Raw genomic sequence first — 144,179 nt, forward strand, 5'->3', positions numbered from 1 at the left:
CTGGAGGTCATAAGAGGTGTTGTAGGGTTGGAGGTTATGAGAAGTGTTGAAGGGCTGGAGGTTATGAGAGGTGTTGTAAGGCTGGAGGTCATAAGAGGTGTTGTAGGGTTGGAGGTTATGAGAAGTGTTGAAGGGCTGGAGGTTATGAGAGGTGTTGTAAGGCTGGAGGTCATAAGAGGTGTTGTAGGGCTGGAGGTTATGAGAGGTGTTGTAAGGCTGGAGGTCATGAGAGGTGTTGTAGGGCTGGAGGTCATAAGAGGTGTTGTAGGGTTGGAGGTTATGAGAGGTGTTGTAAGGCTGGAGGTCATGAGAGGTGTTGTAAGGCTGGAGGTCATGAGAGGTGTTGTAGGGCTGGATGCCATAAGAGGTTTAGGGCTAGAGATCATGTGAAGTGCTGTAAAGTTGGAGGTCATCAGAGGTATTGTAGGGCGGGAGTTTATAAGATGTGTTGTAGGGCTGGAGGTCATAAGAGGTGTTGTAGGGTTGGAGGTTATGAGAGGTGTTGTAGGGCTGGAGGTCATGAGAGGTGTTGTAGGGCTGGAGGTCATAAGAGGTGTTGTAGGGCTGGAGGTTATGAGAGGTGTTGTAAGGCTGGAGGTCATGAGAGGTGTTGTAAGGCTGGAGGTCATGAGAGGTGTTGTAGGGCTGGAGGTCATAAGAGGTGTTGTAGGGTTGGAGGTTATGAGAAGTGTTGAAGGGCTGGAGGTTATGAGAGGTGTTGTAAGGCTGGAGGTCATAAGAGGTGTTGTAGGGCTGGAGGTCATAAGAAGTGTTGTAGGGTTGGAGGTTATGAGAAGTGTTGAAGGGCTGGAGGTTATGAGAGGTGTTGTAGGGTTGGAGGTTATGAGAAGTGTTGAAGGGCTGGAGGTTATGAGAGGTGTTGTAAGGCTGGAGGTCATAAGAGGTGTTGTAGGGCTGGAGGTTATGAGAGGTGTTGTAAGGCTGGAGGTCATGAGAGGTGTTGCAAGGCTGGAGGTCATGAGAGGTGTTGTAAGGCTGGAGGTTATGAGAGGTGTTGTAAGGCTGGAGGTCATGAGAGGTGTTGTAGGGCTGGAGGTCATGAGAGGTGTTGTAGGGCTGGAGGTCATAAGAGGTGTTGTAGGGCTGGAGGTTATGAGAGGTGTTGTAAGGCTGGAGGTCATGAGAGGTGTTGTAAGGCTGGAGGTCATGAGAGGTGTTGTAGGGCTGGAGGTCACGAGAGGTGTTGTAGGGCTGGAGGTCACGAGAGGTGTTGTAGGGCTGGAGGTCATGAGAGGTGTTGTAGGGCTGGAGGTCATGAGAGGTGTTGTAGGGCTGGAGGTCATGAGAGGTGTTGTAGGGCTGGAGGTCATGAGAGGTGTTGTAGGGCTGGAGGTCATGAGAGGTGTTGTAGGGCTGGAGGTCATGAGAGGTGTTATAGGGCTGGAGGTCATGAGAGGTGTTGCAGGGCTGGAGGTCATGAGAGGTGTTGTAGGGCTGGAGGTCATTGGAGGTGTTTTACTGTTTATTACTAGTACTACTTCAGTATAATCCACAGGTCTATCTGAATTAACTACTGAACTTTCATATGAAGAAGCAATGTTTACTCTTGTACATTAGATATGATGTTTACACAAGAATAACAGAGATATAATCCTTTTGGTTATATTTTCTCTAATCTTATTTCTGTATTCGTGAAAGAATGTTTTTTTTAAGTCCTTCCAACTTTAATTCAATAATCTATTTGGTCTTCCGTATCTTATTTTTTACAACACTGATGAGCTTAGTTCATTGTTTATTTGTTTTGGCTGTGAGTGGAGAAACCACAAGATGGAGCCCTCCTGGTCTCAGTAGGAAGGGAGAACGTTCCAGTTTTGGCTCCTCGTGGCCGCTCCTCAGGTGTATTTCTGCTTTCAACAGCAGCTTAGCGAGTGCCACCTTAACCTTCATCAAGGCAAACCGCATACCTAAATGATAAATAATTCAAAGTCAAAAAAAAACCAGCAAATTGATGTATTGGAAGGACTTTATATTATAATCGCTATTGAATATCATTATTAATAAAAATAAACTTCTCCAAATAAAATTAGGCTACTATACCTACCTATACAGTTTCTAGGACCCATTCCGAAGGGCATGTGAGTGAAGCTTGTAATATTGGTCTTGTTCTCTGGTAAGAAGCGGTCTGGAAGAAACACCTCAGGTTCAGGCCAGTAGCGAGGATCGTGGTGTAAACTCCAGAATGGGATGGTCACCAAGTCTCCAGGACGCAGAACCACTTTAGTGCCAGGTATTCTGTTAACATAAGTAATAAATACCGACAAGTTGGTTTAAAAAGACACGTAAGCAAACACTATGACACATTTATTAGAAAACGTTTCGGTTCTGGGACCTTGATCACTTCTAGCATACAGAGATAGAAACAGCCCCCTAAGCAGTTCACAGTGCTCCCATGTGGTGATGTTGCCACGAATACTCGCCGGACACTTGCTATGAGTAACATCAACGTTTCCACCATAAACACATCATCTATCAAAGACCTCACCACGAAACGCAGCTCCACACCTCTAACTTCTACAGCAGGCGTCTACACTATCCCCTGTGGATTATGTCCCAAAACATATGTAGGCGAGACAGGCAGAGATCTTGCAGTCCGCCTGAATGAGCATCGAAATGTTTCTAACAGAGACGATGTAAGGTACGCCTGTGTCCTCCACAGAGACTCCACGGGACATTTGATGAATTGGAATAAGGCACAACTCGTTCTCACCGAACCAGACCTCAGACGCCGACGGTGCCTAGAAGCCTCACTAATCGCCCTCACCGTGTTAATCGCCACCGTGGGAGGCCTGGTCATGGACCGGGCCGCGGGGGCGTTGATCCCCGGAATAACCTCCAGGTAACCTCCAGGTAACCGACACCATAGAACGTAACACTGGAAACTACAAAATTTCAAAAACATTGGCATACATGATACTTAAGCACCACCAGCCCAACAACACAGGAGTCATATGGTTTCATCGTCAACCCATCCTCATCCCAACATGACATTCTTCAGGTCACCATGCGTCACTCACACATCACTCTCCGCCTATATATATAATGTCTTTCTATCTCTGTATGTTAGAAGTGATCAAGGTCCCAGGACCGAAACGTTTTCTAATAAATGTGTCATAGTGTGTGCTTACGTATATTATATATATATATATATATATATATATATATATATATATATATATATATATATATATATATATATATATATATTTATATATATATATATATATATATATATATATATATATATATATATATATATATATATATATATATATATATATATATATATATATATATATATATATATATATGTATGTATATAGGGAGGTACCACCTCTAGAACTGTCCTGGGGACCCTCATCCTCAGAGAAAAGAATAAACTTGCTTCAGGGAAAACTCAAGGTTCTCCCTGAAGCTGATCGAGAATTTTCTCCTACCGCCTCCTATATTTAATATATATTTTATTTAAAGACAAAATACATTGACAAAACATTCACAAAAATACAATAGAAAGTAAAACAACCTGGATAACAACTCAGAGCTACATATCGAATACTTCGCCCAGCTCCTCGGCGGTGGGCCGCGCGCCCAGAATGCTGCAGGCATTTCCTCTCTGGATTACAACACTGAGTCTCTGAAAGAGGAAGCTGGCCGCCCTGTGGCCGTTGGTTTCTATGATGAGCTTTTCACCCAGCTCTTTGAGGAACTTTAGAGCACACTTGCCCCATGCTCCAAGGGTCTCCAACCCTATTGGCTTGAAGTTATAGCAAGGGGGAAGGTCTTCATATTTGCAGATATTCTGGGTCTCCCCGTGGCTGGCAGTTCCACCCCCTTCAGCTACGGAGTATGGCAAGTAGGTGTCTGCTTTCCATCCTTCCAGGGTAGCATAGTGGCTCCATCAGGACGCTTTTGACTTCCGTCAGACCTTTGCACTTGGGGTTCCCGTTGAGCTGGGCAACGGGCTGTGGCGAGGCTTCTCTTCATGATGTCATTGACCTCCTTATGTCTGGCATACTTCCCTTCTGTTGTGTGACACATAAGACCATGATGTCCGAATTGATCAGCTGTTGCCCTGCCGCAAATACACCTAATTCTACGCCGTGCTAAAGAGTGCAGATTCAGGACTCTTCAGTCTATTCTCATAGGGAAGATTTCTGATACATGGGATCAACTTTTTCATCCTCCTTTGTACATTTTCCAGTGCAATTATATCCATTCTGTAATGCGGTGACCAGAACTGAGCAGCATAATCTAAATGAAGCCTAATCAAAGATATATAGAGTTGAAGAACAACCTGAGGACTTATATTATTTATACTTCTTGATATGAAGCCAAGGATTCTGTTAGCTTTATTGCGAACACTAATGCATTGTTGTCTTGGTTTCAGATTACTGCTAACTAGAACTCCTAAATCCTTTTTGCAATCAGTAATATTAAGCTCTTCATTATGTAGTTTACATGCTGCACGGTTATTTTCCTGTCCAACATTTATCTTGTCCCTAATCTTACTTCTGTATACCTGCAAGAACACTGTGGGGTTAGTCTTCGAATCCCTTGCGACTTTAGCCTCATAATCCCTTTTTCCTTTTCTTATTCCTTGCGACTTTAGCCTCATAATCCCTTTTTCGTTTTCTTATTCCTTTTTTTTATATCTCTCTTTAATTGAATATATTGATTTCTTAACTGCCCATCCCCTCTTTTGATACTCCTATATATGCCTCTCTTTTGACCAATGAGGTGTTTTAATCTATTGTTTATCTATTTGGGATCATTTCTGGATTATCTAATTTCCCTACTCGGAACGAAAGTTGTCTGGGCAGCTACAACTATGCTCTGAAAAACGTCATCTTGGCAACCAACACCACCTACCTGACCCATAGTCAGGTCGCTCCACTTTAGCCCACCCAGTTAATTTCTCAGTCCCGTGAAATCTGCCAAGCGGAAGTCTGGGATGGAGACTTGATTGCAGTATTTAAGTAATTCCATGATTTATTGAAACTAAGTGATTTGTGATCACTTCCCCAAGCTCATCATTCACCTCAAATTAGACTCAAGATTTCTTGTCGTATTGTTTCATTCAATTTGTCTAAAGATAAAATCTCCCATTAACACAACATTGTCATATATAGACACTATGAATTTCATCCCATAGCAGCTTACTGCACTCCCTAAATTAAGTGTGTCACTCCCTAAATTAATTTGTCACTATCCTCGAGAAACTGTAGCCAAAGAGATTTTGTGCCCGATGCTTCTAATCTTACATCTTGTCTAATACAAAAATTTAAATTATCTTTGACACACAACGCCGCTCCACCACCTTTCCTGTTACTCACGAAATCGTAATGACACGATTGCAAACAAACCATACCACGGGCGGGATTGAACCCGCGGTCAGAGAGTCTCAAAACTCCGGACCGTCGCGTTAGCCACTGGACCAGCTAGCCACAATAAGATTCGTCCAACTAGGTATATTTCTACACCATAGGAAGGTTATATAGGTACCACTGTGACCACTGGAGTTTTGAGACTCTCTGACCGCGGGTTCAATCCCGCCCGTGGTATGGTTTGTTTACCCTTCCTGTTGACTGTATCAGTGTGGAATAGTTTATAGCCTTGTATGTGGCATTCAGAAGGCATTTCTCAATCTTTCAGTTTTAGCCAGGTCTTCGTTATAACAATAATATCTATATTACCTGCACTTGCAAGTAAACTTAGCTATCTTATTTCTTAGACTCCTGCTGTTTGTATAGTAAACCTTAAGGGAGCTAGTCATTCTCTGCCCTCTACTCTCTCTCTTTGTTTGTTGATCAAATGCTTTACCATTACTAGCAATATTATTTTGAATAATGTCTATTAAACATATCCTTGAGGAATCCTGGTAATATCTGCTGTTTTCAACCCTTGTACTGAAGCTTGATTGTTTCAGACAAACACCCATACTTCTATAATCTATCAATTTTAAGTCCTAGACAAGTCATCAATGATCCCCCTCAATCAAGTTGGTTAATGCAACCAGTCCAGCCCGTGAGTGATGTACCCCATCCCTTGCACACATATCAAGTTCACCATAAAATTTGCCCCAGTTATCAACGAATGGGATTGCAAATATCTTACAGTACCTGTCTAGCCAGCAATTTATACCAGTTGCCCTAGACATCCATTCATTGCCCACTTCCCTTCTAGGCAAGATGCTACATATGATTGGGACCCCTCCCTTAGACCTGACTACTTCTATGGCTGACCTGTACTTATCAAGCAGCTCTTGTCTCCTGCCCTTCCTGATGTCATTTCCCATTATCTGACATAATATTATCCAAGCAACTGAATATGTCATCAACGCCTGACCTGACTAGGTTAGGGCGTTGGTTTAAGCGGGTAGGAGAATTGAACCTGCCTCGCATGGGCCAGTAGGGCTGCTGCAGTGTTCTTATGTTATCAGAAAAATATTTGATTTCACATTCCCTAGCCCTTCTGCACACCTATAAGCCAAATAACATCTATTATTAACATGCAATCTTTCCCAGTAGAGTACCTGCATGAATTTATGATAAACAGACAACGCCATTTTCAAAATGGCAGCCATAACTTGCCCCGACGAGTCTGGTGATGTCTCAGTATCCAGATATGTTCACAGTGTTCGTGCCTTTGCCACTAAGATCTTAAATATTGTTATATTATCTTAAAATTCTCCTATACTTTGAACAGCAGCTTATTCAAAGAGAAATAACAGTCCCTGTTTTCTAAGTCTTACATTTTCTAAGACTTAGTGTCATGCAACCCAAATGTGCACCGTGAACTTTCTAGGCGAATAAAACTGTCGCAGCTTTAAAAATTATTCTTTTTTTATGCCTCAACTACCTCAAAATAAGATATTCACTTGTCATTTTGCAATTTTATGTTACCTAGTACCATTAACATGACTTGGCCTTAACTTTGTCTGTGTAGAAAGTATAAACATGACCTAGAAACATTTAGGAAGAAAATATAAACTTGAAATAGGAAGAAAATATAAACTTGAAATAGAAACATTTAGGAAGAAAATATAAACTTGAAATAGAAACACTTAGGAAGAAAAGCTTCAACTTAAAATAATCATTTGTTAGCTATATAAAATTTCATTTCCTTTTTTTTTGGGGGGGAGGGGGGGTAAGTGTAATACGTACTTGTAAGTTTTGTTGCAGACGCGACTACCGAAGACCGCTGGCGGGTACAGTCTCAGGGACTCTGAAATATAATAAAATTAACATTAACGAAGTTCAAGGAAGACTTAAAAATCATCCACATATTTTTAATAACTCACTTTCATTTTAGTATAGCAAAGGGATTGATCAAGAGTTTTATTATCTGTAAATAACACTTCTTGATCATTAACTTGACCTTCCATACGACACAATTGGTGTTGCCTCTGATTACACATGTCAAATTCGGCACTAATGATGTGTCTGCAGTTACATTAATTTAGAATAATTGTGTCTATTCTTTTGTGTTTTTTAGATAGATGAATTCTTTTTTTATTTTATTTAAAACATACAATACAGTAAATAAATAAAAGTTTACAGTATCGGATCATACACAGCCAATATAAATTCTTCATTATCTAAACACACTGTACGTTTTACTTCGCCCTTACACAAAATTTCCCTCATCACCTGTACAGTTCATCCCTGAACACTTATGCTAAATACAAGTTTATACAATGTTAGACTTGACAACAATCAAAAACAATGTAATATTCAGCAATATGTCTAATATATACACTTCACTCAACTTACAGATGTATTATGCCATTAAACATAATTCCATTAAAACAATATAAAACTGTGTAATTAATACAAAATAAAAACAATCCTCTTACTCCTTCCCATCTGCTAATTACAATATACACACTGAATAACTGCAATCAGTAAAAACTCAAACAGTAAAGCTACCCCCCCCCTTTAACACCATTTCACCATATTGTACAACAACTCACCATCGTTCATTTAATTATCTACACTACAATAGTTAAAAAAAAAAAAAAAACTCACCACATTTAACTCTGCGCTGTCACAAACAAAAAATTTCTCATCTCCTGTACAAACTGTCCCATTACATCGATTCCAAATAAAAATGTATACAATTTTAAACAATACATCTATCAATATGCTTTAATAGGCATTTAAATACACGTCACTCCACAGGTAGATGTATAATACCATTATACAGAAATCCCCAAACCCCTTTTCATCTGCTAATTACAAAGTACACTCATACACTCATACACTTAAGTAAAATACATACATTATAACCATTATAATCCATACATTATAATAATAATTTACTTAATTGAAACTGAAGGACATAGTTTTATGACTTAAAAAAAAAAGAGAAACCTTCAATAGTTAAGAATGCCAACAGACATGATAACATTCCACTTGAAAATATATACGCACTCACTTTATACGTATACCCATATATAATAAGTTGACACATAATATCACAAGATATATGATTTAAAAGTATATTTACAAGATTATCATACTTGCTCAACATAATAATATAAAAATACCTAACCGATTTGATAAGCCTCCTCGCTGCCCCGTGACCACCATGTTAGAAAATATCAACAATTAAAGCTTTGCCCTATCAAAAGAGTATTCGATAAAAAATTTATGCCAGATATACACTTTTCCCCCTCCCCCCTCCCCCCCTATTGCAAAGATCAATCCTATCCATCCATTACACCATCAATTCGCGCAACTTTCTCACATTCAATACCATATACGGAACTGGAAAATCTATATCCCACCTTCGTCCATACACGACCTCATTCCTACATTTTGTTTTATAAAAATGCCCTGTTAAAACCCTTATTCGCACTTCCCCCTCCACCTCCCTCATAGCCCACGATGTAGTAATATAATCCACAACTAAATACATGACCGCCCTTCTCACGCTATCACTCACTCCCTCTATATCCAAACTCAAAGCTTTCAACAACATTAACGGCCTTCCTCCTAACATATCTAAGACCCTACGACACCATAGACGTACCCTTGCGATACCCTCACAAAAATACACCACATGATATTCAGTCTCCGCTTCCCCGCACAAGACACATGTGCACTGCACAACTCTCATCTGATACAAACGTACTTTAGTGGGTAATATCCCTTGTAAAAACCTATACATAGTTTCCCGCGCCCTTCACTTTAAACGTAACTTACGAAACGCTTCCCAGATACCTGCCCAATTATATAAAGGAAAGACACTCTCCTTCTCCATCACCTCATTTCCCCTCACAGTCCTTCCCAAAACTCGCACTAACACTTTTCCCGGTATGCTAACCCTCAATAAATACCTCAACATACACATACACTCCTCCAATTCCCTACCCCCCCACACACCACTGCCTCACATCATCCATAACCTCACTCACCCTTACATCCTGATCCCCACCCAACCGTATATAACTATGTTTCACATACATGCTTTTCAATCTACTACACAGGGGAATTAATCCTAATCCACCCCTCCCAAATGATGTTGTCACAACTGTCTGCTTAAGCCAATGATAACCATATCCCCAAATAAAACGCATTACCTTCTTTTGAACCAACCTTACATCATTCTTTATCAACGGGTAAACCACTGCCACATGCCACAATTTAGGATAAATGAGTGTATTTGTAACTATGACCCTCTGATGGATCGTCAGCCCACTCGACCGTATTCCCCCTAGTCTCTTTAATACTCCTTGCACAACCCTTACAGAATTGGCATCTCTAGCTTCCTGCACTTCCTGTCTGTATAATACCTCACAGACTTTAATTTGATCTACTACCTGCCAACTATACTTTTGTCCCAAGTTCCCTCCTACCCATGAACCAACCTCTAATAATTTAGACTTCACTCCATTAAGACACATTCCTGTTGCCCTACTAAATATCTCAACGATGCGATCTACATTTCTTAATCCCTCCTCTCCCCCAACTAAAACCGTCGTATCATCAGCACACCCAACTATACCAGGAGCTCCCCGCTGTCGTATTCCCCCTTCACTCACCCCAACATTAATCATCCTATATAGAGGATCTTGCAGACATGCAAATAGGATTTGAGACATGGGACATCCCTGTCTCAGTCCCCTACCCATACTAACTGCCTTCCCCACACGTCCATTGATTTGCACCTGTAATACTGCGCCTTTGTATAATGTTTCGGCCCATCGGACAATTTCCTCGCCAAAACCCATGCGCCTCATTATCATCCATAACGTCTCTCACTCTACACAATCATAAGCAGCCTTCCAATCCAATGCAAGTACACCCCCTCCACTCTTCCTCCTATCATCTATATAGTCCTTTATCCTCCCATGTCCACTAATCATTACCGCCCCGGCGCACCCATTTGTCCCTTATCTATAACCCTCCCAATAACACTACGTAACCTATTACTTAAAACCCTTGCAAACAATTTATAATCTCCACACATTAAAGATAAACCTCTATAATCCAGGATGCTATTCTGCACTTCCCCCTTCGGAATCATGACAACCCCTGTTCGTTGCGTCATGCCCATGTATTCCTTTACCTTCATTTCATTCAATAAACGCATCATGCATTCCTTCAAGACCTCCCAGTTACTTAAATAAAAATCATTTGGAATGCCATCAATCCCTGGCGTCTTCCTTACACTCATCCCCTGTAACGCCTCCAACACTTCGTCTTCTCTTATCGGTCCCTCTATCTCCGCCCTGTCATCTGATTCCATGGTTCGTGTTATCCCTTCCTCCATAATATGCAAGTCCCTCTTCTTCGCATTACCCCCTCTCATATATATCTCAAAGCATTTATCCGCAAAACCACTCATACCTTCAGTCAGTACTAACCGCTGTCCCACCGTGTACCCACCCACGTCCTGATGTACTTCTAACTTTAACATATTCATTATATTTTACCGGATCTTTAATCGCCGCAGAATGCAAGCTGATGGTTTATCACCCCATAAAACATCCTCCAACCCACCCCTTAATCTTTCACCATCAAACCTTGCATTCTGCATCTCCAGCAATTGGGTCTTCATACCTTCAGTCTCCAATACTGGATAAACTCCATTACTATCTACATAACACTGTTTTAACTGTCCCTCCAAATACCTTTGAAATCCATATTTCCATTGTCCAACCTCCCTTCCTTTCCTCATATAAAAACTACGGATTCCTGGTTTAGCACATTGCTCCCGCCACAGTAATATATCACCTCCCAGCTTGCCTTTATTCCATTCATTTTTCCACCATTCCGCAAAACTAAGTCCACCTTCCATATACTCTAACAAGCTCACATTTAGCTTCCAATAACTCATAAAACGTTTCGGCAACTCACCCCAACCCACGTCCACAACCACCCCTCTATGATCCGAGAATACTACATTTAGAGTTTCGATATTATTAACTTATATCCCAGGAGAGACATAAATGCGATCGAAACGTGCTGCATATCCACTCCTCACAAAAGTATGCTCCACCACCCACCCTTCCCCACTCATTACATCTACTAATCCGACTCCCCCTAATACATCCCGAAGGACCCCCAACACACACCCGGCTCCTCTCGGCTCCACATCCTTCCTACGGATCACACAATTCCAATCCCCCCCCCAAATAATGTATGTATAGGAAGCCCTCGCATATGATAAATAAGAACATCCCTCACAAAATCTTCCTTTATGCGCCTATTGCTGTCTGCAGGCATATAAACACTTACTAAAGACACAGGAACCCCACCCCATGTACCATCCACTCTTACTAGTCTCCCATCCCCCCCTTCTTCCCAGTGTAACATTTGAAATGGACTGGTCTCCGCTATTAAAACTGCAGCACCTCCCTTGAGTTTACCTGTATACCCAGCATAAACTTTGTACCCGTCAACTAATAAATCCCGACCTAACTTAAAATTATGTTCTTATAAAAGGATGACCTGTACCCCATATCGCCTTAAAAAAGGCACTGAACATCCTCCTCTTCACTTCGGCCCTGAGGCCATTTATATTCAATGTTAAACACTTAAAAATGCTAACGGGGTCTTACCAATCGATCTCTTACCATGTGTTTCTTTACGTTTTTGATCAGTATTCTTTTCACTATGCCCGTTCCTAGTCACATCTTTCTCCTTCCCCTTACCCCCTCCCCCCTGACTTTCCTAGCCACATCCACTGTTTGTTTTTTACCCGAACATTGTGCAGGTGTAAGAATATCATCACTGTCCGAGGCAACTGCCTCCCTCATTCGTGAAGCCGCAACAGTGATCATTTCTTTCGGACTGCCTTCCTTGTGTATTTCAACTACAGTTTCACAAAGCCCTTGTGTTTGCCCATCCCTCCTACTCACATTGCCTCCCTCATGTACCCCTTCCTGATTCATATGTTACTCATGCAAGCCTATATTCAGCATTCCAGCTTCATGCTGATCATCCAAAAATTCCTGTATAACATTATTTATGGCAGCCGACACTTCACTACCCAAATCCACTTGTTCCACCTCTTCCTCCATACATATTTTCTCAACGTCCTGTGTTACCTCCGGTAACGTAGCACACTCCTCTGGATTGTCATCCACAATCTCACTCCAAGTCCTACGTGCCCGAATATGTTCTCCTGTAGACTGGGACATCACCGCTCTTTCCTTTTCCCCTCCTGTCCCTGCTCCCTGTGTCCCGGTCGACGAACGTCGTGGACACTGTGCAGCCACATGTTCAAATGCACCACAAATCGACAGGTTCTCCTTTGCACGGCATATGTGACATATACCTGAGTTTTAAAATCACTCAAAGCCACAAATGAAGGTATGGATCGCCGCAAGGAGATTTTGAGAGTGAAAGATCCCTCACGCAGTCCCGCATACGTACCATCTGACCATTGTCCAATCGTTGCTTGATGTATCACTCCATATTCCTCAAACGACGCGTTGATGTCTTCTTCATCCGCCTCAAAGGGGACATTCTGTATTTTTACCCTAGTATAGTACTTATACACGTCCCTCATTCTCACTTCCAAACCAGGGTTAACCGTCATGCACACATCCTGGTACTGATCCACCATCTTGTCATACGTCACAGTCGTCACGAATTTCACGAATATTCTCGTTGAGCTGTTTAATGCAATGCCGTACAGATCTTCATTGTTGATTCCATATGTATCTCGTAAGATAGCAGGCAGTAGAACAGATGCATTTGTGTTATACACCGCACCTTTCAGCACTTCTATGCACACAGTGTTGACACGTCTCCTGACAGCCTGCGCCATCTTGAGAAAATCTCGCAGTGCTACCAACAGACATAAGCACAACAGCCAACGTCCGCTCTCCACCAAGGGTGTGTGACGAATGCAGGAGCTAAGGTGCAGCACAACCTCCCGGCCCGAAAGCGAAGAGGTCAATGATAGATGAAATGGATAGTTCAGTGTGTGCATGTAGTCAATACCTGTCATTTTACATTTGTGGTACCATGCTCTGCTCTGTATATGCTTTTAACACTATATTATTTAATGAAATATATTTTCTTACTATAATTGAAAACAACTCCTTTAGGCAATTGGTCACAAGATCTCAATATTAGTCATATATAAGTTGAAGTACTGCCAGGTGGGCGCCTGAGATTATATAACAATTTATAATCACCGAACAAACTCTTAGTGAACCCACGCAATGTTCACATTGTTACGTAATTATGTTATTAATTTCAGTATTATTGTATAGAATTAGGTTATTCTTACGGTTATTATTATAAATTATTTTATTTATATTTTATTTGAAACGATGCACAAAATACATATACTGGTCAAATCGAATAGTACATAATGTATATATATATATATATATATATATATATATATATATATATATATATATATATATATATATATATATATATATATATATATATATATATATATCTGGCACCTCTGCCAGAGAGAGGCTGTGGGCAACCCGCTCTGTGATTTTGGCACAATATCGTCGAATCAAGAACACCTACCAGGATTATCATCAACAGGCTGGTGTGTGAATATCTGCTGGTCGTGTTGGAAAGGGCCAGAAGACTCCGCATTTCGTCTCTTCCTTCAGAATCAAGAAAAGTTCTGTGTATGTGAATTCAGTGAGGGAACATAACGGTCACCTATGGGTAGGAGAGGTCGGTGAGGGAAGGCCTCATGGAGGAGGAGGAGGCGGAGGTTGAGGGGTAAAACTGCCCCCCCCCCTTCCCAAACAGGCGCGCATACACCGTGTGCTCGTGTTACAACAATGGAGTGTTTGTTCACCTTGTGCATAGTGTATAGAGTCTATAGTGTACAGTGCATAGTATGTGCATGGCATGCGCATAGCACCTGTAGTATATAACAGTGTGTCGTTGATAGTGGGGGCTGTGCACAGAGCATAGTGGTGTATAGTAACAGGTGCACAGAGCATTGTGGTGTATAGTGACTTGTCCTGGGAGGGAGTGAGTGCCCTACTCCGCCTCATCACACATCTTTCACTCCTCCCTTTCTTCCACCGCCCACCAACACCATGAACTACATGCAGTATGTGCCATGCGCCATTTTCCCTTCAGCCTGGGCTTACCACATAGTCTGAGGTATGGCAGATGATGAAGCCAGCTAGCCACAAAGCCAGGGAAACAATGCACCAAACAATGAAAGAAGAGGCACATGTCAGGTGTGTGGAGAGTTTCGAGCACGCAACAGGGATGGCCGCATTCGTGCACACAATGGGTGTGCAGGATCACATATGCCCCCAGCAGAGAGCAGCCCACAGCCTCCACAGGCAGATAACAATTCCAATGGCAACCTCGTCACTTGCGATAACCTTCTGTTGGCATTCAAATCCACTGCTAGCACTACACTATCCCACATCCCTAAAGCAGCTCGCCCATATGCAGCAGGGAAATTCACAGACCTTCTTAAGCGGGTGAATGGAGGTTCCACCAACTTAGAAGCCCGAGGCACCATCCAAGCATGGCGCAACCTACTCTTGTTCGGCAATGTCTGTCTTGCAGTTCCTGAAAGACGAGGCAAACTGCTATCCACGTCATTTATCAAGGCGGTGCGCAACTACCCAAGAACGGACAACTGTGTCCCTCTGCCCCATCATCGCAAAAATCAAAGAGGTAGACCCAAGAAAAGTCCCACTGAAAATGAGAAAATTTGCGCACAGGTTAGCAAAAAAATAGAAGAAGGTAACACAGTGGGAGCAATAAGAATAATTACAAGTGATGACACTGTAGCCCCCAAGGATGAGACCACGGCCCAAGCACTAAGAGACAAGCATCCAACCAGGGACACCATAGCCATCAACGACAACCCTGAGGAAGACCCCATCATTGAACAATTAATTTTGCCAGAATCGGAAGTCTATAAGGCGATCGTGTCATTTCCAGCAGGATCTGCAGGAGGTTACACTGGAATTCGACCTCAGCACCTCAAAGAGATGGTAAATCCAGTACTCGGTGAATCTGCATCAATTCTTCTCACCGAGTTAACAACTTTCGTCAACAATTGCCTGGCTGGGCGAATCCCAGAAGAAATTAAACCTTTCTTTTTTGGAGCCTCACTATGTGCTTTGAAGAAGAGGGATGGGGGAATCAGACCCATTGCAGTTGGAAACACTCTTCGCCGTCTCATTGCCAAAGCAGCAGTGAGAAACATTCGCCTAGAAGCTGCCACTTTACTCCAGCCACACCAACTGGGCTTTTGGGTCTCTCAAGGCAGTGAAGCTGCAGCTCATGCCGCAAGGGCCTACATCAGGGACCTACCAGAAGACAAGGCCATAGTCAAACTTGATTTTAGAAATGCCTTTAATATGGTGAAGAGAGATGCTGTTTTGCCAGCTGTTTGGGATCGGTTCCCCAGTCTTTTTCCCTTCATTTCAGCCTGCTACAGCAAACCCTCAATTCTTTTGTTTGGAGAACATGAAATTCAATCATCAGAGGGTGTTCAGCAGGGTGACCCACTCGCTCCACTTCTCTTCTGCTTGGCAGTAGGAGAACTAATTTCCAACCTATGCAGTGACCTCAATATCTGGTACCTGGATGACGGCACTCTGGCAGGTGCTGAAGAGTCCCTGGTGGGGGACCTACAACTGGTGAAAACACAGGGAGAAGACTTGGGACTCATCCTCAATCCCTCCAAGTGTGAAATCATCACAGTGAACCAGGAAATAATCAATGCTGTGCGAAGAATCCTCCTGGAAGTCTCAACTACCACTCTGTCCAACAGTACCCTCTTGGGGGCACCGCTGGGTCACCAGGTCATCGACACTGTCCTCAGGGACAAATTGAATGACCTGATGAGAATGGAGGAGAGAATAAGCGATCTTGATGCCCATGATGCTCTGTATCTCCTCACAAGGTGTCTCACTGTGCCAAGACTCACTTACTTCTTGAGGTGTGCACCCTCTTTTGACAACCCAACACTCGATGAATATGACGCACACCTGAGATCAACTTTTAAGAAGGCACTAAACCTGTCACTAGAGGATGAGCAATGGGATCAGGCAACCCTCCCAGTGCGACTGGGAGGTATAGGGGTGCGTAAAGCAACGCATGTTGCTTTACCTGCTTTTCTGTCTTCGAGTTTGGCTTCAGGTGCATTAGCCAAGAAGATAGTACCCGAACGCTTGAGAGACATGGTAGGAGCTCAAGACCCCAGGTTTACTGAAGCAGCGATTCGGTGGGACACCCTTACAGACTCCTCCAGTAGACCAGCTCCTCCCAAACAGCACAAACAGTCCCACTGGGATAAACCGATCATGGAAAAAATCTCCAACACAATGCTCTCCAATGCTTCAGGAAAGGACAAAGCTCGTCTTCTGGCAGTGAAGGCACCACACTCAGGAGATTTCGTGTTAGCTGTTCCCAATTCCTCCCTGGGCACCCGTTTCGACCCACAGGCCATTCGGATTGGTGTTGCTCTTCGCCTAGCCGCCCCCATCCTCACAGAACATAGGTGTAATTGCGGCAGGGCGACAGCTGATCAATTCGGACTTCATGGTCTTGTGTGTCACACAGCAGAAAGGAAGTATGCCAACATGAGGAGGTCAATGACATCATAAAGAGATGCCTCGCCACAGCCAGTTGCCCAGCTCAATGGGAACCCCAAGTACAGAGGTCTGATGGAAGTCAAAAGAGTCCTGATGGAGCCACTATGCCACCTTGGAAGGATGGAAAGCAGATTGCCTGGGACTACACCTGTGCTGCCACATTGGCAGACACCTACTTGCCATACTCCGTAGTGGAAGGGGGTGGAGCTGCCAGCCACAGGGAGACCCAGAAGATCCGAAAATATGAAGACCTTCCCCCATGCTATAACTTCATTCTAAAAGGGTCGGAGACCCTTAGAGCATGAGGCAAGTGTGCTCTAAAGTTCCTCAAAGAGCTGGGTGAAAAGCTCATCATAGAAACCAAGGACCACAGGGTGACCAGCTTTCTCTTTTAGAGACTCAGTGTTGTGATCCAGAGAGGAAATGCCTGCAGCATTCTGGGCACACGGCCCACTGCAAGGGAGCTGGACGAAGTATTCGAGATGTAGCTCTGAGTTACCTATGTTGTTTTGCTTTCTGTTGTATTTTTGTGAATGTTTGGCCAATGTATTTTTGTCTTTAAATAAAACATACTTGAAATATAGGGGGTGGTAGGAGAAAATTCTCAAACAGCTTCAGGAAAAACCTTGAGTTTTCCCTGAAGCAAATTTATTCTTTTCTCTGAGGATGAGGGTCCCTATGACAGTTCTAGAGGTGGTACCTTAATATACATACATATATATATATATATATATATATATATATATATATATATATATATATATATATATATATATATATATATATATATATATATATATATATATATATATATATATATATATATATATATGTATGTATATATATATAGCTGGTTATAGCAAGGAATCAATGCTTCTCTTTGGAGAGCATGAAATCACATCATCGGAGGGTGTCCAACAAGGAGATCCTCTTGCACCATTTCTCTTCTGTATTGCAGTTAGGGAAATCACAGTCAGACTGACCAGCGAGCTAAACATCTGGTTCCTAGATGATGGCACACTAGCAGGTACAAAGGAGTCCCTCCTACATGACCTTACACAGGTAATGACACGGGGACAGGAAATGGGTCTCATCCTGAATCCATCCAAATGTGAAATCATCTCAGTCAGTCAACAAGTGATAAATGCAGTGAGATCAAAACTACCAGGAGCAGCAGTCATTGCCCCCACAAATAGTGTCTTGCTAGGAGCACCTCTGGGAAGCAATGCCATTGACACAATTCTCAGGAAGAAATTGGAAGAGTTAAGGAGAATGGAACAACGAATAGGCAATCTGGACACCCACGATGCCTTGTACCTTCTCACAAAGTGCTTGAGTCTGCCCAGGTTGACATATTTCCTAAGATGTGCACCTTCATATGATAACCCTATACTGCACGAATATGACAGTATTCTGAGGCAGATTTTTACGAAAGTACTTAACCTTACTCTAGAAGACGGGCAGTGGAACCAAGCTACACTTCCAGTCAGACTAGGAGGCATTGGTGTCCGCAAGTCATCACAGATTGCGTTACCTGCTTTTCTGTCCTCGTGTATTGCATCCAGAGAGCTTGTAGCAGCGATTCTCCCTGAACATCTTAGGGACAAGATTGGAGCCCAGGACCAAAAATTCATTGACGGAGCAATGATCTGGGATAATCTAACGGGCTCAGAAACCAGACCTGCTCCCCCCAACAACTACAAACAATCGCACTGGGATGGTCCAATAGTGGAAAATATAGCCTCAACGATGCTTCAGAGTGTGTCAGGGAAGGATAGAGCCCGCCTCCTGGCAGTGAGAGCCCCTCATGCTGGGGACTTTCTGTTGGCTGTTCCCAACTCCAGCCTTGGCACACGCCTCGACCCACAGACCATCCGCATCGGTGTTGCCCTTCGACTTGCCGCCCCTATTCTCGCCGAACACAGGTGTATTTGTGGCAGTGAAGCAGCAGACCGATTCGGGTACCATGGTCTTGTGTGCCGTAAATCCGAGGGAAAGATTGCAAGACATGAGGAGGTTAATAACATTATCAAGAGGAGCCTCACAACAGCTGGATGCCCAGCAGTAAGGGAGCCACCCCAACTATGCAGATCTGATGGCAGCCAGAAGCGTCCAGATGGTATCACCCTTCAAGCCTGGACAGATGGGAAGCAGGTGGTGTGGGACTATACATGTGCATCTACCTTGGCTGATACCTATCTCCAATACACCAGGGAGGAAGGAGGGGCAGCTGCCAGCTTTAGGGAGTCCCAAAAGTCTAGAAAATATGGAGAACTTGCCCATCATTATATGTTTGTTCCCATAGGCTCAGAGACCCTTGGCTCATGGGGAAAGAGTGCATCTAATTTCCTTAAGGAGTTGGGAAAAAGACTCATCAGGGTAACTAGGGATCCCAGGGCAGCTAGTTTTCTGTTCCAGCGGCTCAGTGCGGCTGTTCAAAGGGGTAATGCATGCTGCATTTTGGGCACACGCCCCAGCTCTGAGGAGCTGGATGAGATTTTCGCCTTATAATCGGTGATACACACGTAACAACATGTACCGTATATGCCACCTTTATATCAACAATGTATCTCTTAAATCTTCTGTGCCATATTATGTAATAAAATATTCCTATTGGTAAAAAAAAAAAAAAAAATAGTTCAAAAGATGGGGTGGTAGGGGAAGTGGAATATTCAAATGGCTTCAGGAAGAAATCCAAATATTCTTCCTTGAAGCCTTTTTATCCACTTCTCCGAGGCTATGGGTCCCACAATTTACACCAGAGGTGGACCCCATCCTATATATATAATTAAAAAAAAAAAAAAAAAAAATATATATATATATATATATATATATATAATATATATATATATAAATACATATATATATATATATATATATAATATATATATATATATATATATATATATATATATATATATATATATATATATATAATATAGGTATAAACGAATAATATGATGGTACTATGATACCGGTTATGACCAAGAATCTCCACTCCAACAAATACATACTTTATACATAACGGCGCTAACAACACAACCCTAAAAATAGAGCCCACACCCTACCTCACCCTACCTCACCCTACCACACCCTACCTCACCCTACCTCACCCTACCACACCCTACCTCACCCTACCTCACCCTACCTCACCCTACCTCATCCTACCTCACCCTACCTCACCCTACCTCACCCTACCTCATCCTACCTCACCCTACCTCACCCTACCTCATCTTACCTCATCCTACCTAATCCTACCTCACCCTACCTCACCCTACCTCACCCTACCTCACCCTACCTCATCCTACCTCATCCTACCTCACCCTACATCACCCTACCTCACCCTACCTCATCCTACCTCACCCTACCTCATCCTACCTCACCCTACCTCACCCTACCTCATCCTTCATCACCCTACCTCACCCTGCCTCACCCTACCTCATCCTACCTCATCCTACCTCACCCTACCTCATCACACCTCACCCTATCTCACCCTACCTCACCCTACCTCATCCTACCTCATACTACCTCACCCTACCTCATCCTTCCTCATCCTACCTCACCCTACTTCATTCTACCTCATCCTACCTCACCCTACCTCATCCTACCTCACCCTACCTCACCCTTCCTCATCCTACCTCATCCTACCTCACCCTACCTCACCCTACCTCACCCTACCTCATCTTACCTCATTCTACCTAATCCTACCTCACCCTACCTCAACCTACCTCACCCTACCTCACCCTACCTCATCCTACCTCATCCTACCTCATCCTACATCACCCTACCTCACCCTACCTCATCCTGCCTCACCCTACCTCATCCTACCTCACCCTACCTCACCCTACCTCACCCTACCTCATCCTACCTCACCCTACCTCATCCTACCTCACCCTACCTCATCCTACCTCACCATACCTCACCCTACCACACCCTAACTCACCCTTCCTCATCCTACCTCATCCTGCCTCACCCTACATAATCCTACCTCACCCTACCTCACTCTACCTCACCCTACTTCATCCTACCTCACCCTACCTAATCCTACCTCACCCTACCTCATCCTTCCTCACTCTACCTCACTCTACCTCATCCTACCTCACCCTATCTCATCCTACCTCATCTGTTGACATCCTGTACTGTCTGCACAGACAGCCCATGCTGTCTGCCAGCTTAGTTCATATTTCGCGCCACTCAGGTGCTGCCCTCTGTAACCAGGCCTCTAGGTAGGCACGCTTTCCTGCGTCTGGACAGATACTGCAACACAGGAGACATCGCTTGGGCTGAGCTGAGACGTAAAAGGGTACAGTCTCCTCTGGAACAGTGAAGCAGTCATCGTAGGAGTCGCTGCAGGTTTCACTCAACCTGGGGCACAACATGCTGGTGCCCTCGAGTGAGGCGTCGACAAAACTCGGCAACTGGGCATGACTTCTGGCAAGCGACTCAGGAGGACACTGCTCATCCTCTAGTGACAGGTTCAGTGTCGTCTTAAAAGTTGATCTCAGGTGTGCGTCTTATTCATTGAGTGTTAGGTTGTCAAAAGAGGGTGCACACCTCAAGAAGTAAGTGAGTCTTGGCACAGTGAGACACCTTGTGAGGAGATACAGAGCATCATGGGCATCAGGTCATTCAATTTGTCCCTGAGGACAGTGTCGATGGCCTGGTGACCCAGCGGTGCCCCCAAGAGGGTACTGTTGGACGGAGTGGTAGTTGAGACTTCCAGGAGGATTCTTCGCACAGCACTGATTATTTCCTGGTTCACTGTCATGATTTCACACTTGGAGGGATTGAGGAAGAGTCCCAAGTCTTCTCCCTGTGTTTTCACCAGTTGTAGGTCCCCCACCAGGGACTCTTCAGTACCTGCCAGAGTGCCGTCATCCAGGTACCAGATATTGAGCTCACTGCATAGGCTGGAAATTAGTTCTCCTACTGCCAAGCAGAAGAGAAGTGGAGTGAGTGGGTCACCCTGCTGAACACCCTCTGATGATTGAATTACATGTTCTCCAAACAAAAGAATTGAGGGTTTGCTGTAGCAGGCTGAAATGAAGGGAAAAAGACTGGGGAACCGATCCCGAACAGCTGGCAAAACAGCATCTCTCTTCACCATATTAAAGGCATTTCTAAAATCAAGTTTGACTATGGCCTTGTCTTCTGGTAGGTCCCTGATGTAGGCCCTTGCGGCATGAGCTGCAGCTTCACTGCCTTGAGAGACCCCAAAGCCCAGTTGGTGTGGCTGGAGTAAAGTGGCAGCTTCTAGGCGAATGTTTCTCACTGCTGCTTTGGCAACGAGACGGCGAAGGGTGTTTCCAACCGCAATGGGTCTGATTCCCCCATCCCTCTTCTTCAAAGCACATAGTGAGGCTCCAAAAAATAAAGGTTTAATTTCTTCTGGGATTCGCCCAGCCAGGCAATTGTTGACGAAAGTTGTTAACTCGGTGAGAAGAATTGATGCAGATTCACCGAGTACTGGATTTACCATCTCTTTGAGGTGCTGAGGTCGAATTCCAGTGTAACCTCCTGCAGATCCTGCTGGAAATGACACGATCGCCTTATAGACTTCCGATTCTGGCAAAATTAATTGTTCAATGATGGGGTCTTCCTCAGGGTTGTCGTTGATGGCTATGGTGTTCCTGGTTGGATGCTTGTCTCTTAGTGCTTGGGCCGTGGTCTCATCCTTGGGGGCTACAGTGTCATCACTTGTAATTATTCTTATTGCTCCCACTGTGTTACCTTCTTCGATTTTTTTGCTAACCTGTGCGCACATTTTCTCATTTTCAGTGGGACTTTTCTTGGGTCTACCTCTTTGATTCTTGCGATGATGGGGCAGAGGGACACAGTTGTCCGTTCTTGGGTAGTTGCGCACTGCCTTGATAACTGACGTGGTTAGCAGTTTCCCTCGTGTTTCAGGAACTGCAAGACAGACATTGCCGAACAAGAGTAGGTTGCGCCATGCTTGGATGGTGCCTCGGGCTTCTAAGTTGGTGGAACCTCCATTCACCCGCTTAAGAAGGTCTGTGAATTTCCCTGCTGCATATGGGCGAGCCGCTTTAGGGATGTGGGATAGTGTACTGCTAGCAGTGGATTTGAATGCCAACAGAAGGTTATCGCAAGTGACGAGGTTGCCATTGGAATTGTTATCTGCCTGTGGAGGCTGTGGGCTGCTCTCTGCTGGGGGCATATGTGATCCTGCACACCCATTGTGTGCACGAATGCGGCCATCCCTGTTGCGTGCTCGAAACTCTCCACACACCTGACATGTGCCTCTTCTTTCATTGTTTGGTGCATTGTTTCCCTGGCTTTGTGGCTGGCTGGCTTCATCATCTGCCATACCTCAGACTATGTGGTAAGCCCAGGCTGAAGGGAAAATGGCGCATGGCACATACCGCATGTGGTTCATGGTGGTGGTAGGGGGAGGAGAGGGGTTTCCTGTCCTTGTGGTGGGCTGTGGAGGAAAGGGAGGAGTGGAAGATGTGTGATGAGGCGGAGTAGGGCACTCACTCCCTCCCAGAACAAGTCACTATACACCACAATGCTCTGTGCACCTGTTACTATACACCACTATGCTCTGTGCACAGCCCCCACTATCAACGACACACTGTTATATACTACACATGCTATGCGCATGCCATGCACATACTATGCACTGTACACTATAGACTCTATACACTATGCACAAGGTGAACAAACACTCCATTGTTGTAGCACGAGCACACGGTGTATACGCGCCTGTTTGGGAAGGGGGGGGGCAGTTTTATCCCTCAACCTCCGCCTCCTCCTCCTCCTCCATGAGGCCTCCCCTCACCGACCTCTCCTACCCATAGGTGACCGTTATGTTCCCTCACTGAATTCACATACACAGAACTTTTCTTGATTCTGAAGGAAGAGACGAAATGCGGAGTCTTCTGGCCCTTTCCAACACGACCAGCAGATATTCACACACCAGCCTGTTGATGATAATCCTGGTAGGTGTTCTTGATTCGACGATATTGTGCCAAAATCACAGAGCGGGATGCCCACAGCCTCTCTCTATCAGCATGCCAGATATATATATATATATATATATATATATATATATATATATATATATATATATATATATATATATATATATATATATATATATACATTACATACTATTCGTTTTGACCAGTATATGTATTTTGTGCATCCTTTCAAATAAAATATAAATAAAATAATTTATAATAATAACCGTAAGAATAACCTAATTCTATACAATAATATTGAAATTAATAACATAATTACGTAACAATGTCAACATTGCGTGGGTTCACTAAGAGTTTGTTCGGTGATTATAAATTGTTCTATAATCTCAGGCGCCCACCTGGCAGTACTTCAACTTATATATGACTAATATTGAGATCTTGTGACCAATTGCCTAAAGGAGTTGTTTTCAGTTATAGTAAGAAAATATATTTCATTAAATAATGTAGTGTTAAAAGCATATACAGAGCAGAGCATGGTACCACAAATGGAAAATGACAGGTATTGACTACATGCACACACTGAACTATCCATTTCATCTATCATTGACCTCTTCGCTTTCGGGCCGGGAGGTTGTGCTGCACCTTAGCTCCTGCATTCGTCACACACCCTTGGTGGAGAGCGGACGTTGGCTGTTGTGCTTCTGTCTGTTGGTAGCACTGCGAGATTTTCTCAAGATGGCGCAGGCTGTCAGGAGACGTGTCAACACTGTGTGCATAGAAGTGCTGAAAGGTGCGGTGTATAACACAAATGCATCTGTTCTACTGCCTGCTATCTTACGAGATACATATGGAATCAACAATGAAGATCTGTACGGCATTGCATTAAACAGCTCAACGAGAATATTCGTGAAATTCGTGACGACTGTGACGTATGACAAGATGGTGGATCAGTACCAGGATGTGTGCATGACGGTTAACCCTGGTTTGGAAGTGAGAATGAGGGACGTGTCTAAGTACTATACTAGGGTAAAAATACGGAATGTCCCCTTTGAGGCGGATGAAGAAGACATCAACGCGTCGTTTGAGGAATATGGAGTGATACATCAAGCAACGATTGGACAATGGTCAGATGGTACGTATGGGGGACTGCGTGAGGGATCTTTCACTCTCAAAATCTCCATGCGGCGATCCATACCTTCATTTGTGGCTTTGAGTGATTTTAAAACTCAGGTATATGTCACATATGCCGTGCAAAGGAGAACCTGTCGATTGTGTGGTGCATTTGAACATGTGGCTGCACAGTGTCCACGACGTTCGTCGACCGGGACACAGGGAGCAGGGACAGGAGGGGAAAAGGAAAGAGCGGTGATGTCTCAGTCTACAGGAGAACATATTCGGGCACGTAGGACTTGGAGTGAGATTGTGGATGACAATCCAGAAGAGTGTGCTACGTTACCGGAGGTAACACAGGACGTTGAGAAAATATGTATGGAGGAAGAGGTGGAACAAGTGGATTTGGGTAGTGAAGTGTCGGCTGCCATAAATAATGTTATACAGAAATTTTTGGATGACCAGCATGAAGCTGGAATGCTGAATATAGGCTTGCATGAGCAACATATGAATCAGGAAGGGGTACATGAGGGAGGCAATGTGAGTAGGAGGGATGGGCAAACACAAGGGGTTTGTGAAACTGTAGTTGAAATACACAAGGAAGGCAGTCCGAAAGAAATGATCACTGTTGCGGCTTCACGTATGAGGGAGGCAGTTGCCTCGGACAGTGATGATATTCTTACACCTGCACAATGTTCGGGTAAAAAACAAACAGTGGATGGGCTAGGAAAGTCAGGGGGGAGGGGGTAAGGGGAAGGAGAAAGATGTGACTAGGAACGGGCATAGTGAAAAGAATACTGATCAAAAACGTAAAGAAACGCATGGTAAGAGATCGATTGGTAAGACCCCGTTAGCATTTTTAAGTGTTTAACATTGAATATAAATGGCCTCAGGGCCGAAGTGAAGAGGAGGATGTTCAGTGCCTTTTTTAAGGCGATATGGGGTACAGGTCATCCTTTTATAAGAACATGATTTTAAGTTAGGTCGGGATTTATTAGTTGACGGGTACAAAGTTTATGCTGGGTATACAGGTAAACTCAAGGGAGGTGCTGCAGTTTTAATAGCGGAGACCAGTCCATTTCAAATGTTACACTGGGAAGAAGGGGGGGATGGGAGACAAGTAAGAGTAGATGGTACATGGGGTGGGGTTCCTGTGTCTTTAGTAAGTGTTTATATGCCTGCAGACAGCAATAGGCGCATAAAGGAAGATTTTGTGAGGGATGTTCTTATTTATCATATGCGAGGGCTTCCTATACATACATTATTTGGGGGGGGATTGGAATTGTGTGATCCGTAGGAAGGATGTGGAGCCGAGAGGAGCCGGGTGTGTGTTGGGGGTCCTTCGGGATGTATTAGGGGGATTCAGATTAGTAGATGTAATGAGTGGGGAAGGGTGGGTGGTGGAGCATACTTTTGTGAGGAGTGGATATGCAGCACGTTTCGATCGCATTTATGTCTCTCCTGGGATATAAGTTAATAATATCGAAACTCTAAATGTAGTATTCTCGGATCATAAAGGGGTGATTTTGGACGTGGGTTGGGGTGAGTTGCCGAAACGTTTTATGAGTTATTGGAAGCTAAATGTGAGCTTGTTAGAGTATATGGAAGGTGGACTTAGTTTTGCGGAATGGTGGAAAAATGAATGGAATAAAGGCAAGCTGGGAGGTGATATATTACTATGGCGGGAGCAATGTGCTAAACCAGGAATCCGTAGTTTTTATATGAGGAAAGGAAGGGAGGTTGGACAATGGAAATATAGATTTCAAAGGTATTTGGAGGGACAGTTAAAACAGTGTTATGTAGATAGTAATGGAGTTTATCCAGTATCGGAGACTGAAGGTATGAAGACCCAATTGTTGGAGATGCAGAATGCAAGGTTTGATGGTGAAAGATTAAGGGGTGGGTTGGAGGATGTTTTATGGGGTGATAAACCATCAGCTTGCGTTCTGCGGCGATTAAAGATCCGGGAAAATATAATGAATATGTTAAAGTTAGAAGTACATCAGGACGTGGGTGGGTACACGGTGGGACAGCGGTTAGTAACGACTGAAGGTATGAGTGGTTTTGCGGATAAATGGTTTGAGATATATATGAGAGGGGGTAATGCGAAGAAGAGGGACTTGCATATTATGGAGGAAGGGATAACACCAACCATGGAATCAGAAGACAGGGTGGAGACAGAGGGACCGATAAGAGAAGACGAAGTGTTGGAGGCGTTACAGGGGATGAGTGTAAGGAAGACGCCAGGGATTGATGGCATTCCAAATGATTTTTATTTAAGTAACTGGGAGGTCTTGAAGGAATGCATGATGCATTTATTGAATGAAATGAAGGTAAAGGAATACATGGGCATGACGCAACGAACAGGGGTTGTCATGATTCCGAAGGGGGAAGTGCAGAATAGCATCCTGGATTATAGAGGTTTATCTTTAATGTGTGGAGATTATAAATTGTTTGCAAGGGTTTTAAGTAATAGGTTACGTAGTGTTATTGGGAGGGTTATAGATAAGGGACAAATGGGTGCGCCGGGGCGGTAATGATTAGTGGACATGGGAGGATAAAGGACTATATAGATGATAGGAGGAAGAGTGGAGGGGGTGTACTTGCATTGGATTGGAAGGCTGCTTATGATTGTGTAGAGTGAGAGACGTTATGGATGATAATGAGGCGCATGGGTTTTGGACACTGTTCCTACGAGAGAGAGACCGAGTTTCTTTTACTACCAGTATTGTCGCGTCGGGACGATGCGCGGTAGGTGGCCGAGCGTATGTAGACAGCCTGTACTGTCTGCACAGACAGCCCATGCTGTCTGCCAGCTTAGTTCATATTTCGCGTCACTCAGGTGCTGCCCTCTGTAGCCAGGCCTCTTGGTAGGCACGCCAGCCTGCCGGCCCATGACTCTCTCTCACTCACACAGCGGCCTAGCAGGAAGACACAAGGCCTCCCAGCTCTCTCTCGTGGGCATGGCCCTCCCGGGCCATGGGCACAACACAAGCCTGTGTACCCACCACGACTTAATGAACGAAGAAGCCTCCGAAGACGTATCATTCACACCCCGCTACCAGACTACCAAACAAACCCATTATACATCCTACCTCACCCTACCTCATCCTACATCACCCTACCTCACCCTACCTCATCCTACCTCACCCTACCTCACCCTACCTCACCCTACCTCATCCTACCTCACCCTACCTCATCCTACCTCACCCTACCTCATCCTACCTCACCCTACCTCACCCTACCTCATCCTACCTCACCCTACCTCACCCTACCTCACCCTACCTCATCCTTCCTCATCCTACCTCACCCTACCTCATCCTACCACATCCTACCTCACCCTACCTCATCCTACCTCACCCTACCTAATCCTACCTCACCCTACCTCACCCTACCTCATCCTACCTCACCCTACCTCATCCTACCTCACCCTACCTCACCCTACCTCACCCTACTTCACTGTACCGCATCCTACCTCACCATACCTTACCCTACCTCATCCTACCTCACCCTACCTCACTCTACCTCACCCTGCCTCACCCTGCCTCACCCTACCTCATCCTACCTCACCCTACCTCACCCTACATCACCCTACCTCACCCTACCTCATCCTACCTCACCATACCTCACCCTACCTCACCCTACCTCATCCTACCTCACCATACCTCATCCTACCTCATCCTACCTCACCCTTCCTCATCCTACCTCACCCTACCTCATCCTACCTCACCCTACCTCACCCTACCTCACCCTACCTCATCCTACCTCACCCTACCTCACCCTACCTCATCGTTCCTCATCCTACCTCACCCTACCTCATCCTACCACATCCTACCTCACCCTACCTCATCCTACCTCACCCTACCTCATCCTACCTCACCCTACCTCACCCTTCCTCACCCTACCTCATCCTTCCTCATCCTACCTCACCCTACCTCATCCTACCACATCCTACCTCACCCTACCTCATCCTACCTCACCCTACCTCATCCTACCTCACCCTACCTCATCCTACCTCACCCTACCTAATCCTACCTCACCCTACCTCACCCTACCTCACCCTACCTCATCCTACCTCACCATACCTTATCCTACCTCACCCTACCTCACCCTACCTCACCCTACTTCACCGTACCGCATCCTACCTCACCCTACCTCACCCTACCTCACCCTACCTCACTCTACCTCACCCTACCTCACCCTGCCTCACCCTGCCTCACCCTACCTCATCCTTCCTCACCCTACCTCACCCTACCTCATCCTACCTCACTCTACCTCATCCTACCTCACCCTACCTCACCCTACCTCACCCTACCTCACCCTACCTCACCCTACCTCACCCTACCTCACCCTACCTCACCCTACCTCTTCCTACCTCACCCTACCTCACCCTACCTCACCCTACCTCACCCTACCTCACCCTACCTCACCCTACCTCACCCTACCTCACCCTACCTCACCCTACCTCACCCTACCTCACCCTACCTCACCCTACCTCACCCTACCTCTTCCTACCTCACCCTACCTCACCCTACCTCACCCTACCTCACCCTACCTCACCCTACCTCACCCTACCTCACCCTACCTCACCCTACCTCACCCTACCTCTTCCTACCTCACCCTACCTCACCCTACCTCACCCTACCTCTAAATACCCAGTGCGACACATTGAAGGTGTTCATATGGCTGGTGGTAACAGCTGACACTTCTAATCAACAACGAAAAAATATGTCCACTTTCACCAACCTCAACAGTCTAAACATTAATTAAACATTAATCCAGTAACATATCATCAATACATTAGTAACTGAAGTAATAAACCATTACAATAGCTGGTAGAATGTTAATATATATATATATATATATATATATATATATATATATATATATATATATATATATATATATATATATATATATATAAATATATATATATATATATATATATATATATATATATATATATATATATATATATATATATATATATATATATAAATATATATATATATATATATATATATATATATATATATATATATATATATATATATATATATATATATATATATATATATATATATATATATATATATATATATATATATATATATATATATATATATTCTTTTTAAAAACATCGGCCGTTTCTCACCAAGATAGGTTGGCTCGAAAAAGGAAAATTTCCATCATCATTCATTCCATCACTGTCTTGCCAGAGGCATGCCTACACTACAGTTATAAAACTGCAGCATTAACACCCTTCCTTCAGAGTGCAGACACTGTAGTTCCCATCTCCAGGACTCAAGTTCGGCCTGCCGGTTTCACTGAATCCCCTCATAAATGTTACCTTGCTTGCACTTCAACAGCACCTCAAGTCCTAAAATCCATTTGTTTCCATACGCTCCTGTCTAACACGCTCTCGCACGCTGGAAATCCAGACCTCTCGCACACAAAACCTCATTAACCCCTCCCTCCAACCTTTCCTAGGCCGACCCCTACCCCACCTTCCCTCCACTATAGATCTGTATACTCTCGAAGTCATTCTATTGTGTTCCATTCTCCATAACCCCTTCTCAACCCTCTGGATAATAGTTTTGGTAATCCCACACCTCATCCTAATCTCCAAACTACGGATTCTCTGCATTATACTCTCATCACACATTGCCCTCAGACATGACATCTCAACTGCTTCCAGCCTTCTCTTTGTTGCAATATTCACAGTCTATGCCTCACACCCATACAAGAGTGTTGGTATAACTATACTCCCATACATTCCCCTCTTTGTTTTCGTGGATAAAGCTCTTTGTCTCCACAGACTTGTTATCCTCATGAACTTACTTTTTCCTATATTCATTTCTAACTTCTTTCTTTTACATACCCTACCAAACACATCAACCAACCTCTTCAACTTACCTTCAGAATCTCCCAAAAGCACAGTGTCATCAGCAAAGAGCAACTGTGACAACTCCCACTTTGTGTTGAGATTCTTTATTTTTTATCCCCACACCTCTTGCCAACACCCGAACATTAACTTCTCTTAATACTCTATAAATATACTGAACAACCATGGTGACATCAAACTTCCCTGTCTAAGGCCTACTTTTACTACGAAATAATCCCCCTCTCGCCAACGTACTCTAACGTGAGCCTCACTAACCTCGTAAAAACTTTTCATTGTTTTCAGTAACCTACTTCCTATACCATATACCTGCAACATCTGCCACATTACCCCCTATCCACCCTATCATATGCCTTTTCCAAATCCAAAAATGCCACAAAAACTTCTTTACCCTTATCTAAATACTGTTCACCTATGTGTTTCACTGTAAACACTTGGTCTACACCTCCACCTTTCCTAAAGCCTCCTTGTTCATCTGCTATCCTGCTCTCCGTCTTACTCATAATTCCATCATTAATAACTCTACCGTACACTTTACTAGGTATACTCAATAGACTTATTCCCTTATATTTTTAACACTCACTTTTGTCCCCTTTGCCTTTAAACAAAGGAAATATGCATGCTCTCTGCCAGTCCCTAGGTACCTTACCTACTTCCATACGTTTATTAAATTAAAACACTAACCACTCTAAAACTATATCCCCACCTGTTATTAGCATTTCTATCTTTATCCCATAAATCCCAGCTGCTATACCCCCTTTCATTCTATTCACTGGCCCACGCACTTCCTTCACTCTTACAACTGGTTCTTTCTCACTCATATAAGATGTTATTCCTTCTTGTCCTATGCACGAAATCACAGTTTCCCTATCTTCGTCAACATTTAACAATTCCTCAAAATATTCTCTCCATTTTCCCGATACCTCTCACTCTCCAATAAATAACTCTCCTCTTCTATTTTAACTAACAAATCCATTCTTTCCCTAGGCTTTCTGAACTTGTTAGTCTTACTCCAAAACTTTTTCTTTTTTTCAACCAAATTTGTTGATAACATCTCATCCACTCTCTCATTTCCTCACTTTATATATTGCTTCACCACTCTTTCAATCTTGCTTTTTCTCTCCATATACTCCTCCCTCCTTGCATCACTTCTACTTTGCAAAAACCTCTCATATGCAAACTTTTTCTCTCTTTACATCATTCCACCAATCATTCTTCCCTCCCGCACCCACTTTCCTGTAACCAAAAACTTCTGCTGAACACTATAACACTGTATTCTTAAACTTACTCCATACATCTTCTACCCCATTGCGTGTGCTCTCACTAGCCCATCTGTCCTCCAATAGTTGTTTACATCTTACTCTAACTGCCTCCTCCTTTAGATAATAAACCTTAACTTCTCTCTTACTTGCTGCTTCCATTTTCCTTGTATCCCATCTACCATTTACTCTCACTCTAGCTACAACTGAAAAGTGATCTGATATATCTGTGGCCCCTCTATAAACATGTACATCCTGAAGTCTACTCAACAGTCTTTTATCTACCAATAAGTAGTCCAACAAGCTACTGTCATTTCGCCCTACATCATATCTTGTATACATATTTATCCTCTTTTTTTTAAAATATGTGTTACTTATAACCAAACCTCTTTCTATACATAGTTCAATCAAATGCTCCCCATTATCATTTACACCTAGCACCCAAACTTACCTACCACCCTCTCTAAATGCCTCTCCTACTTTAGCATTTAAGTCCCTTACCACAATTTCTCTTTCACTTGGCTCAAAAGTTCCTACACACTCGCTTAACATCTCCTAAATCTCTCTATCTCCTCTACACTCCTCTCTTCTCCAGGTGCATACACACTTATTATGACCCACTTTTCACACCCGACCCTTATTTTAACCACATAATCCTAGAATTTATACATTTATATTCCTTCTTCTCTCTCCATAACTGATCCTTTAGCATTTTTGCTACCCCTTCCTTAGCTTTAACTCTCTCAGATACTCCTGACTTAATCCCATTTATTTCTCCCCACTGAAACTCCCCTAATCTCATCAACTTTGTTTGGTTTTAGGGCCAGGACATCCATCTTCCTTTCATTCATAACCTTTGCTATCACTTTTTTCTTATCATCTGCACTTCATCCACGCACATTCAAACATCCCAATTTTATAAAGTTCTTCTTTTTCTTCTTTTTAGTAATTTATACAGGAGAAGGGGTTAACTAGCCCATTGTTCCCGGCATTTAGTCGCCTCCTACGACAATCATAGCTTAAGGAGGAAGAATTCTGCTTCACTTCCCCATGGAGATAAGTAGAAATAAACAAGAACAAGAACTAGGAAGAAAATACAAGAAAACCCAGAGGGGTTAGTATATATGTGCTTGTACATGCATGTGTAGTGTGACCTAAGTGTAGGTAGAAGTAGCAAGACATACCTGCAACCTTGCATGTTTATGAAACAGAAAAAGACACCAGCAATCGTACCATCATGCAAAACAATCACAGGCTTATGTTTCACACTCATTTGGTAGGACGGTAGTACCTCCCTGTGTGGTTGCTGTCTACCAACCATTAACAGAAGTGTAGACATTTCATCCCTAAACATATCTACACCTTTACCAGGAAAATTAATATACATCTGCAAGTGATACAATATATGAGTACAGCTCCCATTACAATATTGCTAAAGTTCAGTTTATGAACAGTTATATTTTTATTTAAGACTGTAAAAGGGGCTCTGGTGGCCTGGTGGTTAACGCTCTCGCTTCACACGGCGAGGGCCTGGGTTCGATTCCCAGCCAGAGTAGAAACATTGGACGTGTTTCTTTCCACCTGTTGTCTATGTTCCTCATCAGTAAAATGGGTACCTGGGTGTTAGTGGACTGGTGTGGGTCGCATCCTGGGACAAAACTGACCTAATTTGCCCGAAATGCGGAGCATAACAAGGGACTTTCTATATAGTAGTATGTCATTGTTATCAGCTAGGACTGTATACCCTGTACATGTACTTGTAGTAAAATAAAGATATTATTATTATAAACAAAACACATAGTTCAACATACCTAAAATTTAAAAATATTATCGGTAAAGAAAAGCATAATCGCGTCTACACTGAAAGGAGGAAGGTGATGGAAACAGAAGCATTATTAATATAAAATTAACATAAAAATATATTAAAATAATTTAATATTTTTCTGTAATTTTTACTTGAACTCCTAATCTTGAAGAATTTCTTTTTTTTTTTTTTTGCCTCATTTCAATTAAAATAATATGAATATTCCTCTTTAATTATCAGAAAAATGTATTTGTTTTATGTGTATTGATTGTTATTTCCCGTTTAATTTTTACGACTACTATAAACATTAATATTTCCTGACGTTTGAAACAAATGAATTCATAAAGAGTCACGCTTCTACGGAGCTGTCATCCCTTCACCTCCATCGTGGGTAAAGGCAAGGATGGCCCTTCACCTCCATCGTGGGTAAAGGCAAGGATGGCCCTTCACCTCCATCGTGGGTAAAGGCAAGGATGGCCCTTCACCTCCATCGTGGGTAAAGGCAAGGATGGCCCTTCACCTCCATCGTGGGTAAAGGCAAGGATGGCCCTTCACCTCCATCGTGGGTAAAGGCAAGGATGGCCCTTCACCTCCATCGTGGGTAAAGGCAAGGATGGCCCTTCACCTCCATCGTGGGTAAAGGCAAGGATGGCCCTTCACCTCCATCGTGGGTAAAGGCAAGGATGGCCCTTCACCTCCATCGTGGGTAAAGGCAAGGATGGCCCTTCACCTCCATCGTGGGTAAAGGCAAGGATGGCCTCCGACCTGGATACTTCTTGGAGCCCTGTCTACCATTATCTTTAGACCTTTTCTAACATTAACTTTAAAAGAGTGTTATATTCGTTTTAATTAACAAAACACAAGTGTAATGCCTGGGTATCTTTATTATTAAAACGCTTTGCTACCCAGTGGCTTTTTCAATTTAATACAGTGTTTATAAAATTGAGTCATTGGAATCTGAGGGAATCAGTCCCTCACTAATGGTGGGTGTTTCTCTGATTAGCCTTGACCAATCTAAAGGAAAGGCAGGAGAATGAACACATATATTCTATTCAGAAAAGAAATGTTGCAGTTGAAGGTGGAACACACAAGCGGAAATAAATCATTCATAACATGGTCATGACCTACTTCCTCTAGTGGGTCTAACCACCTGTGAGGTTACCATCAACTGCTGCACCTCTTTTCTGGTTCCTGCCTCTGCCTGGGATTGACGAAGAATATGAACATGCAATTAACTCTCAAAAGAATGAATCACCAAAAAGTACATTGACGTAATAACTATGATTATTACAAGATCGTCTTACCCATTATACAAGCATCGAGGAATGTGGCTTCCATGATGCCCTGGTAGGTAACATCACCATGTTCCTGAACCATCTGCTGCAGTTCCTGGCGGAGACGCTGCTGGTGTACGGGGTACTTGGCCAAGAGGAAGGACGCGAAAGCGATAGTTGAGGCCGTCGTATCAAAGGCAGCGAGTAAGAACAACACACTCTGAGCCACAATGGATTCATCCGTCAGCACTGTAACGATATAACTTTATTTTACTCAGTTTTATTTTATGTTTCATAATTTAAAGGTAAACTCAGTTATAGAATGTATTTTATATAGACCAAAACTTCTAACTTCAACTGCAGGCATATTAATTGACAATATCTTTCCTCTCAATAAATTAGGATATTACTGTGATATCCTTTATACGACTTACAGTCAATGTAACATGTGAATATAAGGAAAAAGGTTTTCAAATTCTTTGGGCCATGAATAATTGATTCTTGAGAGAATAAAAAAAAAAACTATTAATACCCTCTTCAAGGGAGTTCCGTAGAACCAGATACACTTAAACAAATCGTATGATCAATTTGTCATAAATATCTTACCTACCAAATAAAACTCAGAAGTGAATGATTCATTAATTTATATATTTTAAGACATGAGGAATCAGATTTCACTATTATTTTTATTGCTTTTAATTGGAGCTTTTTTATCGAAAAAATCCATAAAATTTTGGATAGCATCACCGCAACAGACGTACGTCTTAAATAATGCTATAAAAAAAATTATATAATTTTATTAACTTTCATATCAGACACAAAAATTATTGTTTTGAGTTAATTTATGGTAAGTAAAATTTTAATAATTTCTTCATTTTTTACCACCCTGGGCTTAATACCTGTCTGTAATTCAACACTGTGTGACCCACAACTGAGATTTAGTCTGTTCATTTTTACTACATTAAAAATGTTAGGAGTAGAGTTTGATTTTGTTTAGCTTGGCAGTGTAACTTTAGGTTAGCTATCTTTAGCATAGTTCGGTTTCATTTAGCTTGGTTTGGAAGTGATGTTAGGATGGGTTTGGAAGTGATGTTAGGATGGGTTTGGAAGTGATGTTAGGATGGGTTTGGAAGTGATGTTAGGATGGGGTTGGAAGTGATGTTAGGATGGGTTTGGAAGTGATGTTAGGATGGGTTTGGAAGTGATGTTAGGATGGGTTTGGAAGTGATGTTAGGATAGGTTTGGAAGTGATGTTAGGATGGGTTTGGAAGTGATGTCAGGATGGGTTTGGAAGTGATGTTAGGATGGGTTTGGAAGTGATGTTAGGATGGGTTTGGAAGTGATGTTAGGATGGGTTTGGAAGTGATGTTAGGATAGGTTTGGAAGTGATGTTAGGATAGGTTTGGAAGTGATGTTAGGATAGGTTTGGAAGAGATGTTAGGATAGGTTTGGAAGTGATGTTAGGATAGGTTTGGAAGTGATGTTAGGATGGGTTTGGAAGTGATGTTAGCATAGGTTTGGAAGTGATGTTAGGATGGGTTTGGTAGAGTGATGTTAGGATGGGTTTGGAAGTGATGTTAGGATGGGTTTGGTAAAGTAATGTTAGGATGGGTTTGGTAAAGTGATGCTAGGATGGGTTTGGAAGTGATGTTAAGATGGGTTTGGTAAAGTGATGGTAGGATGGGTTTGGAAGTAATGTTTGGATGGGTTTGGAAGTGATGTTAGGATAGGTTTGGAAGTGATGTTAGGACGGGTTTGGTAGAGTTATGTTAGGATGGGTTTGGAAGTGATGTTAGGATGGGTTTGGAAGTGATGTTAGGATGGGTTTGGAAGTGATGTTAGGATAGGTTTGGAAGTGATGTTAGGATGGGTTTGGTAGAGTGATGTTAGGATGGGTTTGGAAGTGATGTTAGGATGGGTTTGGTAGAGTGATGTTAGGATGGGTTTGGAAGTGATGTTAGCATGGGTTTGGTAGAGTGATGTTAGGATGGGTTTGGAAGTGATGTTAGGATGGGTTTGGTAAAGTGATGTTAGGATGGGTTTGGTAAAGTGATGCTAGGATGGGTTTGGAAGTGATGTTAGGATGAGTTTGGTAAAGTGATGGTAGGATGGGTTTGGAAGTGATGTTAGGATGGGTTTGGAAGTGATGTTAGGATAGGTTTGGAAGTGATGTTAGGATGGGTTTGGTAGAGTTATGTTAGGATGGGTTTCGAAGTGATGTTAGGATGCGTTTGGAAGTGATGTTAGGATAGGTTTGGAAGTGATGTTAGGATGGGTTTGGTAGAGTTATGTTAGGATAGGTTTGGAAGTGATGTTAGGATGGGTTTGGTACAGTGATGTTAGGATGGGTTTGGAAGTGATGTTAGGATGGGTTTGGTAGAGTGATGTTAGGATGGGTTCGGAAGTGATGTTAGCATGGGTTTGGTAGAGTGATGTTAGGATGGATTTGGAAGTGATGTTAGGATGGGTTTGGTAAAGTGATGTTAGGATGGGTTTGGTAAAGTGATGCTAGCATGGGTTTGGTAAAGTGATGTTAGGATGGGTTTGGTAAAGTGATGCTAGGATGGGTTTGGAAGTGATGTTAGGATGGGCTTGGTAAAGTGATGGCAGGATGGGTTTGGAAGTGATGTTAGGATGGGTTTGGAACTGATGTTAGGATAGGTTTGGAAGTGATGTTAGGATGGGTTTGGTAGAGTGATGTTAGGATGGGTTTGGAAGTGATATTAGGATGGGTTTGGTAGAGTGATATTAGGATGGGTTTGGAAGTGATGTTAGGATGGGCTTGGTAAAGTGATGTTAGGATGGGTTTAGTAAAATGATGCTAGGATGGGTTTGGAAGTGATGTTAGGATGGGTTTGGTAAAGTGATGTTGGGATGGGTTTGGAAGTGATGTTAGGATGGGTTTGGAAGTGATGTTAGGATAGGTTTGGAAGTGAAGTTAGGATAGGTTTGGAAGTGATGTTAGGATGGGTTTGGTTGAGTTATGTTAGGATAGGTTTGGAAGTGATGTTAGGATGGGTTTGGTAAAGTGATGTTGGGATGGGTTTGGAAGTGATGTTGGGATGGGTTTGGAAGTGATGTTAGGATGGGTTTGGAAGTGATGTTAGGATAGGTTTGGAAGTGATGTTAGGATGGGTTTGGTAGAGTGATGTTAGGATGGGTTTGGAAGTGATGTTAGGATGGGTTTGGTAAAGTGATGTTAGGATGGGTTTGGAAGTGATGTTAGGATGGGTTTGGTAAAGTGATGTTAGGATGGGTTTGGTAAAGTGAGGCTAGGATGGGTTTGGAAGTGATGTTAGGATGGGTTTGGAAGTGATGTTAGGATGGGTTTGGTAGAGTGATGTTAGGATGGGTTTGGAAGTGATGTTAGGATGGGTTTGGTAAAGTGATGTTAGGATGGGTTTGGAAGTGCTGTTGGAATGGGTTTGGAAGTGATGTTAGGATGGGTTTGGAAGTGATGTTAGGATAGGTTTGGAAGTGATGTTAGGATGGGTTTGGTAGAATTATGTTAGGATAGGTTTGGAAGTGATGATAGGATGGGTTTGGAAGTGATGTTAGGATGGGTTTGGAAGTGATGTTAGGATGGGTTTGGTAGAGTGATGTTAGGATGGGTTTGGAAGTGATGTTAGGATGGGTTTGGTAGAATTATGTTAGGATAGGTTTGGAAGTGATGATAGGATGGGTTTGGAAGTGATGTTAGGATAGGTTTGGAAGTGATGTTAGGATGGGTTTGGTAGAGTGATGTTAGGATGGGTTTAGAAGTGATGTTAGGATGGGTTTGGTAAAGTGATGTTAGGATGGGTTTGGTAAAGTGATGCTAGGATGGGTTTGGAAGTGATGTTAGGATGGGTTTGGTAAAGTGATGTTAGGATGGGCTTGGTAAAGTGATGTTAGGAAGGGTTTGGTAAAGTGATGCTAGGATGGGTTTGGAAGTGATGTTAGGATGGGTTTGGTAAAGTGATGTTAGGATAGGTTTGGTAAAGTGATGTAAGGATGGGTTTGGTAAAGTGGTGTTAGGATGGGTTTGGAAGTGATGTAAGGATGGATTTGGAAGTGATGTTAAGATGGGTTTGGTAAAGTAATGTTAGGATGGGTTTGGTAAAGTGATGTTAGGATGGGTTTGGAAGTGATGTTAGGATGGGTTTGGTAAAGTGATATCAGGATGGGTTTGGTAAAGTGATGTTAGGATGGATTTGGTAAAGTGATGCTAGGATGGGTTTGGTAAAGTGGTGTTAGGATGGGTTTGTAAAGTTGTGTTAGGATGGGTTTGGTAAAGTGATGTTAGGATGAGTTTGGTAAAGTGATGTTAGGGTGGGTTTGGTAAAGTGATGCTAGGATGGGTTTGGAAGTGATGTTAGGATGGGTTTGGAAGTGATGTTTGGATGGGTTTGGTAAAGTGATGTTAGGATGGGTTTGGAAGTGATGTTAGGATGGGTTTAGTAGACTGATGTTAGGATGGGTTTGGAAGTGATGTTAGGATGGGCTTGGTAAAGTGATGTTAGGAAGGGTTTGGTAAAGTGATGCTAGGATGGGTTTGGAAGTGATGTTAGGATGGGTTTGGTAAAGTGATGTTAGGATGGGCTTGGTAAAGTGATGTTAGGATGGGTTTGGTAAAGTGGTGTTAGGATGGGTTTAAAAGTGATGTAAGGATGGGTTTGGAAGTGATGTTAAAATGGGTTTGGTAAAGTGATGTTAGGATGGGTTTGGTAAAGTGATGTTAGGATGGGTTTGGTAAAGTGATGTTAGGATGGTTTTGGAAGTGATGTTAGGATGGGTTTGGTAAAGTGATGTTAGGATGGGTTTGGTAAAGTGATGCTAGGATGGGTTTGGAAGTGATGTTAGGATGGGTTTGGTAAAGTGATGTTAGGATGGGTTTGGTAAAGTAATGTTAGGATGGGTTTGGTAAAGTGATGTTAGGATGAGTTTGGAAGTGATGTTAGGATGGGTTTGGTAAAATGATGTCAGGATGGGTTTGGTAAAGTGATGTTAGGATGGGTTTGGTAAAGTGATGCTAGGATGGGTTTGGTAAAGTGGTGTTAGGATGGGTTTGTAAAGTTGTGTTAGGATGGGTTTGGTAAAGTGATGTTAGGATGAGTTTGGTAAAGTGATGTTAGGATGGGTTTGGTAAAGTGATGCTAGGATGGGTTTGGAAGTGATGTTAGGATGGGTTTGGAAGTGATGTTAGGATGGGTTTGGTAAAGTGATGTTAGGATGGGTTTGGAAGTGATGTTAGGATGGGTTTAGTAGACTGATGTTAGGATGGGTTTGGAAGTGATGTTAGGATGGGCTTGGTAAAGTGATGTTAGGAAGGGTTTGGTAAAGTGATGCTAGGATGGGTTTGGAAGTGATGTTAGGATGGGTTTGGTAAAGTGATGTTAGGATGGGCTTGGTAAAGTGATGTTAGGATGGGTTTGGTAAAGTGGTGTTAGGATGGGTTTAAAAGTGATGTAAGGATGGGTTTGGAAGTGATGTTAAAATGGGTTTGGTAAAGTGATGTTAGGATGGGTTTGGTAAAGTGATGTTAGGATCGGTTTGGTAAAGTGATGTTAGGATGGTTTTGGAAGTGATGTTACAATGGGTTTGGTAAAGTGATGTTAGGATGGGTTTGGTAAAGTGGTGTTAGGATGGGTTTGGAAGTGATGTAAGGATGGGTTTGGAAGTGATGTTAAGATGGGTTTGGTAAAGTGATGTTAGGATGGGTTTGGTAAAGTAATGTTAGGATGGGTTTGGTAAAGTGATGTTAGGATGGGTTTGGAAGTGATGTTAGGATGGGTTTGGTAAAGTGATGTTAGGATGGGTTTGGTAAAGTGATGTTAGGATGGGTTTGGTAAAGTGGTGTTAGGATGGGTTTGGAAGTGATGTAAGGATGGGTTTGGAAGTGATGTTAAGATGGGTTTGGTAAAGTGATGTTAGGATGGGTTTGGTAAAGTAATGTTAGGATGGGTTTGGTAAAGTGATGTTAGGATGGTTTTGGATGTGATGTTAGGATGGGTTTGGTAAAGTGATGTTAGGATGGGTTTGGTAAAGTGATTTTAGGATGGGTTTGGTAAAGTGATGCTAGGATCGGTTTGGTAAAGTGGTGTTAGGATAGGTTTGGTAAAGTTGTGTTACGATGGGTTTGGTAAATTGATGTTAGGATGAGTTTGGTAAAGTGATGTTAGGATGGGTTTGGTAAAGTCGAGTTATGATGGGTTTGGTAAAGTTGTGTTAGTATGAGTTTGGAAGTAATTTGAGGATGGGTTTGGTAAAGTGATGTTAGGATGGGTTTGGTAAAGTGGTGTTAGGATCTGTTTGGTAAAGTGGTGTTAGGATTGGTTTGGTAGAATGATGATAGAATGGGTTTGGTAAAGTGGTGTTAGGATGGGTTTGGTAGAGTGATGATAGGATGGGTTTGGTAAAGTGGTGTTAGGATGGGTTTGGTAGAGTGATGATAGAATGGGTTTGGTAAAGTGGTGTTAGGATGGGTTTGGTAGAGTGATGATAGGATGGGTTTGGTAAAGTGGTGTTAGGATGGGTTTTGAGATGGGTTTGAGTGATAGAATTGGGTTTGGTGGTATGTTAGGAGTGATGTTAGGATGGGTTTGGTAAAGTGATGTTAGGATGGGTTTGGTAAAGTGATGCTAGGATGGGTTTGGAAGTGATGTTAGGATGGGTTTGGTAAAGTGATGATAGGATGGGTTTGGTAAAGTGGTGTTAGGATAGGTTTGGTATAGTGGTGTTAGGATGGGTTTGGTTAAAGTTACTGAAAATTATATCAGGTATCTAATACAGGTTCATATTTTCCACACTATATACTGAAGGCTGTGTGAGATTTTTATTGTACCAATATAACTTCAATTAGGTGTTGGAAATCATTTTATGGTACAACAATTTCACTTCCTTAGGGGCGGCTACTTTTTTTATTTATCGTCCGATTTCTTTCAATTTTTGGTGTATATTAAGAAGCATCTTTCCATCATACATTGTTCAATTTTTAATAAGATTTCCCAACAAACAACTGAGAAAAGGATATTTACCAAAAAATTATATATGATAAGCAATAGGCACGTACTGGCACTGCCAGATGCTGTTTGTTCACTACCTGCTCATATAATATTGCTAATCGTAATTTATTAAGACACTAATCACTGTAATTTATCCTATCATCATTCTTAAAAAAATAAGGTTTGTATGGTTTTGACATTCAGCAAAATATCTGCCTATTTTCTCACACACAAAAAAAATTGACACAAAATAATTTCACCTGTTTGTAAAACAATCATTATTTTATGTTGTCTGTGAAATTCATTGCATTTCTATCATTATTAATGGTGCTTTTTTTTTTTTTTTTTTTTTTTTATTCACCGGTATTCTCCCGGCCCGGGTCTTTTCCAAGTAGTGGTGACCCGGCCTTGGCTCCCTATCTGGGGAGTGTCTCGAGACTTAAGTCCCCCATGGGAGGAAGGACAAGTACCTCCTCATCTTTGGGACCAAGTGTCCCCAGGCCTAGCCACATTCCCCGCCCTCACGGGGCTCGTAGGGAGAAGCTAGGCCTCTGGTCTGCCATCTACTCCGCCTCGAAGGGGCTCGTGGGGATGGCAGCCTTATGAGCTGCAGATGGTAGCAAGCTCAGACCTTCTGTATTAATGGTGCTGTTTAAAGAAATACATGAATAACTTACTTCCGAGATAATCGACGAAAACGAGCATGCACCGATAAAAAACAAAATTCGATAAAACAGTTTTTGTGGAAAATTACATTTATCTGAATGTATCATTATGTACATAACAGTAAATGAACAAGGATAATTATTATTTATCAGTTAGACAAGTAGGAATTTGGGACACCTAGGTCGCAAAAAATGTCCCCCTTCGATACCTACCACTGTCATATCCACAAGTTGCTCTGGACCTATTAATTACAAATGAAATATGTATCACCAGGAATGCTGGTAAATATATAAATTTGTGGACTGTACATTAAAATTAAAAAAGGATTATATATACTCACATTTACATAACAGAAAGAGAATATCCTAATATCATTCACCAATTTGACTGGAGATTAAGGTGTATCATACTCAGAAAACCTCCCTGTCTATCCATGAAAATAACACTGGCCAGAGTTGAAAACATAAACAAACTTATCTGAGGTTCCTGGAGCTGTCTTGTCCAGTCGCCTGATATCTCAAATTATGCAGGAATGCACATCCAACAATTTCGGCTCCTATTTGAGAGGTGTCAGCCCAATTTTAACCTCTAGAGCATGAAAATTCTTCCGATTTCACCAACGTTTCTAATCCAAATTCAAACAACAATGGCAAGTCCCGTCTGTGCAGGCGCAGGGTTTTTTCCATTTTTATAACATAATTTTTATTAAATACAGTATGGCCATCTATTTACATATAACTACTGTATTTCTGGAAAATATATACAGTATTTTCCACACTGCGGCCGGGCAGAGTTCGTGGCTAAACGACTCAAATTACTCCTTTCTTTAGGAGACGATTCCAGCCGGTTCTGGCTTGAGTGGCTGTTCTCCTAGTAGGTCTTACTACAATTTCATTTTCCGGCATCACTTGGTCAGCGTTATCTTCCATATCACTCGTGTCACTTTCCCTCAGATTTTCATTTACGTTGTGTGAACACCAGTTAATTCCCTGGGAATCAATTTATTGTGTGTAAACTTTCTTGGCCACGACACAACACTTTGACATTCCTGACAACACCTTGTGCATCTGGGTACAATGTCAATACTTTACCCAGAGGCCACAATGTTCGATGTTGTTCAGTATCAATCATCACAATGTCACCTGGTTGAATGTTCTGTCGATTTATTGCCTCTGTCGCACGATAAAATTGTTCACGTAGTGTAAGAAGGTATTCCTTATGCCACACATTAGACAAATGATCAATTACTTTATTTAACATTTTAAATTTATTAAACAACACTGCCGCATCATTGTAATCTTCATCACTTTCTTCCGGATTATCTCTATAGACAGGGGCAGCTTCCAATTTCCTTCCACATATTAGGTGAGAAGGTGTTAATACATCTGCATCAGGTGTATCACTCATGTACGAGAGAGGCCTATTATTTATATGATTCTCCGCCTCCACTAACACTGCACGGAATTCTTCCAAATTAATTTTTTTCCGGTGTAGTACTTTACGGAGACACCGCTTCACTGTGCCTATAAGTCTTTCGTGCAGCCCCCCCCCTGCCAAGGGGCTCTGGGAGTAATAAATTTCCAGGTACACCCTCGCTGGGTTAACAGAGTTTGAACATCGTTACTATTATTTAACTCTATCAAATGTTGAGCACCTGCTACAAAATTCGTGGCATTATCCGAAATCATCAATCTCGGACAGGATCTCCTAGTGGCAAATTTTCGAAACAGCTGTATAAACTGTTCTGCAGACAAGTCCTGTGCCACTTCTAAATGAACAACCCTAGTAGCAGTACAGGTGAACAAACATACACTTTCAGTGGAATACCGTCTGAAGTACCTGTTAAAATTATTGGACCACTATAGTCTACACCTGTTACATCAAATGGTTTCACTAATTGTACACGCTCCTTTGGCAATGGTGGAGGACCTGGGTACATATAGGATCTGGCATCCACACGGCGACATATTACACAAGATTTAATTACCCTTTTTACACTTTGCCATCCTTGTGGAATCCAGAAAGTTTCCCAAATGCAATTTAAGGTATCTTGTACCCCACCATTCATTACATTTTTATGGGCATTTAGAACAATCAAATTTGTTAGATGAGTTTTGGTCAGTAAGATAGGGTGTTTAGCATAATCACCCAATTCAGCATTTTGTAAACTACCTCTGCACCTAATTACATTGTTCTCTAAATGCAGCCCCAATTTCTATTATGGAACCTTTCACAATTTTTCTTTCCATCATCAATTTAATCTCATTTCCATAGATTTCTTTTTGTACCCTCTTTATCCAATATTCAAGAGGATGTGAAAACTTATATGAGATATTCATCTTGTTTAGAAATTTAAACACCAAATTAGTTACATTGATTAGTTTGGGTAAAGAAGAATACCTATTTATATCAATGGCTAAGGAAGGACAAACTATTGGAGTGGTGGTCACAGTAATTTCAACAGGAGCAATATATGCCTTTTGTACAGGCCAATTAGCTTTATTTACCAACCAGCTCGGTCCTTTAAACCATGATACAGCATTTACTAATTTAGCGTAAGGTAAACCTCGAGACAAAAAATCAACTGGATTCTCCTCACCTGGTATATGATTAAAGGTTAACATATGCTGACCAAAACTATTATACTTCTCTTGCATCTGATTAATTTCAGCGACTCTGATTTGTACGTTCACAATTTTACTGTTTCCATCTCCAGGGTAATCTTTACTTATTTTGTCCTTTAATTTAGACGAATTACTATTCCATTCCCTCAGAGGCATATTTGCACTTTGCATTATTTTATTAGCCTCTCCATGAGTCATTAACAGTTCCTCTTCAGTTGACGTCACACTCAGGAAATTGTCCACATAAAATTGTTTGCTCATTACTTTACTCAATGGACTTCCCATACGTTTAAGGTGTGCATTTATCGTCGCTTGAAGTAGGAACGGACTGGATGTAGTACCAAATAATACGCTCCTAAAGCGAAAGGTTTTCAGAGGGCTAAGTGGGTCACTAGGATTCTCAGGCCATAAGAAGTGGGTACAATCCCGGTCAGCCTCTTGTAAACCCACTCTTAGGAAAGCTTTACTTATGTCAGCCGTAAAGGCATAATTCTTCATCCTGAAATTTAATAAGATATCTCCTAATTTTTCCGTCAACGACGGACCTGTCATCAGTCATTTAAATTAGGCACATTTTTGTTACTCCTGGCACTACAATTAAACACAATTCTCAGAGGAGTGGTCTTAGAATCCTTCTTCACTCCATGATGTGGCAAATAGTGACCATAAATTTTGGCTTGCTCAGGAGGTACCTCTTCTATAAATTTATTAATTAACTGCTCAGCAATTATATCATTATAGGCAGTTAACAATTCTGGTGTCTTACTCAGTTTGCGGAGCTGAGCCTTAACTGTCCATATGCCATTCAGTAATTAGTGGGCAATTCTGGATGGTTCAGTCTCCACGGAAGTCGTACCTAGTATTGTCCAGATTCAAATTTTACATCTCTCAGGTATTGTTCCTGAGTAAAAGAAACATCTGGGCTTTCTTCATTTACATTTATTCCAATGCTGTCTAATTCCCACAATTTATGCACTGGCTCAACACCATCCTCTACAGAAGAAATATACTAGGGAACGATTTCATGAGTAAGACACACAGTTATGGTATTTGTAGTTTCCTCTAGTCATGAATTATTATTACGAGGAATCCTACCATACATTACATGGCCTCCTGCAGTCTTCAAAAGGGTAACATCACATTTCTTTACCATTCCCTTTACAAAGGAGGCATAACAGTCACTACCTATCAGAATATTTATTGGGCCTACAGAATCATCATTTACACCAGAAGGTGCTAAATTTACATTATGTGAAAGTCTTTCTGTAGCTTTACTAAGTCCTACTGTAGATATTTTCTCTGGAAGTCTATCTACAATTACTGCATTAACACGTTTTTTCTCATTTCCCAACCTGACAGTTACATAAACAGTGTCATACAATTGAGACCTTTTATCCGAGAGAAAACCAGATAATTTTAAAGTTGTGGGATCTCCCATCTGTACTTTCATACCATCAAGACATTTACGTTTTATGAAAGTACGTTGGGATCCCTGGTCCAATAATGCATTTACATTTTTTGATTTATGCCTTTTATCATCAATTTTTACCTGTAACACAGGTAAGGCTACTTCAGCAAAACCATCATTATTAATATTAGCAGCAATTTTTACATTAGCCACTGTTGTGTCAGGATTGTCAACATTATCATTATTATCAACATTATCATATAGACCTTTACACATGACTATATGGTGTCTTCCTTTGTGACATTGATAACAATTGTTTAATTTGGAATGACAATCCTTTACATTGTGATTACCTAAACACCTGATACATCTGTCAAGTTCCTCCAATCTTTCAACTTTATCATTCCATGAATTGTATGCATTGCAATTCTTAGAAAATGAGTACCCTTGCAGAAAAGACAATCTCTCTTTTCTTTGACTGGTTTCTTATTAACTGGGCTACTCTTAGGAGGGTATTTATTCTTCTTACCTTGTGGAGAATCATTATTTCTGATTCCTGCTACTTGATATGCACCTATGCAACTCTTTTTAAGAAACGAATTTTGATTATTACCATTTGGATAATTTTTCCCTTTGTGAAACTTGACAGATACCTAAGAATTATTATGGGTTGCATCTTTAAAATGAGTTGGTTGGCTGGTCTGCAACTGAACAATTAATTCTTGTAGACCTAGTCTTATTTCTTCCAGACCAAAATAACCCTTGTGATATTTGTTTGAGAGTCATTCAAGTGTTTTACAGCTTAATTTATTCTGTACCATGGCATTCAATAACCAGTCTGATTCCTTCAGATTATATTTATTACTTAAAGTTTTGAGAGTGCTCTCCAGTTTAACTCTAAACTGCTGTAAACCTTTGTAAGTGTGATCTGGAGATTTTAAATTAACAATGATATTCACTAGATCCAACCTACTTTGTTCTGTATTACCATAAGTGACTTTCAACAAGTTAACTGCTTCCTTGTAAGAGTCATCTACATTGGGAAAGGTTTGTATGAGTATGTGAGTATCTCCTCTTACCTGTCCTTTGAGGTAAAATAATTTAGTTACACATGCTAGGTCACTCCTGTCGTGCACAGCTGCTTTAAAAATTTACCAAAATTCCTCCCAATTTTCTCCAGGATTAAACACAGGCAAACACAATTCTGGGAGTTTTGGCAAAGACATATTTGTTGGAGCAGACTGATTAACTGCCTGGTTTACACATTTTAATTTATTCAAGGCCTGACTTTTACAAGAATCTTTTCCTCTAACTCATAATACTGATTAATCATGAGATCTACTTCAGTCTCATCTACACAGTTTACTAACAAATCTCCTTCACATTTGTTGTAATATAATTTGTATGAATCATATCTATTCCCTAAAGCATCTAAATACAATTTTAAATCATCAGTATTCACGGTTTCTCGATTCATAAATTCCAAACATTTATTATATGCCTTGGTTACATGACCCTTTCTAGCCTGTAGTGATGCTTTCTGTGCTCTATATTCCATATGTTTGTCTTCAATATTAATTTCCTCATTTTCAGCCATGATGCAATGTATTAAATTCAACTTAATTAATAACACTGATTACAACTTACAACACTGATACAACTTACCTTTGAATAAATCCTAGTTACTCTTGAGCTTTGCAAGTACATGTAAGAAAATTGTAATATAAATTTTAAATGTACATTAATAATGTTAGCTACACTTGAGCTTAGTAATTACACATGTAAGAAAATTATAATATAAATCTTAAATACACATTAATAATGTTAGCTACACTTGAGCTTAGCTAAATTAATATTATACAGATTAATATAATCTTTAGTCATACTTGACTTGGCTTATCAATTACACATACACTGATATAAATCTTGGCCAGAATTGTCTTATCAAATTAATATTGTAATAATTATAATCCACTACACATTAAGTAAATTTGTGAACTTATCATCCACCTCCTTCTGTCATTTCACATATAATTATGAAGTAATTAACTAATTAATGACTTCACTAATTACCTCCGGTTCAAGAAGGACCAACGGGCAAATTAAATGTGGAAAATTACATTTATCTGAATGTATCATTATGTACATAACAGTAAATGAACAAAGATAATTATTATTTATCAGTTAGACAAGTAGGAATTTGGGACACCTAGGTCGCGAAAAATGTCCCCCTTCGATACCTACCACTGTCATATCCACAAGTTGCTCTGGACCTATTAATTACAAATGAAATATGTATCACCAGGAATGCTGGTAAATATATAAATTTGTGGACTGTATATTAAAATTAAAAAAGGATTATATATACACACATTTACATAACAGAAAAATAATATCTTAATATCATTCACCAATTTGACTGGAGATTAAGGTGTATCATACTCAGAAAACCTCCCTGTCTATCCATGAAAATAACACTGGCCAGAGTTAAAAACATAAACAAACTTATCTGAGGTTCCTGGAGCTGTCTTGTCCAGTCGCCTGATATCTCAAATTATGCAGGAATGCACATCCAACAATTTCGGCTCCTATTTGAAAGGTGTCAGCCCAATTTTAACCTCTAGAGCATGAAAATTCTTCCGATTTCACCAACGTTTCTAATCCAAATTCAAACAACAATGGCGAGTCCCCTCTGTGCAGGCGCAGGGTTTTTCCCATTTTTGTAACATAATTTTTATTAAATACAGTATGGCCATCTATTTACATATAACTACTGTATTTCTGGAAAATATATACAGTATTTTCCACTGTTTTTTTCAGTTTTATGGGGCATTACGAGTGTATATCACAGCTAGCCGTGTATTAAACTACGTTTTCTCTAATATTAGTTCCCAGGAGGGAATTAGAGGACAGGATTATCCTCATCCTTTAGTCCTATTTGATCCCTCCAGCGGACCGCTCAGTATTATGCCAAATATTATTCATTCTGGAGTATTTATCATTTTTCTGTTATTTGTATTAAATCAATTGTGATAAGCAAAATAAGCCGTAGGGTTGATATTAGGATTGATATACGAGTTGTCTATGTTCACCCATCAGTAAAATGGGTACCTGAGTGTTCATTGACTTGTGTGGGTCGCATCCTGGGACAAGGACCTAATTTGCCCGAAATGCGCTGCATAACAAGGGATTTTCTATATAGAAGTGTGTGTCACTGATGTCAGATAGGCCTGTTTATCTTGTACATGTACTTGTAGTAAATAAAGATATTATTATTATTATTATTATTATTATTATTATTATTATTCCCTCAAGTCACGAGACTCAGGAATTCCTGCTGAGGTAAGCAAATGTTCCAAGATGATTCATGATCGGCTCTCAGACTCTGTATTAGCTCCACCCACTCTACTGTGATACCAAATCGTCAATTATTATATTAGAAAGAATAATACAAGAAATAAATGGAAAAAAGTCGGAAAAAAATATGAAAACTGCCAACATGTGAGCAGGCATGCTACGGCTGGCGGCGTCACCATATATGTTATAAATTAATATAATTCCTTATAGGAACATAGTACAACAATGATTCTTTTACTAGTGTGGAAACTTATTGGGAGACCAGATAACTCCTAAAATGTTCCACGAAACGTTTCAAAGTACATAAGCTTTACGAGCCTGTGAAGGCTTACTCAGCCCTGTAACAACATCAGTCAGTATTACCAAGGCTGGCTCCTCCTCAGGAAAATTAATGAATAGAAAAAGAAATAATAACAGACAATGATAAACACTTTATTATTTAGAAACAGAAAATGTAAAACCATAAAACATGAATGGGTATCCTAATTGAAAGAAAAATGAAAAATGAAATGAAAAAAATTACATTTGAACTCAACGCTAATATAGGTATATCGTGGTAATGGGGTGTCAGGTGTTGGTGACACTGAGTGTTGTTGAAATCGTAGCCATTGCTGATGTGTGGGGGAGGGTAGCAGGTGTTGGTGACCACCACTGGCTCGTTCGTTACCACTGCTATGATGAGGGGTTAGGTCCTGTGTTGGCTTACATAACAGGTAAGTAGACTATACATAGGACGTCTCAGGACGTTAGTCCGTCTCCTTCTATTCTTCTCGTTGGTTGGCAGGTGACCCTCTCTGTCATTCCAAGAGTAGTGTTGGGAGCTGTGAGTTGAGTGATTTACTGTTTGACCGGAGCCCCACACGTCACTTTTCGAGGGGGGGGGAAGAGGGAGTGGAAGGGATAGTGGGAGCTAGACTGACCCTACCTTAACAAGCAGCTGGCAATCAAACTATCACTTTCGGGGAGGGGGAAAAAGGGGGGAGGGGGAATAGCGGGAGCTTGACTTACCCTACCTTAACAAGTAGCCGGCAATGAAACTATTGTTACTATACACTCCCTCGCTACTCCTATTTATTCAACTTTTCCCTCACACTCCCCCATACCAAGACTTATAGTCAAGGAGTATAAGAAGAATAGGCGAGGAAAAAGTTCTAACATGTGGAAGCCGCGTAAGGCAACAAATCTTCCACTGACTGTCATGACATAACCAGTCAGAGAAATAATTGGATGAACCATTGATATACACAATATGGAACTTAAAAGCCTGGAGTGCCAATGTCCACCTCAAGAGGCGACTGTTGGTTCCCTTAAAAGTTTCTAGGTATATCAAAGGTTTGTGATCCGTTTCTAAAATGAATTCCTTTCCCAGTAGATAAAATTTAAGCTTGGAGATACCCCACACAAGGGCCAAACATTCCTTTTCTATGGTGGAGTATCTCGTTTCTGCGGGAAGGAAGTTTTAGATTTAATAAATATACAGGAACTAGGAGTGTGCATTTTGTGCAGTAAGCACCTGACACCTATTGCAAGAACTATACTTCTTTGTAACCTGAGAATATATACTTGTCCAAAAATAAGTGTGCTTGAGCTTATGCCATGTCTTACGATGGGCCAAGTGTTTGGTCACTGGCATATCATGAGCCATTTGAAGAACAGTCTCTCGACATGGTTTAGGAACAACAAGTAGGGAATAATCTATAACTGAAGAATGAGATTTAAATACAGACTTATGTAAGATACCATTAATATATTCAAACTTATGAGATACGTATCTCCCATGGATAACTTTGTTGTTAAAAGCTTGATTATGACAATCCTGAAGTGAAGGGCAATTGCGCTGTATATTGACAAAGTCATCCTTGGACATAAAATCTGAAAAAATGAAAGTACTTATTGTGGGAGAAGAGGAAGTAGGAGAAGCCGGGGTTATGGTCTGAGTCCTAGTCAAGACATTGAGAGTGCCGGAGGCAATACCCTTACTTTCACCCGACGAGTGGACAGGTGATCCTGCTACCTCACTATCGAGAGCAGTATCATCCGTTTCCTCCCCCAAATGAACAGTACGAGACAATGCAGCTTACGGTGCGGAATTGTTAAGGGGCTTATTTAACATGCAAGGAAGAGGAGCTGAAAAACTTAGATCCACGGGTGATGACGAAAGATCCGCCTCTGAAGGAAGAACGGCACCTTTAATGTTACCCGCTATTATAGAACAAGTAATTGGGGCTAGTACCGCATTAGTCCAACAGGTGAACCATTTAGTTTTCAAGTAACAACGTATTGTAGGGAAAGTATTTTCATGACCCAAGTAATCTGAAAGAATAGAGGACATACGAGAGGTTTTAAAGTAAGGGAACAGTTTGTCCAAAATTACGATGCACGTACATCCAGTGTCACGTAATATATCTGAGACTTTTATACCATTAACTGCTCCTGAACAGAAGGGTGCTTGGTCATTACAGTCTTTAAAACATCTTCCAACTTTTTGGACCTTCTTAGAAGGACAATCTGGACGTTTGTGTCCCTTAACACCACACAAATGACAAACAGGAATAAAAGAAGTCACTTTACTTTCCACTAGAGGCTTTGAGTTCTTAAGGTCTGATGAACTCTTGCCCGTAGGGTTCGATCCCTTTAGGTCTTTATAGGAATTGTGAGCCTCAGCATACAAGTCAGCAGCCTCAGCAACTTCATCAGCTTTAATCAGGTTACGTTCTCTAATGAATGTTCTTATCTGGTGGGGAAGAGCTGTCAGGAACTGGTCAGCAACCATGAAGTCTCTAAGAGATTCATAACTGTGATCCATTCCTGAACTCTCTATCCAAAAGTCGAACAAACGAAAGAGTGTTACCTGTAACTGCTGAAAGTTCTGGCCAGGCTGTAAGGTGGCATTCCTGAAATCTTTCCTGTAAGAATTAGTGGTTTTTTGATATGCTTTAAGGATTGCCTTCTTCAGTAGGTTATAATTACATATATCCTGCGACAAAGTTGCATAGATATTCAAAGCTGTACCAGAAAATAACATTCCTAACCTGGTTGCCCAGGTGTCAGCAGGCCATTCACAAAGGGTAGCGGTATTTTCAAACCTGATAATGTATGAAGTAATGTTTTCACCCTCTGTGAAGGGAGATAAATTAGGTGTTGGAATATGTGCACTAGCTGCATGATGTTCAATTACTCCTTCCTCTAATTGTTGTTGTGTAAGAGTTAACTTTTTATTCTCTAATACAAGGCGAGCTTTTTCGAGCTCGCGATCCTTTTCTCTCTCTATTAACTCAAGTTCTCTAGCTTTTTCCTCACGTTCTCTAGCTTTTTCCTCACGTTCTCTAGCTTTTTCCTCAACTTCTCTATCCTTTGCTCTTTCCTCAAGTTCTCTTAATTTAACTTGTTCCTCACGTACTTTAGCTTGTTCCTCATGTACTCTAGCTCTCTCCTCATGATCAAGTCTATCACGCTCCTTTTTGTCTTCTCTCTCTCTTTTTAACTGTCTATCTTGGTTTTCTCTTTCAATTCGATCTCTCTACTTTTTATCCTCTCTTTCTCTTTCTAACTGTCTTTTGTGATTCTCTCTCTCTATTCTTTCTCTCTCCTTATTCTCTTCTCTTTCGATTCTCTCTCTCTCTCTTTCAAGTCTTTCCTGGATCTTAGCACTAATGAAAGATTCTAAATTTTTCCCTGTTATTCCTAACTTACTTCCAGCGTTCATCCAAAACTGGTATTCCTCCATACTTGCAAGAATAACTTAAACTATCAGGGGAAATGAAACGGGTATTAAAGAAAACGGAGGGTTTAATTCCTGCTCCACTCAAACTGCAAATAAACCAGAGGGCTCGATCCCTGCTTCAATTAAACAATATGTATTAATTAAAACGAAGGATTCTATGCCCGCTCCGAGCAAACAGTAAGTAGAATGGGGTCACTTGACCATCCAATCTTTTCACCAACAAATCAAGAGTGTCCTACAACAGTTCCCTTGATATAATAAAGAGCTCAATGAAACAAATTGTCACTGGAAAATCTCGGGTCCCTAGAGTCTAATCCTCCAAAGTGTTTCAAGCTCCAAAAGGTGGCAGAATTAAATATTATATCCTGCCTGACTTGACTTACAATAAATTGAGACTATAACAATCACCAAATCTTTTAAATACCTGTACCGTATGTCCTACCATAGAGAATGATTACTCATGGCTTGTGGTAACCGTCTGTGGTATGCGAAGTTGAAGTTCCAATGGTACATTCGAGATGGAATTGAATCTTTATTCAGTAGAGTTGATCCTGACAAGGTCGCCACTTGTGAAGGCTTACTCAGCCCTGTAACAACTTCAGTCAGTATTACCAAGGCTGGCTCCTCCTCAGGAAAATTAATGAATAGAAAAAGAAATAATAACAGACAATGATAAACACTTTATTATTTAGAAATGGAAAATGTAAAACAATAAAACATGAATGGGTATCCTAATTGAAAGAAAAATGAAAAATGAAATGAAAAAAATTACATTTGAACTCAACGCTAATATAGGTATATCGTGGTAATGGGGTGTCAGGTGTTGGTGACACTGAGTGTTGTTGAAATCGTAGCCGTTGCTGATGTGGGGGGGGGCAGCAGGTGTTGGTGACCACCACTGGCTCGTTATTCATAGAGTATAGCCGTGTGTAATTACTTCAGATGACAGGAAAACAGGTTCGTTACCACTGCTATGATGAGGGGTTAGGTCCTGTGTTGGCTTACATAACAGGTAAGTAGACTAAACATGGGACGTCTCAGGACGTTAGTCCGTCTCCTTCTATTCTTCTCGTTGGTTGGCAGGTGACCCTCTCTGTCATTCCAAGAGTAGTGTTGGGAGCTGTGAGTCGAGTGATTTACTGTTTGACCGGAGCCCCACACGTCACCTTTCGGGGAAGGGGGAAGAGGGAGTGGAAGGGATAGTGGGAGCTAGACTGACCCTACCTTAACAAGCAGCCGGCAATCAAACTATCACTTTCGGGGAGGGGGAAAAAGGTGGGAGGGGGAATAGCGGGAGCTGGACTTACCCTACCTTAACAAGTAGCCGGCAATGAAACTATTGTTACTATACACTCCCTCGCTACTCCTATCTTTTGAACTTTTCCCTCACAGAGCCCTTAACACACACACTTAGCGACTGAACAAAATATTTATTTACCCTTCTAGGAAGGTTTAGGTAGGTATATACAGTAATAACTAACTGTAGATATTATTAATTACCAAAACCAGAGTATTGCCAGTCTTAAGCTATTTTTCTATATGATTAGTTCAATTTACTTGTTAAGTGCCCCTTTGTCATGCAGTGCAATGAATGATCAAGAAAAATTCAACAACTCCAGAAACTGACTGTAGCCAAATCTTTAACACCTGTCTTCTGAAAAGCAAGTGTGATGCTATGATTCCTCAACATCTGCCCTGACAATTTCTGTACAGAAACATGAGTTGATGAATTTAGCAATTATGCACTATTTGCATATCGTTGTTGTGGAAACAGTTCACCAGCCAGTGGCTTCATCACTCCAATACAGAAAGAAAAAGTGGAAGAAAAGAAAGAGTTTGAGATAATCAACCTGGAGGAGATGTGTTCAGTCCATCTGTCCTCATATGCGCAAAGAAGAGGATTGTGTACTGCGGACAGATGAAGTTAAGCAGTTGGAAGTGGCATTACAGTTATTTATATAATAACACCTACCAGACACAGCAATATCTTGGGATCTCATTTCAGGTAATTTTTCAGTGCCTGTCTAAATTGCAAGCATTGCGGGGTCACTAGTAAATTTTGTATATCGTGACGCCGCCTCGATCTGCATAACTCTAAATAAGCCTGGTGTTCTGAGAAATGGGAACGACCTTCTAGCTTCGGCTAGGCGCTCATACTTATCTGGGCTCTGGCCGTGGATAAAGAACTGCATAATTGATACAGAGTGTGCAAGTTTGAAATCTGCTGTGAACAGAGAGACTAAAATGGTTGGAGCAAATGGCTAGTAACCCCTTCTCCTGTATACATTCCCAGATTTAAAGAGACACAATTTCATTTTACTTTTTAGGTCACACTGCCTCGGTGGGATATGGACGATTCATTGAATATATATATATATATATATATATATATATATATATATATATATATATATATATATATATATATATATATATATATATATATATATATATATATATATATATATATATATATATATATATATATATATATATATATATATATATACATATATATATATATATATATATATATATATATATATATATATATATATATATATATATATATATATATATATATTCAAAGAATCTTTCCTCCGTAAGCCATGCGTGTCGTATGAGGCGACTAAAATGCCGGGAGCAATGGGTTAGTAACCCCTTCTCCTGTAGACATTTACTAAAAAAGAGAAGAAGAAAAACTTTATAAAACTGGGATGCTTGAATGTGCGTGGATGTAGTGCGGATGACAAGAAACAGATGATTGCTGATGTTGTGAATGAAAAGAAGTTGGATGTCCTGGCCCTAAGCGAAACAAAGCTGAAGGGGGTAGGGGAGTTTCGGTGGGGGAAAATAAATGGGATTAAATCTGGAGTATCTGAGAGAGTTAGAGCAAAGGAAGGGGTAGCAGTAATGTTGAAGGATCAGTTATGGAAGGAGAAAAGAGAATATGAATGTGTAAATTCAAGAATTATGTGGATTAAAGTAAAGGTTGGATGCGAAAAGTGGGTCATAATAAGCGTGTATGCACCTGGAGAAGAGAGGAATGCAGAGGAGAGAGAGAGATTTTGGGAGATGTTAAGTGAATGTATAGGAGCCTTTGAACCAAGTGAGAGAGTAATTGTGGTAGGGGACCTGAATGCTAAAGTAGGAGAAACTTTTAGAGAGGGTGTGGTAGGTAAGTTTGGGGTGCCAGGTGTAAATGATAATGGGAGCCCTTTGATTGAACTTTGTATAGAAAGGGGTTTAGTTATAGGTAATACATATTTTAAGAAAAAGAGGATAAATAAGTATACAAGATATGATGTAGGCCGAAATGACAGTAGTTTGTTGGATTATGTATTGGTAGATAAAAGATTGTTGAGTAGACTTCAGGATGTACATGTTTATAGAGGGGCCACAGATATATCAGATCACTTTCTAGTTGTAGCTACACTGAGAGTAAAAGGTAGATGGGATACAAGGAGAATAGAAGCATCAGGGAAGAGAGAGGTGAAGGTTTATAAACTAAAAGAGGAGGCAGTTAGGGTAAGATATAAACAGCTATTGGAGGATAGATGGGCTAATGAGAGCGTAGGCAATGGGGTCGAAGAGGTATGGGGTAGGTTTAAAAATGTAGTGTTAGAGTAAGAGAGAAAAAGTTAGCATATGAGAAGTTTTTACAAAGTAGAAGTGATGCAAGGAGGGAAGAGTATATGGAGAAAAAGAGAGAGGTTAAGAGAGTGGTGAAGCAATGTAAAAAGAGAGCAAATGAGAGAGTGGGTGAGATGTTATCAACAAATTTTGTTGAAAATAAGAAAAAGTTTTGGAGTGAGATTAACAAGTTAAGGAAGCCTAGAGAACAAATGGATTTGTCAGTTAAAAATAGTAGAGGAGAGTTATTAAATGGAGAGTTAGAGGTATTGGGAAGATGGAGGGAATATTTTGAGGAATTGTTAAATGTTGATGAAGATAGGGAAGCTGTGATTTCGTGTATAGGGCAAGGAGGAATAACATCTTGTAGGAGTGAGGAAGAGCCAGTTGTGAGTGTGGGGGAAGTTCGTGAGTCAGTAGGTAAAATGAAAGGGGGTAAGGCAGCCGGGATTGATGGGATAAAGATAGAAATGTTAAAAGCAGGTGGGGATATAGTTTTGGAGTGGTTGGTGCAATTATTTAAAAAATGTATGGAAGAGGGTAAGGTACCTAGGGATTGGCAGAGAGCATGCATAGTTCGTTTGTATAAAGGCAAAGGGGACAAAAGAGAGTGCAAAAATTATAGGGGGATAAGTCTGTTGAGTACCTGGTAAAGTGTCTGGTAGAGTTATTATTGAAATAATTAAGAATAAAGCGGAGAATAGGATAGCAGATGAACAAGGAGGCTTTAGGAAAGGTAGGGGGTGTGTAGACCAGGTGTTTACAGTGAAACATAAGTGAACAGTATTTAGATAAGGCTAAAGAGGTTTTTGTGGCATTTATGGATTTGGAAAAGGCGAATGACAGGGTGGATAGGGGGGCAATGTGGCAGATGTTGCAGGTGTATGGTGTAGGAGGTAGGTTACTGAAAGCAGTGAAGAGTTTTTACGAGGATAGTGAGGCTCAAGTAGATTATTTCCCAGTAAAAGTAGGCCTTAGACAAGGATGTGTGATGTCACCGTGGTTGTTTAATATATTTATAGATGGGGTTGTAAGAGAAGTAAATGCGAGGGTCTTGGCAAGAGGCGTGGAGTTAAAAGATAAAGAATCACACATAAAGTGGGAGTTGTCACAGTTGCTCTTTGCTGATGACGCTGTGCTCTTGGGAGATTCTGAAGAGAAGTTGCAGAGATTGGTGGATGAATTTGGCAGGGTATGCAAAAAAAGAAAATTAAAAGTGAACACAGGAAAGAGTAAGGTTATAAGGATAACAAAAAGATTAGGTGATGAAAGATTGGATATCAGATTGGAGGGAAAGAGTATGGAGGAGGTTAATGTATTCAGATATTTGGGAGTGGACGTGTCAGCGGATGGGTCTATGAAAGATGAGGTGAATCATAGAATTGATGAGGGGAAAAGGAGACAAAGAACTTTGTCCTTGGAGGCAAAGAGAGAAATGTATGAGAGTATAGTTTTACCAACGCTCTTATATGGGTGTGAAGCATGGGTGATGAATGTTGCAGCGAGGAGAAGGCTGGAGGCAGTGGAGATGTCATGTCTCAGGGAAATGTGTAGTGTGAATATAATGCAGATAATTCGTAGTTTGCAAGTTAGGAGGAGGTGCGGGATTGCCAAAACTGTTGTCCAGAGGGCTGTGGAAGGGTTGTTGAGGTGGTTCGGACATGTAGAGAGAATGGAGCGAAACAGAATGACTTCAAGAGTGTATCAGTCTGTAGTGGAAGGAAGGCGGGGTAGGGGTCGGCCTAGGAAAGGTTGGCGGGATGGGGTAAAGGAGGCTTTGTGTGCAAGGGGTTTGGACTTCCAGCGGGCATGCATGAGCGTGTTCGATAGGAGTGAATGGAGACAAATGGTTTTTAATACTTGACGTGCTGTTGGAGTGTGAGCAAAGTAACATTTATGAAGGGATTCAGGGAAACCAGCAGGCCGGACTTGAGTCCTGGAGATGGGAAGTACAGTGCCTGCACTCTGAAGAAGGGGTGTTAATGTTGCAGTTTAAAAACTGTAGTGTAAAGCACCCTTCTGACAAGACAGTGATGGAGTGAATAATGGTGAAAGTTTTTCTTTTTTGGGCCACCCTGCCTTGGTGGGAATCATCGGCCAGTGTGGTAATAATAAAATAAATATATGTATATATATATATATATATATATATATATATATATATATATATATATATATATATATATATATATATATATATATATATATATATATATATATATATATATATATATATATATATATATATATATATATATATATATATATATATATATATATATATATATATATATATATATATATATATATATATATATATATATATATATATATATATATATATATATATATATATATATATATATATATATATATATATATATATATATATATATATATATATATATATATATATATATATATATATATATATATATATATATACATATGTATACATATATATTTATATATATATATATATATATATATATATATGTATATATATATATATATATATATATATATATATATATATATATATATATATATATATATATATATATATATATTATATATATAAACATTATATATATATATATATATATATATATGTTTATATATATATATATATATATATATATATATATATATATGTATATATATTTTTATATATATATATATATAAATATATATATATATATGTTTATATATATATATAAATATATATGTATACATATGTATATATATATATATATATATATATATATATATATATATATATATATATATATATATATATATATATACATATATACATATGTATACATATATATATATATATATATATATATATATATATATATATATATATATATATATATAAAAATATATATATATATATATATATAGAGATATATATAAATATATATATATATATATATATATATATATATATATATATATATATATATATATATATATATATATATATATATATATATATATATATATATATATATACATTACATATATGTGTATATATAATGTATATATATATACATATATATATATATATATATATATATATATATATATATATATATATATATATATATATATATATATATATATATATATATATATGCAATAAGATCTCAGTAAACAGGTGATTTCAGAATATGCAAAAGAACCACTGTGAAAGAATAGAGAACTTCCAAGCGCTTTCGTGACTACTCACATTACCAAGGAACAATAAAAGTTATGAATCAAAGGAAGGCATATAAAGGGTCTAGACCACACCTCACTATCACATCCCACAACAAAGCAACACCTGATGCGCGACTCATAAGAAAGGGAACACTGCAGCAGGCCCGCTGGCCCAACTAGACAGGTCCTTCACACAACCCACCAACAAACTATTCTGCCCAAGAATTAAGAATTTAAAAATTTATTATTTGTCCAATGTATTATTAAATTCTTCCCAAATTCTAATAATTATAAGTGGATCTAATTTATATAAACCAAAGAAAATATTCAAATTATTTTCAAAACTGCTTTTTTTATGAAACAAGATTCAATTATATTCCTGTCGACCATGGACTTGCTTGATACAACTTTCTCAACTTTTTGAAAATCAATTGAATGGTTAAAATCTCACACATGAATAAATAGAGCATTGGAATCTTGTCCAGTTCTAATGCTATGTTTATGTTGTTTTAATCTTAGTTCGAGACTTTTACCAGTTTGACCATAATAAACTTTATCGCAAATTTTACAAGGAATCTTATAGATACATCCGTCAGCATTTTGTGGGGAATTCTTTATCAAAAGTTTGTTTACATATCAAGATTTTTAAATACAACTTTGATAGTAAAAGTCTTAAGAAGAGAAGGCATATCAACCAAATTTTCATGGTAAGGGAGAACCAACATATTTATAGTTGAATAAGGCTGGTTGTCCCTTTTTGGGTTGTAAAAAGTATTTCTAGCAATTTTAAAAGATTTATCAATTACGTTTCTTGGGTATTTCAAATCATTAGTTGTTTCATAAATTTTGGATATTTCCTCTGGACTACAGATACGTAAATCTCTCAAAAACACTGATGAGAAAACAGACAGTTTAAATTGTCTTGATGTGAAGAATAGTAGTGGACATAGGAACAGAAGGAGAAGTTGGGGGTGAAGTTAAATCTTTTTCTTTGTGTTATTGATATCGAGAAAGAAAAATTACTTTCTCGAAATCTGGCAACTCAAAAAATTTGAAAAATTCGAAAAATAAATGAAAATTTTGTAGCATTCTCGAAATCTGTCAACACTAAAATGTTAGAAAAATGGGTAAAATTGGATCTTAGGGGGTGGGGACAAGGGAGGGTCTTCCCATGCCCCCATTAAGGGGATCTTCAAAAAATTATGAAATTCGGAAAAATAAATGGAAAATTGGATCTTAGGAGGTGGAGTCAAGGAGATGGAGGGTGAAGTGAAAATTCGAAAATATTCGAGGAGGCGCGGGCCGATCCGGGGGATGCAGCAGAAGGCTCTGCAGAAGGGATAGAGGGGGGTCTTGGGACGCTGGGGCGGCCCAGGTTGCCGTGGGGCAGGGCGGGGCGGGGCGGCACGGGGCCGGAAAGCTGGACTGAGAGTGAGGGGGTGGGGACCATGTGCACGGCAGCCATCATGCAGCATACAGAAGTATGGCATACAGAAGAAAACCTCTTTACTTTGCTCTACCCAGAAACAACCCGCACCACACTTCCCATGCACTCTGTTTCACGGTACACAATGGAGTAAATTCTTTACGCTCCACCTGATAATTCCCACTAACTTCCTTTCAGATAATAGTATCAGGAAGGCATTACTATGCCTTATTGGTCAAAACATTTCATTTCATGCTGTTAAGAATGCTGCATGCATCATAACGGTGTAAAATGCTGGACAGGCTCACAATCTTTCCTGCGAAGTCATTAAACTCAACTATCATTTTAACAGCTGAAGTGCATGCAATTATCATAGTGATTATACGTATTGTGTCCAGGCCTACCTCAACATTCGGAGTAGTTTTAGCCTCTTTTAGTGTTTTGCATGCTATCAAAATAATTAATTCACCTAATCCTATAGTTATTCGCATACAACATTAACTGAGTAGCATTCAGAGCAAAAATAAAGAAATCATTATCTGCGGGCAATGAGTAGACAGACTCTACTGCATGGTCAGCTGTACTTGACTTTCACGTTTCATATACGTTTATTCCACCTCAGATTATTTTAGCTGTAATCTCTAGCCACTTTCGCAACAGTTGGTAACAATGCTGTTTTGTTTTGATTCCTAACAAATTATATTCTATCAAGCCGAGTTTAGGTTTCTGGCCTTCTTATCATGGATGCTGGGGTTGGGAAACTACACTCTTCCATCCTCGCATCGGGCACACATGCCTCACTCATGAAGAGGTACCTAGTTCCACTCTGTGAGAATTGATAGGTTCCAATTTCAGTTTGCCACATATTATTGGACTATCCTAAACTTAACAGCGAGCATACAGAATTTACATTCAGTGTCGTCACCACTCTAACACCCTCACTTTATCTTCCCTCCTCGCTGAAGGCCTCCCGTCGACACAGACTTCCTTTTTTCTTTTTGTCACCAACAGATTATTTACACAAACTTTGATTGTACTTACTTTAGAACTCCTAGCCCTTTCTAACTCTACCTCTGTCATCCTCTCCACCCTCACTAATCTCGGTTCAAACAGGCACACCCTGCTGTGCATCCGTGTATAACTCTTGTGGATTTAGTGTTTCTTTTATTATAATAATTATAATGCAGCCATCTTCACAACCGTTGGAAATAACGTTGGTCGGAGCTCATTCATTCATGATATAAATGACTATAATTCCTTGTAGGAGCGTCGAAGAACATTGATTCTTGTACCATTGTGTTGTCAGTTAAACTATTTTTCTATAAGATTAACTTAATTTCCATAATTTTTCTTTTTTTTTTCACTCGCACGCAGAAGACGTGATGACTCCCCTAAGCTTTCTTGCCCTCGAATCGGGCACACACGTCTCACTCCTGCGTATCTCAGTTCCACTCTGTAAGAATTTCCAGGTTACAATTTCGGATTGCCGGGCTCTACTGGACTGTCCTGTTTACCAGCGAACACACAGAATTTACCTCCGACGTCGTCACCACTCTAACTTCCTCACTTTATCTTCCTTCCTCACTGACGGCCCCACCTTTGACACAGACTCCCTCAGTGACTTTTTGACAGCAACATATTTGTTTCACAACCTTTGATTACACCTCCTTTACCACTTCTCACCGGCTTTACTAGTTCTACCTCTGTTATACTCTCTACCCTCGTTAGTCTCAGATCAAGTATATTAAACTATTAGCACACCCTACTCTGCAGTACTTTTTTGACCTTTGTAGGTTTAGCTCTTTTAACAATAATAATAATAATTATAATAATAATAAAAATCAGAATCTTTCCATTTTTACCTCCATCGACAATATTCTTGCTATGATTCATAAACACATTTCTGTCAATTTTTGCATTGAAATTCTAGTTCTTCCACATACAATTGTTCAACGTGATTTCCTGACATGTGATGCTGACATTATCGAGCAACTTAAGCTCTAAGATCTCCCATTTCTTAAAAGGGACAATAATGTACTACCTGCCCGTGGACGGAGACGCTTTCCTTGCAATATATATCTGTAAATTTTTGACTGCCGTGAACTCAAATCCTCTGTTTATACTCCTGTTCACTAATTATGCCACAACAATTTAAAAATTGCTGGTGCTTTGGCCACCCGACAAAACATTGCAAGTCAATGGTAAAATCCCCGGTCTGTGGTGCTGCTGACTATACCAATCCATTTGCAGCCAACCTCTCTCTTGCCTTAACCGTAATAAGGCTACTTCCATAATCTCCTCTGTAGTCACAAATTCAACAACCAGGTACTTACCCTGCCGATTCCTCCAGTCCTTGCATCTTCATCCTCTTGCTTGCATGTTTCAGTATCTACAGGACCTCCCGCAGCTACACCATCACCTCACATCCCTACTTTGCCAAAGTCTAAATCATCTCCAAAGTTCAAGTCTCTTTTAACCTTACTTGTTGTACCTGTTTCTGGTTCGGAGATTTATCCTTCCCCTCGTACAGTTCCCTTCTTCCCTGTCCCCACTGAAGTTCCTCTCCTGTCTCATTCAATGTTTCTTCCGAAATTCCTTCTAAGCTCCCATCCCTCCCCGTTCCTTAGTAACTTCAATTGCCTCTTCATTTCTTACTCTCAACTTCTCGCTCTGATATTGTACTGCCATCTGTTTCCAAGTCATCTGAAAAGCTTGAAGCCATATCCGAATATATTGAAAAGATAAAACCTACGATGGACACCGATTCAGTCCCATTCCTCCTCCTCACCTTATTCAACCTTCTACACAACTCCGTTCTTCGCAGCGTTTCATTCCATTGCTCCTTACTAATTATCCGCTACCTCCACAGATAAACTTTACAAACCCTACCAATCCGTAGACACCTACTGATTCGTGTTGCCAGTATATGTCTATTTGCAATTCATGACTTCCTTATAGTGGAATATTCGAGGTCATATGGGTAATCGAGGTGAGTTTCAGGTGTTGCTCTCCCAGTTTTCCCCTGTTTTTATCTGTTTACATGAACTTAAATTGCGCTCCTCTGTTATCCATGTTATCCATCGGAACCTTTTTCCGATGAAACTTGGATGGAAATAAATGGTATAAAATACCGACTCAATGGAAATATAGACACATATGCAGTACAATGTGATCCTTTATTGACAACGTTTCACCCACACAGTGGGCTTTTTCAAGTCACACAAACATCTACCTGGGGTGGAAGGTACGGGAGTATTTGTAGTCATGTTCAGAATGTTGAGGTCAGGTGGAGAATGCTGCATCTGATGATCTACCGGGTGGAGTTATAGAGTCTTGGGTAGCTTGGCAGGGGTATTGGACAAGTTGTGAGTAGACCTTCTGCAGTGTTGTATGTTCTTATGTGGGATAGCGATGAAGAAGTTTCTTGGCGAGTGGTTCAGCTATGTTATAGAAGCCGTTGTTCTGGTTGAAATTGTTGGTTATAGGGATAAGCGATGATTCCAGGATTCTTCGGTATTGAGTGTTGTCTTTTGTGGCGATAAGTCTTGAGTTTCTGTAGTTAATTAAATGGTTGTGTGAATTGCGATGTTGTACACAGGCATTCCTTGTATCGTCAGTCCTGCTTGCATATTGGTGTTCTGAAATACGTGTTTGGAGGTCTCTTGATGTTTCGCCCACATACACCCACGACACCAAAACCAAACGTGGTGTAATTATAGGCTTCTTCCTGCGCGCACTCAGAATCTGCAGCAATGAGTTCCTTGAGGAAGAATGTACTATAATTGAACAAGTATTTTCTAAACTCCACTATCCTCGTCACTTCATCAGAGACTGCAGACGGCGGGCATTAAACATCTTCAACACACCCAGAGAAGACACTGCCGAGAAGAGATACATAGTCCTCCCCACCAACTCCATTGCCAAACATGTTTCCAACATCTTTTCCAATACATCATTCCAAGTATCTACCTCCACAACCACGACCATCAAGGACATCACCAGTAGTAGAGAGGACAAGCCTCCATCCTCCGCAGGGGTATACATAATCCCTTGTAATGACTGCAACAAATTATATGTGGGCGAAACATCAAGAGACCTCCAAACACGTATTTCAGAACACCAATATGCAAGCAGGACTGACGATACAAGGAATGCCTGTGTACAACATCGCAATTCACACAACCATTTAATTAACTACAGAAACTCAAGACTTATCGCCACAGAAGACAACACTCAATACCGAAGAATCCTGGAATCATCGCTTATCTCTATAACCAACAATTTCAACCAGAACAACGGCTTCTATAACATAGCTGAACCACTCGCCAAGAAACTTCTTCATCGCTATCCCACATAAGAACATAGAACACTGCAGAAGGTCTACTCACAACTTGTCCAATACCCCTGCCAAGCTACCCAAGACTCTATAACCCCACCCGGTAGATCATCAGATGCAGCATTCTCCACCTGACCTCAACATTCTGAACATGACTATAAATACTCCCGTACCTTCCACCCCAGGTAGATCTGTGTGTGACTTGAAAAAGCCCACTGTGTGGGTGAAACGTTGTCAATAAAGGATCACATTATACTGCATATGTGTTTGTATTTCCGATGAAACTTATAATAAAAGTGCACTTCTTGTATGCACCGTATACCAAACACTTAGATCTTTGTAGATGAATGGTTCAGAGAACCGACAGGTTGATAAATTAGACACATGTGCAACTCTTGGGTATCTTTATTGTATGGACTGATGAAGCCACTGTGTGGCGAAACGTTTCCTTAATAAAGATACCTAAGAGTTGCACATGTGTCTAATTTATCAACGTGTCGATTCTGTGAACCATTCATCTACAATCCTGTCAGACACTGCAACTTCTTGGGATCTTAATACTTGGGAATTCTTCACTTGCCTAACCCTTGGGCACGACCTACTTCCACATTGAACAAATGTGACACCACCTACGACTGCTGCACCTCTCCTGCCTACGGTTTATTAGCTCCTTCTCTGCACTTATGCTGTATTCTATTCAAGATTCTCCTCCTGTTCTTCAAGATTCTCCTTTGTATGGACTGATGAAGCCACTGTGTGGCGAAACGTTTCCTCAATAAAGATACCCAAGAGTTTGTAGATGAATGGAACAGAGAACCGACATGTTGATAAATTAGACACATGTGCAACTCTTGGGTATCTTTAATGAGGAAACGTTTCGCCACACAGTGGCTTCATCAGTCCATACGTAGGAGAAACTTGAAGAACAGGAGGAGAATGAGGTAATCAGTCCCTCAACCTTGAGTCGATGTGTTCAGTCCATCAATCTTGAATAGAATACATTCTATTCAAGATTCTCCTCCTGTTCTTCAAGTTTCTCCTACGTATGGACTGATGAAACTACTGTGTGGCGAAACGTTTCCTCAATAAAGATACCCAAGAGTTGCACATGTGTCTAATTTATCACTTAGATCTTTGTTTATACTTCGCTGTATTACACTGCAGCCCGTATCTACTTGAACAAGTAGTATACAGACACATGTGCAACATCTGGTGCTCTTCGCACCTACTCCTAGGTTGAGGGACTGATTACCTCATCTTCTGTACATAGTTATACTGTCTTCAAGTTATGTTCTAGAATTTGTATTGATAAAGCCACTGGATGGCGAAACGTCTACAATAAAGATACCCAGATGTTGCACATGTGTCTTAATCTCAACTTGTCGGTATTATATACCATTCGTACACAAGTAGTATACAGTCTGCTCTTTGTATCTTTCTCCTTCTCGACCATTTTCTATTGCTGATTCTGGATTTCTGGTTTCTTCTCCACTTCCACCTCTCTTCTAATAAGGTTATTTTAATGCTCATCATTTACTCTGGGGGACGGTCACACTGTGACTCTCGTAGCGGTCAGTTGGAGGATCTTCTCACTTCTCTTCCTCTTAGTGTTTTAAATACAGGTAATCCCACCCATTTTGTCCCTCGCAATCAAACTGTCTCTTGCATAGATCTCTCAATTTACTCCTCTTATATTGTACTCGACTTTATGTGGCCTGTGTTCCTAGATTTACATGAAAGCGATCATTTTCAGATCCTTACTTCCCGTTCATATTCTCGCTCTCCTCATAGCCCTCGTTGGCAGTTTGAACGGCGAATTGGACCCTTAACTATTTTTAGCGAGGAACCTTTCTCTTTGACCTCTTCTACTGAGTTATTACAATTCTTTTCGACCTCAGTTTTAAACGCTGCTTTACATACAATCCCTCAAACCTCGAATAGGCACTATCAGAAGTTGAAGATTGAGACACTTATGCAGCATATGGAAATCTTTATTCAGGAAACGTTTCGCCACACAGTGGCTTCATCAGTCCAATACAAAGAGGAAGGCGTAAGGAGAGGAGGAGAATGAGGTAATCAGTCCCTCAACCTGGAGTCGATGTGTTCAGTCCATCAATCTTGTAGAATGTACAGCATAGGGCCGTAGACGTGGCTTATATACTGTAGTGAGGTGACGTGAAGCAGATGGAGGCGGGGTCATAGTGGTACCATCCACTAGTCGAAGTAGGTCTTCGTCCAAAGGTTGAACAAGTGTTGAAGAATTCTTTGTAACAAGATCCCATGATGCTTCAGTGTCCGACAGTTGTGATGAATGGTTTGAAAAACCGACAAGTTGAAGATTGAGACACTTATGCAGCATATGGAAATCTTTATTCAGGAAACGTTTCGCCACACAGTGGCTTCATCAGTCCAATACAAAGAGGAAGGCGTAAGGAGAGGAGGAGAATGAGGTAATCAGTCCCTCAACCTGGAGTCGATGTGTTCAGTCCATTAATCTTGTAGAATGTACAGCATAGGGCCGTAGACGTGGCTTATATACTGTAGTGAGGTGACGTGAAGCAGATGGAGGCGGGGTCATAGTGGTACCATCCACTAGTCGAAGTAGGTCTTCGTCCAAAGGTTGAACAAGTGTTGAAGAATTCTTTGTAACAAGATCCCATGATGCTGCAGTGTCCGACAGTTGTGATGAATGGTTTGAAAAACCGACAAATTGAAGATTGAGACACTTATGCAGCATATGGAAATCTTTATTCAGGAAACGTTTCGCCACACAGTGGCTTCATCAGTCCAATACAAAGAGGAAGGCGTAAGGAGAGGAGGAGAATGAGGTAATCAGTCCCTCAACCTGGAGTCGATGTGTTCAGTCCATCAATCTTGTAGAATGTACAGCATAGGGCCGTAGACGTGGCTTATATACTGTAGTGAGGTCACGTCACCTCACTACAGTATATAAGACACGTCTACGGCCCTATGCTGTACATTCTACAAGATTGATGGACTGAACACATCGACTCCAGGTTGAGGGACTGATTACCTCATTCTCCTCCTCTCCTTACGCCTTCCTCTTTGTATTGGACTGATGAAGCCACTGTGTGGCGAAACGTTTCCTGAATAAAGATTTCCATATGCTGCATAAGTGTCTCAATCTTCAACTTGTCGGTTTTTCAAACCATTCATCATAACTATCAGAAGTACGTGCCTGAATGGTCTCCTTGTGTTCGTGTAGTGAGATGGATATGTGCTGCATGGGGCCGATATTATTACAATAGAACCACAGAGCGGCTCCCTGATATCGTGTAGTGAAATGGATACGTGCTGCATGGGACCGATATTATTACAATAGAACCACAGAGCGGCTCCCTGATATCGTGTAGTGAAATGGATACGTGCTGCATGGGACCGATATTATTACAATAGAACCACAGAGCGGCTCCCTGATATCGTGTAGTGAAATGGATACGTGCTGCATGGGACCGATATTATTACAATAGAACCACAGAGCGGCTCCTTGATATTAACTGGAAAGCCGCAGGTCTAGGAGTGAGAGCGAGACATGGCTGAGTATGTCTAACTTGAGGCTGTGCCCTCTGGTAGGCACTCAGATAACTAGGCCCACAACAACTCACTCTAAGAGAGAACTATGGTAACTAGACATTAGGCCTATTGTCTACACGATACCGAGTTCTGATACTTTGAAAGTGACCGATACCAGCCAATACCGATACTTTGTCACATGCCGAGTTTATTCTACAACTCTCAGTGTTATTCATATCTTTGACTGTGATAAAATTTTTAATAATATTGATCCACTCGCAGTTTTACTTTATGATAAGAAATCCTCAACTATAGTTTCCTCTTTCAGAAAGAAATTCTTGATCATTAGGAAAATAAAAGGAGTGCTTTACACGAATGAAATATTATTACAAGTTTTAAATTAAAATGGATATCAGCACTGACCTTGCTTAGAGGGGATGACGCATAAACTGTCAATGCCAGAGAGGTTGTCAGTAGTGGAAGTCTCACGTGTAGTGTTGGACTTGATGGAAGTTGACTTAGTGGTGTGTTGGTCATGGTTTGCTCGCGCATCCAGGAGGAGATCCAAGTAATCTCCACGTCTTTGACCATTTTTCCTGACCGCTATTGTCTGCTCCACCACGTTTTGGAAAAATGTCTTTGCTGAAGTTTCTAATGTTAGTCTGAGAGCGTTAAAGATCCTTGGGGAAATATGTATAAGAGTAAATTTTAAGGTTGTAATCAACGAAGGAGCAAATAATGTTTGTGCCCATTTGGTAAATTCTGTTTCCTCATTTCTAAAGGAATTGCATTCAATACCAAAAGCACAGGAAGCAATTGTGTCCATTGTGAATCGTCCAGAATTTACCTTCATATCAACATAAGGTTTCTTAGCAGCTTCTTTAAGAGTAAAAGAAACAAGATCATCAGCCTTGTCACTGATGAGAGGGAACATCCCACGCATCTTGCCGGAGGTAAAGGTTGGAGTCACGACTGCCCGAAGAGCCCTCCACTCATCTCCTGACTTGTTAGCAAGCATTTGGTTGGTAAGGCTTCCTTCTGTAGCCGGAAACTTCCGACGGTCAATAAAATGATCAAAGTCTTTAACTAGAATGTTTTTGAGAAGGTCAGGATCGCCAATCATCAAAACTGGACGAAATATTTCATACATTCCACAGAATGTCGAGCCACCATACTTGTAGTACACCTGTAAACATGTAAAGTTATTAAAATGTGACTGTATTCACTGCCATACTCTCGATTCTTAGTAATGTAATTGTGAGGGAAAAGTTCGGTAGATAGGAGTGGAAGCATGAATAAGTGGAGTGGTAGTGTAATTGGTTGAATGCTTGAAGGGGTGTGTATCGTTAACTTTAATCCCCTCCCACTTTCCCCATCCAGTGGGAGTTAACATGAGACCCTGCTGACGAAATGATGTTACTTGACTTTCTGCTCCCATCAAGCCTTCTTCCTGATGGGATTGGGTCACAAGACACTGGCGAGACAAGTCGGACAGCTGAATCTAGGCAATATATCGGAAACTCTACCTCATCTTTTATTGAACACAGCAATGTATCACTTTACCTTTGCAAGTGTTTATCTGTGGTCTAAAACACCACAAAAAACTTCCGTCGATTACTCCGCCAGTTTAACAACTGCTGGCAGTAGTACTCAGTGCTGGGCTAAGTTTATACCAATCACGTCCACCAGTGACTACCTGGTCTCACACCGGCATCTCGTTCACTCCTGGTAAATCCTGTCAGCTACTTTTCACAACCACCGACACATCACAATATCATCTGTCCGCTGTATGTATTAGCTTCGTCTCACGAAATTTATTTATTTATTTTATTTTTCATTATTGTTTCACTTAAGAACATTTCATGTTTGATTGTTTTATATTTTATATTAATATATTTTGATTCTTGTCAATGAACTTGCTTATTTTCATCTGTAATAATTTATTGTTCTAGATGTTGTTGTCGTGAAGAGAAATTGTCCTTTAAAATACTCTCTGAGGGTCTTAAATTATTTACATATTAACATGAATTATATATAGAGACATGATTAAAATATATACAGAAAAGTCATATTTTTGTCGAAACAGAATATCATTTACAGTATTTTAACTTTATAAAGATCATCAATTGAAGATTACCAACCTCGTCCAAATATTCCCATCGAGTCTGGAATAATGATAACTGTTTGTGTATGTGCCCGAGGAATGGTAGATATGGAGGCGTAGGAACTCCAAGGGTTGACCAGTGGTTGTGGCGCCAGCGGGAGTATGACCAAGCAGCCAACACAAGTCCAACCACAAACAACCACACCACAGTATCCATCCTGAAATTAAATTTTATATAATTACTTGCCATTTTCACTTACTGTTTGAAACTATTTCCCTGATCCCCAATAACTTTTGTCTAAATAGTTAAGATATTTAATCATTAATTTTCCTGCTCTGCAGACTTTTCTCAAATATTTAGGAAAGAATCTGTTGTGCCGGCGAAGTGTTGTCTGAATATATTTTCCTAACATTACTTTACCGACTTTATCAATGTTAGCATAATCGTAAAATGCGTCTCAGTGCATGTATTTACAAAAAAAAAAAAAAATATCCCATACAATGCTGGAGAACAGTTTTTGTTCCTGTGTCGTCAATGACATGTTAACAGACTCGATCATGGGTAAACATAAGCCAGCAGCACTACAACAGTATCAGTATGAACATTAAAATGGTATAAAATACCGACAGGTTGTTAGGTAAGACACATATGCAACAGTTAGGTATCTTTATTTCGAAACGTTTCGCCTACACAGTAGGCTTATTCAGTCGAGTACAGAAAAGTTGATAGAAGCAGAAGATACTTGAAGACGATGTAATCAGTCCATCACCCTTAAAGTTTTGAGGTGGTCAGTCCCTCAGTCTGGAGAAGAGCATTGTTCCGCAGTCTGAAGGGTGATGGACTGATTACATCGTCTTCAAGTCTCTTCTGCTTATATCAACTTTTCTGTACTCGACTGAAGAAGCCTACTGTGTAGGCGAAACGTTTCGAAATAAAGATACCTAACTGTTGCATATGTGTCTTACCTAACAACCTGTCGGTATTTTATACCATTTTGATGTTCAGTCTGTTTCATTCCCTTACTGCTGTACAATAAAAGGTGTTAGGTAAGACACATATGCAACAGTTAGGTATCTTTATTTCGAAACGTTTCGCCTACAAAGTATGCTTCTTCAGTCGAGTACAGAAAAGTTGATAGAAGCAGAAGAGACGTGAAGACGATGTAATCAGTCAATCACCCTTGAAGTTTTGAGGTGGTCAGTCCCTCAGTCTGGAGAAGAGTAATGTTCCATAGTCTAAAACAATATAGAATTGAAGATGCAGGATGGAGCCTTATATACCACCAGGAGGTGAGATGTAGGTCACTTGTAGAGGTAAGAATGTAGTCGTTGGAAGGTCACGTCCCTATCAGATCCAGGCATTCTCACTAGTAGAAGTTGTCCAAGTTGTTTTCTGTTCTGTACCAAGATACCATTGTGTTGCAGTGTCAACAAAGTGAACATTAAAATGGTATAAAATACCGACAGGTTGTTAGGTAAGACACACATGCAACAGTTAGGTATCGTTATTTCGAAACGTTTCGCCTACACAGTTCTTTTTGCAAGAAATCATGAGATACAGTTACAAGCTGACATCTGTTTGGGGTTACCCCTTTATTACTATAGTATGTTTTAAACTCATCAGAGTCTGTGTTAAAGGTATTTGATGCAACCGGTAGTTTACTTACTAGTGTTGATGCGACAGATGTGTAGTACGAATTAAAACAATTTGTCGCTTTAGTTGCTTTGTGGCATGTATCGTTATCGATATATAGTATTATGCTAGATCTATCTACAGGTTTATGGCTATACCCCAACTGTTTTAGTTGTTGCCAGAGTTTTCTGGGGTTATTCTTGCACTCTGGTTTTTGAGCAATAGTGCCTTGCCTTTGCTTCTTTTATAAGTCTCTATACTCTGTTCCTCACCCTTAGGAATTCATTTAGCGCTGCAATACCCTCTCTGTTTGCTTAAATCTTTTAACAACTGTACTAGTCTTCAGTATTATTGTACTGTTCTGTTCTTTGTTATTGTTCTGTACTGGTCTGTTATTTTACTGTACTTGTCTTCTGTGTTATTTTACTGTACTTGTCTTCTGTGTTATTGTACTGTACTGGTCTCTGAATTTCATAATATCTAATATCTCAGTAGTCATCCAGGGTTCGGTTCTCCGTTTAATCCTAACTTTAACTTTTGCAATATTATCAAGGACAGCGGTGAACATTGTTTTAAATTTTTCCCAGGCATCGTTTACGTCCCTGCAACTTGTTATCTCTGTCCAGTCACAATTGTGTAGACTATTTACCAGTGTTTCTTTTCTATAGTTTCTAGTTGACCTCATTTTTATTGTCCTGTGTAGGTCTATCCTATCCTTTGTGATTTTCCTGATGCAGTAAATGATGAAATGACCACTAAGCTCAATAAATCGTAATGACACGATTGCAAATAAACCATACCCCCGGCCGGGATTGAACCCGCGGTCATAGAGTCTCAAAACTCCAGCCCGTCGCGTTAGCCACTAGACCACCTAGCCACAATAAGATTCATCCAACTAGGTATATTTCTACACCTATCTTCTACACCTATGGTGTAGAAATATACCTAGTTGGATGAATCTTATTGTGGCTAGCTGGTCTAGTGGCTAACGCGACGGGCTGAAGTTTTGAGACTCTATGACCGCGGGTTCAATCCCGGCCGGGGGTATGGTTTATGACCACTAAGGCCTGTGGTAATAACGCCTGACGACTAATGTTCTCAGAGCGGTTACAAAGTATGTGGTCAATTATGGTGGCTGAGAACTGTGTGATCCGGGTTGGTGTATTAATTAGTTGAGTGTAACTATTTAAACCTAGAATTCGCTTATATTTTTTGCATCGCTCGTTCTTTTACTGTTGAAAACAGATATTGAAGTCTCCCAGTATTACTGTCTCGCAATTGTTATCAAGTCCGGAGAAGACTCTCGAGAAGTCTTCTAAGAACTGGTCATGGGTGGGAGAGCGGTAACTAGTTCCTACTATGATGGGTTTGGTCTTGAAAAGCAACACTTCAAACCGTAGAATCTCCAGTTTATTGTCATTTAAATCAGATCTTTGGTTGTAGAGTAAATCAGGTCTTGGGTTGTAGGCTAAGTCATTTCTTATGGAGGCACATACCCCACCACCTTTTCTGTTCCTGTCTATGCGTATTGTATTGTAACCTTCTATTTTGACCTCGTTGTCAATCACCGTATCATCCAACCAGGATTCAGACATGGATATAACTGCCACTCTAGTTTTGTTAGCCAGAATCCTAAGCTCTGCCAATTTTGGAAAAAGTTATCTAGCGTTGACCTGAACAAAGTGAAGGCCTGACTGCATAATACAGTCATAATCGTCAATATATGGCAAGGGGTCGTTTATATTAAAATTAGGTAATTCAATGTCATCATTGCTGAAGGGTAACTGTGCCAAAGTGCATTTAGTACAAACAAAAAAAATGAAATCAAGCATCATTACCATAATCGAACACACATCCATTATGCACCCACCCTTTACACATTTTACAAAAGGTACATTTATTGTTCTCCTGCCGTACCTTAGTACAGTGTAAACATATGTCTGGTGTAGTCTGAGATTAGAATGGTGGCTTTTGTCTCATTTTGACCTATGCATGCATTACATAGAGAATTAAGCTTAGCATTCCTAGCTTCTAGACCGTCATTATTACAACACTGCACTGTTTGACCCTTGTAGGTTTAGCGCTAGTTTTTTTATTTTAGTAATACATTACAACAAAGTTAAAAGTGTAGTGTGCGCAGGAGAAACAGTGACTTGAGGTTGCTGAGGAACTAGACTAGGTGAGGGAAACAGCATCGTCCCACCGCTAGCCTACTGGAGTGTCCCACAGCTAACCTACTGGAGTGTCCCACCGCTAGCCTACTGGAGTGTTCCACAGTTAGCCTACTGGAGTGTCCCACCGCTAGCCTACTGGAGTGTCCCACAGCTAGCCTACTGGTGTCGCACCGCTAGCCTACTGGAGTGTCCCACCGCTAGCCTACTGGATTGTCCCACAGCTAACCTACTGGTGTCGCACCGCTAGCCTACTGGAGTGTCCCACCGCTAGCCTACTGGAGTGTCCCACAGCTAACCTACTGGTGTCGCACCGCTAGCCTACTGGAGTGTCCCACCGCTAGCCTACTGGAGAGTCCCACAGCTAACCTACTGGTGTCGCACCGCTAGCCTACTGGAGTGTCCCACTGCTAGCCTACTGGAGTGTCCCACAGCTAGCCTACTGGAGTGTCCCACCGCTAGCCTACTGGAGTGTCCCACAGCTAACCTACTGGTGTCGCACCGCTAGCCTACTGGAGTGTCCCACCGCTAGCCTACTGGAGTGTCCCACAGCTAACCTACTGGTGTCGCACCGCTAGCCTACTGGAGTGTCCCACCGCTAGCCTACTGGAGTGTCCCACAGCTAGCCTACTGGAGTGTCCCACCGCTAGCCTACTGGAGTGTCCCACAGCTAACCTACTGGTGTCGCACCGCTAGCCTACTGGAGTGTCCCAGAGCTAACCTACTGGTGTCGCACAGCTAGCCTACTGGAGTGTCCCACAGCTAACCTACTGGTGTCGCACCGCTAGCCTACTGGAGTGTCCCACAGCTAACCTACTGGTGTCCCACCGCTAGCCTACTGGAGTGTTCCACAGCTAGCCTACTGGAGTGTCCCACCGCTAGCCTACTGGAGTGTCCCACAGCTAGCCTACTGGAGTGTCCCACAGCTAACCTACTGGTGTCGCACCGCTAGCCTACTGGAGTGTCCCACCGCTAGCCTACTGGAGTGTCCCACAGCTAGCCTACTGGAGTGTCCCACCGCTAGCCTACTGGAGTGTCCCACAGCTAGCCTACTGGAGTGTCCCACAGCTAGCCTACTGGAGTGTCCCACCACTAGCCTACTGGAGTGTCCCTCATCTAACCTACTGGAGTGTCCCACCGCTAGCCTACCGGAGTGTCCCACCGCTAGCCTACTGGAGTGTCCCACAGGTAGCCTACTGGAGTGTCCCACAGCTAACCTACTGGAGTGTCCCACCGCTAGCCTACTGGAGTGTCCCACAGGTAACCTACTGGAGTGTCCCACAGCTAACCTACTGGAGTGTCCCACAGCTAGCCTACTGGAGTGTTCCACCGCTAGCCTACTGGAGTGTCCCACCACTAGCCTACTGGAGTGTCCCACAGCTAGCCTACTGGAGTGTCCCACAACTAACCTGCTGGAATGTCCCACAGCTAGCCTACTGGAGTGTCCCACAGCTAGCCTACTGGAGTGTCCCACAGCTAGCCTACTGGAGTGTCCCACCGCTTGCCTACTGGAGTGTCCCACCGCTAGCCTACTGGAGTGTCCCACCACTAGCCTACTGGAGTGTCCCACCGCTAGCCTACTGGAGTGTCCCACCGCTAGCCTACTGGAGTGTCCCACCGCTAACCTACTGGAGTGTCCCACAACTAACCTACTGGAGTGTCCCACCGCTAGCCTACTGGAGTGTCCCACAGGTAGCCTACTGGAGTGTCCCACAGCTAACCTACTGGAGTGTCCCACCGCTAGCCTACTGGAGTGTCCCACCGCTAGCCTACTGGAGTGTCCCACCGCTAGCTTACTGGAGTGTCCCACAGCTAACCTACTGGAGTGTCCCACCGCTAGCCTACTGGAGTGTCCCACCGCTAGCCTACTGGAGTGTCCCACCGCTAGCCTACTGGAGTGACCCACAGGTAGCCTACTGGAGTGTCCCACAGCTAACCTACTGGAGTGTCACACCGCAAGCCTACTGGAGTGTCCCACAACTAGCCTACTGGAGTGTCCCACAGCTAGCCTACTGGAGTGTCCCACAGCTAGCCTACTGGAGGGTCCCACAGCTAGCCTACTGGAGTGTCCCACCGCTAGCCTACTGGAGTGTCCCACCGCTAGCCTACTGGAGTGTCCCACAGGTAGCCTACTGGAGTGTCCCACAACTAACCTACTGGAGTGTCCCACCGCTAGCCTACTGGAGTGTCCCACAGATAGCCTACTGGAGTGTCTCACAGCTAACCTACTGGAGTGTCCCACCGCTAGCCTACTGGAGTGTCCCACCGCTAGCCTACTGGAGTGTCTCACCGCTAGCCTACTGGAGTGTCCCACAGGTAGCCTACTGAAGTGTCCCACAGCTAACCTACTTGAGTATCCCACAGCTAGCCTACTGGAGTGTCCCACAACTAACCTACTGGAGTGTTCCACAGCTAGCCTACTGGAGTGTCCCACAGCTAGCCTACTGGAGTGTCCCACAGCTAGCCTACTGGAGTGTCCCACTGCTAGCCTACTGGAGTGTCCCACCGCTAGCCTACTGGAGTGTCCCACAGGTAGTCTACTGGAGTTTCCCACAGCTAACCTACTGGAGTGTCCCACAGCTAGCCTACTGGAGTGTCCCACAACTAACCTACTGGAGTGTCCCACAGCTAGCCTACTGGAGTGTCCCACAGGTAGCCTACTGGAGTGCCCCACAGCTAGCCTACTGGAGTGTCCCACCACTAGCCTACTGGAGTGTCCCACCGCTAGCCTACTGGAGTGTCCCACCGCTAGCCTACTGGAGTGTCCCACCGCTAGCCTACTGGAGTGGACTAATAGGTGGAGGATAGAATTCGTTAGAGGGGTTGAGGTCCACTCCCGCTCAGCACTGTTCTTCCTGTTTTACTGCTCATTCTTCATTTCACGTAATGTGACTCCCAGTTCATTCATCCTTCCCTACTTCTCCTTAGCTCAGATTCATGACCCACTTCCCATTTTCTCTTGACTATAGAAATATGTAAAGTGATGTTTAGAAAAGAACGCTTTCTATGGAGAATTCATAATTTTTTGTTATGTTTGCATCACCATATATTCTTCCCTCCTACACTGAGGTAAGTCTGTGATTAATTAACTGTTTTCGGAGGGTCTGAGTCATATATGTCTCTAGGTTACTATGGAGAATGTGATCACTCACCACGTCTCCATGACACTATCATACACAACCACTGGTCCCGGGTCACTCTCACCTCTGGCTTTTCCAAGACCTACTTAGTGCCTCCATGCAAAACCTCGCTTCGACATTGCACTTACCACTGGCACAAACCTGGGAGAGTAGCCAGTTTCCTGCCGGCAGTGGCGGCGCCAATGGGGGTCTTCGGGGTTTCAACCTCCCATAATTTTCTTTAGCCACCAAAAGCCCTTCCAGTGATGAAAATCATCAGTCATTCAACTTATTTTTAAGATATAAATCATCGCCTATACCATAGGTTCATGCAAGAACTTTTAAACAGAAGAACACTGCACGAGACTACTGACTTATTGCTGGGTAAAAGGATACTGTGAAACTAACGAGACATTTTACTGCGGAAATTTTTGCTTATCAGTAGCTTTTTCAAGTTTGACATATTACTAATAATTCCAGCAACATTATTACTACTAGCTTATTTTTCCAATAACTAATACTACGATCACCTACCCTGAATACCTTTATTGGTTGGTTCTGTATACCTTTATGAGACTAATACTCAAAATCTATCATCATATAATCAGCTGGATGCTCACATATCACTTCACAATCTCTTTCACCTCAGAGCTCTCCATCTCCTATAAATACCCATGTTTAGTACCCTGTGTGAACTGAAAAAGTCTCTTAAGGATGATCCGTATGTATATTCTATCAACAGTTTACACTCTAATGGCTATCAGACACATGAAGGTCCTGCCATGACAATGTTTGTTCTGCTGCCACAGTAACAAAATCAGAAATTTCTGTAACTCTATCATGAAATCATCAGGAGAACATAGGGCAACAGAAGCAAGGGCCATGTACAGTCTCACTGATATGTCATTCATAATGATATTCTGCATATCACTAAGTTGCTGACTGACCACCTTCAGTCCCCCCACCTCCAGCAGACTTAGGCTGTGAATATTAAGCCAGTCCTATATAAAGTCTAGAATAAATACTGAAAATTCATGGCAGGGCATCTGGCAAGATGCGACTGAGAGTGATAAGCAACAAGAATAAATGCAGATCAATGGTTCAGAGAACCATGTTGATAAATTAGACACATGTGCAACTCTTGGGTATCTTTATTTAGGAAACGTTTCGCCACACAGTGGCTTCATCAGTCCATACAAAGGAGAATCTTGAAGAACAGGAGGGGAATGAGGTAATCAGTCCCTCAGCCTTGAGTCGATGTGGTCAGTCCATCAATCTTGAATAGAATACGGCATAAGTGCGGGGAAGGAGCTTATAAACCGTAGGCAGGAGAGGTGCAGCAGTCGTAGGTGGTGTCACATTTGTTCAGTGTGGAAGTAGGTCGTGCCCAAGGGTTAGGCAAGCGAAGAATTCCCAAGTATTAAGATCCCAAGAAGTTGCAGTGTCTGACAGGATTGTCGATGAATGGTTCAGAGAACCGACATGTTGATTTGTAAATCAGGAAGGAGGGACAGGATAGGGATGGTGTATGCTACTGTGGGAAGGGATGTCAGGGGTGTGAAACGGGGTTGCCTCCTTAGGATTGACAGTTGCTAAGGATGTGTGTGATTGTTGGGAGTGCGAGTGTGTTGGAATAACGCACTTTTTCTGATGTGTAACGCACATGTGTTATAGGATGAGTAAGGGCATGTCAAAATTGTGGCTGTCTGTGCCAGCGGCCAGCATGAGTGTAAACTGTGTTGTATCCTGTACCCCATGTGTATTCATAGACACTTTTGCATGATGGAAGATGTCCACATATAAGCGGAACACGGGACTGTTATCATGGGCAGTACTCTTTTATTTAGTTATTTACGGTAGAAATGATAGGGTTACAATTAAGAGTTTATATATACGTTGCTTAGGGTTAAGTTGAACGTCACTGTTGTAACCTTCCTAGAAATATTTATAACTCGCAATTATTTTCACCTGGTTGAGGTGACATTGTGTTAGATTATGTTATGACACACTTATGTTAATATTTGATATTCAATGTCTTGATGTTATTGTGAACACCGATGATTATATACTTACTTAAGGTTATTCCTTAATGTACTGTAATGTACTGTAAGTATGTTGGTGATATCGGTTATAGTTTTTTTTTTTTTGGGGGGGGGGGAATACATTAAGTGTGAAAAGTTTATGTTGTTTAGGGTAATAACACCTTTATGGTATTGTATACAAGTGTTTCAAAATGTATCTTGTAAAATGTGTTTGTCTTATTTAAGGTATTGTGTATCTAGTGTTGTTGTACCTTACATGATTGTACTTACTTATCACACAGTGACAAGATGAGTTAGGATAAGTAATAAATTGTGGTTATTTAATATTCAAGATTATTCAAATGAATGAATATGAGTTCTTATCAATGTGTGTGTGTGGGCGTAGGGGGTGCGTCAGCTGTGTGTGGGCGTGGGGGGTGCGTCAGCTGTGTGTGGACGTGGCGGGTGCGTCAGCTGTGTGTGGGCGTGGAGGGTGCGTCAGCTGTGTGTGGACGTGGGGGGTGCGTCAGCTGTGTGTGGACGTGGGGGGTGCGTCAGCTGTGTGTGGGCGTGGAGGGTGCGTCAGCTGTGTGTGGGCGTGTGCGTCAGCTGTGTGTGGATGTGGGGGGGCGTCAGCTGTGTGTGGCCGTGGGGGGTGCGTCAGCTGTGTGTGGACATGCGTCAGCTGTGTGTGTGTGGACGTGGTGGGTGGTCAGCTGTGTGTGGACGTGGGGGGTGCGTCAGCTGTGTGTGGACGTGGGGGGTGCGTCAGCTGTGTGTGGGCGTGGAGGGTGCGTCAGCTGTGTGTGGACGTGGGGGGTGCGTCAGCTGTGTGTGGATGTGGGGGGTGCGTCAGCTGTGTGTGGACGTGGGGGGTGCGTCAGCTGTGTGTGGACATGGCGGGTGCGTCAGCTGTGTGTGGGCGTGGAGGGTGCGTCTGCTGTGTGTGGACGTGGTGGGTGCTTCAGCTGTGTGTGGACGTGGGGGGTGCGTGTGGACGTGGGGGGTGCGTCAGCTGTGTGTGGACGTGGGGGGTGCGTCAGCTGTGTGTGGCCGTGGCGGGTGCGTCAGCTGTGTGTGGGCGGGGGGGGTGCGTCAGCTGTGTGTGGACGTGGGGGGTGCGTCAGCTGTGTGTGGACGTGGGGGGTGCGTCAGCTGTGTGTGGACGTGGTGGGTGCGTCAGCTGTGTGTGGACGTGGGGGGTGCGTCAGCTGTGTGTGGACGTGGGGGTGCGTCAGCTGTGTGTGGACGTGGGGGGTGCGTCAGCTGTGTGTGGACGTGGGGGGTGCGTCAGCTGTGTGTGGACGTGGGGGGTGCGTCAGCTGTGTGTGGACGTGGTGGGTGCGTCAGCTGTGTGTGGACGTGGGGGGTGCGTCAGCTGTGTGTGGGAGTGGGGGTGCGTCAGCTGTGTGTGGGCGTGGTGGGTGCGTCAGCTGTGTGTGGACGTGGGGGGTGCGTCAGCTGTGTGTGGACGTGGGGGGTGCGTCAGCTGTGTGTGGACGTGGGGGTGCGTCAGCTGTGTGTGGACGTGGAGGGTGCGTCAGCTGTGTGTGGGCGTGGGGGGTGCGTCAGCTGTGTGTGGACGTGGGGGGTGCGTCAGCTGTGTGTGGGCGTGGGGGGTGCGTCAGCTGTGTGTGGGCGTGGGGGGTGCGTCAGCTGTGTGTGGACGTGGTGGGTGCGTCAGCTGTGTGTGGACGTGGGGGGTGCGTCAGCTGTGTGTGGACGTGGGGGGTGCGTCAGCTGTGTGTGGCCGTGGGGGGTGCGTCAGCTGTGTGTGGACGTGTGCGTCAGCTGTGTGTGGACGTGGGGGGTGCGTCAGCTGTGTGTGGACGTGGTGGGTGCTTCAGCTGTGTGTGGACGTGGGGGGTGCGTCAGCTGTGTGTGGACGTGGGGGGTGCGTCAGCTGTGTGTGGACGTGGGGGTGCGTCAGCTGTGTGTGGGCGTGGAGGGTGCGTCAGCTGTGTGTGGACGTGGGGGGTGCGTCAGCTGTGTGTGGGAGCGATGGGTGCGTCAGCTGTGTGTGGGCGTGGGGGGTGCGTCAGCTGTGTGTTGGCGTGGGGGTGAATCAGCTGTGTGTGGGCGTGGGGGGTGCGTCAGCTGTGTGTGGGCGTGGGGGGTGCGTCAGCTGTGTGTTGGCGTGGGGGTGAACCAGCTGTGTGTGGGCGTGGGGGGGGTGCGTAAGCTGTGTGTGGGCGTGGGGGTGCGTCAGCTGTGTGTGGGCGTGGGGGGTGCGTCAGCTGTGTGTGGACGTCGGGGGTGCGTCAGCTGTGTGTGCGTCAGCTGTGTGTGGCGTGGGGGGTGCGTCAGCTGTGTGTGGGCGTGAGGGGTTCGTCAGCTGTGTGTGGCATCAGCTGTGTGTGGGCGTGGGGGGTGCGTCAGCTGTGGAGGGTGCGTCAGCTGTGTGTGGACGTGTGCGTCACGTGGGGGGTGCGTCAGCTGTGTGTGGGCGTGGGGGTGCGTCAGTTGTGTGTGGGCGTGGGGGGGTGCGTGAGCTGTGTGTGGGCGTGGGGGTGCGTCAGCTGTGTGTGGGCGTGGGGGGTGCGTCAGTTGTGTGTGGGCGTGGGGGGGTGCGTGAGCTGTGTGTGGGCGTGGAGGGTGCGTCAGTTGTGTGTGGGCGTAGGGGGGTGCGTGAGCTGTGTGTGGGCGTGGGGGGTGCGTCAGTTGTGTGTGGGCGTGGGGGGTGCGTCAGCTGTGGGCGTGTGGTCAGCGTGGGCGTGGGGGGGTGCGTCAGCTGTGTGTGGGCGTGGGGGGTGTGTAAGCTGTGTGTGGGCTGTGTGTGGGCGTGGGGGTGCGTCAACTATGTGTGGGCGTGGGGGGTGCGTCAACTGTGTGTGGGCGTGGGGGGTGCGTCAGCTGTGTGTGGGCGTGGGGGGTGCGTCAACTGTGTGTGGGCGTGGGGGGTGCATCAGCTGTGTAGCAACACTGGTAATATTTAAATTGTATAATGCAGGATCGGTATATTATTTTCTGTAACTGTTGTTGCACATATCATAGATATTTTGCTATAATTTATCATCGCTTGTATTGTAGCAATGTTTTAAATAAAATATATAAAAAAAAATATCACGAAAACAACTCTGACCAGTGTCTATGTTTTCAGATTCCTTTTCCTCTAGAGAACGACGGTAAACAGTCCTTCCCAGCACTCAGAGTTAGCTCTCTCTCAGGTTTCACCACAACGCCTGTGGGGAGGCATGGAAGGTATTCAGGCTTAATTCAGAGAATTGGAGCTCAGATCCAGTTTCCTAGATCAAGAGCCCCTCACCAGCATCAAGGAATCTTCCTTGGCAAGGAAGGAACCCTCATTGGCATTACATAACCTCCTCCAGTTTGGTAATGCCTGCCTCGATTTTCCACCTAAGAGGGACAAATTCCTAGCAACGTCTGTCATTAGGGAACTGTTACAAAATGCGATATCTGTAAAGTATAGACATCTCCAGAGATTACTAGAAGATCAACTTATTGATCCCCCTAGAGCATCTAGCTTGTTTCAGGTTTTGTAACAGTTTCAGAATATGATCGAGTACAGTTATCCCTTGAATCTGAGAAAAATATTGAGTGTTTTGGAATCACAACTACATAAACCAACGAAATAAAATTTGAGAGCTTTAATAACAAAGTTGTCTAGCTGGACAATATCAAAGTAAATAAATTTGATAAAATGTAGGATATAAGATCCTGCACTTTTCTTGTAGCTCAGTGTTAAAATGCATATATACTAGTATAGTGCTGAGGACACATTTCGTAACAGTACGACTCTATCGTCTGGTGCGTTGATATCAAGTATAAGAGTAATACTTGTATATACAAGTGTGTATGAGAATGTGTGTGTTCACAGTGTTCGTTATGTCTCGTTAATAATAATAATAATAATAATAATAATAATAATAATAATAATAATAATAATAATAATAATATTCATTTCTGCAAGTACTTGTACAAGGTACACAGGCCTACATAACATCAATAATATAGAAAGCCCCTTTTAATGCAGAGCATTTCGGGCAAATTAGGTCAGTTTTGTCCCAGGATGCGACCCACACCAGTCGACTAACCCAGATACCTATTTTACTGATGGGGAACATAGACAACAGCTGTAAGGAAACACGCCCAATGTTTCTAGCCTCTCCCAAAATCGAACCCGGGCATAAACATCCCTTAATACAAAATCTAAGTCCAGCACAACCAAATCCCCAACTACAACGATGCGTAGATGCCACTACAAATTAGGTCAGAAGCTTTAGCCTGGGGCCAGGAACAATCGAGTGTCATGGCAACACAGCCTCTGCAAGACAAAAAAAAATTACTAAGTCTGAACAATGCTCTGTGAACAGAGTTACACAGAGAAACAAGAAGTATGTTTCTGCTCTCCCACGAAATGATGCTTTATCATAACAGAGTCCATATAAAGAACAAACAGCCAGAGAGACGAGAGACAAGAGAGATGCTTCTAAAGCAGGAAGCAAATCTGGAGAGGGAAGTAGGGAGGGCAGTCTCCCACCTCAGATGCGATCACGTGACTAATCGGTACTACTCCAGCGACGACAGGTAAACAAGCAAGCCGGTAGTTAGCAAGGCAGTCTGCGAGAGCAGACAGCTAGTTACAACTCTTCAACAGCGAACACAGTGAAGTGTAACTGTAACATTCTACCTACAGATGTAGCTAATAAATAAGTCAAATAATTATATAAAGCAAGATTTTTCCATTTTAGTTATTAATGAAAATATCGGCAAAAGATAATATATACATAAATATACATTATATACACTGGGTCCCATTCAGGGGGCGGAATACGAACTAAATAGGCTCTCCAAAAATGTTTAATTTGTTCACCTTTCTCACTATCCAAAAATACCAAGGAAGTGACAGCTAAAACTTCCCCAAAATCTTCACAATTACAGCACATATCGGTATGAAACTAGAGAAAAATACTGCAGAAGAATCAAGACTATTCACAAATGATGAAAGCAGTTATCCCCTGAGATCCCACAACACCGATTTTCTACATGGTAAACACAGACCCTAAGTTCTAAACAACGACAGAGTCCTTTATGATAATTCATTTAGTGTATAAGCAATGACAGCCCAAGAACCAGAAATCTGGAATATTGTACTGTCCTTCCCAAGTACATCTGCTGGTGGTGTCCCTGGTGGTGTCCCTGGTGGTGTCCCTGGTGGTGTCCCTGGTGGTGTCCCTGGTGGTGTCCCTGGTGGTGTCCCTGGGTTACACTTGCAAATGCTAAATTCAGAAGCTAGAAATTTAAAAACATAAGAATAGAGAAGCACCGTGGCAGGCTTACTGGCTTATACTAGGTATGTACTGGATGAGTATACTCATCCAGGTTATTCCAAAAGTTACCCAAGAAGTTAGCTTATGTATCTCAGATAACACATGCGTAGTGTTTATATTAATATTTCGCTGTATATGTTTGCACATGGACAATTCCAAGACTGGAATACCATTATATCAAATAAAGAAACAATTAAACTTAAATAGTACATACGTTACTTGCTAAGCTATTTTTAAAGTCAAACATATACACTTATTAATATTAAAGAATTCTTAAGCAGATAACAACAGTATGACAGTCCAGGGATCGAACCCGTGATATTATAGCCTAAATTCACAACACTCCAGATCACTGAACCATCAATGCTAAAAACATCAGGTAAATATTACAACTAGATATGTCACACCTGATGCGAGCACAAACATGGCAATGGTAAGGTCAAAACTAATTTCATCATTCTCAGTAGTCTAGAACGATGAGCAATTTGGCTGGTTTCCTATGGGCTGGTCCAAAATGTCACTGGTTCGACCCCCGGCCTGTCACCTTCTAACTTAAACAAGCATGGAAGTCTTAGAGTAACATTATTATTCCCTTTAGTAATGGCTGTAGAGGTAAAAGGAAAATAATGACTACACAACTTTCACAGTTCTGCAAAATGTCTTCTTATGGACGATGTGCAAGATGTTTGGCACATGACAAATTTAGAACTAAAATTCAAGGAAAAGTAAGAAGTATGATGTCTTGATCTACATTCCTGAAACCTTAACAAGAGTAATTTATAAATTATTTTGAAGCATTATAAGGAAGACACATGTGGAACAACTACAATATATACTAACTTCCTCACTGAACTTCATCATTGATTCAGAAATAGAAAATTATGCCTTATGATTATTATAAAGTTTTTATATGTTATTTGAGGTGAGTCAAAAAGAAAAACAATGGGAGCGGTTTATAAAAACTAACAAAAAAAATGCATGAAAGGTATAGAAAAATGAGAATTTTTTGACAAATGTAAATTATTGCAATATCAATAAAAATCTAGATAATTATATAAGATGAAGTATCAAGACTGAAGAGAGTAATTAAGGATACAATAATAATAATAATAATAATAATAATAATAATAATAATAATAATAATAATAATAATAATAATAACAACAACAGCAGAAACATCACCAGCAACAACGACAGCCATTACTACAAACATTACCAAAATCACAACAACAACAACAACAACCACAACAGCTGCTGCAACAGCAGCAACAACAACTAAAACAAGCACAATAATAATAATAATAATAATAATAATAATAATAATAATAATAATAATAATAATAATAATAATAATAATAATAATAGTAATAATAATAATAATTGCTTTACTACTACGACTATTACTACCGTTACTACTACTACTAACAATAATAATCTTTATTTTTACAAGTACACGTACAAGGTTTACTGACGTAGTTGACATCAATGACATACTACCATATAGAAAGCCCCTTATTTACAGAGCAACTCTGCCAAATTAGATAAATTTTGTCCCCAGGATACCTATTTCACTTATATGTGAACATGGACAGCAGGGGCCTTAAGGGAATGCGTCCTTATGTTTCCACCCGTACCGAAGATATATACCCCTCCACATGACCTGAGTGCGCTAGCTACGGGACACCTACTACTACTACTACTACTACTACTACTACTACTGCTACTACTACTACTACTACTACTGCTACTACTGCTGCTACTACTACTACTACTACTGCTACTACTACTACTGCTACTACTACTACTGCTACTACTACTACTACTACTACACCACCATCCACCACCACCACCACCACCACCACTACCACCACCACCTACCACCACCACCACTGCCACTACTACTACTACTGCTACTACTACTATTACTACTACTACTACTACCACCACTACTACTACTACCACTACTACTTCTATTGCCACTACTACTACTACTACTACTACTACTACTACTAATAATAATAATAATAATAATAATAATAATAATAATAATAATAATAATAATAATAACAATAATAATAATATTTTCAAATAAGAACATATACATCTGATACAGATCTAGTTGGCTTTATTGTCGTACTTTCCAGAAAGCTCCTGGTTGTGCACAATAATTCAGACAGCCTAAGTTTAGTCCTCCAAGATAAAACCCACAACAGCTGGCTAACGCCTAGGTACCTACTTACTGCTAGGTCAACAGGGACCAGAAGGTGTAAGAAAACATGCCCAATGTTTCAGCCATGCTTTGGACTGATCCCGGGCCCTCACTTTGTGAGCTGAGAACCCTACCAACCAAGCCGCGAGCGCCACCACCACTTTCAAGACAATCAATACCTCGTTCCATGCTGTCCCTGGTATATATAAACTGATTATATAAATTATCTCTTAAATTTCCCTCTCACTCATTCTTTCGAGGTTCTCTCACTCTCTCTCTCTCTCTCTCTCTCTCTCTCTCTCTCTCTCTCTCTCTCTCTCTCTCTCTCTCTCTCTCTCTCTCTCTCTATCTATCTATCTATCTATCTATCTATCTCCCATTTTTCCCTGCGCTATTTAGCCATCTTTCAACCGTACTGGTTTAGATCTTTAATTAAACAAAGAATGAGAGTTGCAGGAATCTTGTACAGACTTCACAAGAGGACGGAGAATTTTTGATGTGATCTTAACACACGCAAAAGAAAGTTCTGGCTCTCATAGACTGGGAAAAATACTTCGGAGTTACTATTTTACTATCAGAAATATTTAAAGACAAACACTTAGGAATAACCAGTGTTGTAATTCTGTCTCCTTATTGTAAACATGAGAATGGTATTCAGGATCCTAGACAAGACTTATTTAAAACACTCTTCTTATGTGTGAGTTATTTTAAAGAAAGTGCGTAGGAGTACATCAAGATTAACGTTTGACCTAACTGGACTGGGTGAGAACTAGGAATTATGTTACTGGAAGAGTGAAGACTTGGTAGTAGGCATGAAATAAAGGACATTTTTTAAACTTAAATTTAAAAATTAGTTATAATGACACATTAAAAGGTAACATTTAGGAAAGTCTGTAAAATCGAAATTCATGGTTATTTCACGTGAGTTGGTTTTGAAAAGAGAGTGAACCTCTCCAACTCCATGCAAATACAGAGATATTTATAAATTTTTAATATCCCCAGTGACATCAGCACTCGCAGAAATATGAATAAATAGTACGAATGCACAGGCATACTCACAATAAGGAAAAGTATCCGTAATACGGCACTCAAAGCTGGAGATTAATTAACAGGAGAGTAGAAATAAGCGAAGCGAATAATATTAACTTTAGCGATAGAACATATGCAACTCCTCACAGATTATTTAACAAATAAAACAGAAACAGCTATAAAATACAGGAAAGAGAGGATGGAGTAGCAACAATAAGGTAATGAGGAAGTAATGAAGAAGACTTGTGACAGCAAAGTTAAAACACCTTACAACAAGAAATAATTTATGCTCACGTTTTCCCTCAGTGACGATAAGAACACTAACACAAGCGTCAAAGTGTTATATTGCTGACACTGTCCTTCAGCTAAGGTACACAGAAGGTGTGCAGTAATAGAGATGTGTTAACGTCAGTTCCTGTATCTATACTAACATAAGATGTGGTTACAGCAGCAGTGTCAGAGACGCAATTAGTAAGATCTTCCGCATGATTCATGTAACGATGATGTGCAAACCTTTTCCTAAACATAACTCATGATGATGATGCAAGTCGAATATTACGTGAACCAACTTAAGGGTTAAATGTTTTCCTCCAGTGTGCCTGATCTCTTCCCCTCCCTCCCTCCCTCCCTCCCACTCTCTCTCTCACGATTATATGATAGCAATTTTGTTGACCCAACTCGCGAAATCGTAATGACACGATTGCAAACAAACTATAAACTGGGCAGTGTAAACTGGGCGTTTACACTGCAAACTGAACTGTATGCCATCCTAATGGCACTAAAGCTAACTTATGACACTGAGCTTGACTCTGTCATCACTACTGATTCTATGTTATCACTGACGGCTCGTGCCTCAAATAAGGACTCTGACAACAGGTTCAATGGAGAGGCCAAGTATAGATACTGAAAAATCTGAGAAAAATAATTAATGTATAATTGCTATAGATCCCATCACACATTGGATTACTCCTTCAGGATAAAGTTGATATGTTAGCCTAAAAAAGTACCCTAAAGGAAAAATGTAGAATATAACTTTGGTATATCTGTTTACCTGGAGTTTACCTGGAGAGAGTTCCGGGGGTCAACGCCCCCGCGGCCCGGTCTGTGACCAGGCCTCCTGGTGGATCAGAGCCTGATCAACCAGGCTGTTGCTGCTGGCTGCACGCAAACCTGTGTCTAACATTAGGAATAATATTAGGAGAGAAATAAATAATTAAACTGGTTGTTATAGGAATGCAATTAGAAGACTGAGTAGATCTATAACCTACACTAACATGAACGTAGATAAGAACGTTTATAGAGCAACTTCCAATGTAAACAGACTGACTGATGTCGTAGTGGCCAGGCTTAGGTTTGGTTACAAGTATTTCTGGCAGTTTAGAAGACACGCAGATGATGATCAATCGCTGGTAAACCGGACAATCCACAAGAAAGTGGCAAACCGAAATAGGACCCGACAAACCTCACAGAGGGAAATAGGGTGTCACCCCATGAGATACCCATAAGTAAGACGGGTATGGCCAATGCGGAGATGGGAGAGCGCAGTCTCTTGAGTAGGGCAACGGTGGTAAGATGACCATAAACCCATATAATGTAATTTGTTATGGTGCATATCCTACCACCGTTGTTGCCAATGGTCCCCGAGGGACCTTATGAAGTTGGAGGATGCCTGGTACACTTTCCCCTGCCTAGGAACCGTAATGTCATAGGGAAGACCCCAGAGCGTACAAACGTGATGGGGAGAAAGGGAGAGATGTGAAGGGGAGGAGGAATGGGATGGGAGGGATTGGGAGGACGGGACTGGGGAAGGGGACTGGGGGACTCAGGTTCGGTTGGAGGAAGAAGACCAAAGTGTCTAATTCCTCAGACCTAGAGCCTCTTCTCCACTACAAGGAGCCCCTCGCAAGGAGGTAATCTGGCATAACATCTGTTTGTCGTGGTTTATTGTATAGAATAACTAATGGTTTACTTAATTCCTCTTTACATTCCTTTAGAATTCTTGAAAACAGTTCGTTAAACTACCTCTAGGAAGTCTTTAGACTCTAAATTCCCAGTCTAGGAATTCCAATCAATATGACTAAGTTAAAATCCTATAGATTTACTACAGTATCGTGCCTTGCTGCCTTAACAATTTCTTTTCAAACAAGTCTCCCTTGGTCCCCTATCCGGGGCTTGATGGCAATGAGTGAAAGCCTCAAGGAAGACTCACGAGGTGCTTTCAGCCTAGGCTGGTAGAGATGATCTTTGCCTACAGAGCGTCATTACTTCACTACGTGGTAGTTGCAGACATGACTGGGGCCAGCTAGGCGAGCATAGGTCTCTGTACAAAGGTGCTCAGTCAACTCACGCATCCGACGCCTAGGTTGGTTGATTACATATCGAGGGCCAGGCACAAGTGGACAGGATATAACCTATGATTCTAAGGAATTCGTTACTTTAGTATAGTTACAGACCATACTGTGGAAAAAAAAACAGGAAACTCCTAGCACAGCTACATATAACAGACTAAATCAAGAGGAGGAGATACATAATATTCACATAGTTATCATGGTTTCTACTCAGTTTCCACAATAAAATGATGCTTATCTGTGCATTATGAGCACAAAGGCACTTGAGAACATATTTGGGCATAGGAAAAATGACTTGAAAAACAATTTACCTTAAAAGATATATCATGTGACCTACGGTACTTGGTCGAACACATTTTCTCTATAATTCTCCACAGAGATTATAGTAACATTAAACTGTTCACCAAAAATAGCAGTGCAACACTGGTATACATGACAGACGATTATGTGCGGTGAAACTTAAAGTAATGACGCAAGTGTTAGTATTGCAGATGGAAAAGAACCTGCGTCCGCGGTGTTGGCTTAGTAGACTGATTTGGAGCTTGACTTACGGGCTAGGCACCTGTAATCTACAGGACTGCGTATATTAGTGGTGTCATGGTTTGACGTCCTGACGTAGGGTGTGGCATAGAAGACTCGATTTGAACCTGGCTAAGAGGCTAAGCACTTTCAAGATCACAGGATGAAAGAGTCACTGATGAACAGAAATTAAAGTCGGAAGAGGCTGAATAGAGAATAGGGAGTGTGGCTGTACATGTTGTGTGTCGGTGTGTAAGATACACATACTTTGGCAAGGTAAGTCCAAGGCTTTGTCATCCACAGGCCTTTATCTGTGACTTGGCATGTAGAAAAACTCCACCACAAGCGACGATCACTTATCGAAGATGAATACACAGCTTTTGCCAGAAATTCACAAGGAATTCATGGGAAGAGCATCGTGTAAGAGTGTGAATGGTGGAGGGAGCTAGCATGTGTACGTAGCGTGGACCTGACCAAAGGGGACATTCCAGCGAGAAAAATCAGTAAACTTACCTCTGGTGTGCTGTAACCTGGCATGATGAAACTGTAACAACAGGCAGTAATGATGCTGGGCAAGTACCAGATGATGCTGAACACTTGAGTAAGAACACGTAGTAGGAGGCTGTGAGAGGACAAAGATGACATTCAAGATTTCTCGGGAAAATTAGGAGTGTTTGGGCATAAATTCTGGATATACCTGCATCTCAGTGTTGTGGCTTTCAGATATGATGTTAATATAACCCTCTGGTTGATGTCTAGATGGAGTGATGAAGTGACTCAACATGGGAGTTCTGTCTTCCCTCTCTCTGTCATTCCTGAGTATAACGCAAACTATGAATTATGGCTTTAGCAGGATTGTGCATCGTTTGTTGTTGATTGGTATGTAACGTGGTTAGTATAACAATTGGTACGGAGACAAGCTTAGGTTTATTGGGTTATTGAGTACACAGTGAATGTTTCGTGCTAGTCCCTTGACAGGCCGAAAGGCCTATGAGGTAGTGAGAGAAGACGTCATACGACCTATCCTGCGTCTGACCCATCAGGGTAGAACAGGGTGCACTGCGCTGAGCTCTAACTTGAACTAGTTCTGCTAGGTAGCAGCACATATTGATTCCCGATTATGATTTCGATACACACGGATTCTGCAAGAGGACGGCGCAGCGACAGGACATTTGTGTTTTCACTCTGAACACTAAGTCCCAAAGTTACATTTTTTGGGTTATCATGAGTGCTAGTTTGATCAAAGCTGAGAGGAAAACTTGCTTGTTGTCACTTCGAGCCCCATCCCTTTAAGAGGGTAAGCTAGTCATAGCTTTATAGATGAATGGCTCAGAGAACAGACATGTTGATAAATTAGACACATGTGCAACTCTTGGGTATCTTTATTGAGGAAACGTTTCGCCACACAATGGTTTCATCAGTCCATACAAAGGAGAATCTTCAAGAACAGGAGGAGAATGAGGTAATCAGTCCCTCAACCTTGAGTCGATGTGGTCAGTCCATCAATCTTGAATAGAATACGGCATACGTGCGGAGAAGGAGCTTATAAACCGTAGTCAGGAGAGGTGCAGCAGTCATAGGTGGTGTTACATTTGTTCAATACCCAAGTGTTGCACATGTGTCTAATTTATCAACATGCCGGTTCTCTGAACCATTCATCTACAAACCTGTCAGACACTGCAACTTCTTGGGATCTTATACTTGGGAATTCTTCGCTTGCCTAATTCTTGGGCACGACCTACTTCCACATCTGAAATGGATGAATAATACGCGCAAACATCTTTTAGGCAGAAGAAATGAATTTATGGATGTATCAAAAGAGGACAATCTCAATATATACACGTTAAGAGGGAGGTTAAAAAAAGATAAGAAAAGCTAAACGAGACTATGAAATTAAAATGGCAAATGATTCGAAAACCAACCATAAAGTCTTTATCCAGGAACGTTTAGTTTAATATGTTTATTATGCACCCCATACCCATCCTTTGGTCGGTAGTCAAAAGATTACAGAGGTACATAATGGGTCCAGGGACTGGACCCCAAAGTTATGATAGCTGAACTAGTTACAAAGGTAATGAACCTCAGGTATATCTGGTTACAATCATGAACAAATTACAAAGTAATGAACCACTGATACGTCCACACCTGGTCACAATTGTAATGAGTTATAAATACAAATATTAAGTGGGTCATACACCCACACGAGCACGCGCGCACACAAACACACGAGTGCGCGCGCGCGCACACACACACACACACACACACACACACACACACACACACACACACACACACACACACACACACACATACACACACACACACACACATACACACATACACACACGGGGCCATGAGCTTGGACTCGACCCCTGCAACCTCAACTAGGTGAGTACACACACACACACACACACACACACACACACACACACACACACACGTGGTAATGCTTTATTTTTATAGCTAGCAAAGTCAGAGTATTTCTCCAGAATGGCCTGTAATATACCACTCTGGATAAAATACTTTGCCATTTCTTGATCATTTCTGAGTGAGTTGCCTCTAAATTCATTAATTTTATAGCATTCCAGTACATAATGACGCAGGATGTGAAAATAGTCTAACTGGTAAAGTTTACATTTCATTTGGTCTACATCTGGTGGTGGTGATTTAACCTGCCATATTATTATTATTATTATAATCAAAAAGAAGCGCTAAGCCACAAGGGCTATACAGCGCTGCAGGGTAGGGAAGGAAGCGAGGGTATTGGATGGCAGAAGGGAGGAGGGATGATCAGTAGGTTACAGAAAACAGCGGGGCAGGGGATAGTACGGGGGTAGGGGATAGCAAGAGATTGAAGTAGAAAGGGCTGAAGGTATCAGAATTTGTGAAGTAAGTCAGTTGTTGTCAAAAAGTCAATGAGAAAGTCTGGATGAAAGGTGGGTCCATCAGCGAGAAGGGAAGGTAAAGAGAGAGCAGCAGAGCGAAGACGACGACGGAGGTAAATTCTGCGTGCTCATTGATAAAGTGGGCAGTCCAACAGAATGTGGCTGACTGATAATGGAACTTGGCAATTCTCACAGAGAGGAGCAGGGCGCCTCTCCATGAGATATCCATGAGTAAGACGAGTATGGCCAATGCGAAGACGGGAAAGAGTAGTCTCCCAACCTCGACACTGGTGATAAGAAGACGGCCAGTAACCTATACTCGGTTTAATAGATTGAAGTTTGTTGCCGAGCATAGTAGACCAACGTTGTTGCCAACGGGTGTGAAGTTGGTAAGATATTGCAGCAAAATAGTCCGTAAATGGAATACCTCTACATGAAACTGGTAGGTCATGTACTGCTGACCGCGCAGCAGTGTCTGCCTGTTCATTGCCCTGTACGTCAACATGACCAGGGACCCAACAAAAAACAATATCTTTATGCTTGGTAAAGATGCGGCGTAGCCAAAGTTGGATACAGAGGACTAAGGGGTGAGGTGTATCAAATTTCTGTATAGCCTGTAAAGCACTAAGGGAGTCTGAGACAACCACAAATGATGACACAGGCATAGATGCAATACGGATAAGTGCTGTAAGGATGGCATACAATTCTGCAGTAAAAATACTAGCCGAAGATAGTAAATGCCCTTGTACGACGCTGTCCGGAAACAATGCTGCGAATCCTATGCCGTCAGAAGACTTAGAGCCATCTGTGTACACAGCAATGGCATGAGAATGAGAGTGAAAGTGGTCAAGAAAATGAGAGCGAGAATCGACCGTAGACAGTTGGGCTTTCGAGCAAGGGAGAGAGAAAGAACAGACTCGAACAGCTGGAACTTCCCAGGGGGGTAGGGAAAAGTGAGATGCTACATGTACATAGAAAGGTGGTAATTGAAGAGAAGACAAGAGCGAATGAAGGCGAAGAGAGAAGGGACGGAGTAAACAGGGGCGGCGAACAAATAAAGAATGTCTACTAATATCAGTGACCATTCTATAAATGGAAGGATTGCGGAGATCATGAGAGCGTACATAGTAGCGAAGGCAATGGGCATCACGGCGATCGGATAAGGATGGAACGTTCGCTTCTGCATAGAGGCTCTCGACAGGGGAAGAGCGAAAAGCACCAAGGCATAAACGTAATCCTTGGTGATGAATGGGGTTAAGGCTAGAGAGAGTAGCAGGAGATGCCGCTGAATAGATCTGGTCACCATAATCAAGTTTCGATAAAATAAGGGTGGAATGTAGGAGAAGGAGGATTCGACGATCAGCTCCCCATGAAAGATGAGCAAGGGTTTTAAGAAGGTTCAGCCGGCTGTGACAAGTTGCCCTCAGAGAGGTAATGTGAGGTTTCCAGGATAATCTACGATCAAAGAGGAGACCCAGAAACTTGACTGTATCACGTTCAGGGATACGGGAGCCATAGAGGTACAAAGGATGATCGGAGATGACAGAGCGTCTAGTGAAAGTAATTTGGTGAGTTTTGGTACTGGAACATTTAAACCCACGTGTGGTGGCCCAATTGGAAACACGGTCGACTGCATGCTGGAGAGAAACTGTAATAAGGTGACAGTCAGCGCCTGCACAGGCAATACCGAAGTCATCAACATAGAGTGATGACCAAATATTTGATGGAAGACTAGAGGCCAAATCATTAATAGCAAGGAGAAAAAGTGTTGTGCTCAGAACACATCCCTGGGGGACACCTTCAGCTTGGATAAAGTCCCGGGAGAGCACATTATTAACCCGACCACGGAAATGCCTGTCAGTTAAAAAGTTCTTAAGGAAGGCTGGTAGATTGCCTCGAAGGCCTAAGGAGTGGGCTTGGGCTAAAATATTATACCTCCAAGTTGTGTCATATGCCTTCTCAAGGTCAAAAAATATGGCAATAACTGAGTGGTTATTCGCAAAGGCATTTTGAACATACGTATCCAAGCGTAGTAAGGGGTCTATGGTAGAACTTCCTTATGAAAGCCATATTGACGAGTGGAGAGACTGTTGTGTGTCTCTAAATACCACACTAAACGTCTATTTACTAGGCGTTCCATCACTTTGCAAACTGCACTGGTAAGAGCAATGGGACGATAGTGGGAGGTTTCATGTCCCGTAGTGCCTGGTTTGAGGAAAGGGAGAACAATGGCGGATTTTCACAGCTGTGGAAGAACTCCTTGTGACCAAATAAGATTGTAAAGGCGTAATAGGACTGCAAGGGCTGACTGATGTAAATGTTGTAGCATACGAATATGAATGTTGTCGGGCCCAGCTGCCGATGATCGGCAAGCTGAGAGTGTTGCCTCCAGTTCTTGAAGTGTAAAAGGCACATTATACTGTTCTTCTCTGAGAGAAGAAAAGTCCAAGGGTGCTAACTCTCTGGCAGACTTTGAGGAAAGAAATGAGGGACATAGATGGAGTCCCTGAGAAATACGGACCAGATGATTGCCAATTTCATTGGCAACATCTAGTGGGTTTGCTATATCAACACCGGCAACCCGCAGAACAGGAGCCGGGTCAGGAGAATATTTACCACTCAGTTTTCGTACTTTTTTTCAGACTGCACTCATAGAGGAAGCAGAGGTGATGGTGGAGATATAATCTCGCCAGCAAGTGCGTTTAGCGTCACGAATGACACGGCGAGCGATTGCACGCTTCTGCTTAAAATCAAGAAGTCTCTCTGTGGATCGATTGTACCGGTACCTGCCCCATGCAGCACGTTTCAAACGTACTGCACGAGCACAAGCAGGAGACCACCAAGGCACACATTTCTGAGAATGCCTGCCCGAAGTTTGGGGTATAGAATGAGAAGCTGCGGTTAAAACAGAGGACGAGAAGAGGTGTAAAAGTTCATCGATGGAGGACGAAGAAGGAACCTCTCTAAAAACAGTTAGGTGTGAGTAAAGGTTCCAATTTGCCTGATCAAATTGCCAGCGTGGGATGTGAAGAGGTGGTGAATATGAAGGGGAAGTAAGAATGATTGGGAAATGATCGCTGTCATGTAAGTCCGGAAAAACAGACCAAGTGAAGTCTAATGCGGCGGAGGAAGAGCAGACTGAGAGATCGATGCAAGAGAGAATGTGAGTCCGAGGATCAAAATGGGTGTGAGTGCCTGTATTTAAAACATGGAGGGGGTGGGTGGCAAGAAAAGCCTCTAACTGAATGCCACGGGAATCACAGTGAGACCCCCCCCCCCAGAGGAAATGGTGGGCATTAAAATCACCAAGTAACAGAATCGGTGGTGGTAATGACGAAACAAGAAAGGCAATATCTGGAATAGATAATGCCCGAGAAGGAGAGAGATATAAAGAACAGAGTGTATACCACCTATGCAAGTGGATACGGGCTGCTGTGTAATGCAGCGAAGTACGAACAAATAGCTGATGGTATGGAATATCAGTGCGTCGAAGAAGGGCACTTTCATTAAAGGTCTCATCAGGAAAAGGATCTGAAGAATACAATAAATTATAGCCTGAGATGGGAGAGATAAGAGCAGAGTGTAATTTTGGTTCCTGTAAGCAAACACCAACAGGGGAAAACTGGGAGAGTAACAGCTGAAGCTCACCCCGATTACCCCTGAGGCCGCGTATATTCCACTGTAAATAGGCCATGATTGGCAATGATAAAGATACCTGAAATCCGCAGGTAAGGGTTCCTATGGACTAGAGGGGTTAGAAAAGTCCACATGCGGAGGCAGTGGAAAACGTTCAAGCAGCGAAGGAACGGTGCGCTGTGAAGAAAGGAGTTGTGCAGATGGAGTAGAGGAGAGAGAAGGAGCGGAGGGTGGATCAGTGTCCATTGATGGTTTGGTCTCTGCAATATATTCAGAGATTGCTTCAAGTGTTTCAGAATTCAGAGACGTCGTATGGGAGACAATATTGGAAATGGTAGGGGGAGGATGAGTAAAGATTGGAACTGTAATGGACTGTACCAAAGTAGGGGGGGGCGAAAGGGTGGAGGGAACTGGAGAAGCGTGGAAGGGGACAGAAGTGGCAGAAACCTGGGAGGTGGCAGAAGAGGAAGAAACTTGGGAGGGAACAGGGGAGGAAGGTACAGTACGAGGAGGAGGGTGAACCTCTACACTTGTAACAGAGCCAGTGAGAGGGGGAGAACCAGGTACAGAGACAGGGAAGGGAAAATGAGGAGGTGGAAGATGGGTAGGAGGTGTTAACGGACCTTTTTTTGACTTTTGAGAAGTAGAGGGACGATTGGGAGGAGGTGTCATACGAGATCTCGTCGCTACTGAGGCTTGTGAGAGAGAACACGAAGAAGCGAGATCAGACTGAGATGTTGAAGTAGGGACGTCTGAGCCGAGGACAGCAAAAGAATTAGCTACAGGAGTGACTATGGGAGAGGTAACCACAGAGGTGGGTGCAGAAGATGGGATACCAGAAGTGGGGGGACGTTTTGAAACACGGGAATAAGAAACACGAGGTAGTCTCCCTTGGAGGCGGAGATGAGAAACTGCCATGGCATAAGGGAGACCTTCTGCCTCTTTGAGGTAACGGATTTCCCGCTCGTTTAAGTAGACTTGACAACGGCGAGAGTACAAAGGGGGAGCCTCATGACAATTAAGGCAAGAGGGAGGTCGATTGCAAGACGTATTAGAATGGTCATCGGCACCACAGACTGGGCATTCGGCGATAGATCTGCAATATTTCGCTGGATGGCCAAATCGCCAGCAATTTCTACACTGTTGCGGTGTAGGGATCACCTTTCGAACTTGTAACCGATGTCCTGCTACATAAACTGAGGATGAGAGTTCACGGCTGTCAAAAGTTAAACGAACCACATTGCTAGGGTATCGTGTCTGCCTGTGGGCAGGAAGAACGTAAGTGTCTACCTTGAGGATTGGAAGATCTTGGAGTTCCAGCTGTTCAAGAATGTCAGTGCCACATGTCTGGAAATTTTGTTGAACTATGGTATGGGGCAGAATGATGGTACCACTACAAGAATTGAGGGAATGATGCTTTTCAATAGTTACAGGAACAGTATCGATATGGGAAAGATGAGAAAGCTCATGAGACTGGGTAGCATTCTGTACGGTGACGATGCGCATACCGCTCTTAAGAGCATGAAAAGAAATATCTTTACCAACATGGTGTAGGAGTGCCTTGCCAATACTGTGGTCAGAAAGAGAGGCAGTAGAGGAAGTCGGTCGCAAAGTGAAGAATTTAGTCCATTGTGCAGTCTGAAACTGAGCGTGGAAAGGTAGTGAAGGACGTGTCGATCTTTTCTGAGAAGAACGAGAAGGTGGAGAAGTATCATCAGCAGGTAATTGTCGTTGTCGTTTAGGCGTGGGACCAGAGTTGGTCCGACGTGGAACGGGCCGGCGATTCGAAAATTGCCGCACCGTAGAGGGAGAGGCCGGAAGCATAGTCAGAGGAGAGCGAAGGTCAGATAAATCGAAGGAGTCAGTCGAGGCCTCAGTACCTGAAGCGGGTGAGGAAACAGCACCGGCAAGAGGTACAGAGGCATGAGGAGTGTCCAAAGAGTGGTCCAAAGACGAGGCGGGGTCAGAACGGGGTGTGGTATCAAGAAGGGGCCTGGGGGTAGCAGGTTCATGGACTAGGGCTGCCATGGTTAGGTTACTTCTTTCCTTTTGTTTTTAAGAAAAAAAAGAAAGAAGAAAAGAAAATAAAAATAAAAAAAAGAATGAAAAAAGGGGGGACCGGGGAGGGATAGTTCCTAGGAGGAATGAAAGGGCCAGAAATCTCCCTCTGCGCCCAAGAGGACCTCAGCACCGCAAGTAGCACAGATGCAGCATGGAACCCGTGCCATACCCTACCCATCATGCCAGTAAACCGGCAATCCGGGATAGCAACCTCACATCTGCCGAGCTACCTCGGTGGACAAAAGAGAGGGCGGCCGGAAATCCGCCACAAAGCATACCTCCTTCGGCCACCACCCCCAGAATCCGAAAGGTGGCTTCCAGAGATACACCCGTCGCCCGAGAGACACCCAAAGCCACCCTCCGGGATACCGGAGAGGGATCAGGACATCCCCAGGCAATCCAGATTCCACGGCAAACTACACCACTGCCAAGAACCTCAAAGGAATGGGATGGACCCCGGTACCCTTTCCCCTACCTAGGAACTAGCGTGCCTGTGGGAAAAAAATGAAAAAAAAAGGAAGGGCAAAAGGGAGGGGTGGGGAGGAGGAGGAGGAAAGGAAAAAGGGGAGGATGGGATAGGGAACGGGGGATTGGGGGGTAATTAGGTTCGGTCTGAGGAAGTAGACCGACAGGTCTAATTCCTCAGACCAAGAGCCTCTTCATCACGCCAAGGAGCCCCCCTTGTAGAGGTTAACCTGCCATAGATACTTGTAACCCAGCCAGAGCCGGGCAGTAGTGACATCCAAGAGTCTGCTTATCTTGTTGGATGCACCATAGACATGTGCCTCCTCCTGCGTTATAGAATGATGATAGATGGACTGACTGGTGTCAGTCTCCCTGAGTCTTAAGTCAATAAAATTCAGTTGAAGTTCTTTTCGTATTATTGTTCTCAAACTGCTAACTGACAAGCCAAGATTGTAATCTACTCCCTCTTTGAAATCATACAGCTTAGCTAATTTATCAGTTCTACCATGCATCTGAAGACCAATGTGAGATGGAATCCACAGCATGTGCACTCTGACTCTGCTGTCCACAATGTAAAACAGTTTACTGACAAGCTAAATGAAATGTGCTTGATTTTTAATAATTATTTCCTTTCGTTTTTCACACAAGAAAACACTGACAATATGGCAATAATATATTTTTATAGTGGGCTTGAAGAAAATAAATTATGTAATATCATAGTCACTGGGATATAGTAATCAAACAGGTATACCAATTATAGCGAAATAAATTTCCAGGACCTGATGAACTTTTTTTAAGGATTCTTTGATTCTTTGTCAACCATCAACTAACATTTTTTAATAAATTTCTTCAAACAAATGTTTTGTCCGATATGTGTAAGATGGCTAGTGCAATTCCCATTTTTAAAGCAGGGAATAAGTCAATACTGTCAAATTACCGCTCATTAAGCCTGACCTCAATTGTAGGCATATTACAAGAGTCAATTATTACTGATATTATAAGAAGCCATCTTGATAAGCATAATATGATCCACGATACTCAGCATGGATTCACGAGGGGCCGTTATTGCCCGACTGATTTACTGACTTCAATAAAGCATTTGAAGCAGTTCCTCAAGAATTTGGTATTATTTATTTAAGTTTTAGTAAAACTTTTGATAGGGTACACAAATAACCCGCACATAGAAGAGAGGAGCTTACGATGACGTTTCGGTCCTCTCTTCTATGTGCCGGTTATTTGTGTATCTTTCCTCTCATGGTATTGTGCCTTTTTTTTTTTTTGATAGAGTAACAAACAAAAAACTGTTAAAGTTACAGCTCATGGCACTGGGGTAAAAATCCTCTCCTGGATCAAGGCGTCGCTGACCAACAGGAAGCAGAGAGTATACATAAATGGGGTAAAATCTGATTGGGGACCTGTAACATGTGGCGTTCCACTGCCATTGGGATCAGTTTTAGGCCCATTGTATTAAATACATTAATTACCTTGATGAGGGAATGACAAGCGATATGACTATACAAAAATAGGCAGGATAATTGATTCTTAGGAAACTGCCGATGTACTTCATGAGGATTTAGACAAGCCCATGTAATGGTCTGAAAAGTGTCAGTTTCAGATCTATGTAGACAAATGCCAAGTTCTGAAGCTCGAGAATGTAAATAACTCTAGAACTTATAAACTAAATAATGTAGAACTCGGCAATACAGAATGCGACAAGGACTTGTTTTTCTTTTTTTTTTTTTTTTTTTTTGTACTAAGAGTACATGTCCTATTTTCATATAAATGTTTTATTAAGATCGGCGACGAAACAAATGTACAAAAAATATGATACTAAAAATTTGATTTTGCAGCAAGACCTCACATAATGGCGCTGCTAAAAGTGTGTTTGGCTCCATAATGATAAAGCTAAACCGACTTTTTTATGAAAAAAATACTGTAATAATACGAGCGTTGACCCCTAAATCACCCTCCAGGTAGTATATCCTATTTTCACCCCCTCCCCCCAATGAAGTTGATAAGTTTTTGACTTTCAGTAAATTATCTGCCCTTTATCCCCCTCCTCCCCCAGGAAATTATGAAAAAAAATGTGCTATTGCGAAAACATTGACACAGTCTGTGAAACATTCATTGTTGAATGATAGTTGTGAAAATGCTTTCACCCCGTTTATTATTAATGGATGACTTTCAATGAATAGGTCAATAACTGCCAAGATATCGAGGAAAATGAGGCCAAACATATGACTTGGGAGGAAACATATCTCTTTTTTTTTTTTTTTTCTTTTTTTTTAGAAAAAAAATAGAAACATTTCGCTATTTATGAGTCTTGGTATACATGAGTGTTCTTGTAGTTACCCACCATTAACGCTTTTTCTCTAGTGTTAGTGAACCAGAGATTGTGTAAAATTTTAATAATATAGGTACACTGCTTTAGCCATCTCTCGGCTGCTGATCGCTCCTCAGATTATATTCATTTAAGCATCTATATTAATCTTGTTGGCATTTGTTTGTCTAATATCATTTTGCAAAGCACATGATAGATAAATAAATAAAATTGTCAATAATCACGTAAATATACAACAATTTATAGCAAGTGAGCGACGTACATCACCTCACAATGACGTCTCCATCACTACTGAGACTTCTTCCTCTGCCTATCCCTGGATACTGATGGTTATAATTTTAATGATTTTTAAAGAAGTGGGCCGGTAAATAAGCTGAAACCCTGTCAGATGACCAAAAGATCCAGCTGTGGGTCATCATATGACTAAGACCCGCGTCAGGAAACACTTGTCATGTTTCGACAAAGATTGTACCTGGTCTGCCATACTTCCTCTCATTTTATATTGATGTCAAATGGTGATTTTAATACATTAGGAGACAAATTAATAAAAAAAAAAAAAAATGTGAAAAAAAAACGTCAGAAATTCACTTCATGCGTGGTGATATACTGTTGTAGTGACTAGTGAGTGGTGACCTGTACTTAACTCAGTGGTGACCTGTACTTAACTCAGTGGTGACCTGTACTTAACTCAGTGGTGACCTGCACTTAACTCAGTGGTGACCTGTACTTAACTCTGTGAAGAAGTGTCTTGTGTGCTCACCGTGGACTGAACCAAGATGCCCTCCATCGAGCAACTTTACCAGCAACTTAAGGAAGAATTGAGGGTAGCGAAGATGGAAATACGGCGATTGACCGAGGAAAACAAGAGGATTCGTAGTAGTCTTCCTGTTTCGAGTCCTCAGGTCAAGAAGGGATCGTGGTCAGTGGCTGGACAGCAGGAGACAACGAAGTTGACGATCAAGAAGACGATTGGAAAGCCAGAAACGATGAAGAAGAAAGAGACTGCTGTGGAAACTCCTGTGGAAACCTCCAACGCATTCTCGGTGCTACCTGACGAATGTGAGTCGACTACTGGGATCGTCACGACGAACGACAAGGAAGGAAGGTAAGAATATTGTTGTTGTTGGGGATAGCCAGGTTAGATACATGGATAGGGCATTCTGCTTGAAGGACAGGAGTAAGAGACAGAGGGTTTGCTTTCCTGGGGCTGGGATGGAGGACATTGTTAGCCGGCTTGACAACATCATGAACGGTAATGGGATCAGTCCTATTATTTGCCTCAGTGCTGGAGGCAATGATGTAGGCAAGCGTAGAAGTGAGGATTTAGTTAGAAAGTTCAGGACAGCTATAGACATAATTAGGAAGAAGGGGGGGCGCCCTGTTATATGTGGCAAGAAGAGGTGTTGGTAATGAATGGTTGTCCAGAGCAATTGGTATTAATTGTTGGCTGGATAAACGCTGTAAGGATAATGCAGTACCATTCATTGACAACTGGGACAACTTCTATGGCCGAAATGACATGTATGCCAGGGATGGGGTTCACTTATCCAGGGCAGGTGTGGGTTTTCTTGCTAACTCAGTTGAGGGGGTTGTTAGGACTTTAAACTAGGATTAGGTTTAGAAATGATAAATAATGAGTATGGATATATTGACTTATGCTCTGATATTAAGAATCTTAATAGTAACTGTCACGGAGTAACTCTGGGTAATGATAATTTCAGAAATTGTGTAAAAACAAAGATGAATAGGAAAAATGTGCAGAAGAAAAAACATATGATGGTTTTTTATGCTAACAGTCGAAGTGCAAGAAATAAAATTAATGAACTACGTTTGGTAGCATGTGCTGGGAACTTTGATATTATTGCATTAACTGAAACGTGGTATGATTTAAAGAGTCGGGATATGACTGCTGAGTGTAATATTCAGGGATTTAAGTTGTTCAATGTGGATAGATGTAATGGGAAGGGGGGAGGAGTTGCATTGTATGTTCGAGAAAATATTAATTGTTGCATAAAAACAGGTATAAAAATAGATGGAGCAGCAACAGAGTCTGTTTGGGTAGAGTTCGTGGAGGGTCAAGAAAAACTAATTCTAGGTGTAATATACCGACCTCCAGGCTTGGATCACGATAGAGGGAGACTTCTTTGGGACGAAATTGTTAGGGCTTCTGGACACAGTAACATAGTCATAGTAGGGGACTTTAACTTTAGTCAAATTGACTGGAATTCTTTGACAGGTAATCTAGAGTCCAGTGACTTTATGGAAACAGTTCAGGACTGTTTTCTGAAACAGACCGTAACTGAGCCTACCAGGGGTAATAATTTGCTAGACCTAGTCTTGTCAAATAAGGAAACACTCGTGAATAATCTGGAGATCACTGAAGAGCTTGGCCCAAGTGATCACAAATCCATTACTTTTAGCATTAATTGGGAGTGCAAGAATAATGATAATACAGTAAAAATCCCTGATTTTCGTTCTGCCGATTATAATGGACTTAGGGAACACCTGTCTAATCTTGATTGGGGTTATCTAGCTAATGATTTTATTGACGATAATCATGCTTATGAATATGAAGGGATCTGCTTTTATGATTGTTTTCTTAATAATGTACACAGTGCCCAGAGTATATACATTCCCAAGAGAGAAATTAGGTCTAATATTAACGATCCCAAATGGGTTACATAGCGATAAGAAGAGACGATAAAGTTCTCGTAGCAAGTAAACAGAAAGTGCACTGGAAACTCTTTTCGAGAAGGAGGGGCCAATAGCCAAGACTCGACTCCTTCTACCACATATAGGTAAGCACACACACACACACACACACACACAGAAGGGGACTTAAGGAAACGAAAGAGCTGCTGATAAAATGCTCCTTAGGCCACTTTCACTTTGTTACTATTTAACTTCATTACCTAACAGAATACTCCATTCTACTGAATACACAGCAACACAGTAAATGACCATATGACCTGTCTCTGTAATACTCATTTGTACTAAATTGTTATCTGTTTTACAATAATTTTTGTACCACTGAATATATCATTGCTTAGTTAATCTTAAGTTAATTTTAAGCCTGCCAGTAATGCTCTGCATACAAGGGGCTTTGGCATGATGCACTTTAAAAATTGTATTCCTTGTACTTCCCTGTATCATGTTCAAATTAAATAAATAAATAAATAAATAAATAAATAAATAAATAAATAAATACTGATTGTAGAGCAATGCAAACAACCACACGACCTGTTTTTGTAATACTCATTTGTGCTTAATTGTTATCTGTTTACAATAATGTTTTATCACTGATTACATCATTGCTTAGTTAATCTTAAGTTAATTTTAAGCCTGCCCGTAATGCTATGTATTCAAGTGGCTTTGGCATGCTGCATTTAACTGTATTCTTTTGTACTTCACTGTATCATGTTCGAATTAATAAATAAATAAATAAATAAAAAAGTGGTCCTCAGGCCACTTTCACAGGTAAAGTGGTCCTCAGGCCACTTTCACAGGTAAAGTGATAATCAGGCCACTTTCACTGGCAAAGTGGTTCTCATGCCACTTTCACTGGCAAAGTGGTCCTCATGCCACTTTCACTGGTAAGGCGGTCCTCAGACCATTTTCATAGGTAAAGTGGTCCTCAGGCTACTTTCACTGGTAAAGTGGTGCTCAGGTCACTTTCAATAGAAACCAGTTTAAATTTAGCAATTCAAAGTCATGTTGGGATATGGTTTATATAGAGGATTGCAGTACGTCATGTGAAGGTAGAGACGCATGTTGCACGCAGGGATGGAAGAACAGTTAGGCCTAGTTGATGGAACAGCAGGTAGGCCTACTACAGTGCCCTACTTTGCAAGAATGATCATATGAGGATTTGTATGTGTGTGTAAGTCTGATGTTTGTTCATTTTGTTCAGTTGAGTGTGAGCTCCAAGAAATAAGTGTTACCTTCCACTTTTCCGAATCAAATCATATAATGTTCCATTCCTGCGGGTTTAGTGTTTCATTATGCAACAGATAACAGGGAGATGATGGTCTGCTTACCTAATGAAAGTGTCAGATCAACAATTCTCTCATAGCTTTGTTGACCTGTATTTCACAAGCACCAACAGCCTGCTTGACAATGAAGTCTGATCTCAGGCTTGTCAATAATAGTAATAATAATAATAATAATAATAATAATAATAATAATAACAGTATATATAGACTATATGTTCCCTGCACATGTAAACAGACATAACTAATCACTCGCCTAAAAAATCTAAACTTTGCAAACTATGATAAGTTTGTCTCAAAATTATTTTCTCAGTTAATAAATCTATCACGGGCTTCTGAAGTTCTATTAACTGTTCTGGTAGATAAGAGACATAGGCAACATTTAGGCAACTTTATTCCGATACGTTTCGCCTGCACAGTAGGCTTCTTCAGTCGAGTACAGAAAGTAGGCAGGAGCAGTAGGGATGTGAAGACAATGTAATCAGTCCATCACCCTTGTAGTCGTAGATTTGAGGTTGTCAGTCCCTCAGCCTGGAGAAGTTCTGTTCCATTTCAATATACACCTACGTGTCACAACAGGTTCCAACAGGCTTGCGGCAGTGTGTTTCTCACCACACTCACAGTCTCAAGGCATTTCATTGTTGTTCCAGTAGTCATAGAAGGTGGCTGTGCTGTGCAAGTTTATATTTTGGGATGAAAGGTAGGTGATTCGCTCTTGTGATGGGCTTGCAGAGCGGATACACCAGTGGATGAGTGGAACAAACTCCCGAGTACAGTTATTTTTTTTTTATTTAAAGTATACAGTTTACATGCATATCACACATTGACGTAATCACAATACATGAAACCAGTTATTGAGGCTAAAACGTTATGTAGTTTTAAAAATAGGTTAGATAAATACATGAGTGGGACCTGACTAGCTTGTACTGCTGGGTCTGGTGCCGTGCTCCTTCTTTGAGTTGAGGTGACCAGACTGGGTGGGTCATTGGGCTAATCTGGGAAGGGGGGGGGAAGGGACATGGACCTGCTCCTCATGGGTCAGTAGACCTCCTGCAGTGTTCCTTCTTTCTTATGTTGTTAGGTATGACACGTATGCAACAGTTAGGTATCTTCATTTCGAAACGTTTCGCCTACACAGTAGGCTTCTTCAGTCGAGTACAGAAAAGTTGATAGAAGCAGAAGATACTTGAAGACGATGTAATCTGTCCATCACCCTTAAAGTTTTGAGGTGGTCAGTCCCTCAGTCTGGAGAAGAGCATTGTTCCATGGAATGAAACAATATGGAGATGAAGTAACAGGATGGAGCCTTATATAGCGCCAAGAGGTGAGACGTAGGTCACTAGAAGAGGTAAGAACTCAGATGCTGGGAGGTCAGGTCCCTCTCAAATCCATCCGTTCTCACTAGTAGAGGTTGTCGAAGTTGATTGTAGGTCTGTACCAAGATACCCTTGTGTTGCAGTGTCTGACAGATTGAACATTAAAATGGTATAAAATACCAACAGGTTGTTAGGTAAGACACATATGCAACAGTTAGGTATCTTTATTTCGAAACGTTTCGCCTACAGCATCTGAGTTCTTACCTCTTCTAGTGACCTACGTCTCACCTCTTGGCGCTATATAAGGCTCCATCCTGTCACTTCATCTCCATATTGTTTCATTCCATGGAACAATGCTCTTCTCCAGACTGAGGGACTGACCACCTCAAAACTTTAAGGGTGATGGACTGATTACATCGTCTTCAAGTATCTTCTGCTTCTATCAACTTTTCTGTACTCGACTGAAGAAGCCTACTGTGTAGGCGAAACGTTTCGAAATAAAGATACCTAACTGTTGCATATGTGTCTTACCTAACAACCTGTCGGTATTTTATACCATTTTAATGTTCTTTCTTATGTTCTTATGTTCTATGTGAATGGGACAGCCGTGCAAGAGGTTCCCACTACATCAAGAGAGACTGGCCACCTCGTCAATCATTGGAGTCTGGGATGAGAAATACTCAACAGCCACTTCTCATTGAACCAAACAAACTTTGTAAAAGCTATGGACAAATCCGGTCCAGAATTCAAGTATTTAACATCAAAATTCCCCTCACTGAGAGTCGCTAAGATAAAAGGGGAGTCTTCAATGGTCCTCAGATTCGAGAACTTCTTAAAGATGGTGACTTGGAATCAGACCTTCATAGGGAGGAGAAAGCTGCTTGGGAGACATTCAAATTAGTTTCGAAGGGATTTTTCAGAAACAGAAGGGAAGGCAACCATGAAAAATTGGTGAAAAACCTCATCAAGCCTTACAAGAACATGGGATGTAACATGTCACTTAAAATCCACTTTTTTGGACGCGCCTTTAGACTTTTTTTGGGAGAACTGTGGGACAGTTAGTGATGAACATAGTAAAAGGTTTCACTAAGATATTTCAACCATGGAAAAATGGTACCAGGGCAAATGGGGCACAAGAATGCTTGCAGACTATTGATGAACATTGGCAAGAGATGATTCTTCAGCCCACTATAAGCGTCAAGCAAAAAGGCAGAGAGTAGGTACAGATTAGAGTTTAAAAACATACGGACACATATTGTACGTTATAATAAAATAATCAAATGTTGCATGTCTCGTATCTTTAAACCTATGGCCAAAAAGCATTTTTCATTTAAGAAGTACACAAATTTTCAAAAATTGTTGACCAGTGATAATAGGAGTCCTCAGGTTGTTCAACTCTATATATCCTTGGTTAGGCCTCATTTACATTATGCTGCTCAGTTCTGGTCACCGTATTACAGAATGGATATAAATGAACTGGAAAACATACAAAGGAGGATGACAAAATTGATCCCATGTCTCAGAAATCTTCCCAATGAGGATAGACTGAGGACCCTGAATCTGCACTCTCTAGAAAGGCGTAGAATTCGGGCGGGATATGATTGTGTATAAATGGAAAACAGAAATTAATAAAGGGGATGTAAATAGCGTGCTAAAACTATCTAACATATACAGGACTCGCAGCAATAGTTTTAAGTTGGAAAAATTCAGATTCAGGAAGGATATAGGAAGGCACTGGTTTGGTAACAAAGTTGTGGATGAGTGGAACAAACTTCCGAGTACTGTCATAGAAGCTAAAACGTTGTGTAGTTTTAAAATAGGTCAGATAAATACATGAGTGAGTGTGAGTTGGACCTGACTAGCTTGTGCTAATAGGTCTGATGCCGTGCTCCTTCCTTAAGTGGATGTGACTAGGTTGGATCATTGGTTTAAGCCGGTAGGAGACTTGGACCTGCCTCGCATGGGACAGTAGGCCTGCTGCAGTGTTCCTTCTTCATTATGTTCTCATGATTGTAATTTCAAAATATTGAAAGTAACTAACAGAAACTTTGTGACATAAATGTAATCTTAACATGGTATTTAAATTTCGCTTAAATAGTTTCAAATGTTTCACTTCTAATCTTGAGTCTGGCGACTTCCTGGGTTAACTCTAGACTGTTTTTAAAACATTTTGTGAGTGAATCAACAAGGAAAATATCTGGTGTTAACTGGTGTAACTTGGCAAACTTTTCTCTACATCAACACCTGCCAGACAATAACAAAGAACATTTAGTGTTGTACAAAGTGTGTAAACAACATATATTCGTCACGAAAATAACGTCAAATAAAACCTGTGTTAAGTGAATATATCAAAGACTGAGCAACACTTGGCACAAAAGAGCCTACATTAAAATTAATATAGAAGGTAAAAAATACATAAATATGGTTATTGTTTATAAATATCTGTTTATAAATATCTGTTGGTTTCTCTGTCATATTCAATTTTCCTGGATGGATTTCAGTCTCATATTCTTTGCTTAAATAGCTATGCAGTTCTTGCCGAATGGGGCAAGCGAAAATTTGTGTATGCAATTATTTCGCAAAATCAGTCTGATAGTAAAGAAAAAAATATATTTCATTGTGCTTATTATTAAACTATTGTAAACTTACCTAAAATATATATAGTTGGGTTTGGCTAAACAAAATTATGTTTGTTATAATAAGTAAAGTAAAAGGACACAAGTGCAACTAATGTGACATTTTATTGTGGCAACGTTTCGCTCTCCAGGAGCTTTATCAAGCCACTACAGACAATACATGGACACAGAGGGTATATGTAGGCTCAGAGTGAGGTGCAATACTAGTGGTGGTAGTAGTAGTACTAGTAGTAGTAGCGATATAAGTTGTTGTAGTAGTAGTAGTAGTAGTAGCAGTAATACAATATGTTAGAACAATTAACTTGCACATGAGTAAAAGGATATAAAAACTATTACTTGGGAAACACAAAAATAGGTTAGACAAATATTTCTATTGGAGGCTGGACAGAGAAGGTCTGTTTCAATGTTCATTCTCTGTAATGTACTTGTGTAGTATTAACAGGAGAGACTATGTGATGGCAGGGTTTACTGTTTTCAGGAGGATTCTTGCCAGGACTTCAGAGATGGTGACGCTGCCTTTGTTTTGTTTAATTGTATTAGAAACAGCTATTAGTGAAGATTCAAGGCACTTGCGTCTGCGGAAATTAGTTTCTTTGATCACTAGTTGGGCGTCCCTGAACTTCATGAGATGATTTGTAGAATTTCGGTGTTGTACGCAGGCATTGTTCAAGTTATCGTTCCTACATGCGTAAATGTGTTCATTGAGGGGTGTGTCGAGGTTTCTTGCTCTTTCACCTAAATAAATCTTGTCGCAGCCTCCACAGGGTATAGTGTAAACCCTTGCATTGACTGGTTCGTGGTGCTTGGATTTTGTTCTGGTTAGATCCTTTATTGAAGTGCTGGAAGCGATGGCGACTCTGGTGTTAGCTTGTGAAAGTACTTTAGAAACGTTCAGTGCAACCTGGCTGTTAGGAAGAATTATAACTTTGTTGGGAGTGGTGTTGGTGCGTGGAGAATTAATGATCTGAAGAGCTCTTTTCTTGCAATCTTTGATGAAAAAGGGAGGAAAATGTAAATCAGTGAAGGTTTGATGAATGTATGTACATTCCTCGTCAAGAAACTCAGGACTACAAATTCGGAACGCTCTTAGGAAAAACCCGATGATGATACCTCTTTTGGTCTTAGTATCTTGACTGGAAAAGAAGTGCGTGAGATTATTTTTATTGGTACGTTTCCGATAAACTTGAAATCTTAGGTTGTTGTCTACTTTGTGAATGAGGACGTCGAGGAAAGGTAGCTTGTCATTGGACTCTTTTTCTAGTGTAAACTGGATCGCCGGTTCAACTGCGTTGAGCCTTGCCTGTAGATTCCGTACATCAAAACGTTTGGGAGTTATTACGAGGACGTCGTCCACGTAACGTAACCAAGTGACGCTTGAAGGGATGATGTTGGCGAAGTGTTTAGACTCTAGGTGTTCCATGTATAAGTTGGCTAAGACGGCACTGATGGGGAACCCCATTCCCATGTCGTAGGTTTGTTTGTAGAGCTTGTTATTGGAAGAAAAACAGTTGAAATTAACACAAAGTTCAATCAAGTCAACAAAATCTCCGGGAGGTAGAGGAAGATTAAGGTCCTGATTGACTTTACGTCGTAGAACCTCGATGGCTTTTGTGGTAGGTACTTTAGTGAAGAGGGAAGTCACGTCCAAACTGCTTAGTTTCTTGTTACGGATGGAGAGGTTTCGGATGCGGTTGAGAAGGTCGCCTGAATGTTTAAGATGAGCGGGGCTGATGGTCCCCAGAAGGCAGGAAAGATGTTTGGCAAGAACTCCGGCTAGTTTGTGTGGTGCACTGCCTATACCTGACGTGACTGGTCTGAGAGGAATATTATGTTTATGGGTGTTGGGTAAACCATACATGTGTGTTGTTTGAGGATTGCTGGGTAACAAGTACAGAAGTTTCTTCCCTTCTCTAGTGCGTTTGAGTATTTGTCTGGTTTAGTATAGAAAATCTTTGGTGAGTGTCTCCCACTGTTGAGTGCTGATGGGTTCGTATGCAGACTGATCATTCAAAAGGTCCATCATTTTGGTGTTGTAGTCACTGGTGTTGAGTATGGCGACTCCACCTCCTTTGTCGGCGGTGGTGACGATAATGTTGGGGTCGTTAGCGAGGTCCTTAAGGGCAGTAATATATCGTCTAGGAAGATTAGAAGAAGAAGGTTCACATAAAGCTGCAGTGAGAATGCCCTGTATATAACCCTTCTGGAAGTTGTTGTCACTGTGGTTCCTGGTAACTAGGTTGAGTTGATAGGTTTGCGTATGTTGGTGGTACATATATATATATATATATATATATATATATATATATATATATATATATATATATATATATATATATATATATATATATATATATATATATATATATATATATATATATATATAACCAGAACAAAATCCAAGCACCACGAACCAGTCAATGCAGGGGTTTATGTAGGTGAAAGAGCAAGAAACCTCGACACCCGCCTCAATGAACGTATTTACGCATGGAGGAACGATAACTTGAACAACGCCTGTGTACAACACCGAAATTCCACCAATCATCTCATAAAGTTCAGGGACGCCTAACTAGTGACCAAAGAAACTAATTTCCGCAGACGCAAGTTTCTAATACAATTAAACAAAATAAAGGCAGCTTCACCATCTCTGAAGTCCTAACAAGAAACTTCCTGAAAACAGTAAACCCTGTCATCACATAGTCTCTCCTGTTAATACTACACAAGTACATTACAGAAAATGAACATTGAAACAGGCCTTCTCTGTCCAGCCTCCAATAGAAATATTTGTCTAACCTATTTTTATGTTTCCCATGAAATAGCTTTTACATCCTTTTACTCAAGTGTAAGTTAGTTAATTGTTCTAACATATTGTATTACTAATACTACTACTGCTACTACAACTTATATCACTACTACTACTACCACTAGTATTGCACCTCACTCTGAGCCTATATATACCCTCTGTGTCCATGCACTGTTTGTAACGGCTTGACAAAGCTCCTGGAGAGCGAAACGTTGCCACAATAAAATGTCACATTAGCTGCCCTTGTGTCCTTTTACTATACATATTGTCGGTAATTCTATCAACATTATTACAATTTGTAATAATAAGGTCAGGTAAGTTTTCTCAGGTTCTTTTGGCACAAAATAATTTTTATATTAACATAAATGTAAAAATATATCTTTAAATGCAAAGAGAAAATTTTAGAAAGGACTTAATTTTCAATGACTGCTTGCTAATTGTATATATATATATATATATATATATATATATATATATGTATATATATATATATATATATATATATATATATATATTTATATATATATATATATATATATATATATATATATATATATATATATATATATATATATATATATATATATATATATATATATATATAAAGAGGTCTTTGTGGCATTTATGGATTTGGAAAAGGCGTTTGACAGGGTGGATAGGGGGGCAATGTGGCAGATGTTGCAGGTGTATGGTGTAGGAGGTAGGTTACTGAAAGCAGTGAAGAGTTTTTACGAGGATAGTGAGGCTCAAGTTAGAGTATGTAGGAAAGAGGGAAATTATTTCCCAGTAAAAGTAGGCCTTAGACAAGGATGTGTGATGTCACCGTGGTTGTTTAATATATTTATAGATGGGGTTGTAAGAGAAGTAAATGCGAGGGTCTTGGTAAGAGGCGTGGAGTTAAAAGATAAAGAATCACACATAAAGTGGGAGTTGCCACAGTTGCTCTTTGCTGATGACACTGTGCTCTTTGGAGATTCTGAAGAGAAGTTGCAGAGATTGGTGGATGAATTTGGTAGGGTATGCAAAAGAAGAAAATTAAAAGTGAATACAGGAAAGAGTAAGGTTATGAGGATAACAAAAAAATTAGGTGATGAAAGATTGGATATCAGATTGGAGGGAGAGGGTATGGATGAGGTGAATGTATTCAGATATTTGGGAGTGGACGTGTCAGCGGATGGGTCTATGAAAGATGAGGTGAATCATAGAATTGATGAAGGGAAAAGGGTGAGTGGTGCACTTAGGAGTCTGTGGAGACAAAGAACTTTGTCCTTGGAGGCAAAGAGGGGAATGTATGAGAGTATAGTTTTACCAACGCTCTTATATGGGTGTGAAGCATGGATGATGAATGTTGCAGCGAGGAGAAGGCTGGAGGCAGTGGAGATGTCATGTCTGAGGGCAATGTGTGGTGTGAATATAATGCAGAGAATTCGTAGTTTGGAAGTTAGGAGGAGGTGCGGGATTACCAAAACTGTTGTCCAGAGGGCTGAGGAAGGGTTGTTGAGGTGGTTCGGACATGTAGAGAGAATGGAGCGAAACAGAATGACTTCAAGAGTGTATCAGTCTGTAGTGGAAGGAAGGCGGGGTAGGGGTCGGCCTAGGAAAGGTTGGAGGGAAGGGGTAAAGGAGGTTTTGTGTGCGATGGGCTTGGACTTCCAGCAGGCATGCTTGAGCGTGTTTGATAGGAGTGAATGGAGACAAATGGTTTTTAATACTTGACGTGCTGTTGGAGTGTGAGCAAAGTAACATTTATGAAGGGGTTCAGGGAAACCGGCAGGCCGGACTTGAGTCCTGGAGATGGGAAGTACAGTGCCTGCACTCTGAAGGAGGGGTGTTAATGTTGCAGTTTAAAAACTGTAGTGTAAAGCACCCTTCTGGCAAGACAGTGATGGCGTGAATGATGGTGAAAGTTATTCTTTTTTGGGTCACCCTGCGTTGGTGGGAATCGGCCAGTGTGATATATATATATATATATATATATATATATATATATATATATATATATATATATATATATATATATATATATATATATATATATATATATAGATATATATATATATATATATATATATATATATATATGTCGTGCCGAATAGGCAGAACTTGCGATCTTGGCTTAAATAGCAACGTTCATCTTGCCATATAGGACAAGCGAAAATTTGTGTATGCAATAATTGTGTATAATTGTTTTGCTAAACAGTACCTGCCTCAAAGCCCCTCAACGTATCCGCCATTATGGTTATACTGCACTACAGTCCCCCTATGATCCCCACGATGGGGTTGCCATCCTTGTCAATTCCAACATAAAACACGAATTTCTTCCAATCCCTTTTATTCACCTACACTGTCTTGCGGTCAGATTACACACCCACCTTGGCCCCTTTATCTTTTTCACCACTTATGCTCGCCCAAACACTATTCTCAACATACACGATCTTTCCTTAGTCTTCAACTACACCAACACACCAACATACCTACTAGCTGACATGAATGCCAAACACACCGCCTTTCATCACACCAGTAACAACCAACTTGGTCACCAATTACTCAACTTCACAAACCATAAACACCTAATTCATCTCGGCCCAGACTTTAATACCTTCTACAACAACACGGGCCAAGGCAAACCACACATCATTCTGGCAAACCGGGCCAGCTCTTTATTTCAACACTACATCTCACCTGGCCCTATTACAGGCTCTGATCACATCCCAGTCATCTTACACATCTCCTCCAACCCTATCCTCATTTCAACCACACCTTCCTTCTCCTACAAGAACGCTGACTGGGATGCTTTCAAACAACACAGACAATATTAACCTCTCCTATGACTACAACAACAAACCTATCTCTGACATCGATACTCAACTTGATCTCATCCAGGACACCATTACACAAGCAGCCAACATCGCAATACCAAAGAAAACTCACACCACTCGATATTCCTTCAAACCGTCACTCAGAACAAGAAGACTAATTATCTGCTACCACAACTGCTTCCTCTACAACACACATAGATTTAATCAAGTCCGATTAGATCTCACTTATCTTAGAAACAACATTTTACACAGCCTAGACCAAGACCACAACAATCACTGGTCACAACTAATACAACAAGCAGACAAACAGCGTATTAAAAACACTAAAGCCTTATGGAACTTTATCAAAAAAATCAGAGGCACAACTCCCACCAACAAATTCAAACACATCACCCACAACAACACACACATCTCAGACCCGCAGGCTGCTACCAGTATCTTCAAACACATCTGGGAGAACATCTTCCACCCTCACCCACCTCACCCTAACGTTATTCAACACATTCAGAACATAGAACACTGGAACACTGCACACACACAAGAAACAACAGCAGACAGCCACATACATCTAGACTCTCTTACCTCCTCCCAAGAACTCGACACTCCTTTGACCAACACAGACATTAAAACTCTCCTCAGACACCTTCCTCCCAAGGCTCCTGGTGCCTCTGGCCTAAACCATATTATCCTAAAACACCTTCCTGACTCTATCATTACTGCCTACACAAACCTCCTCAATGCCTCCCTTGCCTCTGGATACTTCCCTTCCCTCTTCAAAGCTGCTACTGCTATCCTCCTTCCTAAACCCAATAAAGACCACTCTGACCCTAGAAACTATCGCCCTATCAGCCTCCTCGAAACTTTAGGAAAACTCTTTGAAAAACTCATTAATCATCGCCTTCGCAGATACCTGGAACACAATTCTCTACTTTCTGATGGCCAGTTTGGCTTCAGAACACACAGATCCACACAAGATGCCATTAACATCATTCTCAACTACATCCACATAAACACAAAACAAAGAAACAGGACAGCCCTGGTTGCAAAAGACGTTGAAAAAACTTTTGACACTGTCTGGCACCAAGTGCTCAAGTACAAACTCTGCACTAACTTTAACCTGCCTCTCACTACTCGTAAACTCCTCTGCAACTTCCTAGACGGCCGTACCATGAGAATAAAATTCCAAGGCTATTACTCTGACTACTTCACACTAAATGCCGGAGTACCCCAGGGATCTATCCTCTCCCCTACCCTCTACATTTTATACACTAACGACATTCCAACACCTGTATACGACAACTCCATCACACTAGCCTATGCAGACGACATTACATAACTTATCACTCATGCCAATATAGATACACTCACACACAAAACACAAAATGAGGTCGACAGGATAGCCATCTGGGAACAAATATGGAGGATCAAAACCAATGCAGTTAAATCCAGCATTACATATTTTAACTACAGGAAACGTAATCCTCCATTACCTGTCGAGCTCAGAACAGCTGACACCCGCACTTACATCCCCATCACACAATCTGTCACTGTTCTTGGCGTTAATCTTGACTACCTTCTTCGTTTACATGGACACGTTCACTCAAGGCATGCAGTAGCTAGTAAGGCCTTTGCGGGCCTCTACAAGCTGAAACATGCCTCTCAACGCACCAAACTACACCTCTACAAATCCCTAATACGTCCTCTGATAACTTACTCTCCTCTAGCCCTCTCTCTTGCAGCAAAAACAAACTTACTTAAACTGCAGCGTGTCCAGAACAAGGTGCTGCGCTGGGTGCTTGATGTCAGATGGGAGGACTTCGCCACAAACGAGTCTCTCCATGTCCGATTAGACATCCCTGCGCTGAATCTGTACTGGAAGACGCTCAGTGACAGACAGATAGACAAACTTGAGACACGACATGACTACTGGACCTCTCTCCTTGACGAAGACATTGGCAGACCCACAAACCAACACAACCTTTTCTACTCCTTGCATGATCCTGCTCCTAACCCTATTTACAAATAACCTTGGATTCGCTGACAGGTACCTTCCATGACAGGTACCATTCTCTGACCCACATTCGCCTTAGCTTTTGAGTTAAGACATGACCCAGTTCTACACTCCTCTCTAGCGCTAAACGTCGCATGTCCCTTCCTCCCCGCTCACCCCACCGGAGTCCCAACAGAAGAGGCTGAATTTCTCTTCTCAATATCTGTCCCACGATCGCATTCGCTGTTCGGTTAAGCCCTGGCTCTATTTCTACGACTAAAAACACTCCTCTCCAGCACTATTCTTCGTCTGTCCCGTCTTCCCCGCTCATCCCATTTGGGATCTTACCTGAACTTTCGTTCGTTCGTTCGTTGCACTGTTTGTAACGGCTTGACAAAGCTCCTGGAGAGCGAAACGTTGCCACAATAAAATGTCATATTAGCTGCCCTTGTGTCCTTTTACTATACATATTGTCGGTAATTCTATCAACATTATTGCAATTTGTAATAATAAGGTCAGGTAAGTTTTCTCAGGTTCTTTTGGCACAAAATAATTTTTATATTAACATAAATGTAAAAATATATCTTTAAATGCAAAGAGAAAATTTTAGAAAGGACTTAATTTTCAATGACTGCTTGCTAATTGTGTGTGTATATATATATATATATATATATATATATATATATATATATATATATATATATATATATATATATATATATAAATATATATATATCTGTGTGTGTGTGTGTGTGTGTGTTTGTTGAGAATTAAATTATTGTAAACAAATCTAAAATATATTTAGTTGGGTTAGGCTAAAATAAATTGTTGTTATAATAAGGTTAGGTAAGTTTTCTAAGATTCTTTTGTAGCAAAATTAAAAAAATTTACATTAAAATTAATGAAAAAAATATATCTTTAAACGTATATCAACGCTCTTGTATTGGTGTGAGACATGGGTTGTAAATGTTGTAATAAGGAGAAGGCTGGAGGCAGTGGAGATGTCATATCTGAGGGCAATGTGTGGTGTGAATATAATACAGAGAATCCGTTGTTCGGAGATTAGGAGGAGGTGTGGGATTACCAAAACTATTATCCAGAGGGCTGAGGAGGGGTTATTAAGATGGTTTTTGACATGTAGAGAGGGTGGAAAGAAATAGAATGACTTCGAGAGTATACCGTTCTGTAGTGGAGGGAAGGCGGGGTAGGGTTCGGCCTAGGAAAGGTTGGAGGGACGGGGTAAAGGAGGTTTTGTGTGCGAGGAGCTTGGACTTCCAGCAAGCGTGCGTGAGCGTGTTAGGCAGGAGCGAATGGAGACAAATGTTTTTTAGGGCTTGACGTGCTGTTGGAGTGTAAGCAAGGTAACATTTATGAAGGGATTCAGGGAAACCGGCAGGCCGGACTTGGGTCCTGGAGATGGGAAGTACAGTGCCTGCACTCTGAAGGAGGGGTGTTAATGCTGCAGTTTTAATTAAAAGTGTGGTGCAGGCATGCCTCTGGCAAGACAGTGATGGAGTGAATAATAATGAAAGTTTTTCTTTTTCTGGCCACCCTGCCTTGGTGGGAAACGGCCAATGTGTTAATAAAAAAATAAAAGAATTAATTAAAAAAACCTATGGTCTCATGGTGGTCAAGCTGAGAGAGAGATTCCTTTTGGGTGGACCAGGTTTCCAGGCTACCCGGGTGGATGTATTTACTGGGCGCAGATATTTGTGTCCTCCCCTGTTATTACATCTACCTGTATATATACTGATATTATAGTACTTGTGTTGTAATATATGGGCAGTCCTGCATGAAGTTGCCACATATGAAAAGTTAAGTTCTTCTCTGAGAAAATACTGTGTTTGTAAGTATAGAGAACATTATTACACATGAGTGCTGAGAGTGTATGCGAGTGAAGAGCACATTATTAAACATTAATAGTGTTGAGAATGAATGTGAGTGTAGTGACGTGAAGTGTCAGGTGAGGAATGGTGAAGTTGACTGCTGAGAAGAGGTTGCATTTGAGGAAGAGCTGCCCAGGATGGGTCAGTAGGATTGCTGCTATTTAGGATGATGATGAACAAGTTTCCTGGAAAGAGGTTCAGCTATGATGTAAAAGCTGTTTTCTGTTTTCTTCCCTGGCGATGAGTCTTGCGTCACTGTAGTTTATTAAAAGGTTGTGGAAGTTTCAGTGTAAAACTCAGTTGTTCCTCAAGTCGTTCATTCTGCTGGTGTACTGGTGTTCCGAAATACGTGTTTGGAGGTCTCAGGATGTTTCGCTCTTGGATAATTGGTTGCAATCGTTGCAAGGAATTACGAATACCACGGCAGAGTGTTGAACCTGGTGGTGTAGGTGGATGTAGAGGTAGATACTTGGAATGCGATATTGGAAAAGATGTTGGAGACGTGTTTTTCCCTGAGTTAGTGGGGAGGTCTATGTATCTTCTCTGGGTGGTATCATGTCTGGGTGAGATGTTATATTCACAGTGTCTGCAGTCTCTGATAAAGTGACTAGCATAATGAAGTTTGGAAAACACTTGTTCAGTGAAAGGGTATTCTTCCTCAAGGAATTCACTACTGCAGATTTGGAGGGCGCGAAGGAAGGAGACTATGATTACGCCACAATTAATTTTGGTGTCGCGGTGAGAGTAGAAGTGAAGAAGATGGTGTTAGTTGGTCGGGTTTCAGTAGACTTTAAAACGAAGCTTTTACAACATAGCTGAACCTCTTGCCAGGAACGTCTTTATTGTTATCCTAAATAGCAAGAAACCTACTAGCCCATGCCGGGCAGGTCCTTCTCAAATCCAACTTCTCAGCGGTCAACTTCAACATTTCTTACCTGACCCTTCACGTTACTATGTTTGTGACTTGATAAATCCCACTGTGTGGGCGAAACATTGTTCGTAACGGCTCGCATTATACAACATGTGTGTCACCTTTTCCATCGTGTCGGTATTGTCTTCCATTTATCTCTATATTATGTTAATAGCTTATTAGCATAATGTAACATAATATTACATAAAATATTGACATAATATGTCAAAACATAACATATCAAAGCAGAATATAACTACTCTCCCTCCCAAGAAAAAATAACAGTGTAAAACAACAGGAAGCTTAGTGGTCAAGTTGGGTCATCGGGAGATAGTGTTGGGTCACCAGGTCAAGTGTGTTGGGTCACCAGGTCAAGTGTGTTGGGTCACCAGGTCAAGTGTGTTGGGTCACCAGGTCAGGTCTCTCTGGAATAGTTCTAACTCACTGTTTTTATTATCATTCAGGCTGATGATATTTACGTGTGTAATTATTCATTCACAATCAACTCACAAAAGTTTTGATATATGCTGTTACTACTATGAGATATAAGGCCACAATGTGACATAACTTAAGAGTCTGTCATCACTGTCAACCTCAGAGTTAGTTCTGAGTTACCAGACCCGGCCACCTGGAGGTAAGTGATTCATCTTTACGGTTCACTCTCCCACTTACTCTATGAGGAGATCCTGAAGGGATAACTTTAAGTGCTTTAACGTTAAATATATCTGAGTCTTCCTCTTCTGAACGTCGTCAACATGTAATGGTTGATGCATCTTACGGACAGAATATTACCCATTAAGTTAAGATTGTGAGACGGCACACTTGTCACTATAGTAAAATAGTTAAAACACCAAGAATCGTTGGGATCAGTTCCATAACTAATAAATGACTCTTCTCATATATTTAAATAAAGATGTGTGATGTTACTGTGAAGTCAGGATGTGTGAAGTCACTGAGTCTCAGTGATGTGTGATGTTGCTGCGAATGTAAGACAATGTCACTGAGAGTCTTAGTTAAAGATGTGATGTCACTATGTGTCTTAGACGAGGATGTGTGACGTCATTTTCGTCTGAACAAAGGACACTGTATACAGAGCAAAGTTTCACGTATAGGCATTGTGTCGCTCAAGATACAGCTTACCTTGATTTAGCTCTGTATTGTAATAATAATAATAATTAAAATAATAATAATAATAATAATAATAATAATAATAATAATAATAATAATAATAATAATAATAAACATACTATGTATAGAAAGCCTCTGTTTATACAGGTCATTTCAGGCAACAACCACCATCTTGGTGGACAGGAGCAGCAGGTGTAAAGAAACATGTTCAAGTGTAAAGGAAGCTCTTGTTCACATGGATCCATCCCGGCAGGTGTGAAACATTGTTTAATTACAAGTGTAACTACTACTAATATTATATATTATTATTATTATTATTAGTGGTTCATCTTTAGTGTCCCCTCAGATGTTCTCCCTTCCCCACTTCCTATCCTACGCTCAGCAGTCCTACCTTCCCCAGCGTGTCCAGGAGTCCATCTGTGTCCCCTCAGATGTTCTCCCTTCCCCACTTCCTATCCTACGCTCAGCAGTCCTACCTTCCCCAGCGTGTCCAGGAGTCCATCTGTGTCCCCTCAGATGTTCTCCCTTCCCCACTTCCTATCCTACGCTCAGCAGCCCTACCTTCCCCAGCGTGTCCAGGAGTCCATCTGTGTCCCCTCAGATGTTCTCCCTTCCCCACTTCCTTCCCCACTTCCTATACTACGCTCAGCAGCCCTACCTTCCCCAGCGTGTCCAGGAGTCCATCTGTGTCCCCTCAGATGTTCTCCCTTCCCCACTTCCTATCCTACGCTCAGCAGCCCTACCTTCCCCAGCGTGTCCAGGAGTCCATCTGTGTCCCCTCAGATGTTCTCCCTTCCCCACTTCCTATCCTACGCTCAGCAGTCCTACCTTCCCCAGCGTGTCCAGGAGTCCATCTGTGTCCCCTCAGATGTTCTCCCTTCCCCACTTCCTATCCTACGCTCAGCAGTCCTACCTTCCCCAGCGTGTCCAGGAGTCCATCTGTGTCCCCTCAGATGTTCTCCCTTCCCCACTTCCTATCCTACGCTCAGCAGCCCTACCTTCCCCAGCGTGTCCAGGAGTCCATCTGTGTCCCCTCAGATGTTCTCCCTTCCCCACTTCCTATCCTACGCTCAGCAGTCCTACCTTCCCCAGCGTGTCCAGGAGTCCATCTGTGTCCCCTCAGATGTTCTCCCTTCCCCACTTCCTATCCTACGCTCAGCAGTCCTACCTTCCCCAGCGTGTCCAGGAGTCCATCTGTGTCCCCTCAGATGTTCTCCCTTCCCCACTTCCTATCCTACGCTCAGCAGCCCTACCTTCCCCAGCGTGTCCAGGAGTCCATCTGTGTCCCCTCAGATGTTCTCCCTTCCCCACTTCCTATCCTACGCTCAGCAGCCCTACCTTCCCCAGCGTGTCCAGGAGTCCATCTGTGTCCCCTCAGATGTTCTCCCTTCCCCACTTCCTATCCTACGCTCAGCAGCCCTACCTTCCCCAGCGTGTCCAGGAGTCCATCTGTGTCCCCTCAGATGTTCTCCCTTCCCCACTTCCTATCCTACGCTCAGCAGTCCTACCTTCCCCAGCGTGTCCAGGAGTCCATCTGTGTCCCCTCAGATGTTCTCCCTTCCCCACTTCCTATCCTACGCTCAGCAGCCCTACCTTCCCCAGCGTGTCCAGGAGTCCATCTGTGTCCCCTCAGATGTTCTCCCTTCCCCACTTCCTATCCTACGCTCAGCAGCCCTACCTTCCCCAGCGTGTCCAGGAGTCCATCTGTGTCCCCTCAGATATTCTCCCTTCCCCACTTCCTATCCTACGCTCAGCAGTCCTACCTTCCCCAGCGTGTCCAGGAGTCCATCTGTGTCCCCTCAGATGATGTTCTCCCTTCCCCACTTCCTATCCTACGCTCAGCAGTCCTACCTTCCCCAGCGTGTCCAGGAGTCCATCTGTGTCCCCTCAGATGTTCTCCCTTCCCCACTTCCTATCCTACGCTCAACAGCCCTACCTTCCCCAGCGTGTCCAGGAGTCCATCTGTGTCCCCTCAGATGTTCTCCCTTCCCCACTTCCTATCCTACGCTCAGCAGCCCTACCTTCCCCAGCGTGTCCAGGAGTCCATCTGTGTCCCCTCAGATGTTCTCCCTTCCCCACTTCCTATCCTACGCTCAGCAGTCCTACCTTCCCCAGCGTGTCCAGGAGTCCATCTGTGTCCCCTCAGATGTTCTCCCTTCCCCACTTCCTATCCTACGCTCAGCAGCCCTACCTTCCCCAGCGTGTCCAGGAGTCCATCTGTGTCCCCTCAGATGTTCTCCCTTCCCCACTTCCTATCCTACGCTCAGCAGCCCTACCTTCCCCAGCGTGTCCAGGAGTCCATCTGTGTCCCCTCAGATGTTCTCCCTTCCCCACTTCCTATCCTACGCTCAGCAGCCCTACCTTCCCCAGCGTGTCCAGGAGTCCATCTGTGTCCCCTCAGATGTTCTCCCTTCCCCACTTCCTATCCTACGCTCAGCAGCCCTACCTTCCCCAGCGTGTCCAGGAGTCCATCTGTGTCCCCTCAGATGTTCTCCCTTCCCCACTTCCTATCCTACGCTCAGCAGCCCTACCTTCCCCAGCGTGTCCAGGAGTCCATCTGTGTCCCCTCAGATGTTCTCCCTTCCCCACTTCCTATCCTACGCTCAGCAGTCCTACCTTCCCCAGCGTGTCCAGGAGTCCATCTGTGTCCCCTCAGATGTTCTCCCTTCCCCACTTCCTATCCTACGCTCAGCAGTCCTACCTTCCCCAGCGTGTCCAGGAGTCCATCTGTGTCCCCTCAGATGTTCTCCCTTCCCCACTTCCTATCCTACGCTCAGCAGCCCTACCTTCCCCAGCGTGTCCAGGAGTCCATCTGTGTCCCCTCAGATGTTCTCCCTTCCCCACTTCCTATCCTACGCTCAGCAGCCCTACCTTCCCCAGCGTGTCCAGGAGTCCATCTGTGTCCCCTCAGATGTTCTCCCTTCCCCACTTCCTATCCTACGCTCAGCAGTCCTACCTTCCCCAGCGTGTCCAGGAGTCCATCTGTGTCCCCTCAGATGTTCTCCCTTCCCCACTTCCTATCCTACGCTCAGCAGCCCTACCTTCCCCAGCGTGTCCAGGAGTCCATCTGTGTCCCCTCAGATGTTCTCCCTTCCCCACTTCCTATCCTACGCTCAGCAGCCCTACCTTCCCCAGCGTGTCCAGGAGTCCATCTGTGTCCCCTCAGATGTTCTCCCTTCCCCACTTCCTATCCTACGCTCAGCAGCCCTACCTTCCCCAGCGTGTCCAGGAGTCCATCTGTGTCCCCTCAGATGTTCTCCCTTCCCCACTTCCTATCCTACGCTCAGCAGTCCTACCTTCCCCAGCGTGTCCAGGAGTCCATCTGTGTCCCCTCAGATGTTCTCCCTTCCCCACTTCCTATCCTACGCTCAGCAGTCCTACCTTCCCCAGCGTGTCCAGGAGTCCATCTGTGTCCCCTCAGATGTTCTCCCTTCCCCACTTCCTATCCTACGCTCAGCAGCCCTACCTTCCCCAGCGTGTCCAGGAGTCCATCTGTGTCCCCTCAGATGTTCTCCCTTCCCCACTTCCTATCCTACGCTCAGCAGCCCTACCTTCCCCAGCGTGTCCAGGAGTCCATCTGTGTCCCCTCAGATGTTCTCCCTTCCCCACTTCCTATCCTACGCTCAGCAGCCCTACCTTCCCCAGCGTGTCCAGGAGTCCATCTGTGTCCCCTCAGATGTTCTCCCTTCCCCACTTCCTATCCTACATCAGCAGCCCTACCTTCCCCAGCGTGTCCAGGAGTCCATCTGTGTCCCCTCAGATGTTCTCCCTTCCCCACTTCCTATCCTACGCTCAGCAGCCCTACCTTCCCCAGCGTGTCCAGGAGTCCATCTGTGTCCCCTCAGATGTTCTCCCTTCCCCACTTCCTATCCTACGCTCAGCAGCCCTACCTTCCCCAGCGTGTCCAGGAGTCCATCTGTGTCCCCTCAGATGTTCTCCCTTCCCCACTTCCTATCCTACGCTCAGCAGCCCTACCTTCCCCAGCGTGTCCAGGAGTCCATCTGTGTCCCCTCAGATGTTCTCCCTTCCCCACTTCCTATCCTACGCTCAGCAGCAGCGTGTCCAGGAGTCCATCTGTGTCCCCTCAGATGTTCTCCCTTCCCCACTTCCTATCCTACGCTCAGCAGCCCTACCTTCCCCAGCGTGTCCAGGAGTCCATCTGTGTCCCCTCAGATGTTCTCCCTTCCCCACTTCCTATCCTACGCTCAGCAGCCCTACCTTCCCCAGCGTGTCCAGGAGTCCATCTGTGTCCCCTCAGATGTTCTCCCTTCCCCACTTCCTATCCTACGCTCAGCAGCCCTACCTTCCCCAGCGTGTCCAGGAGTCCATCTGTGTCCCCTCAGATGTTCTCCCTTCCCCACTTCCTATCCTACGCTCAGCAGCCCTACCTTCCCCAGCGTGTCCAGGAGTCCATCTGTGTCCCCTCAGATGTTCTCCCTTCCCCACTTCCTATCCTACGCTCAGCAGCCCTACCTTTCCCAGCGTGTCCAGGAGTCCATCTGTGTCCCCTCAGATGTTCTCCCTTCCCCACTTCCTATCCTACGCTCAGCAGCCCTACCTTTTCCCAGCCCAGCGTGTCCAGGAGTCCATCTGTGTCCCCTCAGATGTTCTCCCTTCCCCACTTCCTATCCTACGCTCAGCAGCCCTACCTTCCCCAGCGTGTCCAGGAGTCCATCTGTGTCCCCTCAGATGTTCTCCCTTCCCCACTTCCCAGGTCCGTGGTTTCAGGTATACACCCTTCACCACTTCCCTGAGGTCAGCAGTCCCACCCCAGGTCCGTGGTTCCAGGTATTCACCCTTCACCACTTCCCTGAGGTCAGCAGTCCCACCCCAGGTCCGTGGTTCCAGGTATTCACCCTTCACCACTTCCCTGAGGTCAGCAGTCCCACCCCACCCTTCACCACTTCCCTGAGGTCAGCAGTCCCACCCCAGGTCCGTGGTTCCAGGTATTCACCCTTCACCACTTCCCTGAGGTCAGCAGTCCCACCCCAGGTCCGTGGTTCCAGGTATACACCTTTCCCCACTTCTCTGAGGTCAGCAGTCCCACCCCAGGTCCGTGGTTCCAGGTTTTCACCCTTCACCACTTCCCTGAGGTCAGCAGTCCCACCCCAGGTCCGTGGTTCCAGGTATTCACCCTTCACCACTTCCCTGAGGTCAGCAGTCCCACCCCAGGTCCGTGGTTCCAGGTATTCACCCTTCACCACTTCCCTGAGGTCAGCAAGTCCCACCCCAGGTCCGTGGTTCCAGGTATTCACCCTTCACCACTTCCCTGAGGTCAGCAGTCCCACCCCAGGTCCGTGGTTCCAGGTATACAACCCTTCACCACTTCCCTGAGGTCAGCAGTCCCACCCCAGGTCCGTGGTTCCAGGTATTCACCCTTCACCACTTCCCTGAGGTCAGCAGTCCCACCCCAGGTCCGTGGTTCCAGGTATTCACCCTTCACCACTTCCCTGAGGTCAGCAGTCCCACCCCAGGTCCGTGGTTCCAGGTATACACCCTTCACCACTTCCCTGAGGTCAGCAGTCCCACCCCAGGTCCGTGGTTCCAGGTATTCACCCTTCACCACTTCCCTGAGGTCAGCAGTCCCACCCCAGGTCCGTGGTTCCAGGTATACACCCTTCACCACTTCCCTGAGGTCAGCAGTCCCACCCCAGGTCCGTGGTTCCAGGTATTCACCCTTCACCACTTCCCTGAGGTCAGCAGTCCCACCCCGGGTCCGTGGTTCCAGGTATTCACCCTTCACCACTTCCCTGAGGTCAGCAGTCCCACCCCAGGTCCGTGGTTCCAGGTATTCACCCTTCACCACTTCCCTGAGGTCAGCAAGTCCCACCCCAGGTCCGTGGTTCCAGGTATTCACCCTTCACCACTTCCCTGAGGTCAGCAAGTCCCACCCCAGGTCCGTGGTTCCAGGTATTCACCCTTCACCACTTCCCTGAGGTCAGCAGTCCCACCCCAGGTCCGTGGTTCCAGGTATACAACCCTTCACCACTTCCCTGAGGTCAGCAGTTTCAGCCAGCCTTGAAGTACTGTCCATATATGATATTACTACACAAGTGTATTAATATCAGTATACAGAGGAAGACGTTATTACAGAGGAGGACACGCAGAAAATCTGCGCTCTGTAATAACATCCTCCTGGACAGACCCGAACGTCGACTACCTGAGACATGAGAGATCTCTATCACAGTTCGTCCACCAAGAACTGGCCACTAGTGAAAATCTGGAACATATATTTATATTTAATATTGTAACTATGTCGATTGTTAACTTATTCGTTTATTTAGTTGTGTAAGTGTGTTTGTGAACGTTTTTATGTGCGAATATTAGTGTGGGTGTGTGAACCTTTGTGCTCCCTGCATGATAATTGTAATTAATTGTTTTCAGTTATCTTTTTGCCCTCGTTATTGATCTTTATTTTCACAGTACGCTAAGGTTCACAAGCTCGCACTCTTCTATACACTCAGTTCTGTATTTCCACATACACATCCTACACACACACACACACAACACATACAGACGCACGAATAAAGCAACACACACACAAAATCCTCTGTATCATACATACACATACATTTATTCAACAGTGCATTTACAATCCTCTCTTTTCAGTTTTACTAGTATGTAAACACAAATACACACGTACCCACACCTTACACTTTTAACCTCTACGCAACACGCACACACACACACACAAACACACACATGTACACATCAATATTTAAATAACGTGTGCAAACACTGACACTCCTTCAGGAGAGAGTGACGGGTCACCATCTGGAGAAGACTCATGTCAACACAGACACCAACTGTAAGTTAATCAAACTCTCAAAGTTCGACACAAAACTAATTATATTAATTGAGCTCCATCACACAAAACTCTTAAGACTGACACAAGTATCTGGGTGTACAACTCACTAGCACACTACACTGAGTTTACAGTCAGTATATATCGTCTCATCAAAGACTTCACACAATACAGTGATACAAACAAAGACTAAGTCGTATAACACTAAGATAGTCTACAGTGTTGGACAAATTCCTTCACATCTTAGACTGCAGAAGCAACCTTCGCCCTCACACTGAGTGCTAACACTAAACACTCTAAAGTAATAACGCTGGTTAAAATATATTGATCATATCATAAACTTTCCATTAAGTAAATTGTTCTCAGTGTAAACATATTTGTGAAAAATATCATTATTCAGGTGCATATTACAATTGCTGTTTCAAAAGATCCCTTAACGGGTGAACAGAAGTGTGTGTTTATAACCGTCAAATGTTTGCGTATTGTTGAAACTACTGAAGCAGTGTTGATGTAGAATTATAGTATCTAAGTTTTAATTATATCTATTAGTTAGTAAACTTCAGTCTTCACAAGTCTAGCTTTGTGTCACACTTTGCTTCTAATACACTTCAACACCTGCCAGACACAGTGTTAGAATTGTAAAAAAAATGTAGGCAATGTGAACAGTAGATATTTGTGTATTGTTTGCTGAGTATACTAGGAAAAGTGTATATCAGAACTGTGATTTACAAGTGATGCGAAAGACAAAGTTTAAGTAATGAAGAACAGAGACTAAAACGGGAAGGTGATGTATGGATCAACATAATTTACCACAAGTTAAACATAGCAAGAAACGCATTGTTGCAAAATAATATATTTTTTGTTGAAAGTTTTGAAAAGACAGCACAATAACATATAAGTTCATAAAACAGCAGTATACCAGACAAACATTGACTCGAATTTGCCAGGTTGAAGTACAGGCTGATAAAATGTTTTTGTCAGATCGAGACTACTATGATAGTTTTATTCCTGGAGAGAGATTATTTTTGTGTGTTATTTATTGTGTTATTTGTATTAATATCATATAGAGGAGATAAATGTGGATGAGAGTGGGATATTGAGTTTGAGAATTGTTAAGTAAATGTTTTGGGAATTTTGAGTCGACATAATTGTTCTGGAAGACATGAATGACAATATAGGAGAAACTATCGTCGAAGATGTCATAGGAAAATACAACATAAAATAACACTACATCATCATACAAGAATGACAACTTGGAAGAAAATTAAAGTGACAAGTAAGAACAGTTCAGTGACAAATAAAAAAGAGCATCGTAAACCACGAAGACAATAACAAAAAAAAAAAAAAAGATATTCAAACACGTAAGAACAGCACAATAACATAGAAAAGTACAGGAATATAATGAAACAATACAGTAATACACAAGTACAATAACTTTAAAAAAACGTGGTTACACAAGACAATACTGTAAAATGACAAACTAGAGCAGTAATACATAAAAACAAAGCATTAACTCGGAGAGCAATACAGCAACACTCGAGAACTGTACCGTAAAACACAATACAGTAACATACAACACAACAGCAACACTCAAGTATCGTACAACAACATTTAATAACAATACAGTAAAACAATGGAACAGAAGGTTAACTTACTAGTAAATAAAAGATGAATGTACGAGACATTAAGAAGACCTTCCAGCCAAGTTATTACTTGGTCGCTGAAATTTCTTTTGTCAGGAGATCGAGTCCCTGAGTTTGAAGATTCTATTTTCTTCATCCAGAATTTTATTGTTTTATTTGAGCGTGTGAGTGTTTGGTTACCAATGTTTTCTCATAATACAGAAGATGTCAGAGAAGTGAAGATGAGAAAAAAGTGACAGACGTATTTAATATTTTTTCCTAGCACCTCTTTACCTTTGGAAAGATAATTTGCAAGCGTCTACTTTACTTTATCTATTACAAGCGTTGATTTTTGAGTTACTGAAGCATTGTACACAAGTTACGTCTGCATAATAGGACTGTATTTTTTTCGCTTGTAAACAAACAAGAATAACTAAAATAATTAGTTTCATATATTTTCACAAGTCTAATTTTGGTAGCAGCCTGTGCTAGTGAAACAGATCAAAGCAGTACACAGTGTTATACAGAATTGTAAAATATATTTATGAAAAACATTGAACAATTTAAAAAATAAAAGAAATGCTTTTTGCAAAGAACAAGACTTCTAGTAATAGGGTTTCAAATGTGTATTAGAGAAAGAAATCATTGAAAAAAAATCAGTACCGTAGACAGTAACAATGAGAGGAACTAGCCAGGTTGAAGGAATGGCTACCGAAATTGTTTTGGTGGTCAGATCGAGACTATCATGATAGTCGACTTTATTACCTGAGAGTTACTGATTTTCGGTGTGTATTGTGGATAGGTTTATTTGGATAAATATCTTGAATTTGAGAAAAGTACAGATAAGAGAAATGGATTCTGGAATATATTAAGTGAATGTGTTGGAAATGTTGAGTGATGTAAGAGACATGAATGTTAGTGTGGGAGACACTGTTGTGTAAGACGCAGTGGAAAAGTTTGAAGTGTTTGATGTACATAGCAGAGTAGAACCTTTAGCTTACCTCAAGGATACAGCCAGCATATCAACATACAAGAACGGTAAAGACATACACGAAATCGGTACAACACAATGCAATAACAATACACTGGAAAAGAACATTTGAGTACAGTTCATGGTAAAAGTGACTTTCAGCACAGTTTGTCACCATCACCAGACCATTTACAACCAAGAACACTACACTGACTTACAGTGCTCCTCTTTCTTAGTATTTGACTGACACTACTACTACTACTACTACTACTACTACTACTACTACTACTACTACTACTACTACTACTACTACTACTACTACTACTACTACTACTACTACCACCTCCACCTCTACCTTTATTGCTCCCGTCATTGTCTGCTGACCTATATATACTCCCTCCTTCTCTCTCTTCTGTTAGTGCGACTTTGTAAATGGTCCAAGTCAGACCGAAACGTCGTCGTAAGCTCTTCTCTTCTATGTGCAGGTTTTTTGTGTATTACAGTAAGTACACTAACACAAAAGGCAAGTACAGTAACATGTAAGAACAGCACAGTAACATATAACAGTAAAATAACGCATTAAACAGTATAGAGAAACATGAAATAGTGTAGTAACATATAAAACAGTATAGCAACATAAAACAGTATAATAACGAAAAAACAATAACGTAAAATATAAAACAGCATAATATCACATAAAATAGTATGGTGACAAATAAAACTATAAAGTGACATAAAACGGTAAATTGAGAGATAAAACAGGATAGAGACACATAAAACATTATTATTACGATGTTCCATAGGATTTCTACAGTATTTATGGCACGAGTCTCGGGGATCTTCAGTATGTAATATACACATGGGAAATCGTAACAAGAAATTATATATACTGATATAATTCAATCGATTGTGCGGATCAATTCTAGTATTACGGAGATAGAAAAAAAATCATAAAATATCTCTTTTAATATAACGTATATTATTTTATGGTCTAAAGGTATTTTAATGGTACCTTTTACTTATCAATTACATATAAACATTTTAACAGACTTATAATCATATATTGTTACAGTGGCCTTCATCTTGGCTGAATGGGAAGATTGGAAAAAGACAGTCAATTTCCTGAGACGATCTGAGTTTCAAAGACTTAGCAACACAGGAGAGCTTCTAGTGGAAGTGTCACAAGTAGTCGCACTTGTGGGACACTATGGAATAATGTTATTCTCAGGTAGTCTCTTAATCAAAGTAAATGAACAGGAAAGGAAGACCTCGAGACTGAGAGAGGTGTTGTACTGCCTGCTCTACTCCACTTACCTCTGACGTAAACTTGCGTCAGGCGAGTAGTAACACTCACCTCTGACGTAAACTTGCGTCAGGCGAGTAGTAACACTCACCTCTGACGTAAACTTACGTCAGGCGAGAAGTAACACTCACCTCTGACGAAAACTTGCGTCAGGCGAGTAGTAACACTCACCTCTGACGTAAACTTGCGTCAGGCGAGTAGTAACACTCACCTCTGACGTAAACTTGCGTCAGGCGAGAAGTAACACTCACCTCTGACGAAAACTTGCGTCAGGCGAGTAGTAACACTCACCTCTGACGTAAACTTGCGTCAGGCGAGAAGTAACACTCACCTCTGACGTAAACTTGCGTCAGGCGAGTAGTAACACTCACCTCTGACGTAAACTTGCGTCAGGCGAGTAGTAACACTCACCTCTGACGAAAACTTGCGTCAGGCGAGTAGTAACCAGAGGTGAGGTCATAAATGGTTGTTATCACTGGTAAATGATGCATCAGCGCAAAATACATATATATATATATATATATATATATATATATATATATATATATATATATATATATATATATATATATATATATATATATATATATATATATATATATATATATATATATATATATATATATATATACATAAAATGAAAAATGAGAAAGATGAAAATGAATATGTAATATTACAAAGCTGATTTTCGTCGTTTTAGCTAATAACGACGATAATCACAATGTAATATTAGATAGATGAACAAAATTGTAAGACATATTTAGAGAAATCTTAAGTCAGCGTAACAATTTTAGTAACACATAATACAGTCATTGAGATATAAAACAGCATAATATACACATAAAACACATATGTAACATAAAACATTACGACAGCACAGAATTACAGTATAAATAAATAAAAACAACAATAGTGCAACATACAAGACCAGTACAGTACAAAAACACAGAAGACCAGTACAGTACAATAACACAGAAGACCAGTACAGTACAATAACACAGAAGACCAGTACAGTACAATAACACAGAAGACCAGTACAGTACAATAACACAGAAGACCAGTACAGTACAATAACACAGAAGACCAGTACAGTACAATAACACAGAAGACCAGTACAGTACAATAACACAGAAGACCAGTACAGTACAATAACACAGAAGACCAGTACAGTACAATAACACAAGACCAGTACAGTACAATAACACAGAAGACCAGTACAGTACAATAACACAAGACCAGTACAGTACAATAACACAGAAGACCAGTACAGTACAATAACACAGAAGACCAGTACAGTACAATAACACAGAAGACCAGTACAGTACAATAACACAGAAGACCAGTACAGTACAATAACACAGAAGACCAGTACAGTACAATAACACAGAAGACCAGTACAGTACAATAACACAGGAGACCAGTACAGTACAATAACACAGAAGACCAGTACAGTACAATAACACAGAAGACCATTACAGTACAATAACACAGAAGACCATTACAGTTACACAGAAGACCAGTACAGTAACACAGAAGACCATTACAGTTACACAGAAGACCAGTACAGTAACACAGAAGACCAGTACAGTACAATAACACAGGAGACCAGTACAGTTACACAGAAGACCAGTACAGTAACACAGAAGACCAGTACAGTTCAATAACACAGGAGACCAGTACAGTATAATAACACAGAAGACCAGTACAGTACAATAGCCCAGAAGACCAGTGCAGTACAATAACACAAAAGACCAGTACAGTACAATAATACAGAAGACCAGTACAGTACAATAACACAGAAGACCAGTACAGTACAATAACACATAAGACCAATATAGTACAATAGCCCAGAAGACCAGTACAGTACAATAACACAGTAGACCAGTACAGTACAATAACACAGAAGACCAGTACAGTACAATAACACAGAAGACCAGTACAGTACAATAACACAAAAGACCAGTACAGTACAACAACACAGAAGACCTGTACAGTACAATGACACAGAAGATCAGTACAGTACAATGACACAGAAGATCATTACAGTACAATAACACAGAAGAGCAGAACAGTACAATAACACAGAAGATCAGTACAGTACAATGACACAGAAGATCATTACAGTACAATAACACAGAAGACCAGTACCACACAGTAACACAGAAGACCAGAACAGAAACACAGCTTAACAGTATAGAAACACACAAGACCAGTACAGTAACACAAAAGAACAGTACAGTACAGTAGCGCAGAAGAACAGTAACACAAAAAGACAGTACTGTCAGGGAGGCTGAAGTGCGAATAACACAATATTCGAAACAATAATTAATAAATAAAAGAAAAATTATTATTTGCCATAACTGTCAGCCTCAGAGTTATCTCTGAGCTACCAGACCTTGCCACGTGGAGGCCAGTGGTTCGTCTTTAAGGTCCGCCCCCCCCTCGCTTAATTACTTAATTATCTTAATTCTGGTGAGTCCAATAATGAACAATATGAAGAACACTGCTGGTGAATGAACATAAATAACAACACTACCATGACTCCATCAGGGAGGCTGGATTGGGAATCACACCACCGTGAGTACTGCCAAGGAGGCTGGAGTGGGAATAGTACCACCATGACTACTGTTAAGGAGGCTGGAGTGGGAATAGTACCACCATGACTACTGTTAAGGAGGCTGGAGTGGGAATAACACCACCGTGACTACTGTCACAGAGGCTGAAGTGTGAATAACACCACCGTGATTACTGTCAGGGAGGTGGAGTGGGAATAACACGACCGTGACTACTGTTACGGAGGCTGAAGTGTGAATAATACCACCGTGACTACTGTCAGGGAGGTGGAGTGGGAATAACACGACCGTGACTACTGTCACAGAGGCTGAAGTGTGAATAACACCACCGTGACTACTGTCACAGAGGCTGAAGTGTGAATAACACCACCGTGACTACTGTCAGGGAGGTGGAGTGGGAATAACACGACCGTGACTACTGTCACAGAGGCTGAAGTGGGAATAACACCACCGTGACTACTGTCACAGAGGCTGAAGTGTGAATAACACCACCGTGACTACTGTCAGGGAGGTGGAGTGGGAATAACACGACCGTGACTACTGTTACGGAGGCTGGAGTGAGAATAACACAACCGTGACTACTGTCACGGAGGTTGGAGTGGGAATAACACCACCGTGACTACTGTCAGGGAGGCTGAAGTGCGGATAACACAATATTCGAAACAATAATTAATAAATAAAAGAAAAATTATTATTTGCGACCACTGTCAGCCTCAGGGTTATCTCTGAGTTACCAGACCTTGCCACGTGGAGGCCAGTGGTTCGTCTTTAAGGTCCGCCCCCCCCCCCTCGCTTTTCCCAGGTTCATGTGTCCAGGAATCTATCCGTGGGCCCCCGGATGTCTCCCCTTCCTCACTACCCTAAGGTCAGCATTGCCTGTCTCTCTCCCTTTGCCTTCCAGCCTCAACCTTCCCCAGGTTCATGTGTCCAGGAATCCAACCGTCCGCCTCCGGATGTTTTCCCTTCCACACTTCCCCAAGGTCAGCCTTACCAACCTGTATTCTTGCCATCCCCAGGTTCATGTATCCCGGAATCCATCCGTCTACCGCCAGATGTCTTCTCTTCACCACTTACCCAAGGTCAGCCTCAACTGCTGGTATTCATGCCTTTCCCAGGTTTATGTATCCAGGAATCCATCCGTTCGCTCCCGGATATCTCCCCTTCCCCACTTACCTAAGGTCAGCCTCAACTACAACCTTCCCCAAGCTCATGTATCCAGGAATCCATCCGTTCGCTCCCAGATGTTTCCCCTTCCACACTTACCTAAGGTCGGCGGTGCCTTCCCCGGATCAGTGTCTCCAGGAATCCACTTGTGTCACTGAGTGGACTCCCTTCCCCACTTCCCCAGAGTCAGCGGTTGCCACCCTCAGTGACCTTGCTGGATGGAAACTTTGTCTTGTCTAGCTGGTCTACGGTAGAGACTGTCCAGGTGGGGGAAATTACTGGAGGGGACACACAGAAAACTGCGTCCAGTAATTACACTCACCAAGACAGCCTGGACCGTAGGTCAGCTGGACGAGACGAAGCTCGTACACAGCTCGGCCACCCAGGAGAGGCTAATTAATAACAATTTTGGAAATCCTTTTATATTACATTATGAATTTATACCAAGTACAAGTTTATTTGTACTTATTTTGCAGTTTAAAAGTATTTGTGAGAGTTTTATTTAACATAAATTAATTGCCAAGTGTTGAAGACCTTGTCTAACTCCATCAAAACTCTTCACCATTACACTCTTTTCATTTTTATTTATTTATTCGTCTTTCGCATTTTACACTCAAAGGCTAACAAGCCGACAAATATACACGTATATAAGTATTTTTGCGTACATTTATACGTTTCAACACACGCACCTTACGCATACACTATTATACATACACTTGTATGCATAACACACACACACAATCCCAGGTATTACAAATACGCACACATGTAAACAGCAATGTACACAATTCTCTCTTCTCACTTTAACATATATGAGGTCACACATACATACGCACACACACATCTCACTCGAAACACCTGCCATGAACAGTCATGCGCACATACATGTGACAACATTCTCATAGACATTCCTGTACTCGCCCACATAGTGGTTAAAATTAAACAATACAGTAGAGACTATAAGGGAAATACAGAAATATTTATGTGCTTCAATATTCAGAATATATAAGACATGTTATTATGTATGTTAGTATATATGAATAAATGTAATTCCTGTGTGTTATTGTGTATATGTGTCATGTTTACATGTTATGTGTTGTTGTATGTCATGTGTACATGTTATGTATGAATGAGTACAATGTTTATGTGTTGTGTATGAGTGTCACGTGTACATGTTATTGTGTATGGATGAGCGTCATGTATATGTATTATTGTGTATGGCTTAGTGAAATGTTTTGATATTGTTGTGTATGGATGAGCGTCATGTATATGTATTATTGTGTATGGCTTAGTGAAATGTTTTGATATTGTTGTGTATGGATGAGTGTCATGTATATGTATCCACTTAAATGCTACTTTCCTTTACATAAGTGTTCTTCACTTATGTATTTCATTGTTTACACATGATCCACATATTACCTTCACTTTCTCAATTCACAGTCTTCTTTGTTACGCATATTTTGTCTTTACCATCACTTTAACAATCACATTTCTGACACACACTTTACCTGGTATTTTCAACACTCTTATTCTGCTATAATTATTACGTTTTTTAAAGTTTTTTCCTTTACTTCTCTAATAAACATTATGAAGACAATCATGAATTATTACAGTACTTTATTACAACTGTGTCACACTTTATTACAACTGTGTCACACTTTATTACCACTGTGTCACACTTTATTACAACTGTGTCACACTTTATTACAACTGTGTCACACTTTATTACAACTGTGTCACACTTTATTACAACTGTGTCACACTTTATTACAACTGTGTCACACTTTATTACAACTGTGTCACACTTTATTACAACTGTGTCACACTTTATTACAACTGTGTCACACTTTATTACAACTGTGTCACACTTCAACCTTAATCCATTTTAAATTTCCAATAATTTCAATTTTCTTAATAAAATGGAATGAGGGTTACAATATTTTGATGATTTTTGGGGGAAAAGTTGTAAATATGTGAAGAAGTGATTAACTTGAGAGACTTGTGTCTAAGATAAAGAAGATATTCTTATAAATCATCTTAATAAACACTTATGTGTCTTACCTAACAAACACTTTGTTAAGTAGAATTATTTATTAAATAAGTCTCCCAGTTTTCACAAATACACTTTTCTCACCTCTTCATTAATGAAGTAAAAAAAAAGAAATTCACCGCCACAGATGTTATTGTACTGTATTGATCTTCTGTGTTATTGTACTGTACTGGTCTTCTGTGTTATTGTACTGTACTGGTCTTCTGTGTTATTGTACTGTACTGGTCTTCTGTGTTATTGTACTGTACTGGTCTTATTTGTTATTGTACTGTATTGATCTTCTGTGTTATTGTACTGTACTGGTCTTCTGTGTTATTGTACTGTACTGGTCTTCTGTGTTATTGTACTGTACTGGTCTTCTGTGATATTGTACTGTACTGGTCTTCTGTGTTATTGTACTGTACTGGTCTTCTGTGATATTGTACTGTATTGATCTTCTGTGTTATTGTACTGTACTGGTCTTCTGTGTTATTGTACTGTACTGGTCTTCTGTGTTATTGTACTGTACTGGTCTTCTGTGTTATTGTACTGTACTGGTCTTCTGTGATATTGTACTGTACTGGTCTTCTGTGTTATTGTACTGTACTGGTCTTCTGTGATATTGTACTGTACTGGTCTTCTGTGTTATTGTACTGTACTGGTCTTCTGTGTTATTGTACTGTATTGATCTTCTGTGTTATTGTACTGTACTGGTCTTCTGTGATATTGTACTGTACTGGTCTTCTGTGTTATTGTACTGTATTGATCTTCTGTGTTATTGTACTGTACTGGTCTTCTGTGATATTGTACTGTACTGGTCTTCGGTGTTATTGTATTGTACTGGTCTTGTGTGTTATTGTACTGTACTGGTCTTGTGTTATTGTACTGTACTGGTCTTCTGTGTTATTGTACTGCACTGGTCTTCGGTGTTATTGTATTGTATTTGTCTTCTGTGTTATTGTACTGTACTGGTCTTCTGTGATATTGTACTGTACTGGTCTTCGGTGTTATTGTACAGTACTGGTCTTCTGTGTTATTGTACTGTACTGGTCTTCTGTGTTATTGTACTGTACTGGTCTTCTGTGTTATTGTACTGTACTCGACCTCTGTGCTATTGTACTGTACTGGTCTTCTGTGATATTGTACTGTACTGGTCTTCTGTGTTATTGTACTGTACTGGTGTTCTGTGTTATTGTACTGTACTGGTCTTCTGTGTTATTGTACTGTACTCGACCTCTGTGTTATTGTACTGTACTGGTCTTCTGTGTTATTGTACTGTACTGGTCTTCTGTGATATTGTACTGTACTGGTCTTCTGTGTTACTGTACTGTACTGGTCTTCTGTGTTATTGTACTGTACTCGACATCTGTGCTATTGTACTGTACTGGTCTTCTGTGTTATTGTACTGTACTGGTCTTCTGTGATATTGTATTGTACTGGTCTTCTGTGATATTGTACTGTACTGGTCTTCTGTGTTATTGTACTGTACTGGTCTTCTGTGATATTGTATTGTACTGGTCTTCTGTGATATTGTACTGTACTGGTCTTCTGTGTTATTGTACTGTACTGGTCTTCTGTGTTATTGTACTGTACTGGTCTTCTGTGTTATTGTACTGTACTGATCTTCCCTGTTACTGTACTGTACTGGTCTTCTGTGTTATTGTACTGTACTGGTCTTCTGTGTTATTGTACTGTACTGGTCTTCTGTGTTATTTCACTGTACTGATCTTCCATGTTACTGTACTGTACTGGTCTTCTGTGTTATTGTACTGTAATGATCTTCTGTGTTATTGTACTGTACAGGCCTTCTGTGTTATTGTACTGTACTTGTTTTCTGTGTTATTCTACTGTAGTGGTCTTCTGTGTTATTCTACTGTACTGGTCCTGTGTGTTACTGTACTGTACTGGTCTTCTCTGTTATTGTACTGTACTGGTCGTCTGTGCTATTGCACTGTACTGGTTTTCTGTGGTATTGTACTTGACTGATCTTCTGTCTTAGCGTACTGTACTGGCCCTCTGTGTTATTGTACTGTAATAATCTTCTGTGTTATTGTAGTGTATTGGTCTTATGTGTTATTGTAGTGTAGTGGTCCTATTTATTATTGTATTGTCCTGCTCCTCTGTATTATTGTACGGTACTGGTCCTATGTGTTATTGTATTGTTCTCGTCCTCTAAGTTATAGTACTGTATTGGTCTTCTGTGTTAATGTAGTGCACTGGTCCTCTCTTATATTGTTCTGTACTGGTTCCATGTTAAGATACTCTACTGGTCATTTGTGTTATTGTACTGTAATGGTCTTCTGTGTTATAGTTCTGTACTGGTCTTCTGTGTTATAGTACTGTACTGGTCTTCTGTGTTATTGTACTGTAATGGTTTTCTGTGTTATTTTCCTGTACTTGTCACCTGTGTTATTGTACTATAGTATTCGTCTGTGTTATTGTACTGTACTTGTCTTCAGTGTTATTGTACTCTACTGGTCCTCTGTGTTAATGTACTGTATCTGTCTTCTGTGTTATTGTACTGTAGTGGTCTTCTGTGTTATTATTCTGTATTGGTCCTTTATGTTGTTGTATCGTTCTGGGCCTCTGCGTTTTAGTACTGTACTGGTCTTCGACGTTATTGTACCGAACTTGTCGTCTGTGTTATTGTGCTATACTGGTTCTATGAGTTAATGCATTGTTCTGGTCCGATGTGTTATTTTACTGTACTGGTCTTCTGTGTTATTGTATTGTTCAGTTCCTCTGCGTTATCGAACTGTACTGCTCATCTGAATTATTGTACTTTAGTGGTTTTCTGTGCTGTATTGTACGAAAATAATTCTTCATAACACGGATAAAACATCACAAGAAGACGGTGATTCGCTCCGTTCATTAGCCGGGTTCATTAGCCGGGTTGTGATGAATGGTTTGAAAGGGAATCTTTATTGAAGAAACGTTTCGCCACACAATGGCTTCATCAGTCCAATACAAAGTAGAAATGGGTAAGGGGAAGAGAAGTTTGAGGTAATCAGTCCCTCAACCTGGAATCGATGTGCTCAGTCCATCACTCTTGTAGGAAGTGCAGCATAGGGCCAGAGAGGTGGCTTATATACTGCGGTGAGATGAGTTGAAGCAGGAGGAGGCGGGATCACAGTGGGACCTGCCACTAGTGTAAGTAGGTCGTTGTCCAAAGGTTGGGCAAGCGTTGAAGTCTTTGTACCAAGATCCCCTGATGTTGTAGTGTCTGACAGATGTAATGAATGGTTTTGAAAACCGACAAGTTGAAGAATTGAGACACTTATGCAACACATGGGAATCTTTATTGAAGAAACGTTTCGTCACTGCAACATATTGGGATCTTGGTACAAAGACTTCAACGCTTGCTCAACCTTTGGACAACGACCTACTTACACTAGTGGCAGGTCCCACTGTGATCCCGCCTCCTCCTGCTTCACCTCATCTGACTGCAGTATATAAGCCACCTCTCTGGCCCTGTGCTGCACTTCCTACAAGAGTGATGAACTGAACACATCGATTCCAGGTTGAGGGACTGATTACCTCAAACTTCTACTCCCCTTACCCATTTCTACTTTGTATTGGACTGATGAAGCCACTGTGTGGCGAAACGTTTCTTCAATAAAGATTCCCATGTGTTGCATAAGTGTCTCAATTCTTCAACTTATCGGTTTTCTAAATAATTCATTACAACCCGGGTAATGAACCCGGGTAATGAACCCGGGTAATGAACCCGGGTAATGAACCCGGCTAATGAACCCGGCTAATGAACGGAACGAAGCACCGTCTTCTTGTGATGTTTTATCCGTGTTATGAAGAATTACTTTCGTTCTCGATATTAATCATGGTTTTTAAAACTTGAAAATTACGTCATTTTAAGTCAATTCAGAAACTATTTTTGATGCTTTGTCTTTTTTTATGGTTTTAATTTCGTATTTTTTCTTATTTTTATCGCTTATATCATTATTACATAAAACGAAAAACTTCATATTTCTCAATATTTCTACGTTTTCTACGGTTTATTAATATTTTACTTTAGAAAATTAAAATATTTGTGCTAAAACTGAGAGGCTTTTGATCCAAGGAGTCGGCCCTGTACCCAAATTCTTATCATTGAACCTGAATGACTTCCATTT

At 41.9% G+C, this 144,179-nt stretch overlaps 1 protein-coding gene across 1 annotated transcript; it reads right to left on the minus strand.

Moving 5' to 3' along the window:
* Positions 1–1,746: 1,746 nt before the first annotated feature.
* Positions 1,747–90,272, minus strand: LOC128696634 (cytochrome P450 9e2). The gene is made up of 7 exons (XM_070094411.1): positions 90,149–90,272; positions 72,419–72,599; positions 70,701–71,463; positions 35,410–35,628; positions 7,182–7,242; positions 2,063–2,253; positions 1,747–1,925 (listed from the first exon to the last, which is right to left on the minus strand). The coding sequence occupies exons 2-7, from the start codon at positions 72,596–72,598 to the stop codon at positions 1,747–1,749; spliced, it is 1,593 nt and encodes a 530-aa protein (XP_069950512.1). The 5' UTR covers position 72,599; positions 90,149–90,272.
* Between the last annotated feature and the right edge of the window lie 53,907 nt (positions 90,273–144,179).

This window comes from Cherax quadricarinatus, chromosome 46 (assembly GCF_038502225.1).
Source record: "Cherax quadricarinatus isolate ZL_2023a chromosome 46, ASM3850222v1, whole genome shotgun sequence".
NCBI classification, from domain to species: Eukaryota; Metazoa; Arthropoda; class Malacostraca; order Decapoda; family Parastacidae; genus Cherax; species Cherax quadricarinatus.

Excerpts from the sequence above, each read along its gene's own strand:
- LOC128696634 (XM_070094411.1), bottom strand. The coding sequence starts at position 72,598 with ATGGATACTGTGGTGTGGTTGTTTGTGGTTGGACTTGTGTTGGCTGCT. Across the intron at positions 71,464-72,418 it reads GATGGGAATATTTGGACGAG|GTGTACTACAAGTATGGTGG; the intron begins GTTGGTAATCTT and ends ACATGTTTACAG. Across the intron at positions 2,254-7,181 it reads GTCTGCAACAAAACTTACAA|AATACCTGGCACTAAAGTGG; the intron begins GTACGTATTACA and ends TTATGTTAACAG.